We start from the raw sequence: 128,780 nt of genomic DNA, 5'->3' as shown, positions 1-128,780 counted from the left end.
GTGAACCACTATGAGGTTTTCTTCTTTTTTTAAAAAAAAAAATCTTGATTGTTGAAAGTATTAAATATGCTCCCTCCCCCCCCCCCCCCGCCCCATTGACCTCTTCCAGCCCGCCCCTGCCTCCCCTTCTGCCCCAGGCCTTCACCCCCCTATTGTCAGTGACCATGGGTTATGCATGTACTAGTATACATACAAGTTCTTTGGTTGATCTCTCCCCACCACCACCCTCCCCCGCCTTCCCTCTGAGGTTCGACAGTCTGTTCGGAGCTTCTATGTCTCTGGATCCATTTTGTTCATCCGTTTACTTTGTTCATTAGATGCCACATCGGAGTGAGATCACGTGATACTTGTCTTTCCACTGCAGAGCCCTTCAAGGAGGCCTGCGTTCCTCTCCCCACGAAGCAGGAATGGTCCCATTTCCAAAGGTCTCGATGGCATTGGTTTATTTGATAGAAAATGACACATGTGAACCGAAGAGAGTAAGGAGTGAGGGGGATGGCCCCGCAGTCAAGCGTGCTGTTTCTCTTCCCGTCCAAAGTGCATGACACCTTCCCCTGTGCCCCCGCCGAGGCCGCAGGGTGGGCGATCACCCCTGAAAGACCCAGAGGGTTTATCAGTCACCAAGCGCTCGTGCAGCATACAGGTTCTAGCAACGATCCCCTCTGAGCGGACACGGCCTGCTCCTTGCTAAGATTTCTGTCTCGGCAGCGGCTGTCTGCACTGCGGTGTGGTTTCTTGTCCCCAGATGACTGATGGGAGCCAGGCTTCTCTATCTCAACAGGCCTTGTCTCATCACACCAAGTTATCTGTATGCCCCCCCCCCCAGCTTTATTGAGATACTAGAGGCCCGATGCATGCAATTCGTGCAAGAGTAGGCCTTCCTTCCCCCGGCTGCTGGCACTGGCTTCCCCCTGGCACCCAGGACCCGGGCTTCCCTCCCAGCCCAACTTTCGTCTGGAAGGTTGTCCGGAAGGACATCTGGTCTAATTAGCATATTACATTTTTATTATTATAGATGACTGACAAATAAAAATGGTACGTATTTAGGTTGTATAACGTGAGATATTTTAATTGTGTTTTTTTTTTAATTCATTTCAGAGAGAGGAAGGGAGCAGGAGAAAGGGATAGAAACATCAATGATGAGAGAATCATCCATCGGCTGCCTCCTGCACACGCCCTACTGGGGATTGAGCCTGAAACCCTGCATGTGCCCTGACTCGGAATCAAACCGAGACCTCCTGGTTCATGGGTCGACGCTCAACCACGAGCCACACCAACCAGGCTAACGTGAGTTTTTAAGGCATGCAACGCAATGATTTAATGTAAGTACACACTGAAATGTTCACCACTGTCGGGTTGATGAACACATCCATCACCTCACATGGTTGCTTTTTGTGGGGAGAGCACTTGAAAGCTACTCTCCTAGCAAATGTCAAGTACATGATAGAGTATTAGTCACCATGCTACATATTAGACCCCCAGAACTTACTCATCTTCTAACTGGAAGTTTGCATCTTTGACCAGTATCTCCCCATTTCTCCCGCCCCCAGCTCATAAGCAACCACCATTCTACTCTGTTTCTATGAGTCTGAATTTTTTAGATTCCACATATAAGTGCGATTATACAATATTTGTCTTTCTGTGCCTGGCTTATTCCACTTAGCATAATTCCTGCAGGTTCATCCAATCTGTCTCAATGGCAGGATTTCCTTCTTTATATGAATGAATAATATTTGAATAATATTCTGTTTTACGCGTGTGTGTGTGTGTGTGTGTGTGTGTGTGTGTACATATCTATTATATAATTTTCTTTATCCATTCTTCCATGGATGAATACTTAGGTTGTTTCCCTGTCTTTGCTACTGTGAATAATGCTGCAATGAATATGGGAATGCAATGATCTCTTTGAGATCGTGATTTCATTTCCTTCAGATATATACCCAGAAGTGGGATTGGTGGACCCTATAGTAGTTCTATTTCTTATTTTCTGAGGAGCCTCCGTACTGTTTTCCATAGTGGCTGCACCCATTCACCGTCCTACCACGATAGCATGAGGGTGCCCTTTTCTCCATCCACATCCTTTCCCTGCTCCACCAGGCTTGGCTCGGGTTGGTGCTGCCATCTAGAGGTCAGCGCCAGACATTACTTCACCCCCTATCTGGGGGGGGAGCCCCCGGAGCTGCAGTTTTCAGCCATGGGTTTCAGGGCTGAGGGTGGAGCTTCGAGGGGACGTCCAATATGAAGCAAGACGGGAGGAAAGAGCAAGACCTAATGAGACAGGGAACAACCGTGTGTGTGTGTGTGTGTGTGTGTGTGTGTGTGTGTGTGTGTGTGTGTGTGTGCATCTGTTCCAAAATTATTAAGCATTGCAAAGCCACGACAGGAGAGCATAGAACCAAGTGTGGGGCCCTTCTGAGCGTGGGGCTTGGGCAACTGTATGGCTTCCACACCCAGGAAGCTGTCCCTGCTTGCACCCTTGTGTTTGGATGTGTGCATGCTAGCCATGCTTTTGTATGCCGCGCACATGTTGTGTACTAACACGTATGTTTGTGTGGACACACACCCATCTGCGCCTGTGTGGATACACATTTGCTTAGGTGACCTTGTGTATGTCTCTACAGTGTGTGTGTGTGAGAGTGTGAGTGTGTGTGCATGTGAGAGAGAAAGAGAAAGCAGGTTTCTGTGTTCCGGGACCGGCGAGCCTCAGGGCTCTGGTTCGGGCCCCAGCGGGGATGTCAGAGCCGTTGGCTTCTCCCACACGACCTGTCACAGGTGCAGCCAGGCCAGGCCCCGCCCACCGAGACTGCGACCTCGGGGCACACAGGGACCCTGTCCAAACCCCACACTGAGAGACCTGACCAAGCTCTGCCAGGGCTTCCAGCAGCACCCGGCTGTGTCCCAGATGGCCAGGCCCCCCTGATGTGCCAGCTGAGAGAGCCTGAGCTGCCAGGACAGGTGCCCACACATGCCCACAGGCCCCTTTCTGAGAGCGCCCACTGGAAGGAGAGTGTAGTCCTCAAGGACCTGAATGAAAGCCGTTCCTCCAAAATGCCTCCATCAGGAGGGACAGGCCTCTGTCCCCCAGTCTCTGTGGGAGGACAGACTCCCGACCTCCATGTCAGCTGGCCGGCAGACAGCGCCGGCCCCCTCACATCCACACTGACCCACCCGTCGGAAGCATTTTCCACCCCCACCCCACCCCCCTTCTTTGCTTCTTTCTTTTTAGGTGATTTCTGGGGAGCAAGAGTGGGTGGAAGACAATACGGCTGCGCGGCATTTATCAAGCACTAGCCTGTGCCAGGCCTGCTGCGGACTCGGGGACCCTCGCGGTTACCCTCCCAGCCTCCTGTGAGCGAGGTTCTCTGACCTGCGGGCTTCCGTAACACCCCCCCTCCCCCCCAGTCTCACAGCTGATTGGCAGCTGAGCCACCTCCTGAGGGAGAATCCTGAGACCTGCGTCCCAACTCTGCCCACTGCGAGCCAAGGTAGAGGTGGCTGAGCCGGCACCACTCCACTCACTGCCGTGTGCCTCAGTTTCCCCATTTGTTAATAAGGGGACTCGGGGGGTCTGTAAAGACCTTCCAGCCCTTGCCCTCACGTTCCCCTTTAGGGAGGGAGCACGTGGTCTAACCCGCAGGCACGGTGCCCTGCACGCATGGCCGCCTGTCCACGTCGCCGGGTTCATGTCCTTGCGGACACTGCCTGGCTCTCACCCAGATCAGATGCTCTGCAGCGTGTCCGCCTCCTTCACGGGCATGGAAAGATCACCGGCCTCTCGTTACCAGGAAGGAGGAATTTGAGGACATAAAAACCTGCGTGTGAGCGTCCTCCTCCCAACTATACAAACACGCCAGACGCCTCGCCCTTCACCACACAAATTCCTGAGAAAACCATAGTTCCCACTTCCTCAGAGCAACGTAACCTCCTGGTTAAGGGCCTGGGCTTCAGAGTTAGGCCGAGACGTCCCAGCTCTGGCACTTACCGGCTGTGTGACCTTGAGCAAGTCATCAGGCCTCTCTGTGCTTCGGTGTCTGGATGTGTACATTGGGGATGATACAGGTACGCACCTGGCTGGGGTGATGTGACTGAGTTCATGCCTACAGCGGTCTCCATGCTAGCTATTATTCTTTTAAAAGAATGTTTTTGTTGATTTTAGAGAGAGAGAGGAAGGAAGAGGGAAAGAGATAGAAGCATCGATGAGAGAGAGACATTGATCGGCTGCCTCTTGCTCGCCACCCTCCCCTCCTCCCCCGACTGGGGATCGAGCCCACAACCCAGGCATGTGCCCTGACCAGGAATAGAAGCAGGGACCTCTTGGTTCATGGGTCGGCACCCAATCCCTGAGCCACACCAGCCAGGCCCTAGCTGTTCTTCGAAATGGGGTCACCCTGTGCTCCGAGTCTCTTAAGTCGGAGGAAGTACAGTCTCTCTGCAGTGACTCAGCTGTTCTGTGGTAAACATTTGCAGGGAGCCTGGAGAGTGGGGACTTACCCTGGGCCAAGGGGTAAACAGACCTGACCACAAGCAAAACAAAACCTAGGAAAAATGCCTTAGGAGTCAGGGGCTAAGGCAAATGGAAGGAAGAACCAGTCACTAGGAGGGCTGGAGGCTGAGAGACGCCTGAGGGGAAGTGCCTGCGGAGCCAGCTGCAGGGCCCGCAGCCGTGGAACCCATCACTCTGACCTCCAAAAGGCCGGCAGTCACAAGTGTCCCTCCCTCGGGTCTGGAACGTTCTACTCCACCAGTCTACACCAGGACCCTGACCTGCTTCAGGGCCCCAGCAATGTTCACCCCAAATCCCAGCTCCTAAGCTCCCACCCGGGAGGCCCAGCCCCCCTCCACCACCATAGCAAACACACCACCTCCCCCCCGTTTCCTGACCCTCTCACTCCCTTATATTATGCTTGTCTATGCCCACCTTCCATTATCACACCCTAGCCTAGGGGCCCTCTGAGCACAAGGACTACTTCCCTGTCACCCCCATGATGCCAAGTACCCAGCACATAGTAGGTGCTCAGTAAATAGCAGCACATAGTAGGTGCTCAGTAAATAGCAGCACATAGTAGGTGCTCAGTAAATAGCAGCACATAGTAGGTGCTCAATAAGTAGCAGCCCACTGGAAAGTGATTATTGCCTGGGGCAGGTCAACCTCTTGCTTGTAAACCAGGTAAGCTAGCAGCAGCACATGGCAGTGAGCAGGAGGCTGGGCTAGCCCTCAGCCTGATTTGTGCAGTACCAGCCATAAAACCCACCCACTTTGCTCTGTGCACAAGCTCACGCCTTCTCGGATTACTTACCTGCTCCCCAGGTGGGATGCCTGCAGGGTTGGCCAGATGGAGGCGCTGGCCAGGCCCTTGGGCAGACAGTTCTCCGTGGGCCTTGATAATGAGCATCCTGGTTTACATGTCGATCCATTCACCACCCTCCCCCCCACCCCCCCCCCAAAAAAAGTCTACTCTTTCCGGGGTGACTTCCCAGGCGTCTGAACCTGCACTGTTAATGAAATCATTATTACTGTCACAGCTATTAGCGGCTTGCTTTGTCTCTGCCAGGCACCGTGGGGAACAGGGAACACTATAGGCAATAAGTAGGAGAGACACCGTGGATATTAGCATATTTCGGGTTCTGAGAAGTCTTGCACAAAATAAACCTGTTTATTGTTATTCGAACAGCATGACCCAAATTCCTCTGACAATGGGCGAATTTTTCACACAGCAGCTGTGGGTGAAAAGAGGGGTTCTGTAATAAGGCTGACAAGTCCGGTGAGAGCACGTGACCTCACAGGGTGATCTGATCATGGCGTCCTAACCGGGCAGGTCGGTCGTGGTGGGTACTTACGCCCCAGGCATATAACTTCTTTCATAAAAGGCTTATTATTTTTGCCCGGCCAGTGTGGCTCAGTGGTTGCGCGTCAACCTTTGACCCAGGAGGTCATGGTTCGATTCCTGGTCAGCGCACATGCCCCGGGTTGCAATCTTGATCCCCAGTAGGGGGCGTGCAGGAGGCAACCGATCAATGATTCTCTCTCATCATGGATGTCTCTGTCTCTCTCTCCCTCTCCCTACCTCTCTGAAATCAATAAAAATATATTTTTTAAAAATAAAAGGATTATTTTTGCCTTAAGCAAGCCCTGTCCACTGTTCTTGGGCATCTAGGTCAACGCACCCTGAGGTGCCAGAGGTAATGCTCGTCTCCAGACCCCTAAGGCGTAAGCATCCTCTAGGGAACACACTGTCGTGTTGGCCATCCTGTACCTTGCTTTCTCCCACCTTTGTGTAATCTTACATTCATTCTCTCATTAATTCTAAGTGTATTAAAAAAAAAAAAACTGTCCTGCCGAAACCGGTTTGGCTCAGTGGATAGAGCGTCGGTCTGCGGACTGAAAGGTCCCAGGTTCGATTCCAGTCAAGGGCATTGGTTGTGGGCACATCCCCGGTAGGGGGTGTGCAGGAGGCAGCTGGTCAATGTTTCTCTCTCATCGATGTTTCTAGCTCTCTATCCCTCTCCCTTCCTCTCTGTAAAAAATCAATAAAATATATTTTTTTAAAAACTGTCCTATTCCAGAGCATTTGAGCTCTTGCTTCCCAGCAATTGTGGTCTGTTTGGCTCAAATGAAATCTTATAAAAATTATTTCCAGGTTTGGATGTTCTTACCCTGACAGTGAGGAGGCTAAAAGGGGTAGTTCCAATGTAACCCTCATATTTGGAGGCTAGTGACCTGAATCCATGCCAGCAAGCTCAGTGTACATTCCTGATAACCTATAATTAAGTTCCTCTCTCCTTCCCAGATACTGGTCTTGCAGAACCTGTTACAGAGGCCATAAAACTGTGAACAGTGCACTGTCCTGGAGGGAGGGTTATTAACGCTGACGCCAGGCCAGACCATCAGATATGGCCTGGAGACCCCCAACACCTGGGGGCCTTCTTGCAAGGCCCGCGAAAAGGACCGGAAGCATGATCCATGTTTGTGGGACAAAGACCACAGGGAGGGAGATATAAGGGAGGCCCCATGCGTGTTCCTTCACTCAGATTTGGAAGGCTGCTCCCTGAGTCCACTGGCGTTATTAAACAGTGTCCCTCCTACTTCCTCAGAAGCGTCCTTGGTCTTCCTGGTCTTCTGCAACAACAGTACTTGTTCACATGTCCCAGTGTTCCTTGAAACACAGAGTTGGGGAATCCTGGGCCTGAAGGAAGGAAAAGAATAGCATGTACTACACACCTGTAAGAGGCACATGCACTGTGCCAGGCCCCGGATGCGCGTGTTCTCGGGTCATCCTTACGAGGCCCTCTGGGGAAGGAGTTGCTGTCAATGAGAAACAGGCTTTTACAAGTGGGACGGTCTTGCCCAGGAGCTGAGCCAGCTAGGGAGCCACCTAGGGCTGCAGGGTCTCCTGTTGCCCTTGACCACAAGCCTGCATTTCCTCTGCATTTGCTGTAGCTCCTGCTTGCTCCTGTTAACCACAGACACCATGATTCCTGGAGGGAGAGCGAGAAAAGAAAAGACTTTGCCTGCCACCCTGCACCATCCCTGACAGTTTGGATTTGCAAACCTGGCCAACAAGGACTGTTTACTTCCAGATTAGTTATAAATCTAACTGGGCCTCAGTTTCCTCATCTAGGAAATGGAGATATGGAGGGGGGTCAGGAAAGGCATGGTTAGAAAGATATAACTACATGGTCTCTAGGCTCCTTCCTTACCATGGATTTATGAGACCTAAGCACTGGGCCTGCAATGGAGAGACCTAAGCCTGCACTGCCACCAGGGGGCGAGCTGGAGTAGGAATATAACCACGTGGTGCTAGTCAACTGGGGGATTCCCCCTCAAGGGGTGCTTGGATATAATAGAAATTAGGAAGCCATTTCTTTCTTTTTTCTTTTTTTAAATATATCTTATTAATTTTTTACAGAGAGGAAGAGAGAGGGATAGAGAGAAACATCGATCAGCTGCCTCCTGCACACCTCCTACTGGGGATGTGCCCGCAACCAAAGTACATGCCCTTGCCCGGAATCGAAGCTGGGACCTTTCAGTCCGCAGGCCCATGCTCTATCCACTGAGCCAAACCAGTTAGGGCTAGGAAACCATTTCTGAGTCACTATGAGCAAAGGAGGCCCTGCATGACCTGAAGGGTGAGTGACGTCTCCTCTATGTGAATTCGTGCTTCTTAGGATCTGGTAGCTCCTTGAAACTTAAGAATCACTGCGAATCCCACCATCCGAGAACCTCAGGAACATGAACAAGGAACACGGTTGGAAACAGCGTCAGGGAGAAAAGCCCTTACTCAAGTTTTAAAAATCTGTGCGGGTTTTATTTTGCCAAGATTACAGCTCCGAAGTATTCAAGGCTGAATTTCAAAGGCTTCCTCTAATGTTCCGGGATGAAATCTCTCCCTGAGGCACAGGGTGACACTTGCAGCTTTTGTTCACGGGGTCAGCACGGCATTGCCCCCTGCCCCGTGTCCAGCTCCTCGGCCTCTTTCCAGCCCTGGCGGCTCTCTCGCAGTTACAGAAAGCGGAGTTATGCCCGAAAGGGGCGCAACTCACTATAATGTGAAGCTGAATTTCTGCAGCATCCTCCCACCCACCTCCACACTCACATAACTGCATCCACGCGCGACGGAGGGCTGGGCGTGTGCCTTTTGAAGGTTGTGCGAATGGCACGTTTCATCCTGGGGGGCTCATCCTGCAGACTGCCGTTCGCCCGCTCTGATGTATTGTGAGACCCTCTGTGCTGGCGGGTGGAGATGTGGTCCATTCCTCCCCGCGTGTCCAGGGCCCTGCTCACAGGCATGCGCGGTGTGCTGCCTGACGAACGGAGCTGCAGTGGCTCCGTGGGGCGGGGCTCCTGGTGTGTATGTTTGCGTTTCTCTGGGCCACATAGACACGGACTATTAAGTTAGGAGACATCATTTCAATTTTGCGAAGTTCTTCCTTGCTGTTCTGCGCTCATAACTCATTGAGGGGCCGCGAGTTCCCATTTCCCTCCTTCTCACCTACACTTGCGTTTTAATGGCTGCCAACCAACAGATTTATCGTTTTAATTTGCGCCCTCCGATTATTGGGGATCTTGAGCATCTTTTCAACGCTTCTGTGTGGCTTCTTCAGTCGTCATTAACCCTTTGTGCTCCGGCCAGACTGTCAGCTCCTGGGGGCGAGGCCGGGTCTCACAGCTGAGACCCTCACGGGGCACACACGGCCCCATCCAAGCCCGGATTCTCTTTCTACTTTTCCCACCTGACCTCTGTGCCCACCTTGGAGCCCTAACACCCCCCCCACCCCCACAGCTCCCCACATGCACATGCCGGGATCGTTCACACTGTGCCCTCTGTCTGGAATGCTGTGCCTCTCCCAGTCGATCTGAATGTGCCTACTCATGTCCCAAGACTCATCTCAACAGCCACCTCCTCTATGAGGCCTTCCATGGCTACTAGCCCCTGTCCCATCCCAGGTCCTCGGTGCTTCCACTGGCCCTGTATGAGTTTCTCGCCGCGTACGTAAAACCTCCGAGCCTCTGTGTACTGATGTACCTCCCCACCAGACTCTGGGCGCACAGAGGACAGGTGCCGTGTCTCATTCATCGCAGAGCTCCCAGTTCATTGGTCAGGGCTGGGCAGGGAGGGTAGGTGCGTGTTCGTCAGATGGATGGATGAGCCTCAGAGCCAGCTTCTTCCACATCAGTCTTCTGCCGACTGTCCCGTCCTCGAGGACAAGGACTGCAGTAGATTCGCATCGCTGTCCCCCACAGTGCCTCACAGGGCCAAGGGTTTGTGGTGCTCCGTATGTATTTTTTTAAATATATTTTTATTGATTTCAGAGAGGAAGGGAGAGGGTGAGAGAGAAACACCAATGATGAGATAAAATCTTTGATTGGCTGCCTCCTGCCTGCCCCCTACTGGGGATCAAGCCCACAACCTGGGCATGTGCCCTTGACTGGAATCGAACACAGGACCCGTCAGTCCACAGGCTGACACTCTAGCCACTGAGCCAAACCGGCTAGGGGTATTTATTGCCCTGGCTGTATGATTGCCTGGTAGTGTAGAAAATGGCTTTGCTTAGAAATTCCTGGATTTTCAATCCCAGTTTCCTATTGGTAGAATCTTGGGCAATTTACATGGCCTCTCCAAGCCTCCTTTTCCTCATCTTCATCGCGAGGGTGGTACTAGCGTTGAGGACTGGTGTAAGGATGAGAAAAGGTGTGTGTGTACAGCACTTGGCATATTATAATTTCTACAACCAAACAGTGTGGGGTTTGCTTTGGCTGCCATACTCCGGTGGCTCATCTTTTTCAGCTGCCATAAGTGATGAGTAGCACTCAGTCAAGTCTGGTCTTTCCAGCACAGGAAGCGTGTCTTGCAGAAATGAGGTACTCAGGGAGGAAGCTGAGCTGAACTCAGCACCTTGCCCAGAAATAGGTATTCAATACATATTAAGTCAAGCTGAATTCACCTCCCCGTTCAGCATCCTGCTCCGGTCTACCTCAGAGAAGTCAGTTTGTGGGGAGAAGGGCAGCCCCCTCCCCTGGCAGGGATCTTGTTTGACTTTTCCTAAGCATGATCACCACCATTCCTGCCCGAGGAATACTCTAGGGCAGTGGTCGGCAAACCGCGGCTCGTGAGCCATATGCGGCTCTTTGGCCCCTTGAGTGTTCTAATGCCATTTCTTCAAAAGAGACTCGCCCAGGCCGAAAACCGACTTCTGCGCAGGGGCCACGAAGTTTCAATCGCACTGTACGTGCGCGCCGCACGTGGTATTTTGTGGAAGAGCCACACTCAAGGGGCCAAAGAGCCGCACGTGGCTCGTGAGCCGCAGTTTGCTGACCACTGCTCTAGGGCTGTCTCCTCCCACTGCAAGGCTGGGCTTCACCACGTGACCTTTAGACCACAGAGCATTAACAGGCCAGGGCAAGGCCTGATGAGATCTTGCACATGGACTCTTGTCCCTGGGAAGGCTCCTTCCTTCTCGGAACCCAGTCGCCGTGCCAGGAAGAAGCCCAAGCCGGCCACAGGGAGAGGGGTGCTGGCCAGCCCCAGCTGCGGAGCTCCTGCCAGCGGAGGCGCCTGGTGGGAGAGAGCAGCAGCCATCTTCACCGCAGGCGCCCCAGGCAGCCCAGAGCAAGCACAGCTCCTGAGCCCCGCCCACATTGCACAATCAGGAGCAAACACTAGTCAATGATTGCTGTCCTTTTAAGCCACGAGGCTTCCGGGTGGTTTGAAACACACAGCAAATAACCCATGAGCAGAGCATGCTCCCTGAGAGCAAGTCAGTGATCTGGGGGCAGGGGCGCCGCTGGCTTGGAGACCCAGCAGGTAATAAGCTGCAGGTAGGCCTGTCTAACCTGGCGCTCCTTCTCTGGGGTCCTCTTCCCTGGGGCCCCCGTTCCCAGGTCCCTGCCCTGTTGCTACCAGGGACCCTTTATCAGTGAAGGGTAAGGTTCGCTCTCTAGACAGATGCCCAGGCTCACGTGATCAGCAGTCCAGAGCTGGGTGGCCTCTGGCCAGGCGGATGGAGCAGCTCAGTGAGGTCCCCGGAGGACCAAGATTGCACGGGACCTGGATTGTGTCTGCCAGGAGCAGTCTGGCGGAGTGTTTCCTCACTCAGTGCAACACGAGAGAGCGATGCTCCCCAGCTCTCCTAGGAGAGAAAAGAATCTCCCAGAAGGCCACACACACACACACACACACACACACACACACAACCTTCCTTCCTGAGTTCGAGTGCAGTCAAGATGCACGGAGGTCAGGTGCATCTCATTGGCCAAATTGAGCCACATGCCCATTTCTAAACCAATCATTCTGTAGGTGTAGCGGGAGGGGACAGAATTACCATGAGACCAATCAAAACTACCCCTGGATTGAAGGGAAATATGGCCAATTCCTCTGAAGTCCCTGGGCTCATAGGGAAGGAATGGGTGTCTGGAAATCATAGGGAGGGCGTAGAAGGTGAGATCCACCAGTGTCCGCGATAGGACCCCTCCGCACAGGGCATGAGGGAGAAGCCCGGCACACTGGCCTGGAGACAGAGTCCCACTCTGCTCTCACATCCTCTCCTGGAATTGTGGGGTGTGTGTGTGTGTGTGTGTGTGTGTGTGTGTGTGTGTGTGTGTGTGTCTAGGCAGCAGTCTGGGGGAGAATTGGGGCCCTCAGGGCTTCTGTCCTCCCTCAGTTGGTCTCTCCAGCATCGCACATCGGCCCCCAACCCCAACATGAAGAGAGTCGCCAAGCAGGGGAAGGAGGGTTTAGATCTGTGCCTTTCTCTTTATTGTTAGCTTTATCCTTAGCACTTCCTCTTGAGTCGAGGGCACCGTTTCCGGGTCGCAGCTAGTACTTCGAGGCCCTGCTCTTTTCTCCGTATTTCTCATCCAGTGCTTTCTGCAAGTTCATGTTCATGGCGTTTTTCCGGTGCCACCGTCCTGCAGAGGGCAGGGCAGGAACCAGCACGGGTCACCCAGAGGACCGAGGGCCCAGGTCCCGTGGTGGCCATGCCTCTTCCAGGCCCACCACTGCCCCCCGGGCTCTCGCTGCTGCTCGGGGCTCTCTCTGCACCTTGGGGCCAGCCCATCCCCCCAGCTCCCACATACCCAGATCGTCCGTCTTCCTGCCATGCCAGTGCTCGATGTCCCTCACGGATTTCTCAATCACCTCGGGGGTGTAGGAGGCCTTCATGAGGCTCTTCATCTCCTCGGTGGCCCCTGTGGGACCCCAGAAAGAAATCCCCAGAAGCCACAAGTCAACGGAGGTCAGGTGCTCTGGGGTTCATACCTGGGATGTGAGTTTCCCCTTAGAGGGTGGATTGTGGGGGAGGGGAGGAGGGGAGTGGGGAGGGTAAGGCAGAGGTTGGCAGGCCTGGGTTCAAACCTCAGCTCCATCATTTATGGAGGGTGTGGCCTCAGACACGTTTTTAACCTCTCAGACCAGTGGTCGGCAAACTCATTAGTCAACAGAGCCAAATATCAACAGTACAACGATTGAAATTTCTTTTGAGAGCCAAATGTTTTAAACTTAAGCTTCTTCTAACACCACTTCTTCAAAATAGACTCGCCCAGGCCTTGGTATTTTGTGGAAGAGCCACACTCAAGGGGCCAAAGAGCCGCATGTGGCTCGAGAGCCGCAGTTTGCAGACCACGGTCTCAGACCTTTGGTCTCTTCATCTGTTCAGAGGAGGAAAATGCACTTGCTTGGGGAAGATTACATTATTGGAAATTCACTGAAGCCTATGGCATGTGGCAACGAAGCCCTGTATTTTCACAAAATGTATCTCTAGGTGGAAAGGTAAAACACACACGAGGAAATAAGGTACCACGAAAAGGAGTCAGCAGAAACATCAAACAGGGGATCAAATCCCAAAAGATAGCAAGGATACTTGAATAACCAGTTACAGAATACAACCTCAGTCTACTTAATGTTTGGAGTCATGAGAGGGAATAAAAGTCTAAGCAAAGAATAAGAAAGTTCCCGGAAAGAACAGGTTAGGAAAAGAAGCAAATGGAATCTCAGAAATGACACATGACGATCATTTGAACTTCAGTGACTAATCAGAGGCCTGGGTTTGTTTTGAAATAAACCAGGACAGATGGCAGAAAGCAGGACGAGCCCAGCGGTTAATAATGTAAACGCGGGTCCCAGGCTGCCAGCTCAGATCCCGGCGGTGACCACTCCTAGCGAGGCGGCCTTCAGCAAGTTGTCTAGTCTTCCCATGCCTCATTGTTTTCTCTCTTAAAAAGGGGGAGGGGGGGCGGAGGGAATATAGCACTCACTCAATAAAGTTCTTGTACAACCGAAAATACACTTAAAATAAAGCAGTGCCTGGCACATGCTACATAGTATGCATACTAAAAAGAAGCCCCAAAGAATCGATAAGCGAATTACTAGAATTGCTAGGTGAGCTGAGTAAGGCTTCTGGGTATAAGATTAGTGTACAAAAAATTAAAATTACCTCTGTGCATCTTAGCAGGAAAGTTAGAAAAGGTGACAGAAAAGATACCATTTGTAATAAACAACAACAAAAAAGATGCTCTTCTAAATGAATCTAACAAGCGCTGCATGATCTTTATAGGAAAAAAATTAGGAAATGTTATTGACGGATAGTGAAGAAAGGTTTGAATTGATGGATCCGAATACCACATTCATGAATTGGAAAACTAATTATCATAACACTGACATCTGCCCCTACACTGACCTGTAGATTCAATGTTCTTCCAACAAAAGCTCAACAGACCTTTCCATGGAAACTGACAATCTGATTCTAGAATTTGTATGAAGGAGTAAATGACAGTCAAGACACTAGCTGGTGGTGGTGGTATAGGGACGGGGGGAGATTACCCAACCCGATATCAGATGACTAATAACACCGTGGAAATAAGAAGTGTCACATTAGCCCACGGGGCAGAACAGAGAGCCTGGAAAATGATCCGTGCTCTTAGGAAGCTCGATGGTGCCAGCCATCACGCTGCAGGCCACTGGGGGGGACGGGCGGGACTGTTCAATCAAAGGGCCTGAGCAATAGGCAATCCACATAAAGGAGGGATTAGAAATGACTTCCTGCTTCACACTAAAAACAGAAATCAACTCCAGGTGGGTTAAAGGCTTAAATGTGGAACGCAAAACTAAATATCGTTAGGAGACTATAGGAAATCCTACCTTCGTGACTCAGCAGGGCATAGAGTTTCATCAACCTGCCCCTGGCCCCAAATCCATCATTAGCCTATGCTGTCCGCTCCACCTCACACAAATGCCCAGAGTCCTACCACATCAGACCTTCCCCGGGAGCTCCCGGGCCACCATTGCACAGGGGTGCCCTCCAGGGCAGTGCCGCGCACCAGCCTGCTGCCTGACCAGCCGCCACCCTCTGTCCCAGCGGGACCTTTGCAGTCACCTCCTCACTGCTCTGCGTTTCCCTCCCAGCTCCCATCTCAGCACAGCGATTAGAGCAACCCTCTCACCTAAGCCAGCCCGTGCCCTTCTCCAGCTTACAGACCCTCCCTGGCGTCCCTCTCCCTGAGAGAAAAGACCTTCCCCGGCCTTCTCCATCTCGCCCTTTCCCCCCTATTTCCTCCCCTCACTCCTTCCAGCCGCCCGGGCCTCGCCGCCCTGGAACAGCAGGGGCAGAGGCCAACCCGGAGGGTGGAGATGGAGAGGGTGCCGGGCAGCACCCTGACAGCTGTGCGCTAAAGGTGACATCCGGATTCGCAGCGCTTGCCAATTTCTAGAGTGTAAGTCCTACCATGACCAGTGGTGAGATGGCACTGTGCTGCCAGCCAGCCAGCCCAGGAAGATTTCACAATCGATTCTTGTGAGCTGCTAGGACACACAGTGGTGTTTTGCTCCGACGGGATGATGGGTACACACACATGTTTTTATACTCTTCTCTTACAGTTCTGTAGACGTTCTCCTATGAGGTTGCATGTAAGAAGTTCTGGGTGGGGGATGCTGGTTAAAGGGACCAGGGGAAGGCTGACGGCTGAGGCCCAGAACACAGGACAATCTGAGCTGTATTCTCTCTCCCCTCCCCCAGCACCACCCTTCTCTAAGCTCCAAGGAAAACCCAGAAAGTTGCAGTGGCTGTCCGGTTCCTCGGGTAACGGGGATCTGAGCCAGTTGAGGAGGTGTGCCGGGCCCCCGGGGCGCTGGAGCGGGCTGGAGTGAGGCAGGAGGAGGGGGGAGGGCCAGAAACACTTGACTTTCTGGACTGAGGCAGAACTGGACCGTGGGGGCAGACAGAAACCCCTGCGTGCTGGCCATGGACCCCCATCGGAGCAGTTCGGTAAATGCTTGGGAACAGGGTCATAGGTAGGGAGGGGACTCAGGGCCCAGGGAAGACTCTGGGGTTCAGAGGCAGAAGAAACACCTGGGTTTGAGCTTCAGATCCACTTCCTACCACTGAGAGGTCCTGGGCAAACTGTTTCTGACCTGTCTGAAAGGGAGCTAGCAGCACCCCCCTGTACCGAACGGTCCCGGGCTGACCCATTGCCCCCGGCAGCGCCACCACCAGGTCTGGGAAGGAAAAACCCCATCCTGCCAGCTACTGAGCATGCACTGCGTGTCACAGGCCAAGCGCCTTCCGAGTCCTGCCAACCCAGTGAGGGCCATGTTACCGTGTTGTCCCCATTGGACCAAGAAGGCGATGGCTGAGGCTCAGAGAGGTTACAGCTCCTACGTGAGGCCACACCCAGCACGTTGCCGAGCTGAGCTTTGAACCAGAAACCTGGGGTCACTGTGACAAAGGTGCCCAGCTCAGGGGTGCCTGGGTCTCGGCAGTCCAGGACACTAGAGGTGTTTGGGGGAGGGGGGAGCTGACAGCCAACGGGGGTGGATTACTTGCACGGCGAGGGCAGACTTGCCAGGGCCCTGGACATTTACAGCAGTCGCCCCACGGCCTGGCAAAGAGCAGGCCGTGGTGGCCGTGAATGAGTACCCCTGGGGATGTATCCTAGGGTCGGATGCAGAGAGGCCCGGGAAGGGTTAGACATCCCATAGGCCTTCCCTGCCCCTTGGGGACCATGCGTGTTCACGGCCCCCACCCTTGCCCTCTGACCTGACCTTGAAACAAGTTTGACCGCATGTTATAGCCCAGATCGTAGTAGTCAGAGAAGATGGAGGCGATTTCCGCGGGACTCTGGGTCCTGCTGGGCCACGAGCTTGCCCTCTTCTGGCCCTCAACGACCTCCCCAAGGGCCTTTCGAGCCTGAGCAGGGAGGGACGGGGAGGAGACAGGATAGAGAAGCAGGTCCAGCTTCTCTTTCTATTTCCCCTTTAACTCCCTGACCCTGCCCTCACCACGCCTGCTCCACCCTTAGCCTGCAGCCCTCAACCAGCCCCCAGGGCTGGGGAGCTGATGCTGAAGGGCCCTCCTCCCTCTCATCCACCCCACCTCCCACTCGGGCGGGGACATCAGAGATGAAGGTGACCATAAACCTCTCCCTGCACTGAGCACCGACTGTGTGCCTCGTCGGGAGAGGTCTCTATAAGGTGACATTTCTCCTGCCATTTTAGAAATGAGGATGCTGGGGCTCACGATGGGGACTTGCCGCCCACACTGCTGGGGACAGAGCCTGGCTGGCCTCCTGGGACCCAGGCATCACTCCAGGCAGCTCTAGGAGGCTCCTCTGATTGCATGGAAGCCAACCCTGCCTTGTACCAAAGTGGAAACTGAGGCCCAGAATGGTTGCGCCCAGGCCTAGGAACCAGGAAGCCTGGCTCTGAGTCCCAATCCAGCCACATGGGTAGACTCCCTGCACCTTAAGATGACAAATGGAAGGGACCGGGCCCACAGCCTGGTGAGTCTGGGTCTTCCATTAGCTCAGTATGGCCCTGGGCAGATCATAGCCAGGCCGGTGTGGCTTAATGCTTGAGTGTCGACCCATGAACCAGGAGGTCGTGGTTCAACTTGCCCAGGTTGCAAGCTCAATCCCTAGTAGGGGGCGTGCAGGAGGCAGTCGATCAATGATTCTCTCTCATCATTGATGTTTCTCTTTCTCTCCCTTCCTCTCTCTAAAATTAATAAAAATTTATTAAATTTTAAAAAAGCAGCAATAGCTCCTGCCCAGCCTGCCACACAATGTAGTTGCTAGGAGTGTTGAGAAGGTGGCTTTGAAAATGTCTCAGAATGCCAACGCAGGAAAAGCCCTTAGTATCTGGCCAGAAAATGGCAGATGAATTTTATCTCAACTTTCAATGGGTCAGTAATAACTCCCCAAAACGGTGTGTGTGTGTGGGGGGGGGGGGCGGAGGAGAGGTGCCAGCATTGATTAGTGATGTCTGCCATGCACGCAGACCAGGGGCGCTGTGGGATGCATGCCAGGTATTTGCCAGCGGGATCCAGTCCAACTGCTTCACTTTACAGATGTAGCGACTAAAGCCCAGAGAGGGGAAGGAACGTATTCAAAGCCGCCCAGCACTCGGGGCAGAGCCGGGACTCAAACCCAAGTCTCTGGATTCCCGATCAGAGCTGTCTGTTCAATGCTGTCTCCTTTGGATCCGTGTGAGTTAAAAGTCTCTAATTCACCCTAGCCAGCCTGGCTCAGTGGATAGAGTGTCAGCCTGCGGACTGAAGGGTCCCGGGTTTGATTCTGACCAAGGGCACATACGGGTTTGTGGTCTCGATCCCCAGTAGGGGGCGTGCAGGAGGCAGCCGATCAATGATTCTCTCTCATCCTTGATGTTTCTATCTCTCCTTCTCCCTTCCTTCTCTGAAATCAATAAAGACATATATTTTAAAAGATGAAAGTCTCTAATTCAAACCTAAGACTTATTACTGCAGCGTCATTGAGGACTTGGGCTCCGGAATCTGCTGGCCCATCTTGGGTCCTCATCCTACACAGCTGGGTACGTTTGATCAACTTTCCTAGCCCTGCCTGAGCCTTGGGCCCCTTCCCCTTAAGATGAGGATAACAGTAGCTTTGGGTTGGGCAGGTGAAATGAGTTGTTACATGTGAAGCGTTTACACGGTGCACAGGGCCTGGCACAGAGCAAGTACTCAGTAAACACTGCTTCCTGGTGGCATTATTACAGGAACCCTGTTCTCCAGGGCAGGTTCCTTTGGGGGCCCGTTATACGTCTCCCCGTACCACCCTCCGGCCGCCCGGGGCTCCTGGGCCCTGTGCTGACACCTGCTCCTCGGTGACCAGCTGGTCCACCACGTCGCTCCCAAACTTGTGGCGAATGTTGTCAGGAATGACGCTGCTCTTCTGGCCCTTGGCCCCGGAGTTGGGGCCTTCCTTCATCCCCTGGCTTGGCTGAGCCCCCTCTTGGATAATGGCCCCGCTCTCCCTTGGGGAGGCTCTGTTGTCCCCCTTCTTCATTGACCCAGGTCGTGAGTCCATCCCAGGGGCGTCCTTGCTGACGGCTGAGCCTGGAGACCGGATCCCTGCCGGGTAGGCCTGTCCCTGGGGGCTGCCTTCTTGGTTCAGGGAGGCCTGCGGGGAGACTGGGGTCTGGCACTTGACCTTGGAGGTCTCCAAGGGGCTGTGGGCAGTTCTCCTGGGGTCCGTGTCCTGCTGGTCTTCCTTGCTATTCAGATGGGCCCTGGTCAAAGTGGTTGTACCTGAAAAGCGGGAAGAGGGAGGGCAGGTGGGAGAGAGAGGAGGAGGCAGCAGACAAACGCAGAGTGGCAGGCAGGAAGGGAGGGGGCCCCAGAGATCCAGGATCCAGAGCGGAAAAAGGGGTGGGAACAGAGAGGTCAGGGAGCCAGAAGCATGGGTGAGAAACGTGGAAAGAGACCAAGAGAGAAGGTCGTTCAGCTGCCAGCCTCCCACGGGACAGGGTCGTCCCACGTGGATTTTGACAATGGGGGCCGCAGCCCTGGAAGCTGGCACAAGGCATTACTTGGCTTGGCCAAGTCCCACGGCTGGCGTGGACCAGAGCTGGATCTGGGCCCCGGTCTTTGTTCCCCATTCTGAGCTGCTCCCCAGCCCTCACTTCCCTCCTCTCTTCTCTGGGCTAATCCGGTGCTGTCAGCCCAACCTAGTGTCACCCCCCACACACACTGCACCTCTCACCTCCCTCCTCTCCTCCCCATTCCTGCTTCTGACTCCCCGTCCCAGGGGTCCCCTGCTCCCACCCTGTGATGTCTCCTCTTCATCCTCTTCTCCCATCTCCACGACAACCTGGGATGTCCCGCCTCCCAGCATTTGCCCAGCCTGGTTCTGCCACCTAGAAGCCCCCCCTCTCCGCCCTAAATCAAAATTCTGCCATTCCTTTCAAGGCAGCCTCAGCCACTCCAAGCTGCCAACCTGCGGGACCAGCTCCCTCCTCTCAACTTCACAACTCTGTCCCCAACATGCTCCGCCCGTCTCCCCCTGGTTTCTCATCCCTGGGCTTTCCCTTTCTCCGTCCCTGTGAGCTACAAACCCTCTTGTTTCTCCTCCTAGCTGGGGGGCAGTCATTGAGGTGGGGTTCCCGGGTGAGTCAGACCTGGGCCTCCCCCAGCACCCACCAGAGAGCCCTGTGCATCGGAAGGAGGTGGAGTCCCTCGTGAGTGAGGGGACAAGTAGGTGGCTGCGGGGGCCTCAGACCCCGAGTAATACTGCACCCAAGTCTAAGAGGCCAGACGCCTCCCCTCCCTTCGTCCTGGGTTCTGTCCCAAGGAGCAGGCCGCTCAGCCGGGGGCACCTCCGGGAAACCAAGGCTGCCGGGATGGGGATGGTGACCCTTCTGGAGAGGAGTGGAGGCAGAGTGCACTCAGCACCCACCCATCCACCGCGGCCCCTCCTCCTGCTCACGGGGAGATGGAGGCCCGGAGCAGGGATATTCCTTTCCTTCTCTTTTCCTTCTGTCTCCAGGGAATGCCCAAGGAGGTCAGGGCCACACAGAGGGTCTGGAAGCCAGAGCAAGACCGAGGGAGCGGAGGGGTGGTCCCTGCTGCCCCTGGGAGTTCCTCTCGAAGCCCTGGGTTTGCACTGAGTGTCCCCGGTCAGTGCGTCCCTGCTCGGCCCGTCCTACCTGCTCGGTGGCCCAGCTCCATGGATTCTTGTTCCAAGCTTAATGCTGTGGACAAAGAAACCACCTGTCAGTCGTCTCAGATGTCACAGAGGCTTCGTGAGCGTGAAACAGGGAGACCTGTGGCCATCGGCCCCGCCCCCGACCAGAGGCCCCTCCATGCCCCTGCTCCCAGTGCTCCCTGCACTCAAGGGGTCCCCTGCCCCATCCACCCATGGCCCCTGGCACTGGGCCTGCCTCCTGGACCCCTGCAGGCTCTGCTCTTTCTAGAAGCCCTGGTCACCCCCACACCAGCGAGTGCCCCCAAAACCTTTCTCAGGCAGCCTGGGGCCTAGGCTCCTCTTCTTCCTCCTGCTCCCCCATCTACACCACCAGCACGCCCCTGGCTGTGGGGTGCTGCCCCAGGGTCCCCATGCTGGTGACTGTCTGCCTCCCTGCAAATAGGGTTTTGTCCATTTCACCAGCTGGTCATTCAAGCTCACACGAAGGGAATCAAGTTGTCCAATGTGGAGGGGAGCCGAGAGCAGGACCCACTCTGGTGTCTTTCTTCCCAAGACAGGCCTCCGGGGCGAAACGGCAGGGGGGGGGGGGGGGGTCTGCTCCGGCATCTTCGAAAGCCTCTGCACCTTTTAGGTTTGTGTTCCTTTTTCCGAGGTGATCTTTTTCTTATTCATATTCTCTTATTTTATCACTTTTTTTTTAAAGGTTTTCATGAATTTTTAAATAAAACAATTTATTATATAACAGATGTTTAGTCCAGCTAGAAGGGATCTTTGAGATAAGCTACTTTAACGGCTTCATTTTATTGATAAAGAAACTGAGGCCCAGAGAAGGAGAGTGACTTGTCTTAGGTCACCCAGCAGTTTGTTCTGCCGGCAAGCTCAGAGCAGTTTAAGAACTGGATTAATTTTATCACCTTGAAAAATCACTAAGCAAAACGCCTTATTAATTTTTTACTTAATTGTTTGGTGATTGTGCAGGTTCTGATGTAACTGCCAACGATCCCAACACCCTCCCCGCCCCCCCCCCCCATATTCACACACTGCAATATGCCCCCCTTAAATGTGGACTGGACCTAGCAACTTGCTTCAGATCAAAAGAATATGACGGAAGTGAGGGAATGTCGCTTCCAAATTAGACCAGTGGCTTTTGTCTTGTTCACACACTCTCTCCAGCTCTTCTGGGCTTGCCCGCTCTGACGGAAGCAGCTGCCGTGTTCTGAGCTGCCCTATGGAGAGGCTCAGGTGTAAGGAACAGAGGGGAGGCCCTGGCCAACAGCTCGGAAGGAATGGAGACCCTTCGTCCATCAGGATTCAATAAGAAACTCATTGAATCCTGCCACCTGAACGACCCTTCCCCAGTTGAGCCTTGATATGAGGACACAGCCCAGCTGACACTTAATTACAGCCTGTGGGAGACGCTGAGCCAGAGGACCCAGCCACGCGCCACACCCAGGATCCTGCCCCTGAGAAACTGTGAGGTAACAATTTGTCTGTTGTTGTTTATTTAAAAACACATGGCTTTATGCTGCTGAGCTTTGTGGTGATGTATTATGCAACAATAGCTAACTAATATTTTGGTACCAAGGATGGGGTGCTGCTGTAACAAATACCTAAATGTGTGGGAGTGGCTTTGGAACCACGCAGTGGGTGGAGCCTGGAAGGATTTTGAGGAACATGACAGACCAGGCCTGAATCGTGTTAAACGGGCTAGTAGTAGAAATCCAGACTCGGAGGATGCTGCCGCTGAAGGCACAAAGGGAAGTGAGGGGCATGTTATCAGAACCTGGAGGAGAAGTGTCCTTGTTGTTCAGTGACAGAAACGTAGGGACACCCATTGGCAGTTCTGTGGAAAGCGGGGCCTGTGACTAATAAGCGGGGTGAGCTAACAAAGGAGAGTTCCAAACAAAGTACTGGGCGTGCCTCCTGGTTTCTTCTTGCTGCTTATCGTGGAAGGTGAGAGGAAAGAGAAAGATTGAAGAAAGAACGGTTAAAGGAAAATGAGGCAGGACTTAATAGTTTTGAAAATTCTCATCCTCTCCAAATGCCAAAAGATGCTAAAATTAAGAAAAGGCTTCAGGAGGGGAAATGGGAGACATCTGTAATACTGTCAACAATAAAATATAATTTTTTAAAAAAGAAAGGAAACGCTTCAGAGTGCTGTCAGGAAAATTTAACCAAGAGGGTGACTGTACAACCTTTAGTTAAAACCTTAGAAAGGTGAAAGAATCAGAGTATTATTCAGTCACACAACGGGCCCTTAACAAAGTTAAAAATATGCCTCACAGACTCTCTTAATGAAATAATAGGGCCTCTAGGAAGCTTAACAGTGCTAACTCTCAGCAGGGTGCCAATTGAGAAGTACAATGTCATCGTTTTTGGAAAACTATATCGGCAAAAGTACTGCCAGCATGGAGTGAAAGGGACAGAGACAGTACAAAATAAGAGAAACCAGTGGACTTCCTAATTCTACTGACAGAAATGGTCTGAAAAAAACCACTCAGCTGCAAACACGCACTACCTCTTTTTTTTTTTTAACGTAACTTAGAGAGTGGAAGCAAGGGTCCATAGGGCAGAGCTGAGAGCCATGGAGAATTATTTCCATGCCTTGAAACCTAATAGAGAAAGTCCAACATTTGCCTGACCAAATTTCAGAACTGCTATGGACCAGTGACTCCGTGTTTCCATTTTCCTCCTATTTGAATAGGAATGTCAGCAGCTCTTATCCTCTGCCTGCCGCACCATTGTAGGCCAGGTGTGTTCAGGGAAGATTACTTAGTTTCACAAACCTCCTGATGGAGGACTGAACTCAGGAAACAGCACCTGCCCAACTGGTGTGGCTTAGTGGTTGAGCGACGACCCGTGGACCAGGATGTCATAGTTCGATTTCTGGTCAGGGCACATGCCAGGGTTGTGGGCTTGATCCCTGGTTGGAGGGCGTGCAAGAGGCAGCTGATTGATGACTCTCCCGTCATTGATGTTTCTATCTCTCTCCCTCTCCCTTCCTCTCTCTGAAATCAATAAAAATAAAAAATAAAACACATGCCCCATCAAACGCACCTGTGACCTGCAGGTAGAGAGTTCGAGACCCTGAAGACTGTTGTATTAGCATGTCTTGTTTTAGAAAAAGATCAGAAACAACACCTGAAGAGCCTCATCCACATCTGGGCCTGATTTATAGAAAGATTCTAGATATTAAGGAGATGGTGCAATGAGATGAGATGTTTGGAGATCTTGGGAGGGGGTGAATGTATATTGCATGTGGAAGGGACATATATCATTGAGGGTGAGACGGGGCAGTTGACATGGCTCCAGTGTCCCCTATGCCTTGGTATTAATTCCACTAACCGCTCCATCTGTGGGCTGGACTTACTGACTTGCTTCTAACAAATATGACAAAAGTGATGGGATGCCACCTCCGAGATGAGATGATAAAAGAGGAGATGTCTTGTTCACACTCTCTCTGGCGCTTCTTGGCTCCGTCACTCTGACGAAAGCAGCTTCCATGTGGTGAGCTGCCCTCTGGAGAGGCCACCCTCATGGCCAACCTGGCCAACAGCTCATGAGGAACTGAGGCTCTCAGTCCAACCTCCTACCACGTGAGGGGCTTTGGAAAGGGGTCCTTCTTTAGTTGGCCTTGAGATGAGACTGAAGCCCCAGCCAACAGCTTAATCACAGCCTGTGAGAGAGCCTGAGACCGAGGACCCATGGAAGCTGCACTTGTATTCCTGGCCCACAGAAACTGAGATAATATTGTGGTCGTAAGCCACTAAGTGTTGGGCGATTTGTTATGCAGTCTGGTGGGTTGGTCTGTCTTCACACGGACTCAGTGCGGAGTTTAGAGAAAGTATTGACTCACCCTCTTTCACGGAGAAACTGGGGCTCAGGAAAGAAATAGGACCTCACCCGGGTGGTGTTGAAAACAAGCCCACATCTTCTATGTCCTTCAAGTGAGTTTCCTGCTCTTGTCCTCATTCCCCATGCCCAGCCACCCACCCGAGTGCCCACAGCAGCGTCCCATCTGCCCCAATGGCACCCCCAGTCCACAGATGTGTGGACTCACTGCAGGTTCTGACCTGAAGAGAAGGTCCCAAGAGATGTTGGTGAAGAAGGGAGGAAGAGAAGGTCCAGTTGCAGGCTGGGCACTCTTCACTCACGAACAACTCTGAACGGGAGAAGGAAGATGAAATCTGGGTCATGACAGACCCCCCAGACCCCCTAGCAAGTGCCTGTCTGACCTCTCCACTCTCCGTTATAATGTCAGAAAACACGTGAACCGCTCTGGTGTGTGCTGAAGCCCAGGAGTGCAGATCTGCACTGCACAGCTGCCGAAGACCAATGGGTGGTTGCTAGGGAGCAGCCCTTCCCTGCTGTTCATTGGAGTCTCCATGGCGACCACTATACACAGGGCTCTGTTACCTCAGAGGGCAGATAGGCCAACCATAGGGGTCAGAGGCCATGGAAAACCAGTACTGAGGGACGAAATATCCCCTGAGCACCCACCATGTGCCAGGTTGTGTACCATCAAGCGGGAAGGAAGTTTTGGGATTACAAAGGATTAAGTAGAGAGTGATTCGTTCTAACTAGGGAAAAAAGACAGGGCTCAAAGAAGGGCCATGTGAGCTGGATTTTGAAAGATGCAGAGGAGTTCAACAATTTAGAAGGGACTCAAATATTAAAGGCATGGATGTGTTTATGAGCATAAATGTAGGTCCAGGGGAGAGGGGAGGGGAGGGAAAGATGCACTAACTGCCCGAGCTGGATGTGAAGGGATCAGGAACCAAGGAGTAAAATTAGGGGGGCTGGGATAGTGAGGGTCTAGTCTCCTCCTCTTGAAACATAAGGGCTTCAGAAGATTATATGAGGTTGTGACATGCGCAGTTGGTGCTCAGCAGAGGAGGGGGTATAAGGGATACCTCCTGCATGGCCAGCCTTTCAGGGTCTCCTCAGGAGGCGCAGAGCACTGTGGTTAAACTTGGGGTCCCAGAGTCTGGGCCTGCCACTTTTTAGAAAGAGTAGCTTTGTCCATGTTCTTTTTAAAAAAAATTTTTTTTTATTGATTTCAGAGAGGAAGGGAGAGGAAGAGATAGATAGAAACATCAATGATGAGCAAGAATCATTGATTGGCTGCCTCCTGCACACCCACACTGGGGATCATAGGCTGACACTCAACCACTGAGCCACGCCAGCCTGGCTGCCCATGTTCTTTAGATGAACTTTCCTCACATGTGAAACATATATAACCCACCTCCAAGGGTAAGAGTGAGGACTGGACGTTTTGTGAAATGCCTAGAACATTGCCTGGCAGAGAGAGATGTCACCTATAACCCTAAGCTAACCCCGTAAGTGACCCATCAAGTCCTTCAGAGTACACCAGACTCAGACCCCTTTATCCATCTCCTCAGCTTTCCCGACCCTGGTCCAAACCTCCACCACCTCTTGCCTGGGTTAGCACACTGGCCCCCTCACGGGTTTCCTGGTTTTGCTCTGTTCCCTGAATTAACTGCCTGTAGGTGCGTCAACGTACAGGCAGACCTCACAGGTATTGTGGGTTTGGTTCCAGGCCACCATAATAAAGCGAGTATCACGATGAAGCAAGTCACACACACGTTTTGGCTTCCCAGTGCATATAAAAGTTATGTTTCTGCTACAGTCCAAGTGTGCATGAGCGTTATGTCTAAAAAACACCTCTTAATTTAAAATACATCGTTGCTGAAAATTGCTAACTAGCACCTGAGCCTTTAAGCAAGTCAAAATCCTTTTGCTGGTGGAGGGTCTTGCCTGGATGTTGATGGCTGCTGACTGAGCAGGGGGGTGGCTACTGCAGGCTGGGGCGGCGGTGGCAATTTCTCAATAGAAAACAACTAGAGGCCCGATGCATGAAGATTTGTGCAAGAATGGGCCTTCCTTCCCCTGGCTGCCGGTGCCGCCTTCGCTCCGGCCGGAGCCGCCTTTCTGCCTTCCCACGCTGCCCAGAGGCCTGGAGCTGCTGGGGCAGTGCAGAACGCCTGTGTCCTGCCCAACCCCCGGCCACTCAGCGCCTGCATATGCAAATTAACCTGGCATCTTTGTTGGGTTAATTTGCATACACACTCCTAATTGGCTGGTGGGCATTGCTAAAGTACAGTCAATTTGCATCTTTCTCTTTTATTAGTGTAGATGGAGCCTGCCACATCCATTGACTCTTCCTCTCATGAACAATTACTCTGTCGCATGTGATGCTGTGGGGTAGCATTTTACCCACAGTAGAACTTCTTTCCAAGCTGGACAGCGGGCAGCAGGGAACCCCCAGGAGGTGGGGCCTGGAATCATCTTCTCTCCCCAAAGGAGGGTTTACAGAGCCTGTTGCTGGAAAACTGGAAATCCAGCCACCTGGGTCCAGTCTGCTGGGTGGTTTTCTTCCACCACAGCTCCTGGTTCACCTGCCGAGCTCCTGTCCCAGGGACAGAGGATCTTATTCTGAGGCAGGAAGGTCACCTAAGGTGGAGGCCACCTTCCCTTGGCCTGCTGCTGAGCATCACCTCTTCTGAGGCCCCAGGGCCTGTGTTGTGTGACACCTCTTTCAATAGTCATTCGGAAGGCTAGCTGCCCCTCCCCTCCCCCTCCCCCCCCCACACACACCCAGAGGGCTGGGCCTAGAGCAGGGGTTGGTGCCTGGCCAGCTGTGGCTTCACTTCTCTCTGGCTTCCTGGTGCCCCTTCTAGGTAGGGCCCAGCATGCCCCACCTTTGCCAAAACTAAGTAATAAAGTGGCTTCCCCAGCTGTGCTAGAGTGTCTTTCCTTGGTGGTTCTAAGGCATCGGCCGGAGATGGAAATATGGGGCGTGCGGGGCAAGGATGGAAGCCAGGCAGAGACAGGCAGACACAGCACTCAGAAAAAGCCACGTTTATTCCAGTGTTGTTGCGGGGCGGAACGGGGGAGAGGAGAGCTTTAGCCTCAACCCTAAGATCTCCTAGGCGGGAGCTATGAACCAGCTGCAGGTCATGCCAGTCACTAACCGGCTGAGCTCTGGGCGAGCGGAGAGGCTCCCTGCTCAGGCCTTCCCGTCCTTCGACTGGGACACGCGGGTCTCTGGGGGGGCCCGGTGGAACCACTCGAACCAGGAGCCGTCATAGACGGCCACGTCGGGCTTGCCGCAGAGGTAGGCGGCCAGGGCAATGTGGCAGGCGGTGACACCCTTGCGGCACGTGGCAATGAGGGGCTTTGCGAGGTCCACCTTCTTGGCCTCGAACATAGCTCGGATCATCTCTGGGCTCTTCTCGAAGCCATCCTCCGTCAGGAAGTCCATGAACGGCATGTTGACCGCGCCTCGGATGTGGCCCGAATCCAGTCCTGGGCAGGGGCAGAGGGCAAGGTTAGGAAGGCATGGGGGTGGGGCAAGTGGGGCCTGGAGTCCAAAACCATTCAAGGCTATCAGGATAGGGTGCTTCGCAAATAAACGGAACGTCTTTGCCCTTCTCTGAGCTCACCTATATTCTTCTCTGAGCATTGAATGTAAGCCCTACCTATATTCAATGTTCCTGACTTAAGACAAAGTGCCCTCTCCCCACAAACCTGCCTTGAGGTAGGAATTTCCAAAATCATACCTGCCTGAGAGGACAGGGAATGAGTCTCAGCTCTACCACATACTAACCTTTACCTTGGGTAAATCGTATCACTTTTCTGAACCTCAGTTTTCTCATCTGTAAAATGGGCTCAGTGGTACAGCCCCGTCTCATAGGGTTGTTGAGAAGAGCAAGTGAAATAATGTGAATGCTATGTGCTGTGTCAACTGCTGAGGACACAGAGGTGAAAGGGACTCAGCTCCGCTCTCTGGGACTATGGTCTAGCAAGGACGATAGATGTTAAACAGACACCCTCAGAATTCATTCATCTTAACACGGCTCCATTTTACAGGTGATTATACCGAGGTTGGGTAAATAAAACAGCTTCCTAAGGGCACACAGAGAGGTAAAGGCAGACCCAGGATCGCAGTCACTGGTTTTCCTGTTAAGCACACAGCGGTGGAAGGAGCATACGCCCTGGTCTTCGACAAGTTCAAATCCCAGCTCTGACACTTACCAGAAGGTGACCTTAAGCAAGTGACCTCACTTCTCTGAGCCTCAGTTTCCCCATGGGTAAATGGGAATGAGCCGAGTCACAGGTGTCAGGGCTGTTGTAAGGACAGCAGCACTGACTACTGAGGCTGCCAGCCACCCTCAGCTGCTGTCGCTCCCACCACTTCACCACCCACCCTAGTGACCCTGGGCACACAGTAGGTGTGGTCATGCCAGCAACGTCCCATTCCTCTCCCCTAAGAACAAAGAGGATTCCGAAATTTGCTGGCACAACTCAAGAGTTCCTTTGATTAAATAGATGCCCAACTTATACAATTAGAGCAATTTCTTCCTGTGCTGATCTCACCTTTTTTTAAAAAAAAAAAATTTCATCTTTGTCTGGCAACTTTAATCTGAGATTGGATGGTGCTGACCCTGCCAATGAGAAATATTTCACCTGTTGGCTTTGAGGGTGCTCTTTGCCAAGAAACCAACTTTAAAATGTTCAGCATCCACGCAGTGGGCTGGATTTAGTGCCTTTAAGAGCACAAGCGTCGGTTGAGTTCTGAATGCTGATGTTCCTTCTGAAACAGCTTCATTGTTTCCCTCTGATTACGTAAGAGGCACCTCTGGGGAGTGAAGAAGTCAGAGGATGGGGCCCCTTTCAACTCTGCCAGCAGGGGCTCAGGGTGTGTCTGAGGAATTTAAATGAGCAGGAACTGCCTGTCCTGCCCTGCCCACGCGTGCGTACGTGCGTGTAGACGGGGGCGGGGGGGGGGCGGGGGGGAGAGTGAACCCCGCCCAGAGCTCCTTGGAGAACAGGCAACTGTGATGGGCCCAGAAGCTCCTGCTGCTCTTCTTCCAGGTCCAACTCCAGCTGCAGGCTCAGCTTTCCCCACCACCATGCTCACAACCTCTGGTATCAAACCCCCAAAGGGCAACCTCAAGAACCTTATCCTCTTGGCACTAATGGGGAGTCCAGGCTCAGAGAGGTGAGGGAACTTACCCTAGGACACACAGCACAGGTGTGGGAAGTCAGGTCTGTCGGACCCCAAGGCCCGTGTTCTTTGACCACCAGAGCCTTCCTGGAAGAGGGGGCTGAGGTGGGGGGGAATGGATGAGATGACCCCCCCCCATTTTCCTCAACTGCTCAGAGGTCTAGGACTCTGTGTTCCAGCTCTGGCCAAGAAGATGCCAGTCAAGTTGGTGAGGCTACTGGTAGGTGTGGGTTTTCAAGCCAAGGAAACCTGTTTGGCTCTTTCTTGCTTTCTTCCTAAAGGCACTAAGGAATTCAGTGCAAGTAGCGCCAGTGGGTAGCCCCCAACCCAGGGCACTGGGAGGCATCTTAGCACCCTCCCGCAACCCCCACCCCCTCCCAGCCCCCAGACTTTCAAGGGAGAGAGGCGGAGGGGCCACAGGATCCCGTAGCCACAGCGCAGAGTGGGGGCTTTCTTCCCGTCTGTTTGCTGGCACGCAGTGGTCCGGGAAACAGCCCCACTTCGATGCCCGCAGACTGGGGTCAAGTCTTGGCCATGCTGCCTCCTTAGAGAGGTCTCTGCTCCCACCTGCAAAGTGGGACCAATTCCAACCCCCACCTGCCTCCCTGGGCAGGGCTGCAGTGGCGTTTATAAAGGCTCTGCAAACACAGTGCTCACTAGGTCAATATCCTCCCTCTTCAGCCTTACCCCACCCCGGGGGAGGGAGGAGGAAAAAAGAATGAGTTTATAAAGACGGAGCTGGCTCAGTTCCTACCTGATTCCCCTCTCCCCCTATAAGGTGAGCAGTGTTCCTTTCATTGGGGTTCAGAGGTGAAAGGACTTGCTCAAGACCACATGCAAGGGCCACACGGCGATATAAACTCAGGTGTCTGCCTCCAACCTTGCTCCCCTTACAAACAAGACCAAAGGTACTGGGGGCACAAAACCTAGGCCCGAGGGGGCGTTGCTTGCCTAGGTTTTGCAAAACGTGGCTGTCGGTTTTCTGAGGCCTTGCTTCCAGCTCCTCCTGGGACACTCCTTCCAGGGGTGCCCAGGGCCCGCCACCCACATTCCTCTGGGTGTTACATCCGGACTGCCTGCCGGGCCCACGCACTGCCTCCCTGATCCACCCCAAGTTGGCGACCATGAATTCAGCAGAGACTCATGTGCCTTTGTGTCCCCAAAATGCCTTGTACGGAAGGAAGGCCAGCAAAGCCACTTAGAAAGTAAGGGAGGGAAGGGCTACATCCGCCATGCCTTTCTAGCCGGCCCTGGCCTCTGCAGTTCCTCACCCTTCTCAAAATACCCTCCCAGCCACTGCTGCTTTTAAAGGAACACACCCCCGGGTGGGCAGGGCTGGCATTACTTCTCCTTTTACAATAAAGGAACCCAGAGAAGCTGAGCAATTAGATTGAGGTTTCACCAAGTTCCCGACCTCAACTAAGACCCACGCTCCCCAGGGTTCCAGATGGGACCTGTAGGAGGTGGGAGTAGGGCCACAGGGCAGGGGGCAGGGCTTGAAAAGTCCAGACTTCCAAGAGGCATCACATGCAGCAGGCGGTTTCCTCTCTCTGGGCCTCAATCTCCTCATCTCTAAAATGGGAGTGAGGACACTGGGTCTGGCATCTCTCAACTCTCCCTTCACTGATCCTCACAGTGCTTTGGGGCAAGCTGGAAAGCAACTGGGGAACAACTCCACAAGTCTCTCCACTCCCCGCCCACTCCCCGCCCCAGCAGCTTAAGTCCCAAGGAGAGAAGGCGTCTTGAACCAAGGCCATGAGGAGCTGTAGGAACTCCGTGCCAGGAGTCTCTAGAAGGTGCCAAACGAACTTGAATCTTCAACTCTGGACCTTCAGAGAGCAAGCTGGGCAAGGAAAACACAGAGCGTGGAAAAAGCCCACGATAGGGACGAGGAACGCTGCGTTCTCCTGACTCATCCACTAACCAGCCTCGTGGCCTTGACCCCTCCCCTCCCTCCGGGTACCTCAGTCTCCCTTCTGTCTGATGAGGTGACCTTTCAGGCCCTCCAGCTCAAAGAGTGTTGGAAACAGCTTTCCGAGTTCTCTTCCTCGGGGCACAGACAGGAAGAGACATTTTTCAACACGTTGGGCAAAATGTTGCACAGGAGTTAGATTCTGCAGAGGAACCATGACCAAGGGCAGAGCCACCGCCCCGGGAGGTGCCAGCCACCCTGAAGGCTCAGGCCAGCCTGGGCCATGAGAGGCCCCAAGAGCACTGAGGTCCAGGGCGCCAGCAGGGGTGATGGCAAGGCCTCTGAGGTCTGTTAGGCGGTTCTAGAACTCTGCATTTCCTCTCCCGAGACGATCCCCACCCCCTGCAGTCTAGAACCTTCCACAGGAGAGGGAGCACTCATGTGCCATCTCCCTGCTGATGCCTAGGGAGGGGGCTCCCCTCCTGACCCTGCGAGGTGGGGGTGGGCAAAAGAGCAATGCATCCTGGTTTAGATCGCTGGTTTGAAGCGAGGCAGCACTGGATTCCGATCTTGACTTGGCCATGTAACTGAGCCAGTAACTTAATATCCTGGCATCGCCGTTGCCTCCCCTCTCAAACGGGGACAGGAAGCCTTGTTGGATGAGATAATGTGATGCCGAGTGCTTAGCGTGAAGTGCAGATGCTGTTGTAGCTCTGCCGACAGGCTGCAGCTGTCTGGAAAGGTCAGGGGGCCTGGGAGAGCTGGAGGGGGTGGTGCGGGGGGAAGGACGTTGCTGGCGTCTATAAGGGTTTCTGAGGAACAGAGAGGCCCTGAGACCTAGGTGTCCCTGAGAGGCCTCTGTACAGTGATTCATGCCTTTGGGCATGTGGGGAGCTAGTGCCTGGTGTGGAAATGGGCAGATATGTCACCAGCCACCGCTGCTGGTGCCACCCTATACAGATGCTAGGTGCCTGTCGGCACAGGACTATGGGACCACATATGGAGGTCCTCATGCATCAGAGAGGAAAAAGCCTTCAGGTTTGGCTCTGTCCTCTCATTTTACAGACGGAAAAACTGAGGCCTACATAGGAGGGACTGAGGGCAAAACCCGCCGAGGGTCCCAGACATCCTTATTCCCCACCCTTCCATGGGGCGTTATTCTCCAGGGACCATCCCGCCCACTGGGACACCTACCTACGGCATCTGGCTCTGGCTGGGTGCCCAGGTACCGCCCTTGGGCCCGTGAATCCACCAGCTGGAACCTCTTAGATTCAAGGTTCTCCAGCACCTGCTCGTAGGTCTTGAGCAGGGAGCGGTCAAGTGTGGCTTTGAAGACTGCGGGCTCTGGGCGGGAGGGCTCGGATGTCACCGGGTGGCCCTCCTTCAGCCAGTTCCGGAAGCCACCATTGAGCACCGACACTGTGCGGTGGCCAAACACCCGGAACATCCACCAAACCCGAGGTGCATAGAAGCTGCCCAGCTGGTCACCGTCATATACCACCACGTGTGTGTCATTGCCGATGCCCAGGTGGCCCACGTAGTCGGCGAAGCCCGCCTCGCTGGGCAGCATCATCTCGTAGGGTGACGACTTGTCCTTGCACTCCTCTATGTCAAAGAAGGAGGCGCCGGGCACATGGCGCTCTAGGTACTCCTTGCGGGCATCCCGGGTGCCAGGCGAGTACCAGGACGCGTCCAGCACCCGCAGGCTAGGCCCCAGCTTTCCAGCCCGGACGGACTCGGCCAGCCACCTGGTGGAGACCAGCGCCCGGTAGAGCACCTGATGAACCATGGTTTCGGCTCTGCGCTTCACCTGGCGCGGGTGGGAACCGGGAAAGAGACGGGCATGAGGACCCTGTGCTCAGCGCGGTGGGGCCTGGGCGGAGCTTTTCCCCCCCCGAACCCTTCAGGGTGGGGTGTTTACAGCCACCCAGCGGGCTGGGGCGTGCAGGGGGACGGGTGGGCAGATTCCCTAAAGAAAGACTCCACGCCCCGGGGTCCCCCTCACGGAAGGGGGTGGGGCAAGAGCTTCTGAGGGTTGGGGGTGGGGAGGGAGGGGGAGGTAGCTGGCCCTGGAAGCTACAATACTTGCCCTCAGGACCCTGCCGAGAAGAACGGTGAAAAGATGCCCAGGATGGGGGAAGGTGGCATCTTGGGCTTAGAGCCCCCTTTCCAGTGAGGGCAGGGGAGTGAGCTCGTGGAGGAGGGTTTGCCGGAGTCCCGCACTCTCCCCGCCCCCCTAACCCGCCGCGCCTCGGGTCTCGGAAACCTTCTGGGCAGCCGGGGCCAGCCTGCCCCCCAGGATGCCCGAGTCCAGCCCCGGTTCGGTGCCCTCTGCCCAGCTGGGTTAGGGATTCCGGGGGCATCGCGCCCGTCCTCGCCACGGGGACCTAACCCGAGGCTCGATCCCGAGCGGCCCGAGCGCAGGTCGCCGCCCTCACCCGCCGCACTTACTCGCCCTCGCCGCCGCCCTGGCTCCCGCCCCTGCCCGCCGGAGAAGTTCGCGGTTCAAACCCCGGGCCGGCAACTCCCCGGCCGGCCTGCACCATCGCGCCGCCGCCCACGGGGGGGGGGGGGGGGACGCGCGCCACTCGCTTCGGCCCCGCGTGGCCCGCCGCCCGGCGGCGCCCGCCCCGGGTCCGCCACCCCGCGCGCAGCGTCTCTCAGATCCCCCGAAACCCGCTGGGAACGCCGGGTGGCATCGGGGTGACGCGGGCTGAGACCCGGCGGCGCGGGCGTCCCCCAGGCCCATCCGATGGAAGGCGCGGGCATAGGCGGCTCCGAGTGGCCAGGGCGGTGGGCTGTGCCCAAGTCTCCTCCCTTTGGCCGGCCGCAGGTTGGTGTCGGGAGGAGGGGACAGCTGCGGGCGCGGGGAGGGGGCACCCTGCGGCGGGGGCTATGGCCGAGCCGGGAATCCGAGAGCCCGAACCCCGGGTAACTTCTGCGATGTCGCGTTTTGATTTGTAGGGGGAGGCCGATCTTTGGGGTGCACCGGGCGGGGGTCCCTGCGGGGCCTGATCGGAGGAGGGGATCGCAGTCTGGGAGGGAAGGCGCGCTCGTGGGTTTGCCCTAATAATGGTTGGCTGTGTGCAGCAGCTTGGGGCGCCCTGCAGGGTGGGGACGGAGTGAGTGGCCCTGGGTGGGGGAGGGGGGCACCTGGTGCCGCCAGAAAGGACCGGAGGGAGGGAGGAGGGACTAATAAACCCTGACAGATAAGCTAGGGAGAGGCCAACCGACCCCGGGGTGGCAGGGGTGGGAGGGGGAGAAACTAGCAAGGAACTTGCTGGCGTGAAATGAAAGTAACTTCTGTCAGGGCCCGTGTGGTGCGGCACTTTTCGGGGGGTGTTCCTTAGTTCCCACAACCGCCCTGCTGCCAAGGCCAGAACTTATTTAAAGAGCAGAGAGGGAAGCTGGGCTGGCTGCCCTGGGGCACTCGCCTTGAGGCCAGGCTGTGTTAGGTCCGGAGCCCACGTGGCACCGGCTGCCTTTGCTTACCTTGCCAATCTCCAGGCCTTGTACTTTTAAATATAATTGCCTTTGTTTTCCCATTTAACTGTAAGTTTATATACTTTTATTTTTAACAACCAGTTGGCATAATTCCTGAGACCCTAACAACTGGCGGGGCCTCATGCCTTCCTTAGCGTTTGCATATGCGGTTACATATACCTCGAATGCTTTTCTCATCCCCTTTAAAAGTTTTGTTTTATTCTGAAATAAATTCTATTCTCTCAGGAAGCTGCAAAAAGCCATACTTAGATGAGAGCATTGACCCAGTGAATCCTCTGAACTTGGTGCTTTGCAGTTGGGGTCCCGGGAAGGACAAGGCTGCAGAAGTCCTTGAATGCCAGTCTGATCGGAGCCCCGCTCTTCCAGGACCCACCCAGATGGTGGCCTGGGGCTCACACTCCCCCTGGTGCGGTTGTTTATGCTCCTGAGATGGGCCTGGGGCTGGCCTGTATGTCCTGGAGCCCTTCACTCCCAGAGCACCCCCAACTACACTGGTCCAGGCCTGCCAAGCACGCGGGAACCTGATCCTGCCCTTCAGGGACACACGCAGCCTGCTCTCCCAGACCCTCTACCTCCCAGTTTTTTTTAAGAACTGCCAATCCAGCAGGCAGGGTGGGGCGGGATGATTTCAGGCCTCTGAAGTCCCACCTATGAACCCAGCTAGCATGGCTCAGTGGTTGAGCATTGACCTATGAACCCAGAGGTCAGGGTTCGATTCCCAGTCAGGGCACATTTTTGGGTTTCGGGCTCAATCCCCAGTCGGGGGCATGCAGAAGGCAGTCAATCAGTGATTCTCTCTCATCATTAATGTTTCTATCTCTCTCTCCTCTCCCTTCCTCTCTAAAATTAATAAAAATATATATTTTTAAAAAGGCCACCTATGAGAGTAACTTTGAAAAACAAAAGCCGTTTTGAATGATTATTAATGCCAGCCATATGCAGTGCATCGTCACGGCCTTCTACATGCATTATTTAATCTTTGCTAAAAGAGGTGAGGTTTGGAAAGCCCTTTATAGGAAATGGTAACAGGCCAGGGACCTTAACATGTCCTCCTTCACATAACCTGTTAACACATTGCGGACCAGTAGTTTTATTGCTAGCTTTACCCAGTGGCCAGGTCAGTTTCTATTGAACGAGTACAAAATGTTAAAGGCACGCTTTAAAATTAAATACCCACTGCACTTTGAAGTTATTTGTTACACGTTCTTATAAGCAAATATCTTTTTAAAGTATGATTGGCCACAAGCCTTAGAACAGAAAACACGAGAATTCTCGTGATCCGTCCGCAATGTGTTAAGCTGCAGAGTGAAATTTGCACTGGCTTTCAGGTGGGAGTGGGGGGATCTGACTCCCAAACCATGGTTCTTATCTTTCTAAATGTATCCTTGAAGCAAAGAGCCCCAAGAATGGTGGTGGTGGGGCGGGGGGAGGGTGCCGGGGCTGTTGTGGTTTAAGAAGGGGCCCAAAGCAAACCTCCACATCATCTAGCTGTGTAAACCACAGATTCTGGGATGACCCCTTCACCAAAGCCCCCTGAAAAGGTCAAATGAGTTTGGATTTCCCCCTCCTCCAGGAAGCCTTCCCACACCTTCTATTCCAGCTGCAGGCCCAGCCAATGGCCCCTCTGTGCTCCCACTGAACTTCATTCAGCCTTTCCTTAATTGTACTGTATCTCAAGCAGGCCTGTGGCCTGCCTTTACCTCCAGGATCTGGCCAAGTCAAGAGTTTCTTTGTATCCAGCACAGGTCCTGTGGACAACGTGGTTCCTAAACGTCAGCCTGCAGCGAGACTGTGGGAGGGGGCTGGGCCTTAGGTTGCACACTGTACACTCATTAGTGGGCATCTCGGACCTACGCCTGGGGGAGAAGTCCAGCCTCAGGAGCTGAAATCTGGCTTCAACTCCTGAGCCTGCCCCTGGCCTGCTGCAGCGCTTAGCCTGTAGCCTGGCCCAAAGGGCCCTCCTGCAAACTCTTTTTCTCTAGCCATCCTCTTCCCTTTGGTGGCAGGACTGCCTGGGGTGGATGCAAAGGTTGGGCCCTGCACAGGGAGTGCACAGCCGAGGGGCGTGTCCTGGAGGCCTTGCAAAAGGGACGCCTTTCTCTAACCTGCACAAAGGCCTCTGGTGAGCTAGGGGCTGCCTGCACAGGGGCTGCTCGCAGTGGGAGCAGCTCGGCTTTGGAAGACTGTGGGCTGATATGACCGTGGGCCGCTGCTGGCTCAGGGAAGTGGAGGGGAGAGGGAGTGAGGTGCTAAGTCACTGTTGTTGCTACAAGAAGATCCAGAGAGAAAGCTCAGGCTCATGGGGCAAAATCTGACTGTGCTGGACACGGGGAGCCTGCTCAGTGCATGTCAGTGAGGTCTGGATTCCCGCGTCGGACTGCCTAGTGTGCAGCCTGGTCACTACTTCTCAAGTTCGTGCGCTTCTGTGATTTCAGCAGCCCCCTCTGTGAAACAGTGAGGATAATACCAAACCTCCCGAGGGCACTCACTCAACAAATCATCTAGAGCAGGGCAGGGAACATCTGGCCTGCGGGCCCTCATAAGGCCCGAGAAATCATTTGGTCTGGCCCTGCCGAGGCATTAGGGGCGAGGAACTTAAATGTTTGACCCCTATAGTAGGCTGATCTTTAAGTTGATAACTTTTGTTAATGTAAAAAAAAAAAAACCACATTGAAACCTGTAAAGAATTTTTGTGAGTTTATTTGAGCCAAACTGTCGACATATGCAGGGAAGCAGAACCTCAACGAATTGAGATAATGCTCCGAGAATGGCGGGTTACATTGTATTTATACATTGCAATCAAAGGAGGGACATAGGTGGGTTACATGAAATCCACTGGTGATAGATTAAGGAAGTGGGATAAAGCAAACGGGGTGGGGGGGGGGGAACCCCTGGGATTGGATAAAAAGTAAAATGATGGACACATACTTAGGTGGGTGCAGGAACAATTAACATGATAATGAAGGAATTTGTGGTATCTGTCCTGGCGCCCACCACATTTGGTTGTGCCCCAGGGGCTCCAGAAAAAGGGGAAGTTACAAGTTACCCAGACATTTCAAGGATATGATATCCTAGATGTAAAAAGACAGATAGGCTCAGCTAAGGTAAAGGTTGACCTCGTCAGTGAAGATGCCGGCCTAGGACGTAACTGCCCACCGTAACTGCTTTTAGTTCAAGTTTAATTTCAGACCATCCTTTGTGGTGACTTTAGTTTAATTTCAGACCATCCTTTGGTTACTTTAGGTCTCTGAGTTTGCAAGACCGCCATGCAGGCCTCCCCTGAGCTTGTCAGGTCAGCATGTGGCCCCTTTCGTCCACACTTTGAACAGCCCTCGAATGATGTTATAAATATCCAAATGGGCCTTGGCAGAAGAAAGGTTCCCCACCCCTGATGTAGAGCCCACTCGGTGACCTGCCTTGTTCTAAGGTGTTGTGAGGATGAAACGGTCCCCACAGCCGGACCCAGTGGGCTCCCGCTACTCTTCCTATTAGGCTGCTTGTGTAAATGCTGAGTGAATGAGTTCCACCAGGGACCGTCCTTGCTGGGTGCATCTTAGGGGGGGGGCCTAAGGCTTTTGCCCCTGCTTGGGCCCTCTCCCAATGTGCCCCCACCCCCACGCAGCAAGCAGCACTGAGGGGCCCTCCAGGCCCTTTCTAGGGGTCATGGTCATCACTGTGCCGGTTATATATCCTGGCGGGGGAGGGGAGGGAAGGCCGCGGTGACCCAAGTCTGCACCTGGGTTCGCCGCAGATGATTTTCTGAGGTCCCTGGACTCTGCCCTCCGCCCTCCGCCGGCTCCACCTCCCCTCCTGGCCCAGCCCCAGCTCCAGCCCCTGCCCCAGGCCCAGCCTCAGAGGCACGGGGCGTTTCCTGCCCGAGGGCCGGCCCTTCCTAGATTCCCTCCTGACTTCCTCCCTGTTTCCCAGGCCCGCAGCCCTAGAGTCTCAGCCGCCGCCGCCGCCGCCATGGCCCCGCCGCAGCTCTTCCGCGCGCTGGTGTCGGCGCAGTGGGTGGCCGAGGCGCTGCGCACCCTGCGCGCCGGGCAGCCCCAGCAGGTGCAGCCCCTGCAGCTGCTCGACGCCTCCTGGTACCTGCCCAAGCTGGGCCGCGACGCGCGCCGCGAGTTCGAGGAGCGGCACATCCCGGGCGCTGCCTTCTTTGACATCGACCAGTGCAGCGACCGCACCTCGCCCTACGACCACATGCTGCCCAGCGCCGCGCACTTCGCGGAGTACGTGGGCCACCTGGGTGTGGGCGCCGACACCCACGTGGTGGTTTACGACGCCAGCGACCAGGGCCTGTACGCGGCGCCGCGCGTCTGGTGGATGTTCCGCGCCTTTGGCCACCCCGCCGTGTCGCTGTTGGACGGCGGCCTCCGCAACTGGCTGCGCCAGGGCCTCCCGCTGAGCTCGGGCAAGAGCCGCCCCGCGCCCGCCGAGTTCCGGGCCACCCTGGACCCCACCTTTGTCAAGGCGTACGAGGACATCAAGGAGAACCTGGAGTCCCGGCGCTTCCAGGTGGTGGACGCCCGCGCCGCCGGCCGCTTCCAGGGCACGGAGCCGGAGCCCCGAGACGGTAACAGGGCTGGCCCTCGGGTCTGGGAGGTCCCCCGGGGAGAGGGATCGGGCGCCCGCTGGGCACCGCCCTTGCCTTTAAAGGACCCCGCATGGGGTGGGGGCCCAAGGTTTGGTTTCTAGTCACTCACTCTGGGAGCCCCACTGACTTCAGTCCTCACCTGGGGACAGTGATGCTTGGGGCAATGACTCCCCCAAATTTGTTGGGAAGCCAGGGTGTATATGTGTGAGAACCCAAACAGCCTCCCCCCAATACTATGGATGTAGGGGTCACTGCAGAATAGGAGGGGTGGTGGGCAGGCCCAGTTTGGGAGAAGCCCCAAAGAAATGGGGCCTCGTCAGGTCTAGGCCATCTCTGAGGGTGATGGAGTTGGGGAAGAGGAGGCTGACCCCCCCGCCCAGGGTGGCAGAGGGCAGGAGAGAGGGGGCACTAAATAGAGGTTGCTGCCCAGTTTGGGGCAGAAACTGAATAGAGAGTGGCTGCTGGCCGGGGTTGGGGCAGGGTCTTCTCGGGGGGAGCTCCATTCTCCAGGCAAGGAGCCTGCAGGGGAGCCCATAAGAAGCAGCGAGGGGTCTCCACAAAGCAGGCGAGTCAGCGGCCCCTTGGTGTGAGCTTTTTCATGATCCCTCAAGGTGTCAGCTGTCGCTGTAGAGCAGAGGAAGTGGAACCGTAGAATGGCCACCTGGCTGTGGGTGTCAGGAGTTGAACTCCTGGAGCCGGTACATTTAATGTCCGTGAGCAGTAACTCCCCAGCCATCTCTCCTGTGCCTGCTTCAGGGAGGGGGTGAGGAACTTGCCACTTGCTCTGGGACTTGCTCAGGGACGCTCTCCTGAATGGCACCCCCAGGCCCTCGGATCGGGGGTGGGGCTTCCCGGAGCCGGCAGAGCAGCTGGGACTCACCCTATCCCAGCCGTGTTTGGGATGGCCCAAGGGCAAGGACATCCTCATCCCCAGTGCTGCCCGAGCTCACCCAGTAACTGGCACAGAGTCGAGGCCTTAGAGTATTGAATTCAGAAGGTCCCTGCCTCGTAGAACCCTGCAGAGCAGTGTTGACAATAGGCCAAACCATATACACTGCCGATTCCCAACCATTTACAAACCCATACAGGCTCAGCCTAATAAGAATGCCATCTGGAACCTGTTGGTGCTTCAGCTCAGCCCCCGGGGAGTGGAGGCGGGGACCGAGGAGTGAAGCAACATAGGACAGTGAGCCAGAGCCAGACCTGGCTGTGTGACAGAGCCCTGCCCCGGATGGCACTGGCTGTGTGACCCCTGGCAGGTCACCTCATCTCTGACCTGTCGTTTCTGCCTGTGTATAGTGGCAGCAGAATGGGGAACTTCAAGGATGGGGTCAGGGTCAAATGTCACAGGGCAGCTCTGTGCTGGCAGACACGGATGCACTCCGGAAATGGGAAGTGATCTGGTTACCGTGCTTACCGGGTTGTGGCTCTTTACCCGGGTGCTTCACACTCACCTCAGTCAAGCTTGCTCATCCGTGACACGGGACAGGAGATACACCCAGCAGGCCTGTTGTCAGGGGTGACCCCAGCTGATAGGTGCTGTGGTGTCAGGAAGCGGCCCAGCCAGGAGTGAACTCCTGGAGCCGGTACATTCAATGTCAGTGAGCAGCGCAGCGCTAAACCCGTGCAGAAGGTCACTGTCCCCATCCTTCCCGTTCCACGGCCCGAGACCCGGCCAGGTGCGCCTAGACTTGGCCACGTCGTCCCGGCAGGGAGGGGAAGCCTGCTTTGCTTGGTGGGGTTCAAGGTGCGGGGACCGCACTGCTCTGACCGGGGTTGGCAGCTTGCTGTGCGTCTTTGGCTCCGAGTTAGTCTCTATGCAATGTCTCTGACTGAGCCCAGTTCTGCATCTGCTAGCGGAGATGCCTGGCCCGCTCCAACCTCACGAGGGGCTCCAGTGCTGGCGGCACATGTGGCCCTGAGAAGAGAGAGTGGCTTCGGCCAGCAGCTCCCTGGAGGCGTGTCGCTCCACTGCAGCGGGTAAACTGAGGCAGAAGCCACCCTAGAGTTCCCACCCGCCTCAGTTTCCCCTTGGGCCGCAGCCTCCCCACTGTCTGGGCTTTTGCCATGATGACCTTGAACCCCTCTAAGCACCATGCTAGTCCCTGTCCCCGAGGAGGGCTTCTCCGTGGGATTCTTCCCGTTCCCACAGCCCAGACTCCTCTACCTGGCTGAATCCGACTCACCCTCAGGGACTTCTCAGAGACGCTTCTCTCACCACCCCTCCCAGGCAGTGCTGCCCGATGGTTAGCGCACAGGCTCTGGGCCTCTGCCCCTACTCACTTGGGCAGGTTAGCCTGTGTGCCTCAGTCTCCTCCTCTGTACAAAAGAGACGGTGGTAATTTCGTTCCCACAGCGTTTGGGGGAGGATTAAAGGAGGAAATACAGCTGAGGGGCTCAGAACAGTGCGAGGCACAAAGTGAGCGGTCAGTGCTGCCAGCTGTTAGCACCTTCTATGGTGTGCCCCACGCAGGAGGGCCTTTGGGCAACACTCGTCATACTTGTAACTATTCAGCGATTGCGTGTCTGCTTTGCCGGATCAGAACTCCTTGGCTGCAGGTACTCCCTGTCCCAGAGGCGGAGGTCTTGTTCCTCTCCATTGCCCCAGGGCACATAGTTGCCCCAGGGCACATAGTCAGTCTTCAGGAAACCGGGCGAGTGTGGCTCTGGTGGGCTCTGAGTCTTGGGCTCAGATTCCCGCCAGCAGTTTGCTGGAGGCACGAGCTTGGACAGTACTGACTCTCAGCATCTCCACCTGTGAAATGGGAATGCTCATAAGTCGTACCCGGGTTCCCAGTTGTGTGGGACACGTGAGATGATGCCCATCGGGGGTGTAGCGCCAGGGCTGCGTGGGGGCTGTCAGTACCCCAGAGGCCATTCACACCGCCCTTGTATTTGTCCCCTCCTGCTGCAGGCATCGAACCTGGCCACATCCCCGGCACTGTGAACATCCCCTTCACGGACTTCATGACCAAGGAGGGCCTGGAGAAGACGCCCGAGGAGATCCGCCGCATGTTCCAGGACAAGAAGGTGGACCTGTCCCGGCCGCTGGTGGCCACGTGTGGCTCCGGCGTCACGGCCTGCCATGTGGCATTGGGGGCCTACCTCTGCGGCAAGCCGGACGTGGCCATCTACGATGGCTCCTGGGTGGAGTGGTACATGCGGGCCCAGCCCGAGGAAGTCATCTCCGAGGGCCGGGGGAAGACCCGCTGAGAGGGGCAGACGGGACACAGGAAGCTCAGGGGACGCCCGGCCACCGCTGTGCCAGGCTGGTTGTTCTCACGCTGTTTTCACCAGAAGAGCATTTCTTCCTCCAACTCAGGTGGCACACGGGGTGCCATCCCAGAGGCCAGAACTTCTTTTGACTTGTGGGCTCCCAGGAGAGAAGGTGGAGAAGGTGGTGGTGGGCACAGGGGGAGGGGAGCCACCCACATGGAGCGGAGCTGGGCCCCACCTCCCTTCTGCTTTACTTTTGAGGAAATAAAACAGCCAAGTGCTAAGTGCTTCTCACTCCGGGGCTGCCTCGGTTTCCCTAGGAGCAAGGTTTCCAGCCCGCCCAGCAAGGGGAGCTCCATGGAGCCCGAGGGTCTTGGGGGCCTGTCCCTGCCCCTGGGAGGTGCTGGGGCCAAGAGCCAAATGCCCCCAACAAACCGTCCTCCATCCCCTAATGCTGGGGCTCTCCCTTCCGGCTCCTTCGCTGTGTCAGGTGAATCCTGCCATGTGATGTCTGAGGTCCCACTCAGAGCCCAGGGGTGAGTGGTGCCTCTCATTTCCAGATAGAGAGGGGTCCACAGGTGACCAGGAGGCTGCACCCGCTGAGGAGGCCTGCCCCGGCCCCTCTGGATGCACTGGAAAAGGGCAGAATTTGGCTAAATTGGAGGAGACTCTAATTTTAGACTCTGGGAGTCCACACTTGGAGGCTAGTCTCTGGAGCTGCCAGGGGGTGCGCAGACCCAGGGGTCCGTCCTCTCTGCCCACGGAGAACCTCTTCCCCGAGGCTTCCCCAGGGGAGCCACTCTGTTCTCCTCCCTCTGTCGGGTCTTCTGTGCAGAGGTGGACAGAGGGGTTTGAGAAAGCCCCAAGGCTTCCCGTCAGAGCCTGGGCCACCCTCCCCACCTACAAGCCCTTGAGGCACGTCAGTAGCAAAGGGCCAGTGTCAGCCAGTATTGGGGGAACCCTAGAAGGAGAAAAAAACACCAACGGGCAGTGACTTTCCCAAGGAAGTCCCAACCTCGCTGAGCCTCAGCTTCCTCATCTGTGAGATGGGAATAATACCCGCTTCAGAAGACGGGATTTCAGACCAGGAGTCCCATCTTTCCAGCTCAGGGTTTCGAACCTCCGCTCTGTGACCTTTGGGCCGGATCACCCTGGGTCCTGGGGCTGTCCTGGGTCCTTTGGGATGTTTGGCAGCATTTCTGGCCTCTACCCACTAGATGTCAGTGGGCCCACTCAGTTGTGACAACCAAAGCCATCTCCAGACATGCCTGGATGAACCACTGCTGTAGGAGCAGAGGACACTGGACCACAGCAGGCAGGGGCAGTGCAGTCAGGGAGCTCTGTGGAGGGAGCCCGGCCCCTGCAGGCACAGGTTAGTAGCCAAGACACCTGCCTTCTGTGCTGGTCCCAGACCAGCCTCATTTTCTCTCCCAGGAATGCCCCTGCCTCTACAGGGAGCAAGGTTTGTCTGCAAACACATGTGAGGTTCTGATCTGGCTTCTGTCTCCGCTACCCCATGTAAAACTGCCTGACCTTGGACACATTTCTGAGCCTTGATTTCTTCATCTTTAAAATGGCAGTGAGAGTACCTTCTTAGGGCAATATGGGGATTGAATGAGAGAACCATAGAAACTGGTGCCGGGCACAGAGTAAACATGAACAGTTATTAGTTGTTAAAAGCCTTTTACTCAGGCAGCATGTTGAGTGCCTCCTATACTCCGGCACTGGGGGAGAGGAAGAGCAAGGAATGTAAGAACTGGGTTCCTGCCTGGAAAAGGTTCCCAGCCAGGGAGGAAAACGGGCCCATCTTGTCATATTTCCAGAGAGAAGGGGGAGATGACTTATTTCACAAGTAAGAAGGCAAGCTCAGAGAGGTTGAGTGGTTTGCCTAAGGGCACACGGCTTGCTCAAGAGAGGAATTTCACTGGAGTTAAAATTCTCAGGGTAGGAGCCTCTCCAGTGGGCCTTGCCTGCAGTGGTTTTCCAGATCTCAAGGTCCGGGAAGAATGGAGTGTAACTCGGGGTTTGGAAACACGCGTGACACGCTCATGTATGATGGCCAAGTGTCTCCCCAGCTCCACGGGGAGACACCTTGAGATGTGGGATACAAGCAAGGGAGTTTGGTTAGGTTCCCCGCCCCCACTCACCCCCAGCAAGGTGCCCAGGCTGAGCCAGGACATTTTCTTCCTGGGAAGGTCCTCATGGGTCTGGACAGGTTCAGAGGAGCAGAGCCCAGAGGTGAGAGAGAGGAAGTGGAGCCGTGCCTTCCAGGGTTCTCAGAACTTGGGTTTAACTTGACAGAGCTGGCGAGCCCTGCGCGCCCCCTGCCTCTGGCAAGCCTGAACGCCGGAATAATGAGCCACTCACCGCAGAGGCCCGGCCCGCCGGGCACCGCAGGCAGGAACTTGCCACACCAGATAACAGGGATGATGAAATTTTTGTCCCCTTGGCAAATGTTTGCTGAGCACCCGCTCTGTGTTGGGCCGTTGGAAGTTGCCCAACCTTGTCTGACCAGGTGTGCTGGAGCACGGCCGTTCCCTGGAGGGGTCATGGCCTGAGGAAGCCCCCGCCCCACACTGGAGTCAACTCTGCACAAGGCCCCAGGTCTGCCTCCTAGACCCTTCCGGTGGGGGCCTCCGTTGCCTCCTCTGAAAAATGGGAGCACACTCAGCCCTGACTGTTTGTGACGGTGGGTGTGATGTCAAACAGGGTAAAGCTGAAACCAGTATAAGGTGCCCCTCCTACTGGGACCCCCCAGCTGTGGAAGCAGCGCGGAGCTTCATCCTTAACTCCTGGCGCACGGTCTTCTGGAGATGAAGTCTTCAGGTTAACTGACACCTGATCACGTTAAGCACCGAAATCTGTAACGCATTAAGCTGTGAGGGCGTGGAGCACGGTACGCAGAGGCCGCTGAGCTCCAAGGCTCTGTTTCGCCACGTCATTGCACAGGGATGCCCTCAGGGACCGTCTGTCCTGAACTAAATGGCTCCCACTGATGTGCCTTCCCGGGGCTCCCGGCCTCGCAACCGTCTCAGGTCAGCCCTGCTGACGCCCCCGGAGTCTCCACCTGCTTCTAGGTGGGCCCGCTCTCTGGACGATGCCACTCATCCCAGTGGCTTAACCTTGAGCTGGGGACTGGAGTCTGGGCCTGCAGCCTCTGGCGGGACTCAGATCCCTGTGTCCACCGCCTGCGCCTCAGCCCACGTTCCCTGCCACCACGCAGGGTCATCTGTGCCCAGTCCTGGCAGCTCTCCAAGACTGCCTCTCCCCACTCCCTCCCCCACAACCCCCCCGTCTTGTCCACAGCCAGTCAGCACTGAGATCTCTGGATTCCCACCTCTATTCCCACCGCCTTGGTCCCGGTCCGCTGACCATCATTCCCAAGATGCTCACAGACACAGCCTGTCCCACCCCTCCATTTCAGTCCACCCTGAAGGACAGGCCTCGTGCCAGGATCTGCGGCAATGGAGGATGAAGGCAGACCCTCGGGGGGAATCGGCCTGGTGAGGAGTGGCTGACAGACGGTGACAGGTGCAGTGAGGAGTATCGGAGACCCGCCACACAGAACAGGAGAGGGGGAGCCGGTGGCTCTGGGTCTCAGAGGCCCCTCTGCCAGGGCTGACAGCCCCTTTAGGAATTCCTGGACTGTGACTCCTCGCTCCATGTAAAGACACCGCAGGGGGATAGGGTTCAAAGCACAGCCCCTGGAGGCATCGGGCCCTCCAGCTCCCCGGCTCTGGGTGTGAGCAGGTGCCTCGACTTCCTCATCTGTGACATGGGGATAATCCAGTACTGCCTCATAGAATCAGATTCATACAAAGCACCGAGAACAGAGCCCGGCACAGTAACAATGAATTATTACTGTGGCGAATGTCCTGTCCTGCTCCCACTCCTGCCCCCCTGTGCCGGCCCGAATGCCCTTGTGGGTAACATCTTATTCATGGTTCTCCTGGCCTCAGCTGAGGGACATATTTAATAGTAACGGATTAATAACCCATAGAATCTAATAGGAATCCAATAGTCCATTCTGATATAAATGAATGAATGAGAAGGAAAATATCTCCCTTAGAATAGAATGCCACCTAATAAATGCAGAAGGGATGTCGGAAATAGAAAAATCACAATTTGGCAATCTGCACAGTCATACTTTTTACAGCAAGAATCATCAACGAATACTAAAATTATTGAGATAAATAAGTTTGATGGAAAACAGGATGTTATTGCAACTTTTCTCTAAGCCTGAAATTACTTCAAAACAAAATGCTATTTATAAACACAGGATTTTCTGACTCCGTTTTCAGCCAGGGCTGCTAACTGCACCCACGTTCTAAAACAAGGTGCTGGACCATCGGAAGTAGTTCTTCCAGCCAAGGTGGTTAAGATCTAGTTTAGAAACTCAGGAGACCACACACCTCCGGCCTCCAGCAGAGACGCGAGAGAGGCCAGCGGGAGCAGCTGGACGGCGGACAAGGCTTTCTCTAGAAGCAGGGTTGGGTGCTGTGGCACTTTACCTCCCCTGCCTTGGGGGGTTGGGGGGTGGGGGGAGGCGCCTCCCTCCTCTGTAAGACTGAGTGAGAGTGTTAGGGGCAAAAATAGAATATTGGGGACTAGCTATGGTTATGGGAAATATATATTTTTTAAATATATATTTTATTGATTTCAGAGAGGAAGAGAGGGAGAGAGAGAGATAGAAACATCAATGATGAGAGAGAATCATTGATTGGCTGCCTCCTGCACGCCCCCTACTGGGGATCGAGCCCCAAACCCGGGCATGTGCCCTTGGCTGGAATCGAACCCGGGACCCCTCAGTCCGCAGGCTGACGCTCTATCCATTGAACCAAACCAGCTAGGGCTGGTTATGGGAAATATTAATCATGCTCTGGAAACCCTGGTTGCCTTGTGTTGGTTAAAGAAAGGACATTCTGACCTGGCTGGGAGTTGTACACCCCCGGGACCTGGGAGTCAACCTTGGAATGTGGTCCATTCTCATCCAAGAACTGCCTATGATCATGGGAGGATTAACAACCTTGTTGCCCAAACAATGGAGTCCCCCCACCCCAGCCTCCCATTTCCCCATGCCGGTAATCCCTACTTCTCCATGCAATCCTTGTCCTACCCCATCTAAGTAGCTGGTTTATGGGGGTGGGGGGGAGGGGCAGCTCCTGTGTTGGATGGCAATGAGCCTTGGCACTGGGCTCGGCCCCAAGATGATCTACGTTGCAAATCTTAGTTGCAACTTAGTTGCAGAGCAGATTTCTGTGGGTGACCTGCTGCTCTCCCATGCTGCCAGCAGTATTGGAATAAATGTTCATATATGATTCAACCCCGTCTCTGCTTAATTGGCAGCACGGACCCATGACTGTCCGGTTATTAGAGGGGTTTCAAGGAGGCCGTTTGTGGAGCTAGACCTGTGTGTCCTGGATTCTGGGGCCTCATGGGCTGGGAGGGACCCAGGCCTGGGAAAGAGATAGTCCACAAAAATGCTTGGCGCAGACTCTCTGGCAGCAGGGTGGGGGTTCAAGAGGCCCAGGGGGATGGTGAGTAGAATCCTGGTTCTTGTGATTCCTGTTCCAAGCTGTGGGATGACAGCCGCAGGAGCCAGAGGGACGCTTGCGTGGAATAGTGGGGTCCCCGGAGGAGGCTGCTAAGAGCTATTATCATTCCCAACTTAGAAATGAAGTTCAGAGAGGTTAAGTGACGCTCCCAAGCCACCCAGATAGCTAGCCACAAAGCCTGGGCTGGCATCCTTGCCTGGGAGCCTTTGTCCCGTAAGTACCTCTCTCTCGGCTTATTTTCAAGCCCAATTCAGAGCCGTATTAAAATGCATCTGCTCTTCCCAGAAGGGGACAGCAGGGGGCAGTGTAACCAGCGGAAGTTTGGCTCTCCTCCAGGATAGCCATTATCCCAGAAAGCATCTAAGGAATGTTTGCCATGATCCTCTAAATGGGGAAGAACAGCAAACAGTTCTGAAGAACGTCCGTGTGTGGTTACAAACAGGACTGTCTGGGACTCTGAGTTTTGTCCAAGCCTCTTGCACCCACCGCCCCACACAGAGGCCCCCCTCTAGACCCGGGGCCACCTGACGGCTTTCTTCATCTCTGGGTTTCAGTGTCTGGCACATAGCTGTTGCTCAACAAATAGGGATGGCACTGAATGATGGCTGGTGGGACAAACGGGTCAGGAGTCCTTTTCCAGCAGTGGGTGCACGCCCCCCCCCCCCCCCCATCCCTGCCACCGAACATGGCTTCCTCCAGACAAAACCCAGCCACAGGCAAGGAGGTGGTGGCATCTGTCAGCTCTATTTAAGGGCCTTGGGTCCTGCCACCTGGTTCTTAGCTGAGGCCCTTATCGGCGGGATTGTTGCTTCTGGTGGCAATATTTTAGATACTTGCCGAGGGGACACCGGTATCCAGGAATTGGAGGGGGTGGGGGAGGACTCTGAGAAAGGAGGGGGCGAGACTGGCTCAGTCAAAGCTCCCCCCTCTACTTTGAAACCAAAGATGGTGGCTCAACCTCCACGGACACCTCCTGGGCCACCATCCGCAGGGCAGCTCCTGTGCGGGATGGCAATGAGCCCTGGCACGCCCAAGACGATCTACGTTGCAAAGCTGACCAGGTCACTCCCTGCCTACGACACTTGAAGTTGATTTTAAAAAGCATTTCCTGCTCTAGCTTTGTGGCAGCTAACAATAGCGGAGGGCTCACTGAACGCCAGGGGCGCTGCTGGTCTTTGGAGACCAGTTTGTACCCCGCCTCACTCATTCCTGCGTCGGTCCATCCATTCAATGTACTAAGACCAGGGACTGTGCCAGGTGTTTTACACTTAATACTTCAATCTTCACAACCTTTGCTCTAGGACCACTATAATTCCCAATTTTCAAAAGAGAAAACGGAGGTCCAGCGAGGACTTGCTCTAGAACGCGCTGGCGAGTCCTTGGGAAACAGCCCAGCCGCGGTGACCTATTCCCTGCCCAGAGGAAAGGCGCCAAGGAGAAAACAGAGCGTTGGGTGGTGACAGAGAGCCGTTCCCCAGCACAGGGCCAGGCTGCCCAGGGTGCGGGGCCTGTGTGTGTGTGTGACACTGGGGTCCATGAGGGGAGCCTCCGTGCCCGCTGCCTTAGTCTAAGACCAGCACTGCATCGTGGGAAAGGAGAGGAAGTTAAGGAGGACGGCTTCCTCTTCAGCCCCTGTGCCTCCCTGGGCCCAGGCGGCGTTAGGGGGCTGCCCCTCTGCCCCCGTCCTGCAGTGCCCACAAGGTCAGGCCCACCGCTGAGTTAGCCGGCTCAGAAGGGGATCCACACAACCAGCCCCTCCTTCCCTCGCATCGTACCTCATGCTGCAAAAGTCAGGATGGAACCCAGTTCTCCAGACTTTGATCCGGTGCCCCATCCACGTCTCCTCCCTAGACATCTTGCCCAAGGAGCGCTGACAATCCATGGCAGGCAGGGAAGCGGGAGAGGGGCCTAGCTGGTGGAAACCACGTGGGTTCGTGCCAGCCTGCCAGTCACCAGCAGTGAGTCAGGGAGGTCGCCTCACTTGAACCCTCATCTGTATAATGGGTACAGTAAGGACAGCCTCACAGGGCTGCTGAGAGTTTCAGTGAATAACATGAAGCATCTGGAATACAGTGGGTGCTCAATCAAATTTAAGCAGCGACCTGTGAACCAGGAGGTCCCGGTTCAATTCTTGGTCAGGGCACATGCCCGGGTTGTGGGATCGATCCCCAGTAGGGGGCGTGCAGGAGGCAACCGATCAGTGATTCTCTCTCATCATTGATGTTTCTATCTCTCTTTCTCCCTCTCCCTTCCTCTCTGAAATCAATAAAAAATACGTTTAAAAAAACACATGGGGAAAGAACCAGCTCCCCTCCCTTCCCCCATACCCCTCCCTCACCCCCCCTCCCCAACACACACTGAAGGGCAAAATGAAACAATATTAGAAAACCTATACAGGGAATAGAATGGGAATTCTGGGAGGAAAACATTTCTTCCCCATATTTATCAGCTGTTTGATACCCACTGTGGACAAAGGGGAATCAATAACGTGGAGAACAAATGGGAGGATTGCTGATTTGGGGTTATCACTCACTATTTCCCCAGTGACCCTTAACTTGACCTTCCCCAAACACGCAGTCATCTGGCCAATGAGCTTCTTCAAGAGACCCGGTTTGTGGGTCTCCCAGGAAGGGCAAAGTAGGGCAGGGCTGAGGGAAGGCAAATTGCTGATATCCGGAGACCCTCACCCCGGGCGCCCCAGCTCCGGGCGGCACGGACTACAGCTCCCGGCATGCCCCGCGCGCAGTACCTACCCGCCTCCAGCCCCCGGGAGCCGGGAGGATGCAGAAGCCGCTGCCAGAAATGAGGATGGAGGCCGGGGAGGCAGCGCCGCCGGCGGGGGCGGGCGGCCGCGCTGCGGGCGGCTGGAGCAAGTGGGTGCGGCTCAACGTGGGGGGCACCGTGTTCCTGACCACCCGGCAGACGCTGTGCCGGGAGCAGAAGTCCTTCCTCAGCCGCCTGTGCCAGGGGGAAGAGCTGCAGTCTGACCGGGTGAGGCCCGCGGTGGGCGGAGTGGGCCGGGGAGGCGAGGCGGGGGGAAGGGGGGGGCAGCGTGCCGGAATCGGGGCTGTCCGGCCGGGCACGCCCGCCGGGCTGGGAAGCCGGCCGGTTTTATTTCCTAAGAGCCGGAGGCGGGAAGAACGGGCTAGAGGCGGGGAGGAGGAAGTGGATCCAGAGTGAGGACTGTTGCCATTGCCTTGGAAACCGCACAACGCCAGGCAACGGCCATTTGGAGCTTAGAGAGCTGCCCTGGGCTCCCACCCCAGGAGGCTGGTGGATCAGGGCCCGCTGTCCCCGCTCCCTGGGAGCTTTGGGGACCGGCAGACACGTAGGGCCTTCAGCCCCCCCCAAACGGGACTTTCTCCCTGGGGACGGAGTGCCTGCGGCTGCTCCTCCCGGCCTCTTGGGGAATGGGAGGCCTGGGTGTGCAGGGAGCTGGGTGGAGAAGGCCCCGGCTGCCCTCTGAGCTGGGCTTCATCTGGGAGCGGTGCTTGCCTGGCAGGCACCACGTCTGGGGGTCCGTTCGCTCTGCTGTCAACGGCTTGCGTGACCCGCCTGGGACCCTTCCAGCGCCAGGCTCAGCCCCCTGTCTGTGAGCAGAGGAGGCTGGTTGGAGATGGCCTCCCAGGCCCCCTCCCCCCTTTCCTGACCATCTGATGCTGTGACCTTGGGCCAGTCCCTCACCTCTTGATGCTCTTTGCTCTCTGTAGAGTTGTGCTGCTGCCCGCCTGCCTCCCTGCAGGCTGAGGGTGTGCAGCGGGATAGTGGCTCCTCTGGAAACGTGCGAACACCCCGGATGGCTGGAGACAGTGTAGGGCTGGCTTCAGGGGAACAGCCTCCAAGAGGGACGCTCACTGAGCCCCACTTTGGGTTGGGTGCCACTGAGACCTCACTGGATGCTCCCAGTGACCCCTCGTTATGGGGGAGAGGGAGTGAGGCTCAGAGAGGCCAAATCACTGGCCTAAGGTCACACAGCCAGGGAAAAGCAGAGGCAGGATCGGAACTCTCGGCTCCATCATGCTATCTCGTTCCAGGGAAGAGCAGACTCTACGCTCTCACTCCTTCCCTCCCTCCAACCCTTTACTGGGCTCGAAGTGAGGGGTGGGCAGGGGGGGAGGCCTTACTCTTCTCCTGCCATAGCCTGTGCCCTCACCTCTCTAGGATGAGACCGGGGCCTACCTCATTGACCGTGACCCCACCTACTTCGGGCCCATCCTGAACTTCCTCCGGCATGGCAAGCTGGTGCTGGACAAGGACATGGCTGAGGAGGGTGAGTTGGTCCAGGGGGCCGGCCGGGCCTACTAACTAGCCCTGCCCTCTGCAGCCTGCCAGGCCTTCTGTGGAGGTCAAAAGCCATGCCTCCCAGCCCGCAGCGACATCTGCTTGCTTCTGTGTTCCTGCCTCTTCCCATTCATGCCAGGGCTGAATCCCAGGGGCTCTGCCAGGCTGACCAGCCTGAGCTCCCACTGGGTGCCACTGGGGAGGTGACAGGAATGCCCAGGCAGAGGGCAGAGGGAGCCAGCGAGGCTGGCAGCCTTCATTGTGGGCAGGGATGCCCTTTCTCCTGGTTCCTGGGTGTGAACAGGCTGAAGCTGGGCAGGGTGATCCAGCATCTCCGATGCCTGGCGAGGGCTTGCCGTCAGCAGGTGGGTGGAGCGGGAAGCTCTTCCCCCAGTTCGGCAACATCTGCAACACAGTGCTGGCTGTGGGTGGAGGTGGGGAAGCCGTGCCTGGGGGGTGGCCTCTTGGCACAGTCAGTGCCACGTCACTCTTTGTTGGGGCACGGGGTGTGGCTCTGGGTCAGCTGACCTGGCCAGGCCAGCTTGGACATGTCACTTCTCCTTTCTGAGTCTCCACGTGTATGTGAAGTGTACAAGTGATCCACACGGGTGAAAGCATATTTTCCAACAGTTAATGCCATGAGTCCCCATGCGCGTAGCCTGTGGGTGTCTAGCACAGTCCACCCTCCTCCCTTGTGCGTCCCCAGTGGGCCAGGACTTCAAAGTCAGAGCCCCCCATAGACACTGGTTCCGCAGGGCCCACAGCTCCCAGGCAGCCCCCCCCCCCCAGGAGCAGATACCGGGGGCGTGGCCTGGGCCCGGGAGCAGCTCGGCGGGGAGAGGAGTCAACGCTCCAGCTGCGTCACAGCCAACACCTGTTTACGCTTAGGTTCTGGGTTTCTCCATGTTTGGCCACTCCCAGCGCCTTCAGACAGGGTGAGGGCCCCGTGTGGGCGCTGGGGAATCTGGGAGGAGACTTACTAGCAATGTGACACCGGCACAGTCCCTTATCCTTGTGTGCCTTCGTGCCGCATCTGTGACATGCAGCACCCACCTGGCTGAGCTGCTGCGAGGATGAAAGGAGCTAAAACAAGTGCGTCACGCAGCGCAGCATCTGGCACCAGAGGGCCAGTGACGCAATGTTCGCTGTCCGCCCTCCGCAGGGCTCCACGCGGGCACTGATGCAGCGCCACTCGCTGCCCGCTTCCTCTGTGTGAGGTGCTGCGTGGGCACCGGGGACAGCAGGGAGCCCAGAGGCCGGTCAAGGAAACAATCAGAGGGGTCCCTGCCCTGAAGGGGCTTAGGGGAGTGCAGAGGCCGGGGGCCATTCCACTTCACTGGAGAGGTGACCACTTAGTCTCTAAGACTCAGTTCCCTTAACGGTATGGGGACGATAATGCCTGCTTCCCTGTGTCCCCAGGGCGGCGGTGAGCACGGGAGGGGCTTTGCAGACTGGGAAGTGTGGGACGGGGGCGCGCACATGCGCAGTGACCATGCACTTACAGGGGGCCCTGAAGTCCGAGTAGCTTGAGTGTGAACCTCGGCTCTGCCGCTTAGGGGCTCCGGGGTCTTAGACAAGCTGCTTCTCTTTCTGGCTCTCAGATCCCCCATTTCTTCTGTGGGGCGATAGAAGTGCCCACTCCTAGTTCTGAGAACTCACCACAAGAAAGAGTGGAAAATGCCGAGCATCGCGCCTGGCACTGGGCATCATGGGACGTGGTCAGCCAGGGCCCTCTCACTGTGGCATGCTAGGGCCCAGTCCCAGCGAGCCTGCTGCCTCTTCACAGCCCAGAGCAGCCCCCAGATCAGGGGACTGGCAGGCACCCCTCGGTCACCACGCTCGGCCCAGCAGGGATGTCGGGCTGCTGAGCGGCAGTATCTCGCCCCTTCCACAGAGAGCGTGGGATGCAAGGAAGGAGATGTTCCCTCTTGCTTGACCCCTGAACTCAAGAGATGCTCGTCACCCTCGTGTGACTGGAGCAGGAGGTAGGTTTGGAGGAGGAGGGGACACGGGAAGAATGGGAGCCGTGGGAGTGACCCGGGGCGGCTTTGTCTGTGCCAGGGGTCCTGGAGGAAGCCGAGTTCTACAACATCGGCCCGCTGATTCGCATCATCAAGGACCGGATGGAGGAGAAGGACTACCCTGTCACACAGGTCAGGGAGCAGGGAGCAGGGCCGCACCCGGGCCAGAGCAGTTGGTGATGGGGAGAGGGAGGCGGGAGGAAGGAGGGGGGAGGCGGAACAGTGTTTGCCTTGGGGAGTCCCAGCGGGCCTGTAAGGGAGGGGAGTTGTCCAGCTCCCAGACGCCCAGCAGAGCCCCAGACTGGGAGATACACAGTGGCTCTTCCCTGCCTGGATCTGTTCGCTGTGTGGCCTGGGGCCACGCATGCCCTCTCTAGACCTTGGGTCCCTCTGGTGGGATACAGAGATGCTGAGAATTGCCCACCCCTTCCCTTCCTGGGGCAAAATGAGGTCAGTGTGGAGGTACAAGGGCGCTTCGGGGGACAGCGCAGGGCTAGTCAATCGTCTATTTCGTGAGATCAGCTGGTCCCCTGGCGGGCACAGCCCAGCACAGCTGTGGAGCGGGCATTTCTGAGCGTGGACCCTGGGCCTCCGTGGCCAGTCAGTAGGGGGAGCTGTGAGGTGCTCGGCCCGCCCTGGCGGCGAGGCGGAGGTGGGGAACAGGCATCGAGGTACTCTTTCCCAGGCCCAGATCGAAGGGGGAGGCTCCGTGCGTGTCTCCTGGAGGGCCTGCCTCAGTTAGTGACCCAGAATGTCCCCCAGGCCCGTCCCTTCCCTCTCGTATCTCAGTTCTGGCTCTGCCACTCTTTAGCTGGGTGACCTTGGGCAAGGAACTGACCCTCTCTGAGCCTTCATGAAAATTCCATAAGTCATAGAGTGTTTGGAAGGATCGAGATCACGAATGTCGAGTACCCGGCGTATAGTCAGCACTCGGAACATGGCTCCCATCTTCCCATCCCGCCTCTCCCCTCCTCCTCTCCTTCTCGGGGATGTGGTGTGGGAGGACAGCAGAGACTGGGGAGGGCGGTGCTCCCCCCTCCTGGGTGCCCTCCTCATTGCCCTTCTTCCGCCTGCAGGTCCCGCCCAAGCACGTGTACCGCGTGCTGCAGTGCCAGGAGGAGGAGCTCACGCAGATGGTCTCCACCATGTCTGATGGCTGGCGCTTTGAGCAGGTGGGCTGGGGCCGGGGGACCGTGCCCAGGGCCTCCCAGTCTCCAGGCAAAGTAGGGCCCTCCCTTCCTGTAGCCCCAGCCCTGGGTCTCATACTGCTGCCCCACCCGAGGGCGTCCTCTTAAGTTACAGTAAACAAGATCAGCCCGGCCGGCGTGGCTCAGTGGTTAGGAGGTCATAGTTTGATTCCTGGTCAGGGCACATGCCTGGGTTGCTGGCTCAGTCCCCAGTGGGGGGTGTGTGGGAGGCAGCCGATCCCTGATTCTCTCTCATCATTGATATTTCTATCTCTCCCTCTCCCTCCTCTGTCTGAAATCAATAAAAACATATTTAAAGTAAACACAACCAGGAAAGGCCACGGTTGGCAGCAGACGGACCAGGACGAGAGAGGGTAGAAGCCGCACCTGCTGCAGGCATTTCTGGGCATCCTCCGTGCGCACAGCAGCCGGGGGCTAGTCTCCACAGTGGTGTGAGCGAGCCTCCGGCCCCCAAGGGACAGCTCAGGCGCAGGAGTTGAGGTCCACATAGGTGAGCAGAGTCCACCTGGGGCTAACACCTCGGAACAATGCTGTGCACAGCTGCCAGGGTCCCGGCCCGCGACATGCCCCGTCACAGTCATCTGCACGTTAGGAGAAGCCCACAGCAGTGGCTCCGCCTGAGGAATTTATAGTAACCTCTGGTTCCTCCCAGGCCAGAGGCAGGCTTCCCATCCTAAGCGGTGCTGGCCTAGTCATAAAGCAGACGTCCCGCCTGTCTCAGGTTCCAGAGGAACAGAGCCAGTGCTAGCCCGAGGTCAGGTTGACCCTTAGAGGAGGAGAGGGTTTGGCTAGCCCTTTACCCGCACCCACACGCACGCTCCCTGCGGGAGGTTGGAGCAGGGAGAAGGCTGGGCCCCCTGGCGTGGCCGGGCCGTGTGGAAGAAGGAGCCCCCTGCAGGAGCCAGAGGCCTGAGTCACATCTAGGTCTCACCAGGGACGTGCGGTGTGACTGGGCAAGTCGCCTCTCCACCCTGCGCCTGTTTCCTAACCTGTGATGTAGTGCTGTGGTGAGATGAGAAGGACCACTGATCAAGTCTCTCGTGCAGGGTGGACTCGAGCCATTGGAAGGAGCTGGCATCGTGCAAATAGTCAGACGTGTTTAAGTCTGTAAGACCCGAGAGAGGCCTTGGGGCCTCAGGTTCTGACTCCTGGTCACTCGTCCTGGCTGTGGGCCTCTCAGCAGGGCACCCCCTCCCCAAGCCTCGTCGGCTGGTACTTCCTCTGCTGCTGGAGGAGGGTCCCTGGGCTGAGGGAGGCCTGTCAGGTGCAGGGCCTTGGTCAGCCAGAGGGGCCGGTGGGTGTAGGGCTGCCCTGAGGGCCCACGGGAGTCCTGGGTCACTGCATGTGTTCTCAGAGGCTGAGCCAGCAGGCCAGGGGCGGCTGGGCTGGCCTGAGCAGTGGGCAGCCTGTCCTGCCTCTGCTCCCAAGAGGGAACAGAAGATTCTGTGGGGCTCCCTCATGCCCACCTGGTCCCGGGGCTGCGCCAGCCTCATCTGGCACAGGAGGGCGGCCTGCCCATTACAGGCCTGCTTTTAGGAAGTGCCTGCTAGGGCTGGGCTGGGCCGGGCCAGGGTGGGGCTGGGGGAGGAGCAGCAGTGCGGCCACTGCCTTCCTCCAGGGACGGCCCGGCCTGGCAGGGAGGCTGGTCTGAAAGCACACCGAGGCGCAGAGCGGGAGGGGGAGGGGAGGAGATGGACTCGCAGCCCAGAGCTGCTCTCTGGAAATCCTGGAAACCCAGCGAAGCATCTGAGCAGAGCAGCCAGATCAGGACACAAGTTGTTTGTTTGTTTTTAATCCTCACCTGAGGGTATTTTTTTCATTGCTTGTTAGAGCGTGTGGCAGGGCGGGAGAGGGAGAGGGGAGAAGAGAGAGAAACATGGATGTGAAAGAGACACATCCATTGGTTGCCTTCCGCATGCGCCGGGGCTGGGGGTTGAACCTGCAACCGAGGTACTTGCCCTTGACTTGGAATCGAACCCGATACCCTTCGGTCCGCTGGCTGACGCGCTAACCGCTGAGCAAACTGGCCAGGGCACACGTTGGTATCTTGACAAGTGCCGATGCCCACCTCCTCCCTCCGCACTGCCCCCCGCTGGACTGATCCTCTCTCTCTCCCCGTGGCCACCCGGCAGCTGGTGAACATCGGCTCCTCCTACAACTACAGCGGGGAGGACCAGGCGGAGTTCCTGTGCGTGGTGTCCAAGGAGCTCCACAGCTCCCCCCACGGGCTGAGCTCCGAGTCCAGCCGCAAAGCCAAGGTGAGCTCCAGCCTCCCCGCTTCCCCCCTGCCCCCTGCCCTCCATGTGGCCATCCCTGCTTCTCTCTCCCTCCCGCTGCACACGCATAACCCCCCTCATCGTCAACGCCATCCATCCCATGCCACCCACGGTCCTGTCTGCTCATGCTGGTCACCCAGGCCCAGGCTGGGGAGCAGTGAGAGGGGACCATCCCAAGGCCACGGCGAGAGTGACTTAGATGCCACTTGAATGGTGGCCACAGGGGGAGGGTGCCCGGGACCAGGCGTCTGGCATGATGTGCCTCGCTCTGTGTGATCTTGGACAAGTCCCATCCCCGCGGCACCTTCTCTGTGTTGTCTGAGAATTGAGGGGGGCAGGTCACCTCCTCTCTGTGGTGCCGTCAAGCTGAGAGCTTCTGGGATCCTAATGGCCCGTTTATTCCCAGGGGCAGGCCAGTGTCCCCAGCTGGCCTGGGCCGGGGTGGGGAAGCCCAGCCTCTTAGCCATGCCCCTTTCCCAGCCTCCTGTGTTTCCGCCCTGGCCTCTGAGGCCGCCTCAGCTGCCACCCTGGACCCACAGCTGGTCACAAGCCTCGGGCGCCTTCCATAGGGCCAGTGGGACAGGCAGCAGGCCATTCCTTCGGGGGTCTGTCCCTGTGCTTTGGAGACGTATGAACTCTGGCTTCCTGTCTGTCTGCCTGCCTTCCCTGGCCTGGGACTTCCCTTGCCCACCACCCCGCTCCGGCCAGTGGCTGCTGCCTTGCAGGGGTGCGCAGTGAGCCTTCCCTGGGCCAGCGCCTGTTGCTGGCATCCCAGAACTGGGTGGTGTCGCCCTGGGTCTTCCCTGGCCTCATTTCAACTCGGGCAGCCCTCCTAAACTGAAGCCTTCCCAGGCGGCCCTCAAGGACACCCCAGCCACACTGCCATCCAGCCACACACCCTCTCCGGCCCCCTTCTCCCCCTGCCCAGCCTGCGCCCTATGCCAGCAGCCAGACTGGCCCTTCCTGTGCTGGTTTCTCCCGGCCCTGCCCAGGCTTCCCGGGGGCCTGGCCAGTTGCCCAGCTTCTTTGCTGTAGCCCTCCCCTCTCCTGACCCATCCAGCCCACTGCCCGCCCTGAGCTGGGTGGGGCCCGTGGGGACAGCCGCCCGCAGGCCCCGCGCTAGTTCTCCACTCTTTCTTCCCTGGGTCCGCCGGCTGGTCTACAGAGCGCGGAGGAGCAGCTGGAGGAGGAGCAGCAGGAGGAGGAGGAGGTGGAGGTGGAACAGGTGCAGGTGGAGGCAGATACACAGGAGAAAGGTGCAGCCAACCCCCGAGGAGAATGATTGCTCACACAAGCCGGAGCCTCCCGCCTGCTCCCTGCTGGAGCCAGCGCAGAACTGGGGGGCCGAGGGCTGCTGGGGGGGCGGGCCGCCAGGGTTAGCTCAGCCGCCTGCCTGGCGCCTCACCTGCATAACCATCCCTTCTCTCACTTTCTCTTTGCAGCCCAGTCATCTCAGGATCTCGCTAACCTTTTCTCCCTCCCACCACCGCCTCCTCCTCCTCAGCTTCCTGCTGGAGGTCCTGCCTCATCTTCATCCACCTCTTCTTCCTCCTGGATCTCTGCACCCTGCCTCTTCCCTCTCTGCCCCTGTCCGGGTTTCCTCTCTGCCTGCTCACGCCTCCATCCCGGGGCCACCCTGGTCCCCGCCTCCCGCGCCCTCCACCCAGGCGCCCCAGCCTTGCATCTCAGAGCGTCCTGCCTGCCGCCTCCTGCATCCCTCCTGGCAGCTCCTACCTCCTGGCCTGGGGGGGAGGGGTGCAGCTGCACCTCCTCTGGGCCTGCCGACACCACTGGGCACCTCTGAGGCCACCCGGCCCCAGCGCCTCGCCTCCTCGCCTCCTCCTCACATTTCCTCCTTGCAGGTTCCCGTCTGCACCCCTCAGACCTGAGGCTGCGCGTGCAGGGAGGGCCTCAGCCCCTCGCCCACCCCCAGAGCGCCACCCCCGGTTTGTAGCTTGGCGGAGCTGGAGGGAGGGCAGAAGCCAGGAGGGTGCTCAGATCTTGTTCCTTGGACTTGGGCCAAACTTCTGGCTGATTTTTCTCCCCTCCCCAAAGTATCTCAGCTGATCTTGGCCTTGGATGTGAGGCTGTGAGAGAAGAAGGAAGCTAGGGGTGGACACTGTGCCATCTGCCCATCAGCGCCAGAGCAGGCTGGGCAGAAGGGGGGGATGTAAGCCAGATGGCCTGGCCTCCCTCAGCACATGAGCTCCTGCCTCACAGCCTCGGGGCCTGGGTTCCCCATCTCTGCGGGGAGGGAAGGACAGGCCACACTTGGGTTCCCTTGGCCTCTGAGGAGTCAGCCAGAGCCGGCTACAGGGATCGGCGTGCAGCAAGAAAAGCCCCCACTCAGTCTTGTCTGCCTGCTCGGTGACTCAGGGCCAGTCATTGTCTCTCTAAAGTGGGGACAGAGGGCTGCTTTCTGACCTGCCGCTCTTGGCCTTGACCCCATGGCTGGAGTCTTGGCAGAAACTGGCTTCCTAGGTAGGCAGCCACCACCAGCCCAGAATGGGGTGTGGGGCTCCCAGACAGGGGAGCTGGGCCCCCTTCCTAGTCCCCTCCTCCTGGGCTCTGTCTGAACCCACCTTCTCCGGGCCTCAGCCCCCTCCCTCCTCCCAGAAGGGACCCTGTGACTCACCTACCTCTTTCTCTCTCCCTCTCTCCCACCCCTCCCTCCATTTCAATCTCCTTTCTGTCCTTCTCCTGGCCCCCCATCACCCTCCTCACCGCCCCCCCCCCATCCCTTTCCCGGTGTTCTGACCACCCCACACCTGCCCCCCTGCCTTTCCCTCTTATTTTCTAGCTGTTACAAGCCAGAGGCACCCGGATGTGAGGCCCCAGATCACCTCCAGGCACTTGGGGTTCCGATCTGAAGTCCTTTATTTTTGTACCACGGGGTGGGCCCCCAGTTCAAGGTGGAGGAAGTGCTCTTCCCACTGCCACCTCTGCCTACGCCTGTGGGGCTGTGACCTACCCCTGCCTCCCCGGTGGGCCCGGGCACCCCTGGGCAGAGCCGCCTGCCTGTGGCCAGCGTGTGGCGCTGTCCAGCTGTGTCTCCCAGGCCCCTACGTCCCTTCCCCTGAGACCCCCAGCTGCATGGCGGATACAGTCCCTCCTGGCCCGGTCACGTCACCTCCTTGAGCCTTAGCCTCCCTGTCTGTCAAATGGGTTCGCTCTCCCCCACCTACCTCACAGGGTTGTTGTGAGGTGCAGCGTCTCAGAAAGCCCTCCCTCAGGGAGTAAGTGCCAGGCCGGGGCGGCCCCTTCACCCTTCCCTCGAGGGGGAAGGACAGTGTAGCTCCAGATGAGGTTCGGTATTGGTGGGGGATGGAGGGGTGGGGGCCCTCGGCCTTCCCCGGACCGCTCCCACCCTCTGTCCTGCTGTGGACAGAGCCGAGGCCCAGAGCGGGCAGGCAGTGGCTCGGCAGCCGCAGTGAGGCCACTCAGGACCTGGGGCGACGGGAAGGGGGCCGCTCCTCTGTCAGGCCTCTGTGTCTGCCTCCCAGCGGGGTACCTCTCAGCTGTGTCTGCACCGCCGTGTAATAAAACCTGAGGCTACAGCGGCCTGGCTGCCTCCCTCTTTCTCGGGGTCGCTTTTGGGGGCTGGGGCTAAACTCAAGGTGGGATGATGACCCCAAGGTAAGGGGCTTTTTGCTAAAAGCCGGGGACCCTCCCTATTGTGTGTCACTCCCCATAGGGTAGGGGACTCATGGCGGGATCCTCTGCCCAGACATCGAGGGCTTCAGTCTTGCCTTGCCGGTGCCCACCCCTCTCTGGGCCCCGTTTTCCTCACCTGAAACCAGGGGTTGGACCAGGCGACTTCCAGGCCAGGCCAGCTGGGCTGCTGAGGGGCAGGGAGCTGGGCGCCAGGAGACCAGGTGCTCCGTGCCGGCTCCCTGCCTCCCACTCCCCAGCCTCAGCCCACTGTTCAGATGGCCCTCTGCTGGCTGGCTTCACGCTGCTGTTCGAGGCCACCCCTGCTCCAGCCCAACCCCCAGGACACCCCTGCTCTCTGCTATGACAACTCTTGGTCGCCTCCACCCCTCCCTGTTGCTCTATCCCAGGGGTCCTCAAACTTTTTAAACCGGGGGCCAGTTCACTGTCCCTCAGACCGTTGGAGGGCCGGACTATAGTTTAAAAAAAACTAGGAACAAATTCCTATGCACACTGCACATATCTTATTTTGAAGTAAAAAAACAAAACGGCAAAAACACCCGCATGTGGCCCGCGGGCCGTAGTTTGAGGACGCCTGCTCTATCCTCTGCCCCAAGTCCCAGGAAATAGAAACACCCAGGCACCTGTCCCACCTTCTCTTAAGAGGCTAGACTCTGGCTTCTCTTTCCTGCCCTGCCAGGACCCTCCCCACTCCCGCTGGCCAGCTCTTTCCCCTCCCTAACCCTGCTGAGGTTGGTGCCTAGGGCCCCATTCAATCTGCAAAACAGGGCCTTGGATCAGAGGTTTTATTCCAGGCAGCTGCGCTCACCTCCCACTGAGAGTGGGCAGTGGAGGCCCAGGGGCAGGGAGGGGTGTGGCGAGAACCGGACCCAGGCTCCACCCCCCTTTGGCTCACAGTGGCAGCTGGCCTGCTTGGCCGTCTCCACTTGGAGGGCCCCTCCTCGGGGGCACCTTCCACCCCCACCTCTCAGTTAGGCCGTGGGTGTCAGTCTGGAATCTGCTCTCTGGAGTGGGTGCCCCCAAGCAGCCTCTGCACTGGGGGTGGGGGTGGGGTACGGGGCTCAGACACTCCTACTGGGACCTGGAAGCCACATCCTCACTGCTGAGCAGTTCCCCCGAGTTAGCAGGGGAGACAGGGCAGGGAGAGAATCCGGGGGCCTGGTGACCGTGCCAGGCACTCGGAAAGCATTGACCAGCTGCGGGCGCTCCTCCCTGCTTGTGCTCTCTGGGGTGATGCCAGGGAGCAGGCTTCCACAGGGCCCCGCTGCCCCAGAATACTTGTTCCCCGCCTGAGGGGTGCCCTGGGCCCTGAGTACAGGAGGTGGCCCCAGCTCTGCAGGGGCAGCTCCTCAGGTCAGCACCTGCTGGATCCAGCCAATCACACCTGTGATGCGGGTGTAGACGCCAAAGTAGTTGGGCCGGCCGCAGCCCAGGCCCCAGCTGACCAGCCCCGCCAGGAACCAGCGGCCACTGGGCTCCCTGCACACCAGTGGGCCGCCCGAGTCGCCCTGAAAGGGGAGAGGAGAGAGAGGGCTGCATCAGGGCAGGGTGCTGGCTGCTGGGTGTTTCTGAGTGACAGGAAGGTTGCATTCTCTCTTGAAGCCTCGGCTTCCCTGGACCTTGGCCTGGCCTCCAGCGTGTCCTGACTGGCCTGGAACTGGGGGTGTGTCCACACACCCCGTCCACCTCTGCCTCCTCCTGGGGGCTCCTAGTCCTCTCTCCTGTGTCACCTCGGGCAAACTGCCTTGCGGTGGGCGAGGAGCAGAACTGGGTTTGAGCCTCAGACCTGCCTGCCTACCACAGTCTCTTCTGATCTGTGGCCTACAACCTGGGGCAAGTCCCTCAACCTCCTTGAGCTTCAGTTTTGTCATCTGTAAAGTGGGGACAGCCATCGCCACCTTGCTGGGGGCAAGCTGATGTAAGCAGAGGGCCAGACCCTGGGGGACGTGGGCATTGCCCCCCCCTGCCCCCCCAGCCCCGGGAGTCACCTGGCAGGCATCCTTCTTGCCCTTGTGGTAGCCGGCACACAGCATGCGGGGCGTCACCTGGTAGCGGTAGGCCTCACTGCACAGGTCCTGCGTGATCAGCTGTACGTCCACCTTCTGCAGGCCGTTGCTGGTGGGGCCTGCCCGGTGTGCGCGGGGTCAAGGCCACAGGGCAGAGGTGAGAAGATCCAAGGTGCCCAGGAGTCCCCACCCTTCCTTCCACTGTTCCCTTTGCATCCCAGGAGCCCCCTCCTGCCCTGCCCACCCCTGCACCTCCGCTCCATGGTCACTCCAAGCTCCTCCCCTGTGTAGCCCACGGGCACAGAGCCCCTGCCCAGAGCCTGTCTGGACGGGTGTCATCTCCAGCTGTTCCTCCCCCTCCGCCTCCTGCTTGAGCCCCATGTCACCTCCCCTCTGCTCTGTGACAGCCCCGGGGATTCTCCAGAGCACACGTCTGACCCCTCCACGTGCCCTCTAAACCTCTCAGCACCTGCCCCTCCAACCCAGCGCTTCTCCGCAAGGCTCGAGGGCTGCGTGTGGAACCCCAGGAAGCTCCAGCGTGCTCTGTGCCTGGTCTCCCTCAGAGACCTGTTCCCCTGGGGAGGGCGGCCACCAGTGTTTCTCTCGATGCCCTTGGGTGGGTCTAAAGCACAGGCAAGGTCCTTCCCGCAGGTCCTCACCCAGCTCCCTGCCCGCAGGCCCTCACCCAGCTCCCTGCCCGCAGGCCCTCACCCAGCTCCCTGCCCGCAGGCCCTCACCCAGCTCCCTGCCCGCAGGCCCTCACCCAGCTCCCTGCCCGCAGGCCCTCACCCAGCTCCCTGCCCGCAGGCCCTCACCCAGCTCCCTGCCTGCAGGCCCTCACCCAGCTCCCTGCCCGCAGGCCCTCACCCAGCTCCCTGCCCGCAGGCCCTCACCCAGCTCCCTGCCCGCAGGCCCTCACCCAGCTCCCTGCCCGCAGGCCCTCACCCAGCTCCCTGCCCGCAGGCCCTCACCCAGCTCCCTGCCCGCAGGCCCTCACCCAGCTCCCTGCCCGCAGGTCCTCACCCAGCTCCCTGCCCGCAGGCCTCACCCAGCTCCCTGCCCGCAGGCCCTCACCCAGCTCCCCTACCCTCAGGCCCTCACCCAGCTCCCTGCCCACAGGCCCTCACCCAGCTCCCTGCCCACAGGCCCTCACCCAGCTCCCCTACCCTCAGGCCCTCACCCAGCTCCCCTGCCTACAGGCCCTCACCCAGCTCCCTGCCCGCAGGTCCTCACCCAGCTCCCTGCCCGCAGGCCCTCACCCAGCTCCCTGCCCACAGGCCCTCACCCAGCTCCCCTACCCTCAGGCCCTCACCCAGCTCCCCTGCCTACAGGCCCTCACCCAGCTCCCTGCCCGCAGGTCCTCACCCAGCTCCCCTACCCTCAGGCCCTCATCCAGCTCCCTGCCCACAGGCCCTCACCCAGCTCCCTGCCCGCAGGCCCTCACCCAGCTCCCTGCCCGCAGGCCCTCACCCAGCTCCCTGCCCACAGGCCCTCACCCAGCTCCCCTACCCTCAGGCCCTCACCCAGCTCCCCTGCCCGCAGGCCCTCACCCAGCTCCCTGCCCGCAGGTCCTCACCCAGCTCCCTGCCCGCAGGTCCTCACCCAGCTCCCCTACCCTCAGGCCCTCACCCAGCTCCCCTGCCTACAGGCCCTCACCCAGCTCCCTGTCCACAGGCCCTCACCCAGCTCCCTGTCCACAGGTCCTCACCCAGCTCCCTGCCCGCAGGCCCTCACCCAGCTCCCTGCCCGCAGGCCCTCACCCAGCTCCCTGCCCACAGGCCCTCACCCAGCTCCCTGCCCGCTTCCCGCTGGCTTCGCTGCCTGCCTGGTGATGCTTCCCCTCCGCCAGGCCCTGCCAGCTCACGCTCCTCCCTCAGCCCAGCCCCCTCCCCTGGACGCCGCCTCGGGCTGCCTGCACCTGCCCGCCCAGGTCAGCTCTTTGCACTGTCTCCCCAGCGAATGCTCTTTCCCTCTTCACACCCCTCGCCCATCTCCATCTCTGGCCTGGCGTAGCTGCTCCTAAACGTGCCGTGGGATGGAGGCGGATGAATGGATGAGCGAGGGAGCCGGCCTTTGCTTCACCTCTGCTCTCCATCGTCCTCTGGGGAAGTCACCGTTCACCCGAGCCCGTTTCCTCATTTATGAATGATTCCGACAGTGCTGCCTCCACACTAAATCCCTGTACACCTTCTAAAAGCCACCACCCTGGAGGGCAGGGCGGCTGGAGCTCGGCCAGCCCAGGCCTGGTTCACAGAGCTGAGGTGGCCTCCAGGACAGCTGCCCTGTCAGGTCAGGCAGGAAGGGGAGGGACCCCTGTGCCTGAGAGGCCGTCGCAGGAACAGCATGGGCTCTGGGGCCAGGCAGTCCTGGGATCCAGTCTCTGCTCCAGCCCTCTCTGGCTATGTGTCTTTGGCAACAGCTAAATGTCTCTGAGCCTCGGTTTCCCCATCCATAAAATGGGGCCGTACTACTCACCCTAGGGTTATTGCGTGGATTAAATTAAATAATGTTCCCCTAAAATCAAACCTTAATTAAAAGCCTCTCCTGCCTTGCCCCCCAACACACATACGCACGCACACACACACACACACACACACACACACACACTCCTCCACTTTCCCGCTCGACTCCAAGGAGCAGAGGATTGGAGCTTGCCTGTGGGCTGTGGGGCCCCTGGCCTGCCCCTCTACCCCACACAGAACCAAGATCACCTCCCATGACATCGGATCTCCTTAAAAGCCCTTCCAGGAGGAAGGTGAGGGCAGGAGCCCACAGGCAGTAAAAGATGGTTTTGTTCTGTGAAATCCAACCGGACTTACTCCTGGGACTTGCAAGGCCTCAGGGGTGGAGCCCTGGGCCCCTTGCCCCGCCCCCTCTAGGCTAGACATGGGGGAGGCCCACCCCGAAGGCCTGCTCACCCCCCTCTCGTAGGGCGCCCCAGCCCGTGATCCAGCAGTGCAGGCCCGGCTCAAAGAAGTGGGAGCGTGCAGGCAGGCAGACGGGGCGGATGGCGGTGGAGCGCACCACGGGGTGGTCCAGCTGCAGCAGGGCCACGTCGTAGTCGTGGCTGTCCTCCTCGTGGTACGGGTGCAGGAGCAGGCGGCTCACCTTGAAGGACACCTCGCCCGGCCAGCGTGAGCTCTGCCACACCTTGCCCAGGAACACCGTCCACAGCGCCGGGGAGGCCATGCTGGGGGCGGGGCGGGGGGGGGGTTCCGCTCAGCAGTTGCCTTTCCTATGCCAGACCCTTAGAATAGCCGGCTTCACCCCCCCTCCCCCAAACATGGTCCCCACACCCATCCCCTCCTGCTCTGAGAGGTCAGGTAGCTGGAGGCTGGTACAGTGTTCATTGTCCACTCTGGAGCCCGCCTGCCTGGGTTCCAGCCCCAGCTCCATCCACTCCTAGATGTGTGTGTGCCTCTCTAAGCCTCAGTCTCCTTATCTGTGAAATGGGAATAGCATCGTCTACTCCGGTTTTCAGGGGGGAATGTGGTAAGACTGTATGTAAAAATGTTAACACAGTGTTGGGGCCTGGCCGACGTGGCTCAGTGGTTGAGCATTGATCTATGAACCAGGAGGTCATGGTTTGATTCCTGGTCAGGGCACATGCCCAGGTTGTGGGCTCCATCCCCAGTGGGGGGCGTGCAGAAGGCAGCCGATCAATGATTCTCTCTCATCGTTGATGTTTCCAGCTCTCTCTTCCTCTCCCTTCTTCTCTGAAATCAATAAAACAAAACACAGTGCCGGCATCTGCCGGCCTCTCCTTTTCTCTGTGTGCTTTATAGGTGGGGCTGCTGGGAACCGATGAGACTTGTCAGTCCTCCCTGGGAGCGGGGGTGGGGTGAGTGTGGAGGGACCGCAGACTGGGCCTCGCAGACCCCTGGAGGCCAGGTCGGGCGGCCAGGTCTTTCTCTACCTTTTGGGCAGAGGAGAGTGAGGTGGTCGGACCGCACTCGGGAAGAGCCCCCAGGGAACCTGGGCCGAGGATGCAGAAGGGAGAGGCTCTGGGCTCCGGGGCCCAGTGTGGGTGGGCGGTGGTGAGGGTTCGCCAGGAGCACAGAGACTTTTGTCCGGCTCTGATGTGGGAGGAGGGACGCCTGGGGTGCCAAGTCCTTGGTTGGGGACGGAGTAGCCCTAGGGCGGAAGAGGGGGTGTGGGGAGAGGAGTCCAGGGCTGGCCGTGCTGGGGAGGGGTCTGGGGACCCAGAAGAGAGGTCCGGGGTGAAAGGGGGACATTGTAAGCCCTGCACCATGCACACGGGGAAGATGTCTGTGAGGCTGGGTGAGATGTCCCCTTGGAGGCGCACCTGGAGGAGAGGGGTCTGCTCTCTGCTGTACCCCAGTGTCAGTCGCCGCCCCTGGCACATACAGGAGCATAACACATTGCCGAGTGGATGCATGAGTGAGTGAGTGAGTGAGTGAGTGAGTGAGTGAGTGAATGGCTGACCCAACTTAAAACAAGATGCCAGCCCGACCGGTGTGACTCAGAGGTTGAGCATCGACCTATGAACCAGAAGGTCATGGGTATATTCCTGGTCAGGGCACATGACTGGGTTGCAGGTTCGATCCCAAGTAGAGGGCATGCAGGAGGCAGCCGATCAATGACTCTCTCTCATCACTGATGTTTCTATCTCTTTCTCCCTCACCCTTCCTCTCTGAAATCAATAAAAATATATTAAAAAAACAAAACAAGATACTGAAAGGAGAGCACAGAGAGGCCGAGCAACCTGTCCAGGGCCACAGAGCATGTTTGCGGGGGAGCCAGGACTGAACCCAAGTGTGGAAACAGCCACTTTGGGGGCTCCTCCCCAGCCTTTGCTCTGTGTGCTTAGAGCATAGGGACACGGGCCTCCTTGCGCGGCCTTCCCTGCCCGCCCCCCCCCCACGGTCTCGTCCCCACGCCGCCCCCCCTCACCTGTCTTCCTGGAAGCAGTGGGCGGCTGTGATCACCCAGCGGTCGGCGATGAGGGCCCCCCCACAGATGTGGCGGCCCCGAACCTGGAGGCTGGCCTGCCACGGCCACTCACCCTCTGAGGACGCGGCCCCGCCCACAATGCGGCCAGAGGGACCCTGGAGGCCACAGTCTGGGGGTGAGGAGGGGGACAGGGAGGGGCAGGAGGGAGGCCAGTGAGGCACAGAGACAGAGAGAGACAGAGAAGGGGGCGGGAGAGCAGAGGGAGACATGGAGAGAAAGAATGAAGGACGGAGTGAGGGGGCAGAGGTGGGAGAGAGAGACAGACGCGTGGTGAGCTTTTACTCCTGCTGCCCACACCTCCCGCCCTCCCACGCTCTAGGGCCCAGCGGGCGGACAGGGCCTTCTGCCCACCCCACCCACCCGTGCCCTCGGGCCGCAGGGCAGGGCGGCTCACCACAGTGCAGCTCATCAGAGCCGTCCCTGCAGTCGGGCTGCCCGTCACACTGCGGGTTGGGCTTCTTCACGCAGCTCCGATCCTCACACTGGAAGGTGAACGTCCCACAGGGCACCCCTGGGATAGAGGGGGTGGGGGCAGGGCACAGAGGATGGGTCCCCGAGCCCAAGGGAGCCTCCAATCAAGGCCCAGGGAGACGAAGCCTGGAAGAGCCAGGAGGTGAGTGCTGAAGGGTCTCTTGAGCCAACGAAGGGTCCCTGCGGCTCCTCCAATGGCTCCTCAAGGCAGCTGTGGCCCTCCTCCCGCCCCGCCCGACTGTTCTGCTGAGAGCAAGGCTATGTCTTCCCGCTCAGACGGGGGCCCCCGACCACAGGGCCGTGCCTCCCACTTCGGTGTGGTACCCAACCCTAGAACCGTGCCTCCGCTTTCAGCCTGGGCTCTGCACTAGCCCGCAGACCTCCCGGCGCCGGCCGCATCCAGCTGCCCACCTGCTCCTCACCGCCTCCACGTGAAGAGTGTTCTGCTCCGCCTCCTGGTCTCCATGCCCCTCTTTGAATGTCACCTCTCCTCAAAGCCCCGTTCCAAGCCTGCCTCCTCTAGGAAGCTCCCCCCCCTGCGCTCCCCACCCTCCGGTCTCCCCATGCTGCTGGACATAGTGTCCAGAAGGCTTTGGGCAGAGGGAGCCACCCATCATGTCTTCCTGCCAACAGACTGTCCCCAGAGGGCAGGGATCCTATCTCTGGTATCTTTTACTCTCACTTCCTCCCTCTGCCTCGCCTACCACTGGGTAGTCTGCAAGTGTTGGTTGGCCAGTTGGATGGATGGATGGATGGATGGATGGATGGATGGATAAACCAATAGACGCAGATAGAAGATTGGGAAGACCAGCAAATGGGTGGATTGATGGTCCAGCAGGGAGAGTGACAAGCAGCTGGAAGGATGGATAACTGAGTGGATGTGAAGACCAATGGGTAGACAGGCAGTTGGAGAGAGCAGTGATGGATGCATGGATGGAGGATGGGACAGTGGACATGCAGATAGCTGGGTAAACAAACGGGTGGATTGATGGTTCGGTGGATAAGGAGGTGGTTGGGAGGCCAATGGCGGATAAATAGATGGATATACACTCAAGTTCTGGCTGGAGAGATCGGAAGATGGATGGATGGATGGATGGATGGATGGATGGATGGATGGGCGGATGGACGGATGGACATGTAGGCATACACACAGATGGTGAGTATTTGGACAAGAGAGCAGAAACCTTTGCCAAGGAAGCGTGCAGAAGGGCTGGGCTGTCTGGCTGAGACCCAATCTTTGGTTTCCCTCTAGACGCCTGGTCACACCCACCCTACCTTCCTGGCACTGCTCTTCATCACTTCCGTTGAGACAGTCAGGCTGCCCATCACAGACCCTGGACAGGGAGACGCAGGTGCTGTCCTCTTGGCACTGGAATGTGGCTCTGCAAACTGTAGGGACACGGAGGGCAGAGAGGGGGCGCCAGAGGGACAGCTGGGGCTTTGCCTTGCCTGTAGAACATGGATCGCACCTCACAACGGCAAATCTCTCTCTCAGCTCCTTTATACTAGAGTGAGCTACCAGGTGCGATACCCTACTTCATTGATGAAAACAGGAATGAAGTGACGTATCCAAGGTCGGCTGGCTCAGCCGGAACTTGAAGCCAGATGTTCTGGTTACAAATGAGGCAGCTTCCCCAGCACCCAGGCAGGATCACCCCAGAGAAAGGCACACGCCCTTCCCTCCGCGTCTCTCCCCGCACGTTGAAAACTTGAATGGGACAGGGAGGAGGGAGGTCTGGGGGATCAGACCAGAACAGGTTGCCCTGATGGTGAGGACCCGAAGCCAGGATCAGAGGAAGAGGTGTTATTCCAAGAGGCTTGGAGACCACCAGGCCCTGAGCTCTTCTGCAGGGCTGGGCAACTCCAATTAGAGTGGGCAATTCCAGTCTGAACCCCTGAAGTGGAGGGTGAGAACCCACTCAAGGAGGGAGATGGGCGGCTCTCCCCTGGGTCACCCAGGATCTGCCTGCCCCTGCTTAACAGCCTCTCCTTCCTGGCCCCACCTCGGCTCCTTCCTGGCTGGCTGGCTGGCTGGCTGGCTGGCTGGGACAGAGGCTGGGGTGATGGCCAGGTGGGGAGAAGCCCTGAGCTGGGAGTCGGGAGACCTGGTCCCAGTGTGTCCCCACCACTGCCCCATGGGGAGGCTGCTTCCCCACTCGGTGCCCCCACCTTGCCATCTCAGCACAGAGAGGGAACCCCACTTCTGGGTTGCTGATATCGGGAACTGCACGTGGGGGGTCTCTACTCAAAAGGGTGGGCTCAGCCCAGTGCAGAGGAGGCGAGGAGAGGGGAGGGGTGCGACAGGCCGACTGCTCACCGCAATTCCTCTCGTCCAGGCCATTGGGGCAGTCCTTGACCCCGTCGCAGGCGGGCACACAGAGTCCGTTCACAGAGCAGAGGAACTCCCCAGGGCACGCTGCGGGGGAGGGTGCCATTAGGACGTGTCATCGGGAAAACACGTGTAGATGCAGCCTCTGTGTGCCTCTCTGTACCCACATGTACACATGCTGTGTACATGGCCCATGTGGAACCCATGTCCAGTCTCACACATGCAGCACACACGCAGGTATGTATGAGTGTGTATACCTTGTGAACACACGCGACTGTTTTGCTTGCACACACGGGCACACACAAAGCTGCATATGCATGTACACACACACACGTTCACACGCACACATGCACACACACACTCCCTTTGCCTAGCCTCTAGGCACTCGCAGGGATGGCAGAGGCCGGAGGAAGCTGCGGGGCCGCGGGGGGCTGCCTCGCCCAGCCGCTCATACTCACGGTCCGACTGGTTGTACAGGCCGTAGTGCACCTGCACGCCGGGCCCGGTGAGGGAGATCTGGGAGGTGAAGTTGATGGTGATGCCGGTGCTGGCCACCACGGGGATCCTCTCGGCGTAGGGCTGCAGCGTGCGCAGGCCACACAGCCTGGGCGACAAGAGACACACTCAGGGCCCCTTGGGTCTGTCCAAAGGGAGGGACGGCCTGGGCCGTGCAGACAGAGAGGAAGGGGGAGCTGCACCCCCCCCTCTGTCTTCATGGTTCCCTTGGGTGGCCTCTCCCTCCCAGAACCATCTTTACAAAGCAGCCTGGCTAGGTCACTCCTGCTCAACACCGCGATGGCTCCCAGTGCCTGCAGGATGCAATTCAAGTCTGGACTCCAGTCCCCGGGACCTAGCACGTCAGCGCCCCCCTCGGAGCCTCACTTTCCTCCCGTATGAAACAAGGGCCATTGGTCTCTGTTGACCTGAGATCTAACAAAAGGGCTCCAACGTGCCATAGAAGTAGTCCTGGCTATTCCCTCTCTGTGGACAGGAGAGGGCAGCCTCCTTGTGCTCCGGGGGCGGCGGGTGGGGGAAGGAGGCAGCCGCTCCCGCTCAGGCACTGTCCCTCCCACAGAGACACCTGCAGAGCCCTCTGGTCCCCCTGGGACCCTCTGGGCACGAGGGAGGGACCGTCCTGCTCCGGGGCCGCTAGCACAGTGCTGATGGGATGCTCCTTCTCTGCGTGGTCACACCCGGGGGGACCATCCCCCAGCCATGGAGCACCCCCACATCCCTCCCTGCCACGGGGTCACTGCTGACCCCTCCCTGCCAAGAAGATGCTCTTGTTTCCACAGAACCTCCCCAGAGAGGCAGCGTTCTCCCCAGGGAAGAGGTAGGAACCCTTGCATCTGCACAGTGGGGCGCAGGGAGCTCACCCACATGGAGCCTGGGTGGCCCTCGCCTCACAGCAAGTGGGTGCACTTTCATGGAGTGGGTGAAACCACACCCCGGAGCAGCGGGACCCTCCCCAGAGAGCAGCGTGGGTTCCCTGCCTTCCCAGGTGGGACACCCTCACGGAACAGATGGGATGCTGCTGGGAGCGCCCCCACAGGGAAGGGGGTCCCCTCGCAGAGCAAGTAGGAACGCCTTCACGTATGAGGGGAACACAGCCAGACACGGGGGGAAGATTCCGGAGAGGGCAAACGTGCCCTAGCAGAGAAGGTGGGAGGAAGTCAAGAGAGCAGGTGGGAAGGCCCCAAAGCATGCTGGGAACATCCCACTGAGCAGGTCACGTCCCAGGCACCGGGCACTTCCTCAGAACTTCCAGAATGTGCTAAGCACTTCAGTGCATCACCCAGTGAGTTCATCAATGAGCCAGGGAGGATGGGCTGGGGGCTACGTTAACCTCTCCAAGTCCAGGCGGGGGCTGGGGCTGGGGCTGCGTGCAGCCGGGCTATCCCACTCCTCCCTCAGCGGCTGCGCGTGGCAAGGCCTCACTGCACAGGGATCTGAGGGTCTTGAAGCAACATCACCCTGTGAGGGAGGAATAGTTCCCAAGGCGAGAACCCAGCCCCCTCGGGACCCGGGAGGACACACCCAGCCTGCACAGGGGAGGTGGGCCCCCCACACTCACTGCAACGCCAGCTTCCGGGCCTGAGCCCTCACGTTCCCCGTGTCCCCCCACAGTCCTGGCCTCAGGTGCAGCCTGCCTACACGTGGCCACAGTGACCGTGTTCTTGTCCCCACCCCAACAAATAGTTCTCAAAGTGAGGTCTGGGGACCCCTGAGGGTCCAGAGAAAAACTGACTTTCATAGCAATGCTCAGATGCCATTTGCCGTTCTAACTCTCTCTCACGAGAATACAGAGGCATTTTCCAGAGACTGCATGGTGTGTGATATGGTAACCGATTAAATGCAGAAGCCAGTGTGGGATCCAGTGTGGTCCGGTCACCCGGTGATTAAAGAAAGTTGCAAAAGTGTGAAGTGGTGGTTATTTTTCTCACCGAATGCTATTGGTTTGGAAAATATAATTTTTAAATAAGATATGCTAACATGTAATGGGCTTATCATTATTTTAAATGAATTGGTAAATGTGTGATTTCTCCCAGCTTTAATTTATAATACTGTAAATGCAGATTATGTAACTTGTATACAAACGCTCTGGGGTGCTCAATAATTTTACAAAGTGTCAAGGGGTCCTGAGGTGGAAAAGTTGGAGAACCATTTCTCTGCATCTGATTGCCACAGCCCAGGGGGCATCCAGACTGCCGTCAGGCGCCACCAGGGGGCGCCCTCGAGCAAGCCTGGCCCTTCTTGTCCTTTTAAAACGAAGGAAACAAGGGGATTTTGTTGTTTTTAAGGAGGATAAACAAACGTTTCATAGATTGTTATCCACAGAGAACGGCCCCGCCCCGGGAGCGACAGGGGCCAGGGCCTGGGAAACATTGGGCAGGGGGGATGAGGAGTCAAGGGCATCCCTAACCCTCTCAGAGTTCAGGGACATGGGTCGCTGTCCGCACACAGCCCAGGAGACTGTGGAGACCGGAAGGCACCAGAGCTGGGGTGAGGGGAGAATTCCAGAATCCGCTCGTGGCTCAGCTGGTGCTCCAGGAACCTGCCCAACCTGGGCAGCATTTGGTTCCCACTCTGGAGACCTGGGGGCTGGGAGGAGAGAGAGGGACGGAATTCCTGAACAGCCTCTTGGTTCGTAGGTGGCCAGACAGGCTGCAACCAGTTCCTCAGTCTGCGTCACTCAGCTTGGAGATGATCAGTTTAGTCTACGCAGCACTAGTTTGTTTGTTTTTTCAAATTTAGTTGCTAGCTAACTCCACGTCGTAATCTGGATTCTTGCTTCTCCTAAAAAGTAAGCCCCAGAAGCACTGGCTGGCCTTTGAGGCCCCCCGAGTTAGGCAGGCACATGTGGCCTGTTACCGTCCCACCCCTCAAGCGCCTGCCTCAGGGGCCTACGCACCCGCCGGCCCTTTGCGCATCTTCGTTTCTGGTTCCTGCAGCAGAGCCTTCTGGGGGAGGGTATGCACCTCTAGCTCCCGATCCCCCCACCCACCCACTGGGTGCCACCTCCTCCCCCACAAGCCTCTCCAAGGAGCACCAGACACGCGAAGGCTGGGGAGCCCCCCTCTCATCTCAGCCACAAAGCTGGAAGGCACATGTTTGCACTGGGGTCTGCCCTGCTTTTCCACCTCTGGGTTTGAGGGTTTTCCTTCTTGTCTCAGATGGTAAGCAGGCACCCTGTCAATCATCTTACACATCAGCAACTCCACACAGGGAGGAATTCAAGAAAGATTGGATGGGCGGATAGAATGGTGGGTGGATGGATGAAGGATGAGAGGATGGAAAGGATGGATGGATGGAGGATGGATGGATGGTGGATGGATGGATGCCAGGGTGGTAGAAGGAAGGAAGGAAAGTGGATAGATAGATGAATGAGCAGGTGGAAAAAAGTAAGGGTGGAGTGGATGGATGGATAGGTGGATGAAAGGGGGGGAGAGGGAGGAAGGAAGGAAGGAAGGAAGGAAGGAAGGAAGGAAGGAAGGGAGGGAGGGAGGAAGGAAGGAAGGAAAGAAGGAAGGGAGGAAGGGGGGAGGAGGGGCAGGGAGGGGGCAGGGAGAGGGAGGGAGGGAGGGGGAGAGAGGAGAAAGAGAGGGAGGGGGCAGGGAGGGAGGGAAGGAAGGGGCAGGGAGGGAGAAAGAGAGGGAGCAGGGAAGGAGGGAGGGAGGGGGAGAGAGGGAGAGAGGGAAGGAGGGGGAGGGAGGGAGGATGCATTCCCTTCCCTAAGCACAGGTCAGCCGGGAAGGAGGGTCGCAGAAGGCAAGCAGGAAGAAGGGAGGCCGCAGGGTCTGACGAGGCCAGAGCCCGGGACCCGGGGCTGCAGAGCTGTTTCAGGCCCAGCTTTGCCACAGGAAGCGGCCGTGTGACCTGGCACACGGCTCCCCCTCAGCCAGCTTCAGTTGTACGTCTGTGGAACGGGGTGATGCTATCTCCCGGGTAGGGTGTGCTAAGGAATAACGAGAAAAGGACTTCTCTGAAAGCCAGCTGCTGACGCTGTCAGGCTGTGAGTTCATCTGGGGACCAGCTGGGGCTCTGCCCCTCGCTGCCAGCACCAGCCAGGCGCTCACTGGGCAGTGCCCCGTGGGGCCTCGTGGTCGCGGCCAGTGCTGGCCGCCCGGGGAGCAGAAGGGCCCTCCACAGCCAGCGCAGGCCAGCGGGGCTCCAGCAGGCCCGAGCCAGGGGCCCTGCCTGTCCCGTCAGGAGGAGAGAGGCAGACACGGTTGGACAGATCACAGGAGCAGTGACATCACAGGGGAGGAAGCTGGCGAGCAGGTTCCCAGAAAGGGGGAAGCCTGGCTGCGGTGACGCCCAGCCAGAGTGGGTTCTGCGAAACCAAGCAGCTGGCAGCTGGATCTGGGGAGGCCCCTCCCTGCCCTGCCTCCAGGCCCCTCCAAAGGGCATAAGGCCTCAGCCAGAGTCAGGTGGGCACCCGGAGAGGCTGGGTAGAAGGCGGGGGGTGGGGGTGGGGGGATAGAAAGTGCTCAGGGGAGTGAGGTGATGGTGCACAAGGATGCCCAGACAGTGGAGAGCCCAGGCCAGCCTTGGCTGCTCAGACGCTGAGGGAGAAGAGGACACCTCTCCCTGCCCCGCCCTCTGCCCCTCCCCATCCGTGGTCACTCTGGGCCCAGGACTGGGCCTCCCCTTCCTACAAACCCTGCCAGGAATCTACACCCTTCCCCAGGCCGCTCACGCCTCCACCGCCCACACACGCAGATTTTCCAACAAATGCTCATTCAAAGAATTTCCCAGCATCTACATAGGATGATCATTATCAAAAAGATCATAGCCAGAGGAAGCAGTCTGTCCGGAGCTCACGGTGTGGAGGTACGCCTCTGCCTTCCCGTCCACACTCACGTGAACAGAAGCCACAGAAGCCCGGGGACAGGGGGACACGAGTCTCCACTTGGGGACCCTGGACCCTTACGAAGGTCTGAGAAGACAGAGATGGGCCTTTGCAGGCTGCTCTTGGACCTGGCGAGAGCCACGGAGACTGCCAGCCCTCTCGTCGGGATGCCCATGGATTGGTCGGAAATGCCTTGGCCAGGAGAGTGAACAGCTGGCACGGCTGCTCAGAGGCTCCGCGGGAGGAACCTGCCCAAGCATGAGCGCTTACGTGTGCACACATACACACATGGGTGCACGGACACGGGCACACGTATGCACACCCACACACAGGTGTGGATCAGGCCACCTTGCTCAGCTCTGGTCGCTCCAGTCACAAGCTGGGTGACTTTGTGGAGAGGACTCCGCCTCTCTGTGCCTCAGGGTCCTCAGTGGCCTGTGAAGGCAGCACGGGACCTGCTCCCTCCCCAGGCTGTGGGGGATGAAGGAACTGGCTCCTAAACCCTTTGGCTAGGGGCCTGCCCGGCACAGTCAACAACCGGTGATTAACGCATGGTTGGTGCCTTCTGGAGCTTTCTCTGAGCCTGCAGGAGCCAGTGTCCTCCATCCACGATCTCCTATAGTCTCCCCGGGTGGAGATCTGTTTCATGCCCATTTCCCAGGTGAGTTACCTGAGGCTGGGAGAGGTGAGTCCTTGCTGAGTGGGAAGGAGAGGAGCCTGGATTCAAACCCTGTTCTGCCTGGTTTCCACACCTAAGCTCTTTTCACAGCAACATTCCACTAGGAACTAATAAACGCAACATACAGGGCGCATCTCTCTAACCCTATCTGATAAAGAAGGGATATGCTAATTGACCCTCACGCTGTCACAAAGATGGCAGCGCCCACAACCAATAAGGAGGGAATATGCTAATTGACTGTCCCACCCTCAAAGATGGCGGCTCCCACAACAAATAAGGAGGGAATATGCTAATAGACTGCCACGCCCTCAAAGATGGCGGCACCCACAACAAATAAGGAGGGGATATGCTAATAGACTGCCACACCCTCAAAGATGGCGGCACCCACAGCCCCAAGATGGCGGTGCCCAGTCCCCTCAGCCTTGCCATGTGCCTGCCTCTGGAGTCCCACAGTCCCCTCAGCCCCCCAGCCGCCCAGGGCCGCCCGAGGCTCAGGTAACCAGGGCCGGCCGAGGCTTGTGCTGCCGGCAGTGGCAGCAGCAGAGGTGTGATGGGGAGTCACCTTCCCCTGATCGCCGGGTCTCCTCCTGCCCCTGAGGACTTCCGGACTGTGAGAGGGGGCAGGCCGGGCTGAGGGACCCGCCCCTCCAGTGCATGAATTTTCATGCACCAGGCCTCTAGTGGATAAATAATAAAACATGGGGGTCCTGGGCTGGCCTAACCCCTAGTTTTATAGACGAGAAAGGAGGTGTCCCCTGAGTTCCAGGCAGAAACCAGGCGGCCTCCATGAGAAGGGGAGAGGTTTAGGAAGAGAGCGGAAACAGATAGGGATGCGGAGACCTGTCAGGCCTCCCCCTCTGCCCCACCCCACCTGGCTGCACCCTGAAGTCCCTCCCTACCACCTCAAGGCAAAAAGACAAGGACAAGAGGCGGGACAGTGGAGCCCTCCCAGCAGGGGTGACAGCACCCCAGGAAATGAAACCACTTCACTCTAACCAGGGTCAGCATCCCGGGTGTCTGATGGCAAGTGTGTTGAGACCTTTGGGAGGCTGGAGGGGAGGCCAGGGCAGGGACTGGGTTAAGGGGTGCAGCCACAGGCCTGAGCAGCCCACCTCGACTGTTCTCCCAGGCTGTTCCTCTGAGGTCTGGGATCGGGCTCCGGGGCAGGGGGGTACCTGTGGGGAGAGGCAGGGTGCCAGGGGGGTACCTCCGGTTCTGGATTGTCCACTGGCCCTGGGTGCACGGCAGGTCATATTTCTGCCTCCGCAGTGCATAGGCATCAAACCAGAGGGCCAAGCCGTAGTCGAGGGAGGGCACCTGTGACAGAGGAGCTGGTCACCAGGAGGCCCGCGGGCCGTGGCTGACCTGGTGACCCCCCCCCCCCTTCGAGGATGACAGAGAGAGAACGAGGCTGCCACACGGAGTCCTGACCAGGGCCCAAGTCCGCCAGTCACTCAACAAACAGGCGTTGCGGTGGCCACACCTGCCAGCCCCTCCCAGCTGGGGTCCCAGCAGTCCTTAGGGTGTTCTGGGCAGGCAGCAGGTGGGCGGGCAGGGTGGGGGGCTCACCATGAGGTGCCAGGAGCAGTGGGTGCTGGGCGAGTAGTAGCTGGGGAAGTACGGGGTGCTGAGGACGGGGTGGGGGTGGGGCGCTCACCATGAGGTGCCAGGAGCAGTGGGTGCTGGGCGAGTAGTAGCTGGGGAAGTACGGGGTGCTGAGGACGCCCCGGGTCTCCAGCTGGCTCTCCAGGGTCAGGTTTACCTCGCAGGCTGGCCCAGAGAACAGTGGTTACACCGGGTCCCTCGGCCCCGTCCCACCGCACCTCCCCGCTGCCACTCAACAGTAAAGCCCAGGGGTTGAGTGTGACTGTGTGATCTTGGGCCTCAGCTACCTCGTCTGTAAAATGGGGACACTAACAGGACCTACCTCCTAGGGTGGTTGAAAGGGTTAAACAGACATAAAACACTCAAACCGCCTGGTATGTAGTAAGTGCTCAACAAATGTTAGCCATTGACATTCGCTGTGCAGCACTGGACCGTTTACGCGCAGGCATGTCAAACTCGAGGCTGGGGGGCCGCATGCCTTGTTTACAGGCCTGACAGGGCTCCACACCCCCATCCGTTTCCTCTCTCTTCTTAAACAAGGCATGGGGCCCCCCAGACCCCACTCTCCAGGTGGGTGCCAAGGGAAGAGGGACAGGGAGGGGCCGAGGAGAGGAGCCAGCGCCAGGATGAGAGAAGGAGAGGAGGGAGAGAGACCATGAGCTCAGGAAAGAACATCAGAGGCAGGAGAGAGAGGAGGGAGGAATGAGAGCTGAGCCGGTGGCGTCTCTGGGGAGAGTGATGGGGAAGATGAGGGGCGTGGACTGTGAATAGAGGAGGGAAGAGGGGTGGGCTTTGAGCAGGAAGGCGGGGTAGACAGCAGAGACTCTTCCAGGACCTTCCCTCTCCTTCATCCCACACCAACTAGAGCCAAGAAGGCGAGGGGCACGCCCAGGGGTTCAGTTTCTGCCACCTCACCCCCCACCCTCCAGGGGCCTGAGCCCTCACCCTGGAAGGCCACGGACTGCACCGAGAGCACGAAGGGGTCGTAGTGGCTGTGCAGGCCCTTCTTCCAGACCACCGCCATGACGGCGCCCGACGCCAGGACCTCCACCACCGGCTCCTGGCGGCTGCAGCCGTAGACCCTGGGGGACGGAGAAAGGTGGACTGGGTGAGCGGGGCAGGGCATCCGGCTGTGCAGCCAGCCTGCTGTGTGTTCACAGACAAGTCGCTGACCCGCTCTCGCCCAGGGGGCTGATGGGAGACCCCGTAAGGGTCAGGCCAGCATCTCAGGTGCGAAAGGCCAGGAGGATGCTCAGACTTCTGGAGCTTTGCATCAACTCTGCTACCGAATCCTCTCTGGCCCCTGCGCATCCCCACAGCCTCTGAGTGTCCAGCCTGTGCCCGCAGGGAGATCAGACTGGCACCTGTGGGAACCACAGCCTCGAGCTGGCCACACCCTGCTCTGGGCTGGGACAGAGAGGAGGCAGGAGTATGGCCCCCAGGGCACCCCAGATGCCGCCCAGAGTTTGGTGCCCGGGTGCACATGATAAACGATGGGATCGTAGAGTTCTAGGCTCTCCGGGTCTGAATGTCAGCCCTGCAAAAGCTCTCGGAGGTTGTTCGAGTCAGCTGCTTGGTCGGTAGGTGGGGCAGCTGAGGCTCAGGCCCCACGGCAGGTTCACAGCGAGGTCAAGGTGCGCTGGGCACTGCCTGTGACAGGGCCTGGGGCCCCTCCCAGTAGGTGTGCCCTGGTCTGCCATCTTATCAACCTCCGTCAGACTACCCCTTGCCTCCGACAGAATCCTCTGAGCCATTGCTAATTCGTAGACCAATTGCCAGGCAGCTGCTGAGCGTCCTCCCAGAGTGGGCCCGCCCCCACCCAGCCGCAAGGCACATGCTGGCCGTGGACTTGACCGGAGGGAGGGGCACCGATGGGGAAGCGCAGACGTCCCCGCAAGTGCATGAGTGAGAGCCAAACACAGCCTCCAACCCAGAGAGGAGTGAGGAGTCCCACGGCAGGGCCTGGGGAGGGGCTCTGGCCTCGGCCTCGGCTCTCGCCAGGGAGGGAGACGGCACAGCCGCCCCAGGTCCTCGTCCCTCCTGCTCTTACCACCTGGTTTGCTCTCACTGCTGGGTGCCCCCTCCCTCCCACACACCATGCCCTCCTCGCCCTCACCTGCTCACTTCCCCCAGAAGTGGGAGATAAGAGTGGAGGGTCAAGAGGGCCCTGGAGGTCACCCTTGAGGGGGGCTTCAGCTGTTAGTGTTGGGGTGTCTTCTCCTTCCTTTGGTTGACTTAGCAGCAGAGCCTTGTTGTAACGAAAATGCCTCCAGCCTCCGGGGTGTGGGACCCAAGAAAACGGGCCAGGAGGCCCCGAGTGGGCGAGGGTCTGCTTTGTCTTCAATCACCACTAACGTTCCCACGCACACTCCGGGGTGCACGTGAGGACCCCCAAACTCCTCTGTCACTGTAGCCTTCTCCTTGGGCCTGAGGTGGAGTGAGCCACCTGCCCAGGAGCCACAGTGAGTGGGGCAGAGCCAGCCCAGCAGCCAGGAGGTGGTGGTGGTGGTGGGGGGGCACTCGGAGAAGCCCCAGGGGAAGTCCTGAAAGTCAGATGTGGCCTGGCCTCCCGGCCCTGCCCAGAGCCCTCCCGGAACCCGCCCGCCCACGCACGCCCAGACTCAGGTCCCCGCAGCCGGCCAGCAGGGGCGCTGCAGTGAGCGTCTGCCACCTCAGAGCCTGGAGACGCAGAGGGGCCTGGGGAGCGGGGAGGAAGCCGCACCCAGCTCACCCTCCAGCACTGCCCAGATCGGAACACGCAGGCCCACCCCGCCCACCTGGAAGCAGGGCAGAGAAGGCAGCAGCCTGGCGCCCCGTGTCTTCCCCACCTGCCCCGAGCCTTGTAGGCCAACACCCACCTCCATCCTGTGGGGAGGTGACCAGGCTCCCCAAGACCAAGGCCTCTTCCAGACCTTGTCTGGCCTTCCCATCCCCCACTACCGGATCTCTGCCCTCATCACTTCTGTATTTTTTTAAAAAATACTACTTTTTTTTTTATTGATTCCAGAGAGGAAGGGAGAGGGAGAAAGAGATAGAAACATTAATGATGAGAGAGAATCATTGATCGGCTGCCTCCTGGACGCCCTCTACTGGGGATCCAGCCTGCAACCTGGGCATGTGCCCAAACCCAGGACCCTACAGTCCATAGGCCGATGCTCTATCCACTGAGCCAAACTGGCTAGGGCTGCCCTGGTCACCTCTGCACTCCCCACCATCCCCTGTGCCCCACAGCCCCACTCCTCTGCTCAGGGACACAGCCTCCCACGGGCTGAAGTTGAACTTGCTCCTGGCACTCAGTGGCCTTTGTGCTTTGCCCCAACTGGACAGCATCACTGTGTGTGAGGATCTTGGCACAGATGGGCTGATGTGCATCCTCACAATAGCCCTGCACCCATTTCACAGGTGAGGAAACTGAGGCTCAGAGAGGCAAAATGACTTGCCTTAGGGTACACAGCTAGGAAGCAACAGCGTGGGAGTTGGAAGACTCAGAAGCATTCTTCTAACCAGCCACATGGCCTCCCAGCCTGACCTCAGGGGTCATCTAGTCCAACCGTTTTGCTACAAATGGGGAAACTGGCAGGGGAAGGGGACCCACAGACCACAGCCATTTCCAACTTCCTCTCCCCGTCTCCCTCTGGGCTGGCCTGGCTGTCTCCCTGACAGTGAACCTGAGGTCACACAGCCCCTGGTCTCAGAATGCTCGGTGTGACTTTTGACCTGACAGCACCACTTCCTTCCTCAGTCCCCCCCATCTCCACCCCCACCCCCCACCTTCCCAGGAACTCACGAGGTGATGAGCCTCCTTTCCAGGGGTCCCGCCACGTCGTACATGGCCAGCCGGTCCCGGCAGTCGGCCAGCGTCCACTCGAGCCTGAGCTTGAGCATGAGGTCCTCAGGGCCCTGCAGGTGCCACAGGCAGCTGGAGGCCAGGGAGTCGGGCCCCTGCAGCTGGAGGACCTGGCCCCGGCCCACGTAGCTGTAGCGGTAGCAGCCTGGAGGGGGGAAAAGGACAGGCCCCCTGACCTCTAGTAGCCGGGAGGAGAGCCAGCCCGGCAGGTCCTCATGGGGCAGGGGTGGGGCAGGAAGAGCAGCTGGATGGGGGTCAGCCCAGGGGTGCTGTGCCCCATCTTTCTGTTCCCTGTGCCTTTATCTCTGTCTCCTCACGCACGCGTTCATCCGTGGGCTCATTCATTCATTCGTTTAGCGCTCACTCAGCTCCCTCTCCGTGCTGGGTGAGTGCTGGGTGAAGGCCCGACTCTGCCTGGAGCACCAGGAACAACAGAAACAAAGACCAGCGGTGATAGCTGAGGAGGTGAGGGCTCCGGCCTGGCCTCTGAGGCAGGGCGTCCTGGGGGGGGGGGGGGGGGGTGTCACAGTGGGAGGCCCAGGCGGGCAGGGCAGAGTCAGGCTTGGATCACAGACTCTCCGGCCGCTGGGAGCCACGTGGAGGAGGCTGGAGACCAGCGAGGCGGCTGAATACGGAGAACCGGAGAACCGGGTGAGGGTTCCATTTCAGGGGGAGAGAAGGGAGTGTGTGCCAGCGGGCCTGGGCAGCCCTGGGTAGAGGAAGCGAGCACCCGCTACTGATAACGAAGAAGGAGAACGAGAGCCATTGCACGGGGCACGGGTTTGAGAGATGCTGGAACTGAGCTGAAGGCTGTGCACACACCACCTCACCGGAAGCCCCCACGAAATAGTTCCTGTCATTGTCCCCATTTCACAGAGCCGAACAGACGGACCTGGTCCGCCTGACCTCTGCCCAGTCTTCTCTAGGCCTTGCTTTTCTTCTCTGTGGAATGAGGACAATGACGTCATCTTGCAGGATGGTCACGAAGCTTAGGAATGATGCACGCTTGAGTGCTCAGCACAGTCCCTTGCACACAGTAGGTGCTCCATATATGTAGCGGCTGTTCTTTAGGTGGGTGTGGGGGAGAGGGCGAAGGTGAAGCTGGAGCGAAAGTCCTGAGACTTTTCACCCTTCAGCTGGCTCCACTTGAGGCTCAGACGGCCTAGTCTGTCTCATTGGCCTCCCTCCCTTCACACCTCCTCCAGCACATGGACACACCCACTGCCCCGCGGCCCCAGGCTGCGCCTCCTCTCTCACATTAATCCCTGAGTTTTGTCTGCGGTGCTAGGGCTTGCACAGAACCACCTACACCAAGCATGTCAAACTCGCGGCCCGCGGGCCGCATGCCTCGTTTATTTGGCCCGTGTTAGCCTTGAGTTTGACATGCTTGACCTACACCGTTCAGTCATTCATTGGGAACCTCCTCTGTGTTTGAGTGAGGCACCAGGGAGCAGCAGGGAGCAAACCAATCTCGTCCATGCAGCATACGCATCGTGTTTAACCCTCACCGCGAGCCTGTGAGGCAGGGAGGCTGCGTGACCTGCCAGGAAGCAGAAGGGATGTGGCTTGAGGCCCCGCTGCGGGAGGCAGCCTGGGGTGCAGGGAGTCCTCTCCGCGCCACAGCCCCAGCACCGCCTCTCCTAGGCGGGGTGACTCTGGGCCAGTCGCTAAGCCACTCTGAGTTCTGTCAACGGACACGGCATAGCCCCTGTCCCAGCTCCGTCTCTGAGTGGTTCTGACAGACAAGAAGGCAATGGCGGTGGCATGCTTTGCTTGGATATGCTGCCTGCTGCTCGGCTCCCAGCCCTGACCCCTGGCCATCCTGCCCGCCGTGGAGAGCTGACCTCCCTCCCTTCCTCCCACCCCAGAGAGACTTCTGCCATTTGCCAGGGAAGGGACAGAGCCTGCGATACCTGCCCCAGCCAGCAGCTGCGGGGGAGGTACCTGGCTGTTCCCAGGTGTTTGTCTTCCTTAAATCTTGCTCCAAGTTGGTGCTTTGCTTTTGCCATTTTTTTTTTTTTGAGGCTAATTACACGGAGAGGCAAGTGCTGGTCTCTGATGATAATCCAACACCCCGAGGGAGGGAGCCTGGGACCTCTGGTCGCTGGAAGAAAGCCCATGAGCCTGCCTTACACTCTCCTCACCCAGCCGTGCTCACACGGCTCCCTCTGCCCAGCTGCCTTTCCCCTTCTCAGCCTGACAGATTCCTACCGGGCCTGCCGCCCCCTCCTCCAGGAAGGCTTCCAGGACCCCTCCCTCCAGTCAGGAGCAGCTCCCCTCTCCTTCCAGAGGCATGTTTCCGTCCTCTGTTTGGATGGTGGCCCTATGCCCAGGGCAGAGCGATCCCCTCTGTCCACTGCCCGGGGCCTCTGCTCGGCCACTGGCACCTTCCGTGGTGTGACTGTCTGTGAGTCTGTCTCCCTCCTGGGGCTCTGAGCTCCTCCAAGGGCAGGGGTGAGGACATGGCCACCTGGGGTCCCCAGCTCAGGCGTGGGGCCTGGCATGGAAAAAGTGCTCAAAAAGCCTGTTTACAGGATTCCAATGGTCATCTCCATCCCATTAGACTGTGTTCCCCGAGGGCTGGGGCTCCAGGCATTCATGGAACCAAATAAGGGAAATTGCCAAGAAACTGCCAGAAACCTGGGGACACCTGGACCCCTGGCACGGGCAAGGGCAACAGGAAGGCCCATCCCAGACCAAGGGTCCAAGCTACGAAAGTCCCAATGCAGTGTAAGATACATGGATGGATGGATGGATGGATGGATGGATGGATAGAATAGACAGATCCTAGAAAATAGATAGATGATAGATAGATAGATAGATAGATAGATAGATGATAGATAGATGATAGATAGATAGATAGATAGATAGATAGATAGATAGATAGATAATAGATAGATAGAATAAAAGGATGATAGGTTACAGGTATATGATAGACCCGTGGTCGGCAAACTGCGGCTCGCAAGCCACATGCAGCTCTTTGGCCCCTTGAGTGTGGCTCTTCCACAAAATACCACGGCCTGGGCAAGTCTATTTTGAAGAAGTGGCGTTAGAAGAAGTTTAAGTTTAAAAAATTTGGCTCTCAAAAGAAATTTCAATCATTGTACTGTTGATATTTGGCTCTGTTAACTAATGAGTTTGCCAACCACTATGATAGACAAATGACAGATGATAGAGAGGTAGAGATAGGTGATAGACAGGAGATAGATAGATGATAGATAGATAGATAGATAGATAGATAGATAGATAGAATAAAAGGATGATAGCTAATAGGTTACAGATATATGATAGACAAATAACAGATGATAGAGAGGTAGAGATAGGTGATAGATAGATAGATAGATAGATAGATAGATAGATAGATAGATATAGATAGGATAGACAGATGATAGATAGATAGATAGATAGATAGATAGATAGATAGATAGATGATAGAATAAAAGGATGATAGCTAATAGGTTACAGATATATAATAGACAAATAACAGATGATAGAGAGGTAGACATAGGTGATAGACAGGTGATAGATAGATAGATAGATAGATAGATAGAAAGGATGATAGCTAATAGGTTACAGATATATGATAGACAAATAACAGATGATACAGAGGTAGAGATAGGTGATAGATAGATAGATAGATAGATAGATAGATAGATAGATATAGATAGGATAGACAGATGATAGATAATAGATAGATGATAGATAGATGATAGACAAGTAATAGATGATAGGTAGAGATATAGATGATCGATAATAGATAGATGATAAATGACAGACCCGCTAAGTGAATCTCTGACCTGTCTCACTTTATCTGTGGAGGAGAATCATGACTTGAACTCTCTGAAAGCTGTACTTTGGCCCCATTACCTCCATCCACCAAGCAAGTAAGCATTGACCAGCCAGACGGGGAGGGGAAGGTCAGCGAAGGTACAGGCAGGATTTAGACTCGCCTCCCACACGAGAGGGCAGGGAGGCCCTCAGCCCGGCTGGAGGCCTCAGCTCCGGGGAAACTCTGGGGAGAGCGGGAAGAACCCCAGCTTGTTGGGGCCGGGGCTCAGGACCGCGGGGCACAGCGCGCAGATGGAGCGCAGCCCCTCCAGGACCTGTGGGTCCCGTGGACCACGAGGTGGAGCGCGCCCCTGGCCTGGGCAGCTCGATGGCCCCGCCGCTGCTTGGGGCCTCTTGGACAAAGCGAGGTGAGGAGCAACAGGCGCAGGGAGCAGGGAGGGCGGGCGGAGGGAGGTCAGCGGCTGCTGAGGGGAAGGAAGGGAAGGTGGAGGGAGCATCCTTGAATGCGGCAGAAATGCCTCTAGGAGACCAAGTTTTAAGCCCAAGTGGCTGACACACCTTGAGTTGGCAAGATTATTTCCTACCATCAGTGCCAGCAGTGGCTTGTGGGCAAACGGAACTCAGTGACAGCCTCACACCCACACATATGCGCACTTGTGTACAACACACACACACGTGTTCACACATGCACAGCTCCTCCTCCCCTTCCCCACAGGCCCCATGACCCAGCCCGCCGGGGCATCCCTGGGTGACTCTAAGCCGGTCCCCCTGCACCCGCCATCGAAGCCACGCGGTCCCCTGACACTCGGCCAAGCCAAGAAAAACACCAGCTCAGAAGTGGAGAAGCGAAGTAGCATACCCAGCGTGGAATTCAGCATAATTATGTCTTTTACGCTGGCTTCTGTTAAAAGGAAATGAACACACACATAAATGAAGACAAATAATAAGTCAATGGAACGAAAATAAACACAGAAGAGACCCTCAGAGGCAGCCTGGCTGAGGTTTCCCTGCATGCCAACCCTCCCCCGGCCCCGGCCCAGCCCTGGCTCCTGGGGCCCTCGTGGGCAGCCTTCCCGGACCTCGTCGGACCGTCCTGCGTTCCCGCCCCAGTACTGACCCAGGATCACCAGGCCCTCGGGGTCCACCTCGTACTCTGCCCTGTAGGGGGCGGGGGCCGAGCCGTTGGCCGTGGACAGCAGCTCCTCCACCAGCAGCGCCTGCACCGTTTCGGGGCTCAGCATCGGCTGGCGGTGCTCAGGGATTTGGAGGATGAGCCAGAAGAAGCAGGTGAGAGGTCCCTCCCTAAGGCGGGCAGAAGTGAGGGCGCTGGGGCCGGGGCCTGCCGTCTTCCCTGGCCAGCCCCCTGCTCCGGAGGGGCAGCACCAGCTGGGGCTCCTGCGTGCTGGCGCTTCCCGCCCCCCAGACATTGCTCTCCACCGTCACAGCGCAGCCCCCTCCCCCCCCGCCCCCCCCCCCCGGGCACTGCCTCTGCAGCAGGTGCTCCCCTCAGCCCCATTCTGCAGGTGAGGAAACCGAGGCCACGGACCATGTCCAAGGTGGCGAACCAGACATGAGTGGACGAGCTGGGCCACCCCCACTGACGCCCCCCTGTGGCCTCACCCAATACGGCCAGGCCCTTGGTGAACACATCGGAGCCATTGTCTAGGCCAGGCGTCCTCAAACTACGGCCCGCGGGCCACATGCGGGTGTTTTTGCCATTTTGTTTTTTTACTTCAATATAAGATATGTGCAGTGTGCATAGGAATTTGTTCACAGTTTTTTTTAAACTATAGTCCGGCCCTCCAACCGTCTGAGGGACAGTGAACTGGCCCCCTGTTTAAAAAGTTTGAGGACCCCTGGTCTAGGTAATCCCTGCCCCACCTCTGTGCCCATTTTACAGATGCGGAAACCAAGGCAGTGAAGGAAGGTCACGCACAGGAAGCCACGTTGCCTCTCCATGCCTTGGTTTCCCCATTAAAAAAAAAAAAGAGGGCATGGCAACAGAAGCCAACTCCTCTCCGCTTCTTCGAGTTGGAGGTTCTAGCAGGGGCAGGTCGGGGGGGCCAGGCACTCACCCAAAGGAGTAGACGGAGCTGGAGTTGTAGTAAGCGCCCAGGCGGGTGCTGGTGATGAGGGCCTTGAGCTAAAGGGAGGGGAAACCATAGCCCCTGGTGAACCTCTGTAGAAGCCCCTCCAACCTCCAGGCAGCCCTGCTTGCCAGGGAGCCTGCAGGGCACAGTCTTGCCCTCGGTCACACAGCGGCCACACCCCTTCCACTTTCCCTCCCCCGACCCTCAGGCACTGCCCCGCCCCCTTCCACCAGCTCGGGCCTCCATCAGGCCACCCAAGGCCTCTGGCCCCCTCGTCAAATGCCACTCAACTCGGAGCAGCCACGTGGCTCCCGAGTCCTTGCCTCACCCGCCCCTCCCAGCAGCCACGGCGCCCGGCTGGCTGCTTTTCACGCCTGTTCCACGACAGGGCGGGCTGCAGGAAGGAACCCACAGCAACCCTGCGGACAGGCACTGTCTCATCACCCCTCACAGGGGGCAAAGAGAGCCTGGGGTGGTCCCCAGAAGCAGGTCGAGTCAGGGACATGAGGCAAGTGGTTTATGTGGGAGTGATTCTGGGGGACCCAGTGGGGGTGGGGAAGAGAGACTGGAAGTGTGTGTCTGTGTGGGGGGCAACCCACAGGGCTGGGAAGAAGCAGGGTAGAGCTGTGGGACACTGAGGCTCAGTCCGCGGGGAGCTCTGGGAGACAGAGGGCATCCCCACCAGGGCCAAGGTTGCTGGGGTGCTTGGCCACCCGCTCTGCTTCCCATGGCTGAGGGCTGCTCCTGGGAATAAGCTCCTCCACTCTCTGGCCCGCCTGTGGGGCAGGGTGCGGTCCTGCGGCCCGAGCAGAGGTACTGGCAGCGGGAGACCACCCAGTGCAGGAAGCCAGTGCCCCAGAGGGGAGGGCTGCAGGCGGGCCCTGACTTTCCGGAGGCCACGCTCCTTGTCAGTGGCACAGTCAGGATTTAATCCAAGTGCATTGGATGCCAGCGTCCACTGACTCTCCCACCACCCTATGCCGTCCCCTCCGTCATGCCTGGATCAGGCCTCTGCTCCCCGGATGGACCGACCTATGGGCTAGACGTGATCAGGCCCCCCTCCTCCCTCTGGCCCCCACGGTCCTTCCCTACCATCTCCTGGGCTTTGGCGGTTTCACTGCGGAAGGCACTGGACTCCCGGTGGGCAAGGTCCTGGGAGAAGTGGCGGTTGAGCACACGGAGGCTCCCTGAGTACACCTGGCTGACGGTCGCCTCTGCCTGGTACCCTGCCCAGGAGAAAGCAGAGGTTAATCACGGCGCCACAGGCAAGGCTCTGCCTCCCCCAGGCCTTCTCCTCCCCGGAACCTCAGCTCGGCCTCCAACATCTTGGACCTCGAAGGCCCCATCCTCATGCTCCTCTTTGCCATTGTCATCATCGCCATCCAACGTTTGTTTAGTGACAAGCTGGCCCCAAGGTGCCAGAGAGGAGAGACGTGGGTGGTGTCCCAAAAGCTGATGCAGTGAGGACATGGTGACATAAAGGCCAGTGAACCCCATGGGCCCAGGCCAAGTTCATGAGTTACAACCTCTATTCATCCTCCCACTCACCAGGTTGTCTAGGTTGGACCTACTATGTGGGGGACACTAGTAAACAAAGACAGATATGTCTCCCCATGAGGGTTCAGGGCCTTCGAGAAGAGGCACGAGGTGCTATTGAGGGGACATGACAAAGAAACCAGGCCTGGGTCAGTGTGACCCTCCAGCTGAGATGGGAGGACTGGAGTGTAAATGGGGAAGAGGAGAGAGAAGGAAGTAGAGTACGTGCAAAGGCCCTGGGGCAGAGGGATCAGGGGAAGAAGAGGGCTAAGACCTGTTTGGCTGGAACAGTCAGATTGGGGCAGCAAGAGGCTGTGACATCAGCGTGGCAGGATTTTGTCTTTACCCGATGAACAAGGGACGCCACGAAAGGTTTAAAATCAGGGATGACCCCATCAGATTCCCATTTTGCAAAGACTTTTTGGTTGACGTGAAGAGAACAGATCCAATGTCCTGGGGTTTATATCTCTATCTATTCATTTATTCATTCACTCAACTAATATTTGTGGAGAACCTACTATGTGCCAAGACTGGCCTGGAGCACCTGGGAAGAGACCAGTATAACAACAATAAAGAAAATAAACCCCTGTCCTAAAGAGCTTGTAGCCCAGTAACAAACAGCTATACAGCATGACAGACATGTAAGTGGAAACCAGGGCGGCAGGGGCAGTGGTGGGGGGGGGGGGGGCGAGGGGGGGAGGGGGGCTGCAACATGAGGCCTGAGAAGAAAGGATGGTGTCAGCCATGTGGATGTTAATCTGTAGAAAGAGCCTTCCAGGCACCTGGACCAGCAAGTGCAAAGGCCCTGAGGCAGGAGCTTATCTGTGTGTGTGAGTGAGCGTGAGGAGCTTGGAATGGCAGAGCGGGTGAAGGAAAAGCAGGAGGAGGTGAGGGGGGTGAGAATTTGGTTTTCCTGAGTGAGACAGGAGCCGTGGAGGATGAGCAGAGAACTTAGATGACTCGATTTGCTATTGTGTTGAGAACAGGCTCTGAGGGGGCAAGGGCTGAAGGAAGGGGTCCAGGTGCGAGAGACCCAGGTGACAGCCGTCTGGGCAAGAGGCGATGGAGCCTGGACCAGGCTGCGCGGCGGAGAGGGTGAGGTGGGTGGAGTCCAGCTGTATTTTGGAGCTAGAGATGACCAGGTAGGTATGCTGGCAAGTTGAGAAGGAGCATTGCTGGGGCCCGGCCACCGCGGGGGAGGGGAATAGGAGGCTTTAGAATAGGCAGGGATGGTGCACCGTGGGGACGGGCAGGAGGGCAGAGCACGTGGCTGTAGCTGGGAGGGCATCTAGGGGGCTTCTCTTCTGACTCCTTCCATTTTGTCATTGAAACAGGTAGCCACGTGGGCGGAGGTGCAGGAGGTTTGAGAAGAAAGCTTAAAACCATCACCCAGGGCAGCAGGAGAGGGAAGACCAGGGAGACACAGTTAGGCCGCATCAGGGCCCGGGCCCATCTGCCTTGGGAAGCCAGTCCCCGCCCTCTCCTCTCCTGGGCCACTTTCTGGGGTAGCATGCCACTCACTCGGGGCTTATCCTACTCCAGGGTCCTAGGACGTGGTCCCTCTCCCCTTCCAGACGGGCAGGACGCAGCTCTGACTCATCTCCCCACCTAGTGCCCAGTTCTTGGAGCACTGCTGGCCAGGGCGGGAGGAATGGCTCAAACTTCTCCTCAAGTGCCTCCCCGCCCTCCACCCCCATTCCCTTTGCTGAGCAGGAATTGGCTTCCCCCAGCTGAAACTTGGGGGGCACTCAGCCCCATGGAGCACACTCTCCGGGGGGTGATTTATTCCTGGAACGTAACTAGGAGAAATTAGACTCATCTGCAAAGAAAGACAATTGACAGGTGAGCTCCGGCCTGCACCCAATGCTCTGTGGTTTACCCTGAAGACCAATTATCCCACAGCCCGAGGAGGCTCGGCAGCCCGTGCTGGCCTCCTGCCCGTGGCGGCATGCACACAGCAGCACTCCCTGCTGGCACTGCTCGGTCCTGAGCAGAATTGCCACCACCCTGAGCCATGGCAGGCAGATTCACATCGGACCTGGGTTTCCTAACGGTGTCTGCCCCAAGGCTGGTTCCAGACTCCCACCACTTCCACCCCGTCTGGGGCTGGGCCCAGGCTGATCTCCCCATGACTGCTCCAAAGTGGGTCCTTGTTCCTTTCCTTTATTTTCTTGTTAATCCTCACCCGAGGATATTTTTCCATGGATCCTTATTTTCGTTGCTACTTCCCACAGGTTGAGAACCGCTAGCAGGGTCGCCTAAGACCGTCGGAAAACACAGATATTTACATTATGATTCATAACAGTAGCAAAATTACAGTTATGAAGTAGCAACGAAAATAATTTTATGGTTGGGGGTCACCACAACATGAGGAACTGTATTAAAGGCTCACGGCATTAGGTAGAGAACCATTAGTTTGAGAGAGAAGAGAGAGGGAAAGACAGAGAAACATGTCGATGTGAGTGAAACACATCGATTGGTTGCCTCCTGCACCTGCCCTGACCAGGGCCCAGGCCAGGAGGAGCCTGCAAGGGGTACGTGCCCTTGACCGGAATCGAACCCAGGGTCCTTTGGTCCGCAGGCTGACGCTCTATCTACTGAGCCAAACCGGCGAGGGCGGGTCCCTGTTCCTTTCAATGGGCCTGAAATTCCACCATGAGAGTTAGCCAGTAAGAGTACGATCTCACTTTCGCAGAGCGTTTAATGGGAAGTCTCTGATCATTTGTCCCTGCTAGGACCCCCAGCCCCTCAGCTTCCTCTGTCCTGGCACATGCCATGCTTTATGGTGAGGCAGCACTATCTTCAGAGCCTGGCACAGAGCTGGTGTATAGGAGGCGCTCAGAAATGAAAGAATGAATGAATGAATGAAGTCTTCTACAGTGTGCATGGAGCATTTTCACAGGTACCATCTAACTTGATTCATTCATTATTTTCCATAGCCACACCAAGAGTGGGAAGAATGAGGTACAGTCTTCATCAGTTTTAGAGAAAGACATAGTAGGTGCTCAAGAGTGTTTATTGAATGAATGCATGAATGAATGAATGAATGAAAAGGTGGACACATGGGCCAATTGCTTCCAGGGGACTGATTAAGGGCCTACCAGAGAGGGAGGCCAAAATTCAGAACCTTGGAGACGCTCTGAGCCACCTGCTCTGTGTGTTGAAATCCCCGTGTGCCCGAGCTGGGGTATGAAAGCCCTCTGTGTGTATACAGCCCCCTGCGTGCCCGAGTCCCGTGTCCTCCTCCTCTTCACCCCATTCATGACGGGCCCTAGAGACTTAGAGGTGACAGAGCTGGGGTCCCTACCCTAGAGGAACTCCCAGACAGGGCTCAAGTGAGCAGAGCATTAATTGGTGCCAGGAACCCTGGGCACCTCTTGGCCTTCTCCTGCAGAGCCAGCTGGCTCAGAGCCCCAGGGGCAACCCCAGAGGGCTGCAGGCAGGGGAGGCAATGTTTATACTCCTTTGGTTTGTTGGTTTGCAAGAACTAGGTGCTGGGAGAGCACTCCTTCCCTAGCTGTTGAGAACTGGGGGCGCTTGGCCTGAGTCCCAGGACCCAGAACATACTAGTAGGTGCAGCCACACTCCCATCCCCCAGGACAGGAAGGCAGACAGAGAGGAAGTGCTGGCCAGCGGTGAGTGCCTAGGTGTTGCTGACCTAGAATCCTGGTCTGTTCTGCTGTGCCCCCCACAACCACCCCCAAGTTCTTCCCAGGTGCCTCTCCAGGCAGGCCCGTGCCGTTACCTAGAAAATACCAGAGCAGGAACCCCCCTGAAGCCAGCGCGACCAGGGCCAGCCACAGAGGCGCCAGGCGGAGGTAGCCCCGGACTTTCCTCTTGGAGTTCTCAGAGGCCTTGAACATCCCCTCCGGCTCTGCCTCCTCGCCATCTCCTCCGTCGCCCTGCCCACCAGCCGCCTGGGGGGCCTCAGCCACGGGCATCCTGGCAGGGAAACAGACCGGGGTTGAAAACGTCCTGGCATTCGCAAGGGAGCCTTTGCTGGATGCCAAGGATGCACCGAAGGAAGGCAGCCAGCCCTCTGGAGTGGGAGGATCGTATCCCCAGGCGGTCAGCACTGAGGGTGGGCACGGAGCGGCTCACCCAGAGGGCGCGCGGCAGAGCTGGGCTGGTCTGGCTCTGGAACCCTCGCCTTCGCCCCGCATCAGCCTCTCTGTGGTCAGAGGACAGGTGGAGGTTCCAGTGCCTGAACCCAGCCCTCCAGAGCCTGTACCCACAGATACAGCTGAGTGACATGGGATACAAACATGGGGCACAAAAACTCACCCGCATACCTTCACCCAGGGGGATGCTTTTCATTCCTCCTGGTTTTCCACAACAGGGCTCCCCAAAATACCAATGCAGTCCTTCACCCAGCGCTCCCCCAGAAGCCCTAGGCCAGTGCTGTGCTGGGCCAGCGACCTACCCTTCAGAGTGCTGTTCCTTTTGCCTCCCCACCTGCCCAAAATTCTCTGAGGGGTGGAAGAAGGAGATGAAAACGAATATTCATTTAGTATCTACAAAAGACATTTCACAGGTATCACCTCATTTAATCCTCTGGTCACCCAGGGATGTGGGGACCGTTGTCCCCAGGCATTCTTCTTCCTCGGAGCCACTCTGTGTGGACACTTTACCTGGATTATTCCGCTTAAACTTGCAACCACCTTTCAAGGTTCTGCACCCATTGGACAGATGAGGAAACTGAGACCCAGAGTGTTTTAGCAATAACTCAGTCCAGGGTTTTCCTGGCCTGGCCTCATTTCTCCAATGTGATTTGAATATCTAGCACTCACTACTGACCCCATTTTACAGGTGAAAAAAACTGAAGCCCCGAGAGGCTAAGCCATTCGCCAAGGTCACATGGTGACACAGCGGGTAAGTGGGGGGCGCGTCCAGGTGTCTGACTCCCTGCTCCTACCACCACTGGTTGCTTCCTGTAAATGAGCTGTTAACACGTCATGATTCAGAGACTGAGCCACCCCATGTTTGCCGAGCACATCTGCTTGAGGCCAGGCTCTGTGCTGGACCCCGTTCTCATCCTCTTGTGCCTGACACCCCAGCAGGAGATGGACGACGGTGACAATTGGCAGCTGAGAGGATTAGCACGCCGCTCCCGTCTTTTCCTATTACACCATGGCTTCCCCATTGTTTCAAGGCCCGGTCCACCAGAAAAGCCTGTGGCTCTACCTTCCAAATGCTCCCAGAGCCCAACCTTATCTTGGTACCTCCACGGCTCCCACCGTCACCCAGTCAACATCACCTGGCACCTGGACTCCTGCAATCGCCAGTTGTCTGGCCACCCTCAGTAGCAAATTGCCACACAACCACCAGCGTGGCCTCTTCCCCGGGTGCCCTGCTCACAAGCCCCGTGTGGCTCCCGTCTACTGAGAACAGGGCCCAACGCCGCATCACCGCCACGGGGCCTATGTGCCTCGGCCCTTGCTCACCTTCCTGTTCTCCCCGCCCCCTGCTGCAGCCCCACCCAGCTCTTTGCCAGACCATCAACATGCCAAGCACACACCACCTCAGGGCCCGCTCCTTGACCTCCTCCAAGTCTTTGCTCCAATGTTACCTCATCGGTGAGGCCTTCCCGACCATGGCCCTCTCTCTGCGGTATCTTTCTTTGGACCTCAATTGCATGAGATGCTTTGTCTCCTCCCTGGCCGTGAGCTATAGGGAGCAGGGCTCTGTTCTGCTCGCCGCTGTGTGCCCTGCTCCAAGAGCAGAACTCAGCACTCCGTAATCATTGTTGAATGAATGAACGCTAAGATCCCACTTCCTTCCCACACAGCGCCAAGGTGCTGTGTGTACATGGGGCCGGGCCAACTTCTCCCGCCTCCCTTCTCCCCACTTCTTTTTCCTGTTGCACCTCAGTGACATTGGACTTCGCGGTTATCAATTCTAATAATAAATATGGTAGAAACCTTATGGGTCGAGGGCTCTCGCCAGCTCTGGGCGAAGAGCAGAGCGCAGATTGGTTCTTGGAACACTGAAAGCTTTCCCACACACCCTTCCTTCGGCAGGGCTGCCCACATCCTGGCCTGGCCAGCTCGTAGACGGCTCTCACACGGCTCTCACACCTCAGCTCAGTGCTCACCTCCTCCCGGAAGCTCTCCCAGAGTGCCCCAGGAGAGGCAGATGCCCCTCTGCAGTGCCCTGGGCCACCCCCATCCATGAATACTTCAGCTTGGGGGGCATTCTCTCTGTCGCACTGACAGTGAGCTCAGGAAGGAGGGACCAGGCGTACCCCAATTGCCACAGGGGCCTGAGGCTTCTCCCCGACCTGAGTACCTGGACCCCACCTTGGAACCTGCTCCTCTCCCTCCTGCCCTTCTGACCATCGGAGGGTCCTCAGTCTGCCCACTGGATTCTGAGCTCCCGGGGGCCCGGCTGCACCTCCTCCTGCATGCCAGCCCCGTACCAGGCAGCACCGCAAGCCACAGTCCCCCTCAGCCGCCAGCAGCCAGGGACGCTTGCCTTGCTGTTTCTATTTAATGGATGGGGAAACTGAGGCATAGAGCGATGAAATTGCTCCCTCAAGGTCACGTAGCCAGGGCAGAGCAGAGCAGGGCAGAGCTGGAATTCTCATCTACGACCTTCCAGGGAGGCCCTTGGGCCTAGAGCAGCTCCCTGCTCTGAGCTGCTGTGCCCGCGTGTCCCCAAATGTGGGGGTGTGGGTGAAGGTCCCTTCCACACACACAAACAGCTTACACACAGATGTACACAGATGTACACAGATGGAAACACACAGAGGCACACACACACTCCTTACTGTGACACAGATTCATAGATGCACACATCCAGTTCATAAACACTTGTACACACACACACACACACACACACACACACACACACACACACACGGCCAGCTCCATTCAATGCTGAGCCTGGGCGCTAAGGTCCCTGTTTAGTGGTGTGGGGCTCTGGGCCTGCCTTCCACACCGTACAGCCAGGTGGGGTACCTGGGTATGGAGAAGGCAGCATGTCCAGCCCTGCAGACTAAAGATGGGGTGCTCAGCTGGCAAATCAGGCCTCCCCCCTGCCTTGTCCCTGTCCCAGAATCCAGCAGCCCCGCCTAAACCCAGGCCTCCCAGCACCTGGAACCGGCAGCTCCTCCACTGGCCCGTGCTGTCCACACGCCTGGCCTCGCTCCGCCTGGTCCTGCCCCAGCCCCAGCTCGTGGACCCCTCGCCGTCTGCTCACCTGGTCAGTCCCTGGCCGAGGAGGCCCTGCAGACCTGGCCTCAGAGCAGGGCAGACGGCTCCAATTCCAGGAAGCCAGGCCCGGCTCTCAGAGTGGACACTGTCCCCGGGTCACGCATAGATCTGGTCCCCTATCCTGGAGGCCCCCGCTTACCTTTGGGATTGGCAAGTGGGTGCCGGGCCTGCACGCAGACCTCACAGCCTCTGTTTGTCCAGGCCAAGGCCTCCCCACCCCCACCTGGCCAGCTAGCGCTGGATCAATGGCCCGGAGCCATGGCCGGGGCGTCTGGCCCTTGTCCTCTGTGGCCTGTGGCCCCAGGCGCCATGGGCCTCCTGCTAGGTTCAGGACAGCACTGTGACTGTGCTCAGGTAAACAGTCCAGAGGCAGGAGACAGGCAGTGCCCGCCCCGGCCCGCCCCGCCCCGCCCATGGGCACCCTGGAGGCTGGCGGGCAGGTGCAGGAGACCTGAGCTGTCTCCCGAGGCTTGTTGCCTGGTGACATTCCTGCCTGGTTACAGTCCCTGGTCCCCTAGAGCAGGAGGGGGTGGCAAGGACGGGGGGCTATGCCGAGGGGCCTGTGTGGTGCACTCGGGGGCTCCCACGGGTCTCCATACCTGGACAGGTGAGACCAGAAAAGCCAGTGGCCCGAGAGAGAGAGAAAAGGAGGCGGGGCCCACGTGTTCCCGGGACAGGAGAGGAGAGAGTGGAGTGCAGGGTGGGGTTTAGTGCCTTTTCTGCTCAGTGAGAAACTGTTTGAATTTCTACCTCGTTCTATAGAGCTGTGCTGCCCGTTTGGGTGGCCACTGGCCCCCTGCGGCTCTCAAGCACCTGGGATGGGCCAGGCTGACCTGAGACGGAGACGCACACCAGGCTCGAAGAGGTGGTTCGAACGCAGAACGTAAAATACCTCAGAAAGGAGCTTTTGACATTGGTTACATGTTGAAATGGTCACATACTGACAATGCTGGGTTAAATAAAATACACTGAGTGGCCAGATTATTATGATCTCTGAACGCATAATAATCTGGCCACTCAGTGTATATCCTATATAATAAAAGGCTAATATGCAAATTGTCCCCTCGACCAGGAGTTCGACCAGCAGGCAGGCCAGCGAACCGCCCATATCCCCTCCCCTTGACCAGGCTGGCCTGACCCGGACCCCACCCATGCACGAATTCATGCACCTGGCCTCTAAAACACACACACACACACACACACACACACACACACACACACACACACACTAAGTGGCCAGATTATTATGCGTTCAGAGATCATAATAATCTGGCCACTCAGTGTATGTTATTAAACTTCATTTCACCTGCTTGGTTTCCTATTCTTTAGTGTGACTACTAGAACATGGAAATCCCAAGTGTGGCAACAAATAGAACATTGAAATTCACAAGCATGAATTGCAGCATCAGTGAGCAAAGCTGCGGAAGACGGTGGGTCTGACCCTGCGTGCTCCAAGCACAGGACAATCGCCAGGGTTTTCTGGGTGTGGACAGGCTGATCGGTGTTTTTCCCAAAGAGGAAGTTGCACGCCTGAGACCCCGTGTGCCGTGACACGTGGGTCCCAGTGTGTGTGTGTGTGGGGGGGTGAGGTGTGCATGTACCCAGTGTGTCTGCCTAGTCGGTATGTGCAAGGAGTTTTGGGTGAGGGTAAGGAAGGCTGCCTGTGCAACACCTACTGTGTGGTGCCTCACACGCGTCCCCACCCAGGTGCATGCTCCTGCGTGTGCTCTGTAAGGAGCCTGCTGTGTGCAAATGTCAGGGGCATGTGGGGTCCACACGTGTCCCGGGGTGTGTCCGTCAGGGGTGAGAGTCGTGCACAGAGGGGTCTGGGCATAAGCTCTGTGGAGCTGGATGGTCTGAAAAGCAGGCCTTGCACAATCAGCGTCCTCTGTACTTGTCGCCTACCCAGCCATCGATCCATGGGCCACAGCGTGGGGGAGGGGCTGCCCTGGGAAGCATGAGCAAGGGGCCACCTCCCAAGGGGTCAGAGAGCCATGGGCAGGGGGGTGCCTGCCACTGAGAGGGGGCTTCTGTGTGCCTGGGTGCTCCTATCGCCGCAGCAGAGGGACATATTCCCACACAGACACAGGAGGCCCACACTGTCCTCTGGGAACCTGCCTTTCACACCAACGCTGCCCCCCTCCCCCCCATCTCCAGAAAAGGCCCTGGAGGCTCAGCCAGGGAGGCTTGGAGGCCAGCCGCTGCGTGCCCACCACACGGTGACAGGATCCAGCCCGCGGTTGGAGAGTGAGAGGAGGTGGTCAGAATCCCAGCCCCTCCACCTGTTGGTGACCTGGCAAGACCTCCCCAGGCGGCCATCTCGTCACCTGTGGATGGGGGTGTTGGGCTGTTGAAGGCAGAAAGATGGAACTGGCTCTACATTCATTCCAGGTGCTCTGCCCAGTACACGGAGGCCTTGCGAAAGGTCGGCTGCCCTTCTTTCTTTCTTTCTTTCTTTCTTTCTTTCTTTCTTTCTTTCTTTCTTTCTTTCTTTCTTTCTTTCTTTAGCTCTGGGGGAGTCGGGGTGGGGCGGCAGCGGTGACCCTCACACTCACAGCCTTATGATGACGGTCATCCCAGTCCTGGCTGACGCTGTGAGGACCACGGACTATGGGCCAGGTGCCGCGTCCAGCGCCCCGTGGGTTATTTCACTCACTGCCCACAACAACCTTTCGTCAATGCCATGTTTAGCCCCAGTGTGCAGACACCACGGCCCTGGAGAAATCTGAACGCACAACTCCTAGTTTCTTAATTACACAAACCTGCCAAGTGCCTGCAAGGCGTGGGGCCTGTGCTGGGCCCTGGGGACAGGGACATGAGGGAGACACGTCTGACGCTGCCAGCAGAGCGGGGCGTTGTACAAAGCCCTTGGTTTGGAAGGAAAGCAGTTGGCCATCCAGCATCCCCTTCCCAAGACATTCTGGAGACAAGCTGACACTCAGAGGGAGGCGGGACCCCAGCCCCGTGCCTCCCATCGGGACGGGGACCGCCTGCCTCCCTGGAGGCACAGAAAAATGCTTGTGATGTGTTGAACTGTGTCCCCCAAATTCATATGTGGAAGTCCTAATCCCCAGTCCCTTTGGATGTGACCTTATTTGGAAACGGGGTTGTGCAACTGGAGTAGGATGGGCCCCTGACCCAGTGACGGGTGTCCTTATAAAAAAGGAAAATGTGGACACGGACGTACACCCAGGGAGAAGGCCATGTGATCAGGGTGATGTTTCTACCAGCCAAGGACCGCCAAAGACGGCCAGCAAACCACCAGGAAGTAGGAAAGAGGCGGGGAATAGACTCTCCCTCACGGCCCTCAGAAAGAACCGTCCCTGCCGGCACCTTGACCTTGGACTTCTCTAGACTGTGAGACAACACACTTCGGTTGTTGAAGCCACTCCGTTTGTGGTACTTTTTATGCAGCCCCAGCAAACTAACACAATGCTGAGTGAACCCTCAGTAAATGCCATGTCCAGGCCCTGCACACAGTAGGTGCTCACAGCTGTCCACCAGAGGCTAACGCGCCAGGACAGCCGAGTTTTCATCGCCTTCAGGCAGCGCCAGGTCTAAGCGGTTTCCCCCGTTGTCTCTCCCTCCCCAGCCCTAGACTGTGAGCCCGTGAAGACAAAGTCCCGCCTGTCTTGTCCCTGCTGGATCCCGGCCTAGAACAGTACCTGGCACAAAGGACAAGCAAACACTGGTTGATTGAACAAATAACAGTCACTGTCAACTCCTTCGGTGGTAACACAGGACGGCTTCGAGCTCTGGGCCCACGCCGGCCTCTTCACGGGGCGGCCTCAAGCCCAGGCTTGGAGTTACATGCCCCCCCTCAGCCGCAGAGGAGACCGAGGTTCTGAGAGGGGAGGTGGGCCTGCCCCAGGTCCCACCGCCCACGGCAGGCGGAAGGACCTGCATTCTGTTCTCTTTGCTGGGAGGTGTATCCGTTTTCTGGGCTGCGGTAACGAATTGACACCGACGGGGCGGCTTCCGACAGTGGATCCTCTCTCAGTTCTCGAGGCCAAAACCCGCTGTGGGCGGGTCCATTCTCGGCTCTAGGAAGGATCCCGCCTCACCTCCGCCTAGCTCTGGTTGCTGCCGGGATCCCTGGTTTGTAGAAACCTCACTGTGACCTCTGCCTCTGTCGTCCCCGTGTGTCTGTGTGTCTGGGCCCAATTTCCCTCTTCTTCGAAGGACACCAATCCTATTGGATTTAGGTCCCACCCTCTCCCATAGGACCGTGCCTTAACTTGCTTACATCTGCAAAGAACCTATGTCCAAATACGGTCAGAGTCACAGGTTCCCGTTTTGGGGGACCCTGTTCAATCCAGTAGAGGGAGTGATGGCACTATTTGGGGAGATCAGGGTGGGAGACCACGGGAGAGCTGCCCTCCTAGCCAGCCTGTCCTGTGGGTCAGCCAAGCCTCAGCTCAAGGAGGCCATTGTTGAGGGTGAGGGGTCGAGACTCCAGCCCACCCCAGAGAAGGTTCCCTGCTGGCCCAGCCTCCCTCTGAAGCCCTCAGGGGAAGTACAGGGCTGGCAGGAGCAGGAGCTGTGGGGAGGCGGAGGGGCAGCTCCGTGCAAGTCCTAACCCCTGCTCCTCGCACCCCAGGGGACATCGTCCAGGCAGGTGGGGTCTGGGAGGACTGAGCTCCTCGCGGGCCGAGGCAGCGCATTGGTTTCCTGGGACGGTCCTTACAAAGTGCCGCCCGCAGGGTGGCTCAAAGGACAGAACTGTACTGTCTCCCGGCCCTGGAGGCTGGAAGTCCAAGGTCAAGGTGTGAGCAGGACTCACTCAGCATTGCCAGTAGCCAGCTGCTCCCGCCCCTCTCGCCCTGCCTACAATGGCATGAACGGTGCTCTCTCTGAAGGGCCAGGGAAGGGTCCGCCTGCCCCTCCTAGCTGTGGTGTCGCTGTTGCTGGCAATCCTAGCTGTGGTGTCGCTGTTGCTGGCAATCCTTGGCGTTCCGTGGGCTGCGGCAGCTTAACTTCAATCCATCTCTGCTGTCACATGGCGGCCCTGTGTGTCTTTCCCTGTGTCTCTCCTCTTCTTACAAAGACCCTGGTCATAGGTCCTATGGGATTGTGACCTCATCTTATTTACACCCACAAAGACCCCTATTTCCATATAAGGCCACATCCCTAGGTGTGTGTGTGGGGGGGTGGGGGGAGTTAGGACTTGACCATGTCTTTGGGGGAACACAATTCATCCCATTACAGGTGGGGCTAGAGGGACAGGAGCAGGCTGGCTATTGACAGTGCCTTGGGCTGTTCTTCCAAAGGGCAGGTCACCCCAGGTCCACAAGTCACACCTCCTGGAATCCCCTCATCAGAGAGCCATCCCTCTGGGCGTCCACATACCCTAGGTCAGTGGTCGGCAAACTCATTATTCAACAGAGCCAAATATCAACAGTACAACGATTGAAATTTCTTTTGAGAGCCAAATTTTTTAAACTTAAACTTCTTCTAACGCCACTTCTTCAAAATAGACTCACCCAGGCCATGGTATTTTGTGGAAGAACCACACTCAAGGGGCCAAAGAGCCACATGTGGCTCGAGAGCCGCAGTTTGCCGACCACGGCCCTAGGGAGAGTCACGCCTTAAACTATGACCCCTGAGACTTACCCAGGCGCTTGGGGAAGGCAGACAGTGAGGAGCAAGAGGGTGGAAAGGGAAGGGGTGGGGGGAGGGCAATAGAACCCACACCTGCCATGGTTCCAGGTCAGCCCCGCCTGAACAGCGTCACCACGACAGCGGAGGACGTCCCAGAGGCAGCCAGCCAGCCAGCCAGCCGCCTCCACAGCCCAGCCCTGGACTTCCCCTGGCCACAGCCCTGTCCCTGCCATCGCACCTCTTTCAAGTACTTTACATACACTCGCATCTTTAATCCTCACCTCCATCCTGGTGCTTCCCCGCTTACAGCTGAGAAAACTGAGGCAAAGGGAAGGTTAGGCACTCGCCCAAGGTCACAGCTGGGGGTCAGCAGAACCAGGATGGAATCCAGGTCCAGAGCCAGCACACCAGCCGCCCCAAGGAGACCACGGGGGCCTCCGTTCTGCCCACCACTGGCTCCCTAGCACCCAGCACCGTGACCCGCACCGAACAGTCCCGCAGTAAATGCATGTTGAGTGAATGCAGGAGCCATCCTCAAGCAACTATATCCCAAACCCGCTGAGCTGTGCAGGGCCCTCTGGCTACAGAGTCCCATACAGCGTCCCACGCTCCTCCCAAGGTGAGGCGCCTTCTCCAGAGCCTTCCCAAGCCGGGCATTCCCATAAAGGCTCAGGTCCATTTTCCTCCAAGAGGCAGGGTGTGACTCAGTTTTCCTGGCTGCGTCCTCCACGGTCAGTCCCTCCCCCACGGAGCTGGGGACTCTGCAGACAGGCAAGTCGTCAGACCCCGTGAGGCCACCTCCACAGAGGAATGGAAGACCAGGTCCCGCCAGCTCCCCCTCCCCTCTGCATCCTGGCTTCCTGGAATTGCACACTGGGTACCCCCCTGTCCCTCCCCCCACTCAGCACTTCCTGCCCTGCTTTCCCACAGCCCTGAGCACCGCCCCCTCCCCGGCGCTGTGATGGGAGCCTGCGTGTGTCATACCTGTGGTGATGGAAAATGTCTCTGAGCAAGCCAGCAAGGGGATGCCCCAGGCTGTCTCAGGGCCAGGCTGCGGCTACTGGTGCTGAGCTCAAGTGTAATCAACAACCCGCCCCTCGTCCCCAGTGTCAGTGGCCATAAGATAGTAGGATGTAGGGTGAGAGCTCAGGGTTCCAGTCCTCCCCTCTGGCCCCTAGACTCACTGTGTGGCCTGGGACACGGCGCCATCCCCTCGGGCCGCCTGTCTTCATCGGGGATGCAGGACTCAGAATCTCCGTCATTCTTGTCTTGCTAGGGCGCCGGGAGGTTTTATGAACTTGCCGTGTGAGTGCTGAAGACTGCCCGGGTTCAAATCCTTGCGCTACTGTGTTCTAGCTGTGTTGCCTTACACGGGCCATCAACCACTCTGTGCCTTAGCCTTCTCATGTGTATAATGGAGTAAGAATGGTTTCTCTCTCCTCCTCTCTGACATCATTGTTAAGTGATTAGAAACAATGCGTGGACCAGAGCCTGATGCTCACTGAGTGCTCATCTGCAAGTATAATCCCCCCTCTTCCAAGGACCATCCGAAACCCACTATTTCCAAAACTAGCTGCACTCTGGCCGGCCCTCTGACGAAAGCCCCGATCAGCATTCCACCTCCTTCTCCAAGTCAGAGGGCTCCTCCAGCGTCTCCTCACGCCTGGTCTTTCTGAATAAAGGCTGCTGCTCCTGGGTCTGATTGACCTTCTGCTGTGACGGTTATTACCACTCCGATAGCCCCAGGATCGAGCACCAGGTCTGGCCCGCAGCACAACAGATGGTTTTAAGGGAGGGAGTTCGGAAGGTGACAGTAGGAGGCAGTAATCAACCTTACTTGGGACGCATCAGAGGGCCGCCCGGAAGCGGAGATGCTGGAGTGGGGCCCCGAGGGATGTGTAGGAGTTCGGGAGTAGATTGTTTGGGTGTGAAGATTACTTCAAATCCAAGGACCAACAGATGCCAAAGTAAATGAGTCCATTGTGGCCCTGGCCCTCACCCCTCGCCTTCCACTCTTGAAGTGAAATACATGTAGTCCCGGCCACAAGCCACATTCCATGTGGCACCTGAAACCACAGAATACCAGGGCTAAGAGAGCACTTAGAAACCACCAATTTAAGAGAGAGAGAGAGAGAGAGAGAGAGAGAGAGAGAGAGAAAAGAAAGAAGAAAGAAAGAAAGAAAAGAAAGAAAAAACAATAAAAGAAATGAAAAAAAAACAATGAAAGAAAAGAAAGAAAAAACAATGAAAGAAATCATCCAAATAACTACCCCATTCACAGATGAGGAGACTGAGGCATGAGAGCAGATGCGACCCATCAAGTCATGGACTAAGACCGTGGTCGGCAAACTGCGGCTCGCAAGCCACATGCAGCTCTTTGGCCCCTTGAGTGTGGCTCTTCCACAAAATACAGCGGCCTGGGCGAGTCTATTTTGAAGAAGTGGTGTTAGAAGAAGTTTAAGTTTAAGAAATTTGGCTCTCAAAATAAATTTCAATCATACTGTTGATATTTGGCTCTGTTGACTAATGAGTTTGCCGACCTCGGGACTAAGACATTGAGGAGCTCAACCCTTGTCCTGAAGATATCGGGGAGTCAATAGGGGCTTACGCAGGTGTGGCATGGCCGGATGCAAGCCAGAGCAAGACCACCTTGGGAGGGCTCAGAGGTGGAGGGTTAGAGGGTCAGGTGACTGAGGAGGAGGCCGAGCAGGGATCCGAACGAGAGGGGATGCTGCCAGGTCACAGGTGAGGATGGTTTCAGCCACCGTCACAATCGTGGCATGTGTGGAACGTGGGCTGTTTTTTGAGTGTGTTTTTTTAATTGGTTGCCAGTAAGATTAGAATGGAATTTTGCTTGTTATGTTTTGTATTGCTTTGCTCTTTTTCATGAATGTAACTGTTTCCCATGCAGCCTTGTAGATGCAAAGGACCAAGAGTTCTGGCGCCCCACGTACCTGAGTTTGCATCTGGGCTGCACCAGCTGCACTTCTTAACCTCCCCGGGCCTCAGTTTCCCATCTGCAAGCGGTGGAACCGACACCGGCCTCCCAGCGTCCCTCCCAGGTGATGGGAGATGTGCTTGGGAAGTGCCTGGCACCGTGCCTGAAACATAAATATTAGTTTCCCATTCCTTTCTAAAGTGCTCCTTGACTGTCGTTGGAGTTACCTGGAATGTCAGTAATCAGAGGACGGCGGGAGGTTTGTCCTCCTAGTCACGGTCTGTTTCCACAGTTTTCTTGGTAACTGTGGGCCCTGGAAGTTGCTTGGAGTGGGAGCTGGGAGGTGTGGTGGAGGTGGCAGGGGTGGGGGAACAAATTCAGCTCGAGAAATAGGAGACCCGAGAGGCTGAAAGGCCCTCCCACCTCTCCTCCCTTTCCTCTTATCCCTCAATCTGCCCTTGCTGCCTCCTGCTTTCCGCTCTGCACCTGACGGATCCCAGATCCCGGGCCTTCGGCTGCCTGGTCCCCAGCTGGTGCCGCTTCTCTGCCCTGCAATCCGACCCGGGCCGGCCTGTCTCTCCTTCATTCTGCACACCCCTGCCAGTTGCTCCGTCCTTGTTCCAGCTCCCGAGGCCGCACTCCAATCCACTCCGGACCATCAGACCATCTCCACCTGCTGTACGGTGGCCCCTCTCTCCGCTCGGATCTCTCCTTGGAAACAGCGGGGACAGCTGGGTTCCCTGCGCCCACCTGCTCACAGGACCCTCTCAGCTTTCCGGCTGCTGTCATCTCAGCCTGTCCTCCTGCCTGGGAAATCCGAGTCTGGAAAAACAAGAGCTTCTGTTGTGGAAGGAGCCTGAGGGATTACCTACCTGGTCAGAGATGTCACCAGGTGCCCGCTGTGATCAATCGGGAACTGCTTACAGAAGCTAAAGGGGCACTGAGGCTCCGGAGGACGAGGATCTATTAGCAAGGTCTGCCGTGCGCGGGTGCAATCGATTAGCCATGTCTGCCATGGGTGCAGTTTTATGGATGCCAGACATTACACCCATGATCTGGCCCAACTTTTCAGTCAAGGGCACTAAAAATAAATACAACTTCCCCAGCATCACCTCTCATCACCGGTGAGGCAGGTGTCATGCTCCAAGGCTTCGGATTAGGAAACTGAGGCTCGGGGAGGTTAGGAAGTGCAGCTGGCGGTTGGCACAGCCAAGATCCATACAAGTCATGAGACCCTGTGAGGTGATGCCTGGACCCCTGCAGGATAAATCTGACTCCTGTAGTGGAAAAGGCATCTCCTCTACAATCCTTTTGCTTTTCCTCAATAAGGAAGGCTGTTTGGTGCTGGGATGTCTCTAACAGCTTACCCACACTTAGTAATCTCCCCTTTATTATTTGTACTTCTTATTTATTGACGAGAGAGAGAGAGAGAGAGAGAGAGAGAGAGAGAGAGATATCAATTTGTTGTTCCACTTATTTATGCATTCATTGGCTGCTTCTTGTAGGTGCCCTGATGGGGGATCGAACCCTCAACCTTGCCAACTGAGCAGATTTCCAGCAGGCAATGAATTAAAACATTTTTATTGTATTTAACTTTTACAGTTACCTTTTACTTATAGTGAATATCAGTTTTCCATTTCCAGAAGCAATATAAAGATTTTCTTTTCGCCCTAACCAGTGTGGCTCAGTGGATAGAGCATCGGCCTGCGGACTGAAGGGTCCCGGGTTCGATTCCGGTCAAGGGCATGTACCTTGGTTGCGGGCACATCCCCAGTAGGGGGTGTGCAGGAGGCAGCTGATCGATGTTTCTCTCTCATCGATGTTTCTAACTCTCTATCCCTCTCTCTTCCTCTCTGTAAAAAAATCAATAAAATATATTTTTTTAAAAGATTTTCCTTTCAATGAAAGTATTTAACCCAAACTGTGAATTGAGTTAAAGAAAAATATTAAGTACACAAAAACAAAGATGGTGCACACGGATCATTAAAAATATCTGTAACACAAATGACCAAGGCTTGAGAAATGTAACCGCCCAGAACTCTGCAAGGTGGAAAGGGACTTGCAGAGCACTTCCCTAGTTTGCCCCAGGACGCTGCAAAGGTCTAGGCGAGGAGCGGGGCTCTGACGCCCAGCACAGAGGGTGTCCTACCAGGAGGTGGGAAGTGAGACTCAGGGTGATTGAGCTATTCCACGGTAAGAATTCAAGACTCGGGCGACTTCAGGAAAGGGCGTTTGTTGTGGACATACAGGAGACAGGAATCCTGAGTGAGGGCCAGTAGCCCCCTCAGCAGTAGGTGTCTTTGTGTCAGGAGCTGGGGCTCACCCCCTCTCCAGCCTTTTCCAGTGGTTTCGTGCATCTTCCAGCGCTTTCTCCCTGAGTGCATTTTCCAGTGGTTTCGTGCATTTTCCAGCGCTTTCTCCCAGCGTGCCTGTTCCAGGAGCCTCCCTCCCTCCCTGCGTTCAAATGCCCAAAACTGAGAGAAATCTGATTGGCCAGCCCAGGCCCGGCCTCTGTGATTGGACAGAGCTTCCGTTCTAAAGCATATCATAGGTTGCCAGTCAGCCAATGGGTGGGCTTGTGTCAAGTGCTAAATCAGCTCGGAGCAGGACCTATAAATACAGGCACTGCGCTCTCCCTGCTCTGGTCAAGAGCAAGGTCCATGCCTTTGCAAGACTCCAAGTCAAGGAAGAGGTTGTGAGAGACATCACAGGTGTGACTGGTGCCAGGGACAGAGGGAAAAGAAGTGAAGGGGTGTGGGGAGCCCTGAGAAGGAGGCAGGAGGGGGAGGACTGCCATGTGAGAGGATGAGCAGTCCGGAGCGGGCCTGCTGGAACCAGTGGGCAGGGGCCTTCGCCTCTCTGAGTCCTGACCTCAGAAGGGCCAAGGTGCCCAGGGTGCTGCTGTGAGGTGGGTGGCACCCCCTGCGAGAAGGCAGCTGGGTGCGGGGAAGCCCAGGCCAGGTGGTACCCGACAGTTCGTGAATTCACCCGGGGAACACGATGGGGTGCCAAGTGCACTGTGTCAAGTGCAGTGAATGGAGCTGCCCTTTTGGAGGTGTGCCAGCCCCTGGGCTGCGGAAGAGACCCCTGCAGTGGAGGGCGGAGGAGGCGGGACCCAGGAGTGGGCTACTGGCACCAGGAGGGGTCTCTCTCCAGCAGCATGCCTGATGGCTCTGTGGAAGGACCCAGCCAGTGTCCACGTCACTGGGGGGGGGGGTTTGTGTCCATACTTGGGCCACAGCCTTAAAGAGGCAGTAGCCCAGCTTTTTGAGGTAAAAAGAGATCCCAAAGGGAAATGACAGGGCCTCTTTATCCAGCCGCCCTGCGACCCTGAGAACGCCAGCACCGAATCTCAAGGTCCGGGCACGTTAAGGGAGGCGGTGTTTCCCTCCAGGGGAAGCTGAACCCACACTGGAAGGGTAAGGGGAGTTTGTCACCTCGACGAGAAAGGAGAGGGCACCCCAGGCACAGAGAACGGCAATGTGCAGAGGTGTGGGGCATGAGGGAGCTCCGCGGCTCAGGAGGACCGTTGAGAGGGTTCCGGAAGGGAACGGCCAGTGTGGTGCTGGAGGGGCCGGGGCCCGGCCAGGAAATGGGTGGAGGACAGAGGGCCACAGGGCCCGCATGGCCTGGCGTGTGTTTTGGAAGGAGCGCTCTGGCTGCTGCGTGGAGGGTGGGGGACGGGGGGAGACTGGGCAGGAAGCCCAGAAGGGAGGCCCTGCAGACCCCCGGAGACATGAGCTCTCGCCTCGAGGAGCAGCGGCAGGCTGGGAGGAGCGATGCTTCAGAGGCAGAGTCCAGGGTCCCCGTGGCTGGTGGGGGAGTCAGAGTGTCCCCTGCAGCTCCTGGCTTGGACAGTGAGGAGGACCAGGGAGCAGCAGCTGAGGTTCGGAACCGAATGGCTGAGTGTGCAGGGCCTGGTGGGGGCCCTCTGAGCGAACATGCCCCAGGGGCAGCTGGACACTGCGGAGCTCAGCAGTGGGCCAGCCTCGAAGGCAGAGAGTCCCCACGGGGCCTGGGGCAACGGTGGAGAGCCGCCTGCCCCGCACCCCGGGCGTCAGTCTACACCAGGTACGCCGGGTCCTGATCCTGGAGCTCTTGGAGGGACAGGTAGGCATCCGTGTTCAGGGGCAGACAGGAGGTGGGGGCCCTGACCTGGCATTGCCCAGGAGGGCTGGCACAGGGGAAGCCGGCCCCCTCCCCAGGGCCAGGGCCGGAGCCAGGGCCAGGGCCCTCCTCTCCTGCTTCTCCCAGTGCATTCTCCTGGGGTGACGGGCAACCCACCAGGCCAGTGGCTCCTGGGGTGGGAGGCCCCAGGCGCTGGGGGGCCCAGTCTCTAGGGAATCCCTCCTGCGGAGCGGTTCCCTCTCTCTCTTCCCCAGCCCCAGTGCCCCCCAGGGCAGTGTTTGGGGGGCTTGGGCCACTGAGGAGACTGGGGGAGAAGAGCAGCAGGTCATCCCTGGGGGGGAAGGTGCAGTAGGCGTCATCCTCCCCGGGCGGAAGTGGCAGGGGTGGGAGGAGAGACCCCTCGGGTGCTCCGGGCCCGTCCTCGTCCAGCTCCTCGGCGTAGGGGTCATAGGTGAAGTACACCTGGCAGGCCTCGATCTCCAGCGCGTCCGGGAGGTGGAAGAAGAAGTAGCCTTGGTTGGTGAAGCAGCTGGTCAGCGAGTGGCCGCTGGTCTCCAGAGAGGGCGAGGGCCCCTTGCCCTGCCGCAGCAGGAGCAGCTGTGTGGCCTTGGCGTCCCTGTCCAGCACCTCCAGCGGGGAGATCTCGGGGGCCGGGCCGCTGGGGCTGAAGGAGGACGAGGGGAAGGGCGAGGAGAGCCACTTCTGCCAGGAGACAGACCGGAGCGGGTGAGTGGGATGCCTCCTCCAACAAGCCAGCCAAGGCTGCCCCGCCCCCACCCCACCTGCCTGCCCACTGGCTTGGGGAACCCTCTGGGTCAGCCCGAGGAGGTGCTTGCTCCCCAGCCCCAGTCAGGCCTTCCTGGCTTCCTGCAGGTGCCCAGGGCAGTGTTGGCTCAACGAGTGGCCGCTTACTGAGCACCTCCTACAAGCCTAGCGCTGCTCCGGGGACGGAGGACACAGCGAGGGGTGGAACATCCGTGTCGGGTGGGGACGAGCGCGTGTGTGAATCGACCAGCCAGTGCTGGGGCAGAGGGGGCCCGAGAGCGCATCCTGTTCACGATACAGACTCGCCCTGGCTCTGAGCACACAGCCAGCGGTGGCAGAGCTGGGACGCAGGCTCCCCACGCACGCACGTCGCCAGGGGAATATCTCTGGTGGGGAGCTAATAGTCCCCCAATTCGCTTCCCCCTCCCAGTGCCCTGTGCCTCCCACCTGCCCCACCTCCACAGAGAGGAGCGTGCCCATCAGAGCACTTCTCAGGTGCTTTAGCGGCCAGAGCCCTGGCCAGCAGCAGGGAGACCTGGTCCGGCACCGGCTCGCTGGCTGTGTGACCTGGGCAGGTCCCTGCACCGCTCAGAGCCTCCATTACACAGCCGTTTGCTGCGTCCTCCCTGCTTCCTCACTGGGCACCTGCAGGGAGCTGGCAAGTAAGAAAATGAAGGCGGGGCCTGGCCAGCATGGCTCAGTGGTTGAGTGTGGACCTGTGAACCAGGGGCTCACGGTTCGATTCCCGGTCAGGGCACATGCCCGGGTTACGGGCTTGATCCCCAGTGTGGGTGTGCAAGAGGCAGCTAGTCAATGATTCTCTCTCATCGTTGATGTTTCTATATCTCTCTCCCTCTCCTTTCCTCTCTGAAATCAATAAAAAAATATTTAAAAAAAGGAAAATGAAGGTGGAAACAGCGGGCACAGGGTACAATCTACACTACACAGTGGGGGGGGGGGTCCCTCAGGGTGGTGTGAGGGGGGCCTTGGGTGCATTTGAGAACCCAACAGCTCTCTGTCCTGGGATCCCCAGCAGCTGGACCATGGTCCCCAGAGCCCAGGCCTGATGGGCTCCTCCCTGCACTCCTGTGCCCCCAGCACTGAGCCCGGGGCCCAAGCAGTATATTTCAGATGAATTAATGTCCAGTAGAGAAATGCCCTGCTTCTCCCTCCCCAGAGCAAGTTTCTGGAGCTAAGTGGGCTGTTATACAGATACACACACACACACTTCATACATACACACTTCATACACACACACACTTAACACACACACTTCACACACTTCACACACACACTTCATACACACACACACTTCACACATACACACTTCACACACACACACACTTCATACACACACACACTTCATACACACACACTTCATACATACACACACTTCATACACACACTTCACACACACACTTCACACACACTTCATACACACACACTTCACATATACACACTTCACACACACACACTTCACACACACACACTTCACACACACACACTTCACACACACACTTTACACACACACACTTCATACACACACACACTTCACATATACACACTTCATACACACACACACTTCATACACACACACTTCATATATACACACTTCACACACACACTTCATACATACACACTTCACACACACACATTTCACACACACACTTCACACACACACACTTCATACACACACACTTCATACACACACTTCATACATACACACACACTTCACACACACTTCATACACACACACTTCATACACACACACGCACATGTGCACACGCACGCACACACCATTCTACAAAATCTACCCCCTCCCCCAAGCCAGCGTGTGCGCTGTGGAGGAAGATGTGAGAGAGAGATGGTGAGGATGGATAGCAAACTAGGAGAGGGGGAAAGGGCAGGCCGGGCGGGTGCACAGAGGCCGCAGCGCGGAGCGTGCAGCCGGGAGAGGCCAGGCCCGTGGCCAGTGCTGGCGTGCCAGGCTCCTGGGCCCTCAGAGGTGTGTGTGGTCACCACTTCCTGGGCTGGGCCTCCATCCACATGCCCTGAAGCGCATTAGGGGGCACACAGGGGAAACTCATCCTCCTTCATGCCCACGCACACACTCGCATGCACGCCCAGTCCTGTCCCTGGACAGAGCAATGGGTTGTGGCCTTGCAGCTGGGGGTCCTGTGATAGAGAGAAAGAGGGGCGGGCCCCCCACTCATACAGAGGGCGGGGTCCCTCTTGGCCGCCCGACCCCCAGCCACATTGTGTGTCCCCAGGGACTCCTCCACACACTAGGCCTGGGGCAGGCGCTGTAACTGGGGGTGACCTCGTGGGAGCAGGGAGTGGTCTGCAGCTCTCTAGGAAGGACCCCACTTTACCTCAAAATGCCTCGGCCAGTGGTCGGCAAACTCGTTAGTCCACAGAGCCAAATATCAACAGTACAACGACTGAAATTTCTTTGGAGAGCCAAAGTTTTTAAACTTAAACTTCTTCTAATGCCACTTCTTCAAAATAGACTCGCCCAGGCCGTGGTATTTTGTGGAAGAGCCACACTCAAGGGGCCAAAGAGCCGCATGTGCCTCGTGAGCCGCGGTTTGCCGACCACGGGCCTAGGCCATTGAATCAGGAAGACTTCAGGCTGGAGGAGGACTGAGCGTGCACTGAGTCCAGCCTCCGAGCAGGCCCACTGTAGGAATCCCTTCAGCCATGTTTTGCTACATAGGCCAGGCTCACTTGCATACCTTTGCTGATGGGGAGCTCACTACCTTTAGGACTAAAGGAGGAATTTCCAGTTGCTGCATTTGCCCACATTGAGAGAACTGCAGGTAAGATCTCCCAGTCCCAGGGAGTTTTCCAAAGAATTCCAGAAGGGGCCCGGGCCAGCCTGAGAGAGCACTCCCACGCCCGCTCAGGATAGCTGGTCCGGGATGGCGGGATGGCGTTCCCGCCCCTCCTAACCTCTCTCCACCCCCACCTCAGCCCCTCCCCCCAAATCTAGGGTGCCTGCCTGCGGTAGGGGTGGGTAGGGTGGTAGAGGCAGCCCACCCCATCCCCCTTGCCGCTGAAGCTTCCTTCCTGAAGTGGGTGTGGACTGGGGGCGGGGGCAGGGGGGAGACCACAGCTTTGAATGGAGTTCAGAGTCTTACTCTGTGGGCCAGCCCTTCCCAGGTGAGTCTGTGCTTTGTGGCTGAGGCGATGCTTGTGAGCATCGGTGAGAAGTCAGGGAGCCCACCAGGGCCCTCTGCAGGGGCAGAGGGCGCGTTACGTGCACAGAGCAGGGGTGCGCTCCGTGGTGTGGGGAGCACTTGTACCCACAGAGCAGAGTGAACCAGGAGGGCGTTAGGACAGACAAGGGTGGTGGGCCTCCTGGTCAGGGCTGCCACGGACGGGGGTTCAGGTTTGCCCTGCCCACGGGCACCTGGTTTGGGGGTGTGGGGGGGTGGGGCTGAATTCCAGTCCCTGCGCTGCTTGCCAAGACCTTCTCAGTCAACAGGCGGGCGGCAGTAATTCTAGCTGCGGGCCAGGCAATGTTCTCAGGGCCGTACACACAATAACACTACATTCCTCCCCATTTTACAGACGAGGAAACTGAGGCACAGCGATGTTCTATCACTTGCCCAGGGTCACACAGCCAGGGAGTGGTGGAGCCAGGACTAGGACCAGGCAGTCTGGCTCCAACAGGAGGTGCCATTCAGCTTGAGATCCGCCTCCCCACCCTTCGGCACCACTGCCCACGCGTTGGCTGGCACACGTCAGCCGCCCGCTTCTGCCCGCTCCCTCCGAACTCCTACCTGGAGATCTCCTCCGTGCTCTGAGCTCAGCTGGGAAAAGAACTCTGAGGGGTCTGGGATGTGACACTTCAGAACCTTCTTGAACCTGAACAGGGGAGAAGGCGGGGGGGGGGGGGCGCGGGGGGAGAGGAAGGTGAGAAGGGAAGGGACTACGTGTCCTGCCATCAGCCCACAGCTCTGAGGGCAGAGCCCCGAGCCACTCTACATGCGACCATTCATTCAGTCAATGTTGATCGCATGTCCAGTAAGGGACGTGGTGCTGGGACACGACTGGCCAACAGAGAGGTCCCTGCTCTCCAGGAGCTGAGATTCTAACGAGACAAATACAAGCCAAGTGCGCAACGTGACCCTGCACACGGGGAGGCCAAGAGCAGCGTGCGGGGGAGGAGGGGAGGGTGGGAAACAGAGCCAGAGCCTCAAGGACACGGGTGGCCGGAGCAGCGTGGGCCAGGGGGAGGGAGTCAGGCCGGACCGTGGGCCCCTCGTCAGGGCTGTCAGGGCTGGTGGCCGGGCTGTGCCTTGCCCAAGGCCCCCTGGTGTGGGGAGAGGTGAGTGTGGGCCGAATTCCAGTCTAAGTGCTCTGGTGTCTGCAGGCCTCTGTGTTGAAGTGGATGCCACAGCCTCGAGACCCCCGAGAGCCCGGCTGCTGCCCACATGCCCAGCCCTCTCCCCCATCCCCTGCTGGTCTCCAGTGGCAACCACCTCTCTACGCTCTGTTTCTGAAATGTCCCTGCCTCCTCCCCCACCCCCAGGGCCTTTGCACATGCTGCTTTCTCTCCTATCCCCATTGCCCACCCCCACCCCTTAGCGCTTCCTTCAGATTTCAAGGGAGTCATCGCTTCCTCGGGGAAGTTTCCCCTCCCAGCTGACATTCCTTGCCTGTAATCTGCTTCCAGTACCTTCCTTCCCGTCCTAACCACTGTGTCTCATTACACATATGTGTGTGTGTCTAACAGGTACCCGCCTTCCTTCCAGGAAGATGGGGCCACATGCACGTGGCTAGCCCTGTGTCCCAGCACTCGGCGCCCTGCCCGGCTCTGGGCCCGGTAAATGAAGGAATAAATGAATGGATGCCCAGACCTGTATGGAGCCACGAGGGCCTACACACAGCAGCTGACGTGCACACACACATGTGTGGCTCCTGAGGATATTGCTCCGGGCAGTCCCCCTGCCCAGGACTCTCCCTGCCCCCCAATTCCCATCAGGCGGATTCTGTCTGTGGGGATGGACCACAGGGAAAGGCGGGGGGAGGGGGGAAGGGGGAGGGTGGAGGGGCGGGGGGGCAGGGGTGTTCAGCAGTTCAGACTCCTGGCAGGGCACAGGGGCATCTGAGCAGGCGCTCAGCCCAGAATGTGACCTAGCAGTGCGGGGGCTGGGGGGTTCGTGGGTGTCACGCAGGAGCGTGTAGGACAGACGGGGAAGCCAGCGCTCTTACCACGGCCCGAGGTACTGGCAGTTGACTAGCAGATAGACTACGAAGATGAAGCCCAAGGCACCGCAGAGGCCCACGAGGATGTGGCCCAGTGAAGGGGCTGCTCCGGGTGGGAGGGGAAGCAGGGAAGGGGGTTAGAGAAGTACCCGCCTCACCCAGATCCCTCCCGCATCTCCCCACCCCCAACTTGGGCCATTCTCTGCCCCCAAGGCCTGCACAGCATCCCGGCTGGCCCAGCCAGGCCGAATGGGGCAACGTGTGCCTTCATTACAGCAGCCCTGCCTCGGTATCATGGTACCCACCTTACAGATGAGGAAACTGAGGCTGAGGGGAGAAAGCAGCCCACCCCCAGCCCTGGAAGGCACCAGGAGTCTGAGGTTTAGGATGGAGAAAGTGAAAAGAGCCTCTCTGGCCTCCCCACTAACTCACAACTCCCGGGCCCTCCCCGAGTCCCTGTTCCCATCTGTAAAATGGGCACAATTATGCCCCCGCTGCTCACACTGCAGGGTCACATCAAGCGAGCTAAGGATGACAGATGAGCACTGTAGCCTCAGCCCCAGGCCTCCCTCACCAGCTGTCCCAAGACCCACACCCCTTCCTGTCCAACTCCATCTTACCGTCAGGCCTCCTCCCGGCCAGGGGCTGGTCTTCGGGCCTCGTCCTAAAGGCCAGGGGCTGGCTCCAGGGGCTCCAGGTCAGGAGGCTGCCTCGCTGGGCCCTGACCCGCACCTGAAGCTCATACGGGGTGTCCGGAGCGAGGGTCTCCAGGAAGATCCATTGCTGGTTCTGCTTGAGGGCCAGCAGGGAGGCCTCCTGGGGCAGAGACAGGACTGTCAGCGCAAAGGGGCCCCGCTGCCCCCCTCCCCTCCCGCGGCAGGGCTGACCAGGAGGCGGAGCAAAGCAGAGAACCCTTCCTTTCTCCCCTCCGTCACCCTCTCTCCTCCACCCCCACCCCGTCCTCCCCAAAGACGTCCTGACGACCCAGTAGCTGCTGCCCAAACCCCGAGGTCATCCTAAACCCCTCCCGCTCACTCATCCCCTCCATCCAAAGCCATCTGCCAATCAACTGGTTCCACCTCCAGGACCTACTGGGGACCCTTCTCCTCCTCCCCTCTCCTCCCTGCCCCAGGCCTGAGCTCCCACCACCTCTCAGGCCTGAGGCTGGTCGCCCTGTTACCACCACCACCGTGTTCACAGACCTCCCCGACCTCTGCATCCTCTTTTTTATTTTTCCCGGTCCCCCCACTCCCAAGTAGTGTTTGCCTTTGCAGCAGCGGCTGCTTCCTCTGTTTGGAAAACCCTCCCCAGACCTCTGCAGGGTCAGCTCCTGGACCTCAGCTCTCAGAGCAGCCTCTCCTGGTCCCAGTCCCTCTTAGAAGTGCTATCGCATGTCATTTTCTTGATAACTTTTATCCGTATTCCACAGTCTCCTGTTTCCATGTTTGCTGCCTGCCTGCCTCCCTACTCCCCCCCCCCCCCCCCACACACACACATACATGTGAGTTTCCTGAGAGCGGGAAGCTTGCCATCTGGCCCCCACTCTCTTCCCAGCATCCAACACATAGTAGGCATTCAGGAAATGTTTGCTGAGTGACTGAGTGAGTGAATAAAGGAGTGAGGGGATGAATGAGCATAGACCCCTGTGGCCCGGGCCCACGCTGGATTGGAAGAGTGGAGAGGGGGCGTCCCAGGGCCTCTGAAATCTCACAGAGGGAAGGCGCCTGTCTCTTGGCTGTGTAAATCCTCCCGGGGGCCAGCTGGAGTCTGCCACCCGCTGCAGCCCCTGGGTTGTCGGGGGTCACAGGGAGGGAGCGGGGGGCGGGGGGGGGGGAGAGGCGGGAGCAGGCCGTACAGAGGAGCGGCAGGGCTGCCTGGGGCTGTCATGCCTTTGCGGAGGTGGAGGATGGACAGGGTGAGCAGCACAGGAATCAGGGCAGGCCGGGCTGGGCCCTGTACTCACCTCCCAACTGTGGTCCAGGGACCTTGTCCGGACCTCAAACTCCAGGTGTCTTGCAATGTAGTGGGAGGACTGGGGGACGTTCCAGGTTATGTTGCATCTGCGGCTCCCCTCCTGGGTGACTTGGAGGGAGTCAGGGGCCATCAGGCGAACTGGAGCGGGAGGAGAGAGGGGAGAGCAGGCTTGGGGGATGCTGGATCATGACGCTGAGAGGGTGGAGCCAACACGTGCTCCCACCTCCACCTCTGCACCTGCTGTTCCTCCCTCCTGGGGTGCCACCGCCTGTCTACCCCCCTCACCTGCTGCATTGTCTTCCGAGCACTATCGCCACCTGACATATGAAATCCCTATTTTGGGTTCTTCATGTTCTGTCTCCCTTACCAGGCTGTGAGCATGCTGAGGGCAGGGACTTGTTCTCTCACGTGTCTTTGGTGCCTGAAACTTTACCTGGCACGTAGTAGGTGCTTAATTGTCTTCTGAATGGATGACTCAGGGCAGCCTTTCTCTGCCCTCAGAAATGAGCTAAGCGGTTTAAACAGAGCATCCCATTCATGTAATTTACTTATCCTTTAATCTGCTATGATTGTAAGATTTTATGATTCTGAAGTTAAATTGATCTAAGTTCTGTAATTCTGAGACTTTGTAGAACTCCACGAACAACAATGAGTGAATGTTTATGGAGCATGAGCTAAGCAGTTTGAGTCTTGGCTTAGAGACTCCTTACAATAAGCATGTGCAGCAGGTAACTGATTGTCCCCATTTGACAGATGAGGAAACTGAGCCAAACACGTTAAAGGACCCGCCAGTCAGACCACACTCAGTCACGGCAGGCCTGCATTTAGAACGCTGCCTGGATCTCGCCCTCTGCTCACCTCTTCCCTAGCGATGGCCTGCAAGGTCTGGAGGGAGGCAGGAAGGGCTGGGGGTGGGGCCAGGCCCTCGGTCACTCAACAAACACTTCCCAGAGCACCACCCAGATTGGACCTGTGCCGAGTACTCAGACTGCAGACGGGGATGGGATAGCTCTGCCCTCAGGGAGCTCACACTGAGTGGGGGAGACAGACCCAGGATATAAACTCCCTGAAAGGGGAGGTACAAAGGGCTGGGCGAGTCTGGGAAGGCCTCCCGGAGGAGGTGACTCCTCACTGAGCCTGGAAGGGTGAGTGGGAATTTTCCAGGTGGGAAGAGCCTTCCAGACCCTGTGACCAGCATGTGCAAGGGCTCAGAGGCATGGATGGGCAACGTGAGTTCGGAGAGCTGGCCTTTGGCGTGGCAGGGATACAGGCCACAGAGGAGGATGCTGGGGGGAAGCCAGGCAGGTTCCCAAGTGGCCTTGAATGCCGGGTAAGGAGCCGGGACTTCAGCCCGGGGCCGCGGGCAGTGCACTTGTGAGATGTGGGTGTGGAAGTTCATAGAGAGAGACTGGAACAGTGAGATCCCAGAGAGAAGACAGGGGAGGAGGTGCCCACCCCCAATGCCTCAGGGACCCCTCACTCACGGTTGTCAAAGGGCTTGAAGTCCTGGGTCATCACCCTCGTCCACCTCTCCCCGTCCAGGCACATCACCCTCATGCTGACGGTGTCTGCAGCGGTCAGTTTCTGGGCCTGCAGGCAAGGGGGACAGAGGTGTTGCTGGGGCAGCTGGCGTGGGGGTGGGGGTGGGGGTGGCCATCAGGATGAGGGCGGGGGGGGGCAGGAGGGGAGACCAAGACTGCAATGCAGGTGGGCCCCGCCCCACGCCCGCACTAAGGTAGAGGTTGGCAAACTTCCTCTATAAAGGGTCAGGTAGTGAGTACTTTGGGCTTGGCAGGTCATATGGTCTCTGTTATAACTACTCAACTCTCATACACATGTAAGAGAATGGGCGTGACTATGTGCCAATAAAACTTTATTTACAAAAACAGACAGCAGGCTGGTTTTGGCCCAGGGGCCACAGTGGTTTGTCAACCCCTGCTCTAAAGCGAAGTGAGCTGCCTTGGGAGAGAGGGAGTTCCCGGTCACAAGAGGTGGGCAAGCAGAAGGGGTCCCCAAAAAGGTGCAGGGCGTTGAGTGTGAAAGCCTCCCCTCCCCATCTCCTCCCACCCCCGGCCCTGACTTTTCTGGAAGGAAATGGCCAGGTACTAAGCATGTGTGGGCAGGCCCTGCTCAGGTGCTTTAGCCCATAGCTCTGGCCCATTCTCAAGCAGTCCACCCCCTCATGCAGGTGAGAAACCGAGGCTCAGGTAGGTTAAGGGACTTCCCAATGTCACACGTCTGGTCTGGTCCGCCGGGGAACCCAGATTCAAACCCAGGCCCTGTCCACAGTCGCACAGAGACCGAGCCCTGGCCCGCCATGCCTGACGGAGGGCTGCCGAGTGAGCAGCGTACGGCGGCCTCCTCCCTCCCTGTGTGGAGGCAGCCCCGCAGCCCGGCAGAAGGGAGCCGGCTGCAGGCACCCTTAGGGTCTGCGCTCTGGGGCTCGGGGGGCTGTGTTTACGCCCAGGACCCAGGCACAGTCCCTCTGACCTGCTGCAGGGCCACTATGAGCAAACCTTGAACCTGATCATCAGCGTTCCCAGAGCTGGGAACTCCTCCCTCTGCCCCACAACCCTGCCCTAGCCTTCTTCCAGCTTCTATGGGGGCCAGATTGTCCCAGATAACATTAGTATTATCATTATACTAAAGGCCCGGTGCACAGGATTCATTCATGGTGTGTGTGGGGGGGGTGGCCTGCAAGGATCGCCCTCTGAGCGGCTGCTCCTGCTGCGAGAGCAGCCGCTCATCCCGGTCAGCCGAGCGGTGCTTCCGCTGTGATAGTGCACTGACCACCAGGGGGCAGCTTCTGCATTGAGCATCTGCCCCCTGGTGATCAGTGCACGTCATAGCAACTGGTCAATTGGTCATTCTGGTCGTTCCGCCATTGGGTTGCTGGGCTTTTATTATATAGGATTACTACTAGAGGCTTGGTGCATGAATTTGTGCACAATGAAAGGAAATTAATTAGAAGAAATATTTTAGAGGCTGGGGAGGGACCATGGGAGGTTGGCTCCAGGGTGTGTCTGGCCCTTCTCACCCAGTCCCCATTGGGCCGATCAGGGCCGGGGAGGGACCACAGGAGGGCTCCAGGGCATGTCAGGGCCAATCAGGGCTAGCCAGGCAGGGGAGAGACTGCGGGAGGTTGGCCTGCTGGTGGAGGGACTGCGGGAGGGCTCCAGGGTGTGTCCAGCCTGTCTCACCCACTCCCCCCAATTGGCAGACCCCAGCAGCAAACTAACCTACTGGTCAGAGCCTCTGCCCCCTGGTGATCACTGCACGTCATAGCGACTGGTCGAGCGGTCGACCGAATGAAAGGTCAACCGATTGGCCAGACACTTAGCATGTTAGGCTTTTCTATAGAGAGATTATTGTTGTTGTTGTGGATGCCAATAATGCATTCCGAGTACTTCGTCTGTGGCAGGCACTCCTCTAAGCATTTGTGCGTGTTGTCTCACTTGATTTTCCCAGCATCCATGAGACAGGCACTATGACTATGCTCATCCTGCAGCTGAGGAGACTGAAGCACAGAGAGGCCTAGGGACTTGCCTGAGGCCGCACAGTCAGGAAAGCCACACAGCTGGGGGGACCAGGACCTGAGGCCAGGCCACCGCAGAGCTCACGGAGACAGGCACAGCAGTCTGGGTCCAGGGCCGCGCCTTCATCCGCCACACTGCAAGCCCACCACCGCCCTTTGCTGCCCCCGGGAGTGCATATACCTTGGCGGTGGTTGGGAAAGGTGGTGTGGGCATCCTTGGTGCCCGCCACTGCCAAGGAGGCTTTGCCAGGCAATTATTTGATGTGCACCCTCATGGGCACAGCCCATGTCCTTCCAGAGACAGCCTAGTGCCATGGTGGGAGGTCCGGGCTGGGGTCTGACAGGCCTGGGTGCAACCCCAGGTCTGCCACTCGCTCAGGATCCACGGACGGTCGTGTCAAGAGCGTGCTCTACTCCGAGTGGCATTGCAAGTGCTTTATGCTCAGATCAGCCCTGTCATTCCCATCATCATCCCCGCTTTACGGAAGGGAAACTGGGCATGGAAGCCACCCAGTGTCACCCAGCTGGTGTACAGCGGAGCCAGGGCCGGAGCCCAGACTGTCCAGCTCCGGGACCCACACTCCGGACCCCACACCCCCCTGCACTTGGGAAGACCTCGCGAAGAGTCGGGTGTGTATATTACTATTTCTGGGGTGCTCCCCCCACTTGATGAGGAGTGCGGGAGTGCAGAGGACCCACCAGCCCGGGGAAGACTGCGGGAGCAGAGGCAGAATGTGAGCTCATGCACCCGGGCTCCGTCACCCCCGGTCCGGCCTGCGTTCTGGCCTTCGGACGCTGCCCTCCTTCCTTCCGCCGCCCAGCCCCGGGCATCCCGCTCCACCAGCGCTTGCTGCCCACTGGGCTTGCTGGGCCCCAGCTCGTCTCTGGAAGGACACCCCGTGGCACCCACCCTCCCCCTGGTCCTCTCCCCTCAGCGACAGATACTCACATCGGGGGGTCCCAGGATCAGGTTGCAGGACCAGGATGCCGGGCCCGCGGGGAGCAGCTCACAGGATTTGTTCCAGGGCCTTTCAAGGCAAAAGAACGGCTTAGAAGAAAAGGAGGGGCCCCGGAGCCGGCCCGGGGGGGCCCCATGCAGCGAGGCTGGATGCTCTATGGCAACCTCACAGGGTGCTCATTCCTGCGCCTGCTCTCCCTCCCCTCATGAGCACCTCTGCGGCCCTCCCGCCCCAGCCTGGCCCACAGCAGCCAGCGTGGTCTAGACCAGCCCGTCCGGACACCTGGCCTCCGCACCGACGCCCCGCACCCTTCTCTGGGGCCCGACGGGGCCTTGGCGGCCTCACGACCCCACCCACAGGGGCCCCTGCTGCTGTCCGCAGGCGGCGTGCATCCGGCAGTCCCTTCACATCCCCCACCCCAAGCTCCCCACCACTCCCACGTCCCGTCCCCACAGCTGCCGTAGGGCTCCCCCAAATCCCAGGTTCCTCCCGACGCTTGGGGAGCCCCCTTTCCTTCCCCGTCTCCTCTAAAGTCCAGTCCAGCCTCAGTATAGAAGCCCAAAGCCCCATGTCCCCAGTCTACCTTGTCCAGCTCATCGCCAGCCTGACCCCCCACCCCCACGCCCACCCAGGTTCCAGGAGTCTAACTATCAGACTCCTGAATTTCCCAGACTCCTGAGGTAGCAAGAGGCTGTGGGGGCCATTCGTCCAAGATCCTCAAGGCGCAGAGGTCGTGGAGTCTGACAGTCAGGGTTCCGGAGTGTAAGCGTCAGTGATGGTAAGATCCCGCACCGTCCTGGGCGTCTGTGGGGTGGCCAGCGACCCCACTCACCGTCTGTCAGGCTGGGCGTGGACGAGGCAGGAGGTGGCCTGCAGGCCCCCATCCCGGCTCCAGACACAGGAGATGTTGGCCCTCGAGTTGTAGAAGCAGGTGAGCGTGGACGTGTCTGCCAGCAAGAGGAGGGGTGAGTGCTGGCTGCGGGGGGCCCACTGCCCGGCCCTCAGGGTCCCCCCGCCATCCCGCTTCGGGCCCGCAGGCTACCAGATGAGAAGCTGAACAACCCTGGCGGGCAGAGAAGGGGTGAGTGGCCCACTTCAGAGAGGACAAAACTGAGCCCCAGAGGCTGCAAGGCTGAGGCGGGACAGGGATGAGATGCCAGTGTCTTCCTGTGGCTTGGAGAGGCGTGTGGGGGCAGTGGGGGCAGGACAGAGGGGGAAGGGGAAGGTGGTCCCAGGACTCCTGCCTTCCTCCTCCCTGGCTCCGGCCCTCGATGGCGGCCCTTCTGCCCAGAAGCAGGCCCGCCATCCAGAAGGGCCTTGGCCTCCTTCCAAAAGGAGAGCACCGCTGTCCAGATGCCAGGATCCTCACCATTCACCGCTGTGGACGCCCGAGGGATGGCCGGGGGCAGGAGGAAGGCGAGGAGGGACAGGCACCAGGTCAGAGCAGGAGCCGCCATCACATCCACAGGTGGGGGCTGGGGAAGGGAGCCCTGGAGGGGGGAAGAGGGGAGGGAGCACCGTGAGCACCCACCCTGCCCGCCACCACCCACCCTGCCCGCCACCACGCCGCCTAGTCCAGCCTCGCGGCCTTTGCACCTGCTGTTCCCTCTGCCCCACACACGCGTATCCCTTCAGAGTCAGGGACCCGCACGTTGTCATTGCTGAAAGGGCTTCTGAGTAAGCCCAGCCCCTTGTTCAAAATGGGGAAACTGAGGCCCAGGAAAGGGAGAGGTGTGCTCATGTCCACCAGGGAGGCCAGCACAGCTGGGGTTAGAGCCCACCCCCTCCCCACCCGGCTGCCCCCCTAACCACATGACACCACTCATCGAGGCGTTCCTACGTTCCAGGCTCTGTTTGAAACTTTAAATGCAGCAGTAAGAGCATTGGAGATGCTCTTATGATCCCCGTTTTCAGATGAGGAAACGGAGGCATAGAGACGTGAAGTTTCCCAAGGCCACCGGCTGGTCAGAGGCAGATGCGGGTCTGCGCGAGGGCGGACTGCCCCGAGCCCAGGCGGGGCCCCTCCTGTAACCGCTCTGAGTCCATCTCCCACCCACCGAGCCGGTGCAGAGGATCAATAACACACACCGTCCCCTCCTAACAATACCCGTGTGTGCCGAGCGTGTGCTCGCCAGGGGCTTGGTACACGGGCTCATCTGATCGCCGAGCCGCTGGGGCTTGGGGGGCTGCTTGTATTACCCCCTTACCCAGATGAGGAAACCAAGGCCCCAAGTCATGAACCCGTCCAAGGTCACGTGCACAGAAGGGGCAGAGCTGGGATCCAATCCCCGCACCCCATCCCCAGTCCCGTTCTCTCACGCCGTTCCACCCTGCCCAGCCCCCGTCCCAGACACTGGTCCCAGAGGCAAGGCCAATAGCCCCCCTGCCACGGGGCGGCACGGACCAGCTGCGGCCTCTGGCCTGATGTGGGAAGGAGCTCAGAGCGGTACCCGGGGGCTCCTCCATGCACGGCCCACCATCCCCCCTGAAGGGTGAGCTCCCCAGGCTGGGGCTGGTTGCTTCTTTCTTTGGACCCTCCACATATTACAGGGCACGGGGTTGGGACCCCAAAGGGTGCAGAGCCCAGCAAAAGGCTCTCCGTGCCAGCCCCACTGTTCCCCTTAGTCACTAGATCACGACCCTGGGGCACAGGAGCCGTCAGCCCCCCGGGGGGGGGCGGGGTGTCAGCAGGCAGCTTGTGCCCTGGACAGGACCTGGTCCAAAGCCCCAGGTGAGAGGAGGTGGGGCAAAGGCATGCGAGAGTGCAGGAAGGCCGGTGCCCGGCCACAGCGCCCGCAGGACACGCCTGGGCCAGGAGAGGTACCGCCTGGAGCCCCCACCCTAGCCGGAGGGCGCAGCGGCATGCCAAGGGGGCAAAGGGCCTGGAGGAAGGACGGAGCCAGGACAGACAGGAGAGTGTGGGTGCCGGGGCAGGGGGGGAGGGGGCTCCTAGATGGCTGAGGCGGCGCCATCCTGCCCAGGAGGAAACCGAGGCTCAGCTCAAGAACCTGCTCAAGATCACAGGGCAAGGAGGAGTCCCAGCCTCAGGGAGGAGGAGGCAGACGCCAAGCCCCAGGCTGCTCTGTCCGGGCTGCCCACACACCCGTCCGCACCCTTTACCGGCCCTTCGCCGGCCACCGACTGACTCATCGGGCCGCCACCGCCCTGCGAGGTGGGCGTCACGGTCGCCTGCCGGGAGACGCCAAGGCTGACGACGCGCAGAGCTGCCCAAGGGGCTGACCTCCACCCAGCGCATCTGACTCAAGTCAGAAGAAGATGCTGATAACGATGGCAGTGACGACAGGAGGACGAGGACGAGGATGAGGATGAGGGGGTGACTAATACTCAGCCCCACTCTGCCCGGCACTGCCGTGAGCACTCTGAGCGATGACCTCATTCACCTCTGAGCAGCTACTCTTATGACTGACTCCCTTCCTCAGACGGGGACGGAGGCACATGTCAGAGGCCCGGGTCTGAGCCCAGCCGGGGCAGCAGAGGCTCCAAGGGGCAGAGACTGTGAGAGGTGAAGCAGGAGCTCCGTAGCCAGAGATGAATCCCATTGACCCCGTACCCTCTGACCGCCCCCCCCCCCACACACACACACGGCTCACTCTTGCTGTTTCCCTCTGGAGGGCATCTCCCCAGCAGGCGCGGGATCCTGATTGTGGGGGTAGGAAGGGCACCCTAGGGATGGCTCTGTCCCCCAGCAGCCCCATCCCCACCGCACTCCAAACACAGTTACGGGCAGGAGGCCTCAGCCCCAGGAGAGGAGAGAGCGTGCCCTCCAGGCAGCCCATCCCCCCAATATTGCCTGGAGACACCACCAACCTGCCGGTTACACAGCCAAGTAAGGGACCGATCAGGACCCGAACCCGAGACCGCCCAGCACCCCCACTTCTCAGACTCTCACCCCACAGCCTCCTCAGCAGGACTCCATAGGGTGGGCCTCGCCAGTATGAGCGCCTTCCTCGTGACCTTGACCTCGAGCCCCCGCGGTTGGTGGCAGGGACCCCAAGGGAGCGGCCGGTACCTGGGGACCGCCCCGGCAGAGTGAGGGTGAGGCGGCACCTCACCTGGCTGCGACATGGGGCTGCGGCGAGCTCTCTCTGCTCCTCTCTGCTGCTGAGACCACAGCCATCTCCCCGGGGCTCCGGCTCTGGCGACTCAGAGAGCAGACTGCTGGGGGCAGCTGACTGAAATCCCAGGGCCAGCCCACTTCCTGCCAGAGGCTGGAGGGCAAGGCCTGGGGGGCAGGGGGGAGGGGGGGATCTGGCTGCTGAGAAAGCCTGAAACTCCTGAAGCACCTAGGGCGATAAGATCTTCCTCCTCCGCGGGGGGCGGGGCTGGCAGGCGGTGTGTGGCGGGCACACTCTCTCGAATAGACACACTGGAGCCCGAGGGGCTGAGCCACCTTCTCTCCCTCCTCCACCACCCCCACCCCATCCCACACAGGCCACCTCAAGCCTTTGACGCCTTCATCCGGTCACACATACCCACCCCCCAACACCCAGGCCGCACCCAAACGTGTCCCTTAGGCGTCCCCTGCAATTCACACTCTCATCAAGCCCGCCTCTCGGAGACCTCCGTTAGCACTCAGAGGTCACTGAATGTTGGGGGGCTCTGGGGACCATTTGATGGCCACTTATTGAACATTCTAGAACCTTCCTCTCCCTCCATTTTGGGGGAAGGGGTCAGCTCGGGGCTTTTTTTAAATGATGAAAACGTATACGGACCCCTCTTCAGAAAAGGGCACGTTTACTTCTGTGGGGTGTCACTGGCCCCAGGACCCTGGGAAGCTGCGTCCAGCGTCCTAAAGAGGCAGCTCAGGCCCCCGGCCGGGCGGCTCAGCTGGTTGGAGCGTCGTCCCAATATGCTAAGGTCCTAGGGGTTCGATCCCCGGTCATGGCGCATACAAGAATCAACCAATGAATGCCTAAGTAAGTGGAACAACAAATTGATGCCCTCACTCTCTCTCAAATTAATAAATACCATGTAAAAAAATACATGTTAAAGAAGCAGCTCTCCTCTCTCCCTTTCTCCTGATTGTAGTGGCCCTGCTGGTAAGCAGAGGTCTCTTTCAAAGAAGGGACTAAGGGGAGCAGGAGGTGGGCGGGGAGGGCAGGTCTGCAGAACGTCTGTCTGCACAGAAGCAAGGAAGCGAATGCAAGAGCCCGAGAGAATCGGCCCGACTCCCTCCGGCAGTGTGGCCAGGAAGATTGATTCACGCTGTTTGGAGCTCAGCACCCTGCCCGCCGGCGTGAAGAGCTCACAGGTCCTGCGGGTGCAGCCAGAGGGCTCGCCGTGCCGACCACAGGGAGCAGGCTGCAATGCAGGCCAGTTCCTCCCCACCCCACCCACCCCACCCCACCCCACCCCAGCCCAGCCCCTCAGCAAGGTGTTCTGGCTGCAGGAGGGGGCGATAACACAGCCACCACACAGATGAGAAAACTAGCCAACACATATTTCTGGAAGCTTCTCAAGAGACCAGGAACCCTAGCTCTCCTGGGAAAGAAAGCCAGGTGAGGAGGGGGTAGAAAGGCTGTTTTTCACTCTAGACCCTTTTATACCACATAACGTGTTTCCTGCCCCAAAGTACACGAATTCAGTAAAAACTTAAAACAGCCCTAGCCGATTTGGCTTAGTGGTTAGAGTGTCGGCCCATGGACCGAAAGGTCATGGGTTTGATTCCTGGTCAAGAGCACATATTCGGTTACAGGCTCAATCCCCGGCCCTGGCCCGGGTCAGGACATGCATGGGAGGCAACGATGAATGATGTGTCTCTCTCACATCGATGTTTCTCTCCCCTTTTTCCCTCCCTTCCACTCTCTCTAAAAATTAATGGGAAGCCCTAGCCCAGTGGTAGGCAAACTGCCGCTCTGTTGACTAATGAGTTTGCCGACCACTGTCATATACTACCCTTTACCTCTTTGCACACAATATGCCACAATTGCCTAATCCTCACAGCTTCCAACCACACGGTAACATTTAGTCTACCAGTGGTCGGCAAACTCATTAGTCAACAGAGCGGCAAACTGTGGCTTGTGAGCCGCATGTGGCTCGCGAGCCGCA

At 57.9% G+C, this 128,780-nt stretch overlaps 6 protein-coding genes across 15 annotated transcripts; 2 read left to right on the top strand and 4 right to left on the bottom strand.

Moving 5' to 3' along the window:
• Positions 1 to 12,314: 12,314 nt before the first annotated feature.
• Positions 12,315 to 20,454, bottom strand: CIMIP4 (ciliary microtubule inner protein 4; the record flags this gene model as incomplete). The annotated part of the gene is made up of 5 exons (XM_079776004.1): positions 12,315 to 12,406; positions 12,575 to 12,685; positions 16,533 to 16,677; positions 18,602 to 19,035; positions 20,433 to 20,454. The coding sequence occupies 5 exons, from the start codon at positions 20,452 to 20,454 to the stop codon at positions 12,315 to 12,317; spliced, it is 804 nt and encodes a 267-aa protein (XP_079632130.1).
• A 6,844-nt stretch (positions 20,455 to 27,298) lies between these two features.
• On the bottom strand, positions 27,299 to 33,923 carry TST (thiosulfate sulfurtransferase). 2 transcript variants are annotated; one of them, XM_079774440.1, is made up of 3 exons: positions 33,826 to 33,923; positions 32,569 to 33,184; positions 27,299 to 27,760 (listed from the first exon to the last, which is right to left on the bottom strand). In XM_079774440.1, the coding sequence occupies exons 2-3, from the start codon at positions 33,161 to 33,163 to the stop codon at positions 27,462 to 27,464; spliced, it is 894 nt and encodes a 297-aa protein (XP_079630566.1). In that variant the 5' UTR covers positions 33,164 to 33,184; positions 33,826 to 33,923; the 3' UTR covers positions 27,299 to 27,461. The 2 variants fall into 2 exon arrangements, with proteins under 2 accessions (XP_079630566.1, XP_079630567.1); XM_079774441.1 differs by lacking the exon at positions 33,826 to 33,923 and having other exon boundaries at positions 32,569 to 33,819.
• Positions 33,924 to 34,094: 171 nt separating this feature from the next.
• Positions 34,095 to 43,135, top strand: MPST (mercaptopyruvate sulfurtransferase). Of its 2 annotated transcripts, none has more exons than XM_079774438.1 (3): positions 34,095 to 34,207; positions 38,806 to 39,454; positions 42,390 to 43,135. In XM_079774438.1, the coding sequence occupies exons 1-3, from the start codon at positions 34,127 to 34,129 to the stop codon at positions 42,686 to 42,688; spliced, it is 1,029 nt and encodes a 342-aa protein (XP_079630564.1). In that variant the 5' UTR covers positions 34,095 to 34,126; the 3' UTR covers positions 42,689 to 43,135. The 2 variants fall into 2 exon arrangements, with proteins under 2 accessions (XP_079630564.1, XP_079630565.1); XM_079774439.1 differs by lacking the exon at positions 34,095 to 34,207 and adding an exon at positions 34,214 to 34,305.
• A 7,872-nt stretch (positions 43,136 to 51,007) lies between these two features.
• KCTD17 (potassium channel tetramerization domain containing 17) lies at positions 51,008 to 61,568 on the top strand. 5 transcript variants are annotated; one of them, XM_079773870.1, is made up of 7 exons: positions 51,013 to 51,237; positions 52,408 to 52,516; positions 54,589 to 54,680; positions 55,625 to 55,720; positions 57,889 to 58,014; positions 59,198 to 59,288; positions 59,475 to 61,564. In XM_079773870.1, the coding sequence occupies exons 1-7, from the start codon at positions 51,028 to 51,030 to the stop codon at positions 59,834 to 59,836; spliced, it is 1,086 nt and encodes a 361-aa protein (XP_079629996.1). In that variant the 5' UTR covers positions 51,013 to 51,027; the 3' UTR covers positions 59,837 to 61,564. The 5 variants fall into 5 exon arrangements, with proteins under 5 accessions (XP_079629999.1, XP_079630000.1, XP_079629996.1 ...); XM_079773872.1 differs by lacking the exon at positions 51,013 to 51,237 and adding an exon at positions 54,422 to 54,512; XM_079773873.1 differs by lacking the exon at positions 59,198 to 59,288 and having other exon boundaries at positions 51,008 to 51,237; positions 60,833 to 61,568.
• Positions 61,569 to 63,045: 1,477 nt separating this feature from the next.
• Positions 63,046 to 97,654, bottom strand: TMPRSS6 (transmembrane serine protease 6). 3 transcript variants are annotated; one of them, XM_079773869.1, is made up of 18 exons: positions 97,584 to 97,654; positions 94,129 to 94,325; positions 89,940 to 90,073; positions 88,833 to 88,900; positions 87,875 to 88,059; positions 87,617 to 87,658; positions 82,909 to 83,113; positions 80,067 to 80,203; positions 79,174 to 79,286; positions 78,724 to 78,833; positions 71,943 to 72,088; positions 71,473 to 71,571; positions 70,431 to 70,544; positions 69,079 to 69,195; positions 68,625 to 68,793; positions 66,629 to 66,900; positions 63,693 to 63,829; positions 63,046 to 63,212 (listed from the first exon to the last, which is right to left on the bottom strand). In XM_079773869.1, exons 2-18 carry the CDS (start codon positions 94,322 to 94,324, stop codon positions 63,054 to 63,056), a joined length of 2,403 nt encoding a protein of 800 aa, XP_079629995.1. In that variant the 5' UTR covers position 94,325; positions 97,584 to 97,654; the 3' UTR covers positions 63,046 to 63,053. The 3 variants fall into 3 exon arrangements, with proteins under 3 accessions (XP_079629995.1, XP_079629993.1, XP_079629994.1); XM_079773867.1 differs by having other exon boundaries at positions 63,080 to 63,829; XM_079773868.1 differs by lacking the exon at positions 87,617 to 87,658 and having other exon boundaries at positions 63,080 to 63,829.
• Positions 97,655 to 107,719: 10,065 nt separating this feature from the next.
• On the bottom strand, positions 107,720 to 126,908 carry IL2RB (interleukin 2 receptor subunit beta). Of its 2 annotated transcripts, none has more exons than XM_079773703.1 (10): positions 126,785 to 126,908; positions 124,081 to 124,201; positions 123,544 to 123,658; positions 122,702 to 122,780; positions 119,702 to 119,807; positions 118,207 to 118,355; positions 116,864 to 117,059; positions 116,250 to 116,346; positions 114,815 to 114,899; positions 107,720 to 110,966 (listed from the first exon to the last, which is right to left on the bottom strand). In XM_079773703.1, exons 2-10 carry the CDS (start codon positions 124,166 to 124,168, stop codon positions 110,199 to 110,201), a joined length of 1,683 nt encoding a protein of 560 aa, XP_079629829.1. In that variant the 5' UTR covers positions 124,169 to 124,201; positions 126,785 to 126,908; the 3' UTR covers positions 107,720 to 110,198. The 2 variants fall into 2 exon arrangements, with proteins under 2 accessions (XP_079629829.1, XP_079629830.1); XM_079773704.1 differs by lacking the exon at positions 126,785 to 126,908 and adding an exon at positions 126,622 to 126,776.
• Positions 126,909 to 128,780: the final 1,872 nt, after the last annotated feature.

The sequence above is a fragment of the Cnephaeus nilssonii genome (assembly GCF_951640355.1).
Source record: "Cnephaeus nilssonii genome assembly, chromosome: 6".
NCBI lineage: Eukaryota > Metazoa > Chordata > Mammalia > Chiroptera > Vespertilionidae > Cnephaeus > Cnephaeus nilssonii.
This window is presented reverse-complemented; position numbering and strand designations above follow the sequence as displayed.

Coding starts and splice junctions, on each gene's coding strand:
- TST (XM_079774440.1), bottom strand. CDS start 33,163: ATGGTTCATCAGGTGCTCTACCGGGCGCTGGTCTCCACCAGGTGGCTG. Junction 27,761..32,568: donor GCCAGAGCCAGATGCCGTAG/GTAGGTGTCCCA, acceptor GCCCCTGCCCAG/GACTGGATTCGGGCCACATC.
- MPST (XM_079774438.1), top strand. CDS start 34,127: ATGGAAGGCGCGGGCATAGGCGGCTCCGAGTGGCCAGGGCGGTGGGCT. Junction 34,208..38,805: donor CTCCCTTTGGCCGGCCGCAG/GTTGGTGTCGGG, acceptor CCTGTTTCCCAG/GCCCGCAGCCCTAGAGTCTC. Junction 39,455..42,389: donor GGAGCCGGAGCCCCGAGACG/GTAACAGGGCTG, acceptor CTCCTGCTGCAG/GCATCGAACCTGGCCACATC.
- KCTD17 (XM_079773870.1), top strand. CDS start 51,028: ATGCAGAAGCCGCTGCCAGAAATGAGGATGGAGGCCGGGGAGGCAGCG. Junction 51,238..52,407: donor AAGAGCTGCAGTCTGACCGG/GTGAGGCCCGCG, acceptor TCACCTCTCTAG/GATGAGACCGGGGCCTACCT. Junction 52,517..54,588: donor CAAGGACATGGCTGAGGAGG/GTGAGTTGGTCC, acceptor TGTCTGTGCCAG/GGGTCCTGGAGGAAGCCGAG.
- TMPRSS6 (XM_079773867.1), bottom strand. CDS start 94,324: ATGCCCGTGGCTGAGGCCCCCCAGGCGGCTGGTGGGCAGGGCGACGGA. Junction 72,089..78,723: donor TGGACAATCCAGAACCGGAG/GTACCCCCCTGG, acceptor CTTGTCGCCCAG/GCTGTGTGGCCTGCGCACGC. Junction 71,572..71,942: donor CCTGTACAACCAGTCGGACC/GTGAGTATGAGC, acceptor CCTCCCCCGCAG/CGTGCCCTGGGGAGTTCCTC.
- IL2RB (XM_079773703.1), bottom strand. CDS start 124,168: ATGGCGGCTCCTGCTCTGACCTGGTGCCTGTCCCTCCTCGCCTTCCTC. Junction 123,659..124,080: donor GGCGTCCACAGCGGTGAATG/GTGAGGATCCTG, acceptor TCTTGCTGGCAG/ACACGTCCACGCTCACCTGC. Junction 119,808..122,701: donor TGATCCTGGGACCCCCCGAT/GTGAGTATCTGT, acceptor CCTTGCCTGCAG/GCCCAGAAACTGACCGCTGC.